Source organism: Ranitomeya imitator, chromosome 3 (assembly GCF_032444005.1).
Source record: "Ranitomeya imitator isolate aRanImi1 chromosome 3, aRanImi1.pri, whole genome shotgun sequence".
Classification (NCBI taxonomy): domain Eukaryota; kingdom Metazoa; phylum Chordata; class Amphibia; order Anura; family Dendrobatidae; genus Ranitomeya; species Ranitomeya imitator.
In genome coordinates, this window is record NC_091284.1 from 680,001,162 (window position 1) to 680,145,340 (window position 144,179).

The window sequence follows — 144,179 nt, forward strand, 5'->3', positions numbered from 1 at the left end:
CAATACCCGGCACTGCCGTCGGCAGTTCGGACCGGAGCGTTCAGCTGCATAGAAATACATGTAGCCGCACACTCCAGTCCCAAGTGCCGGTGATTGAGGCGCGAGTTTCTCGTATTGCAGGTGCAAGTGTGACACCGGCCTTAAGATAATACTCTGAGAGAATGAACCAAAACACCCCAACTTATTTTGTAAACATTTTTTATTTAGCTTATGAATGCAAACCCTTAAATTTTAGAATGATTGATCAGCTATCTTACATGGATTGCGGAGTCTCATCCATTGCCTATTGGCAGATGTAAAGGGAAGAGTTGTGTTCCCGGGACATAAGCAGACGTGCTGACTGAGCATGTCTATATAGTTGGGAAGTGTTCTGTTACCAGTAATTGAAGGTGGATGGCAACAGTTATCACCTCACTATTAATAATATCAATATAGAGTGTCCAGGCTATCGTGAAAAATTATCCACTAATGCCAAAAATGGCCTCTTAAATACTCCCATCAGAATGGAGCGGTAGCAGACATGGACGGTTATTTCTCCATTAGGACTGTCAATTCCCCATTACAGAGACTTACTCTCAGGATGAGTGGGGGGTCCCAGCAGGTGTACCCTCACCGATGAGCACATTAACATATACGCTTTCGAAACATGATCACTTTAAATATTGCAAATAACCATTTAAGGGTGGTTACACACAGATTTTAATAATGCTGTCTGAAAGCACCCTATGGATGGAGGCTACACAGCGACTTTGGCTGCATGACCTGTGACACAGCCCAAGAATGCTATGTGGTGGAATGGAGTTGCATTGTGACCCATAGACTGCCAAGGAAGCAAATGGCAAGAATTCAGACTGGATGGGACTTTTTGCAACTTGCTTGTTGTGGGGGGACCCCATTCACCTTTATTATGCTGTGATGAAGCAGAGCCACAAAGCATCTTTGGACCCGTGTTATGGCCAAAGTCACCATGCAGCCCCAGCCCAAATGTCATTTACAGTGAGCAAAATCAGCAGGAAGAAGAGATCTTATACACTGATCAAGTAAAGCTAGTGCGCTGTACCCGCTCCTATAAGGTCCAGGAACTGGCACTTACTGATGAAGGCTCCATTGTAGTGCGTAATGCGGTAACAATGCAGTGACTGTACATAAATGTAGAAAACGCCTCGAAGCACAGACTTTTTGGTAACTTTACTCCCCTCATATTATGCCAATATAATGAGAAGAAGAGAACCACATTTTTTTGCTATATAAACAGAATAAAATGTAACTTTCCAACAACTTCCCACTATTGAGAACTACAGGAAAAGTTAGCAGGCAGGCAAACATACCCATGTCTGAAGCGGAATTCACACCTTAGATGTTTCCAGCTATCAGGGAGCTTTGTGTTATGTTATATCCAGATGGAGGGTTTTTGTAAGACTTTTTTTTTAGGAACAAATATGCTTCAAAGTACCCATCAAAAAAGTCTGAAAAGACTCTTCCTATTAATTACAATGTGAAATCTACCTTTCAATGCTTGTTACAAAAAAAAAGCTACAGGTTACGTCTTCATAGAAGGTCCTGAAGGAGTTTGCTCCATACCTCTTTGGGAAAAGAAAAACTCCTCACAAACCTACCAATAAAAGGAGGGTTTCCTAAAGGCGTTTTCTTTTGAAAAAGTGTTTTTGAATGCCGTGAATATAGCCTTAGGGTATGATCAGAAGCCCATCCATATGAATTGTACTGTGGAATTTGTGAAGAAAATCGATAAAAACAATTAATTGTCAAGTTGTTTTTTTTTTAGTAACCTGCTGAATTACACATGTGACTGGGTGATGAAACTAAACAATTGTTTCCAACAGTTTTTTGGTTAGCAGCTAGATAAATGAATGAAGGAAAAATAAAACACAATCAGTAAAGCAAAATATCTGCAAAGTTTTCTCCACTTTTTAAGTAGTTCTAAATAGTGAAATGCTGTCTGAAATTAGAATTACACTTCAACTGAAAGCGTACCTTACCATTCAGTAGTCTCCCATTCCTCGCCGACAGACTTCCACTATAAAATCTGTCGGCAGTAAGTAATGCAGTAGACAGAAGCCAGGGAGGGGGAAATAAAGCTGCAGCTTCTCTCTGGGAATCTCCATTCTGTAACAGGCGAGGAATAGCAAAGTGGGGAAACAGACTGGCTTAGGGCTTATTCAGACGCGACTGTATTTTTGTTGTACGGAGAAAAAAATAAGGCCCAAGTTTCATCAGTGTGCTTTATCAGAGTTTGGGCAGTTTGTTCAGAGTTTTCACACAGATGGCATTCGAGTGCTGTCCAGATTTTTCACGGATCCATAGACTTGCATTGTCAAGTTTGAGCCGACACTGGATCAATATTGGACAAGTCTCCATGATTTTGTGCGGATGACTTGGTTTAAGGGAAAAAAAAAAAATCGGACATGTGGCCTACTCCACAGACCATCATAGGTATGAGTGCTATCCATGAAAAACACTTCTATCAGAAAAACAGACGTCTAAATGAGCCCTTAGAGTGACTGTGTACAGCATTAAACCACAGAGCACTGCATCAGTTTCCACTATTTAAAAAGGCAAGGAAAACCAAGCAAATATGCAGGTTGGAAACTACTGTGTATAATATACTATTGCTGTCTGAGTTGTGTTTTTTTTTTTATAGAGAGGTGCGCTTTAAAAGTTGAAGTGCGATCTAATGACATTTTGCTATTGGAAACTCTAGAAGCTAATGGGAACGTCATTTTACATCATTAGTAAAGAACAGAGAAAAGTCAGCTCAACTGACTGCCACTTACATGAGATAAAGACGATTATTCCAGAGGTGTTCTGTGTTGTTTAATTTATTAAAAAAAATGTAAAAACATCCTTTGGTTTTAAATCTGGGAATGAACCCAGTGAAAGGAATTCGATTTATTCTTGGGAGGGATCTGTTGTTTGCACCATAGAGATCACTTCGCTGCTGGAGATTAGGTAACAGCATGTATCAAAGTATAAAATACACAAGACTCAAGTTACATAGCATACTGAAAGAAAGGTATATGAAAGATAATGGGCAGGACAAAGCAGACGACTTTTAGGAGTCTCAGCCATGGCATGTGATGACAGATCCAATAGGACATCTTTAACCAAGAATCAAAAAATGGTTTTAAAACACAGTTTTATATTTCACAACATTTTTTTTTACGGATTCCAGATCACTGATGCATAAATCATATGGCGGTACGAAGCCCATGTTACCTGGGAACACTTTAAAGCTATCAAGACACACGTGTCAGATGGCAAACTAAACAAATGATGGATAAAAACAAGTGTGTGACGCTGTAGAGCAGTACAGAGAAACTATGGGTAGGAAGTCACAAGAAAGAATTGTAAAATGGGAATTTTCTTAAAATGTGTAGTGCAAATTTCATCTAAGGGCTTTACTTGTGTTTCTTTTTCAGGCACCAGGCTTGATATACTACTCCCCCCCACAAAAACACAGCGGTCATGTAAAAAGACTTATAGTCTAATACAAATGAAACTGATTCTCAAATGATGGGTGGCTTCAATGGGAACCTGTCAGTACATTTTTGCATATGGAAGCAAAGGTGTGGCTATAAAGGCGCTTATCCCCCAATAAAAAGAAATCTAGCATAGACGCCATATGCAAATCAAAATGTAAGCGCACTGGCGGCATGTCAGCACACTTGGACTGATTCTTCCAGCTGCACTGACACGCCCACAATGCACTTCCAGCTGATTTGCATATGGCTTCTACACTTGATTCCCAATGACTGGCATGTCGGATCCCAACAAAAAAAGGGATCACTTTTATTGGGGAACATGCACAATCACAGTGGTACCACTCCTTCCCTATGTTTAAATATGCTGACAGGTTCCCTTTAAAGAGTAACTCCCCACAATATACAATACTGTCCTGTTTAACCAAGTTTCTTCTATGTATCAATAAAGTGAAAGACTTAATTTCTTAAAACTGGCCAGTTCTATGTTCTCTAACTAGATTGCCAGAGTGCAGAAGGCACTTGTATGATATGATCATAAATAGATTGACTGGTAATAGTGAGAGATTTTGCAAAAAAAAAAAGGAATATACAAATTGAAATCCTGGAATCTAGCGGTCTGTGAAATACTTGCGTATTTCTACAACCTTTTTGCACACCTTGTCAGACAAGCCGATAGACACTTTATGCAGCATATCCCTTGCCAATGGCAGACCATAAACATATCCTGATACCTGGACAAGTTAAAGGTTTCCAGCACAGGCTGTTTTGGCCATAAGGAGGTTGGTGTCTCATTGGTTATATAGAAATTCCACCTTTAGAGCCATGATCAAACCAAAAGAATATAAAGAGGACAGCATAAATAAAAAACACCCCGTAGTCTACTAAATCACCTCCTGTAAATCCCTAGAGGGGATGAGAATGTGAACATCTCCGTACTTGCCCTTTAAATCATTTAGCAGAATGCAGACTTCCATTTGTTGTAAACCAGCCTGAGTCTGCTGATGATTCTGCAGGGCAGGTAGGATCGGAGCCCAACGCTGCAGAGAAAACTATTCGCTTTATAAACTTTGTAAAAAGACTGAAATTCCCTAATCTCTGGAACGAGGACCTTTTAGCACTTTTTTTTTTCTTTACTGAAAAAGTAGCCTGTCACCCGATTGTGGGCAGCACAAATCAGCTTGGCTGCAGGATAGCAGCCAGGTATATTTCACTGTGAAACACTCAGCATTTCATAGAAAGTATACTGCAGGCCACTACCAGGTCTCTCCCTTATGTACTCACAGGGAAGAGCCCATCGGGCATGGAGCAGGACTAGTCTGGTCTATGGCTATAGTCACCGGCAAGTATATTTTCTCTGAACAACGGAGCATTGCAGAAAAAAAAAAAAAACCTTACTGCAATTGTGCAGCCAGGCTCCGATTCATGCTACCCGTGGTTTGGGCACTATGAATCAAGTGACATGTACTCTTTAAAGAAAAATATTGTCATTTTGTAATTAGTTTTTGGGGAGTCAAGGGTTCTGAAGTCCTGTGTACAGGTGAAATTTAGCTTTAAGAGGAACAATTGTGATTGGATATTGTCAGGTTAAAGCACAAAACCTTTCCTTCTTGGTTCTGTTTGGCAAAATTTTTCCCTACTTTATCCTGAAGCGATTCAATTATTTTCTTGACCCTTATTATACAGGTCCCACCCGAACGTGGCCTTGCTTTTAGGTGCAGGTAAGCTGCAAACCGTCTATTTGCACTCATACGACATGAAATATGAACATATTTATGGGGTAAGAATTGTTTTCCCCCCCATTTGTCTACAGTGAGTGACTAACTTTTAAGTTATTAATTTATATATGTGAGAAATTATGTGCAGAACAAACCGGGTTCGTAAAGTAGAAAAGGAAAGTGCATGGGAGTTATAGTCTGGTACAGAACAAAATACCTACAAACATGGTGGTCAAAAAAGTAAACCATAAGAATACAATAGGGGACATAACACAGCAATAAACCTTGCTCTGCTAGATAGAAGACTGCAGCCAAGACTAGCAGGAAAGGGACAAAATAAATACACAAGGAAGTATACAGGAAGATTGACAGTAAGACTAAGGTACAACGCAAAGATTGGACAACTTACATTTGATAGCAAATTTGTTTCTTTCCACCCATTCAAAACCCTTTAAAATAGTCCGTCAGTCAGTGCAAAGAGTAGGGAAAATAATCAGAATGATGGAAAAAATAAAAGGGGACTTCATTCTGTAAGGGGTGTTGAGGGCGACTTCTATTATTTTCAATAAGCAAACAGTCTTATTAAGGTGCTACAGTTGCCCATTAACATGAGAAGCATTGTGTCTTCAAAGATGTTCCGTTTACCAGTAGAAGACCATACTATGATAACGAAATGCCAAGAGCTAGAAAAGGCGACCTTAGCTACAACTCCCAATACCTGTAACAGCTACTAAGAGCTTTAGTTCTCTCATACGTGGGGTGGCAAGTGGTGGCTGGTTACTATATGCCACTAACTCGTGTTGACCACCGGCAATGCTAAGGGTACCCACCCAAAGGCAACAAGGCGCTGTAAGTGCATTTGCCAAAGTTATCTATGTTCCCCAAACATCAGGCCCCAGTAGTGCTTTACTACTCTTGCTTCAGTCCGTAAATCTTCACACAGTGACACATCCAGCACTAGACTTGCATTTGTAGGTCACGGAGAACATAATTTTTCATCTCCAATCACAAATTACAGTAGTGCTAAATTAAATTATGAAATGAGCAAGAAAAAAGGAACATTTAAAAAAGTGCTTAAAATTTCTGGGTTCCACCCATTTTCTTCACCAAATAAAAAACCTTTGAATCTAGAAAAATCGGATGGCGACCATCCACCAGCTTCATGGTGTGACGCATCTCTGAGCTTTTCTCTTTTAGAGAAGGGAGGGCAAGTTCAGTTCCCCCTACTCCACTATTAAACTTTGTGCTCTCCTCTTACAATATGGGATGAGAACTCATACCGGTCCTGACTGTGATAGCCACATATATTGCACTCAAAAGGGTCTCTGAAGCCATGGCATCCCATGTGGATAGTGAACATGACATGGTCCAGAAAGAGGACACGGCAGTGCTCACACTTGAATACCTTCACTTGCTCACCATCCTCTCCCAGTACCCGCAGGGTTTCCTTGGCAGTGCCGGGTCCAGAGCGGGAAGGATTTACCACTCCTGGTTCAGGTGGCCTCTGGTCCTCTTTGGCATAAGCCGGGCTCTGCCGGCTGCTGGTGGCTTGAGAGCCTCTCTCTTCATGGTTGCTTTCGGTGTCTGTGGTTGAGTCCTGGCAGCCATTAGTAGGGGAAGCTCCATGCTCAGTCCGTCCTCTGTAATGAATCTGTGTCACATCTGGGATGTCTTCATGGCCCTCTGCTGCTTCACGGTTTCCTGGCATGTCTGGCCGTCCTGACATAGGCTGTAGCTGGGTGTACACTGAGCTAATGACTGGAGTTATTTCTGAGATGCAGTTTGTGGGTGGCAAGCGCATTGGACCTCCAACAAAAGCTAATGGATTTCCATATGATGGGTCAAGAGGGTGGTGAGGAACCATCTCTATGTCCTTCTCAAAACTAGAGTTCATGTCATATGGAAGATCAGCAAGGCTAAGCCGCACCTGTTTCTCACCTGAAAAGACAAGAAAATACATAGGATAAGATACAATACCAACTGGGGCAAGAAAACTAGCCAAATACACATTTAGGTTTTTATGTCGTATAAGCTTATAAGTCATATTGCTATTTTGAGAAAGGTAGGTGAGGAAAATGGACAGCTGATCATCACTGGAAAAGCAATCGGTAACATCATCCCAAAATATCCTGGTAAGTAGCCTGAAAGCCCAATAGTATACATTATTTAGTGACATTGGAACTTAAGGGGAACCTGTTGGTAGAATCACCCCTCAGTAGCCGAATATATGGGTAAGGTGGTCATAAAAAGGTGAATAATATGATACCTCTATAACTTCAATCCGGGGCAGCACGGTGGCTCAGTGGTTAGCATTGCAGTCTTGCAGCGCTGGGGTCCTGGGTTCAAATCCCACCAAGGACAACATCTGCAAGGAGTTTGTATGTTCTCTCCGTGTTTGTGTGGGTTTCCTCCGGGTACTCCAAAGACATACTGATAGGGAATTTAGATTGTGAGCCCCAATGGGGACAGCGATGATAATGTCTGTAAAGCGCTGGGAAATAAGATAGCGCTATATAAGCGAAAGCATAATAATCCGATGTCTTATTCCACAGAAATCCACGTGTAGCTTAATATAAATAAATGAGCTGTTAAGATCTATGGGTTAGATCATAGATCTGCATGAGAATCCGCCTCCCAAGCTTATTTACATCAATGGAAGTGTTAGGATATGTTTCCACGGGGGGTATTGTTTGAGTTTTTACTGCGGATTGGACACTTCGTACAACCGGAGCGTCCAGATGTTACACCATAGTGGAAGGGATTTTATGAAATCCCATCTCCACTATGTGTACAAACATGCCGGCGGCAGACCTGCGTAACCGGACACGCGGCGCGTCTTTCTAGACCGCAGCAGGTCTATCTTGCGGAGATGCTCAGTCTCTGCAAGATAAATAACAGTCTATGTATAGGGTGTGCTGCGTCCAAAGCGCTGCCAATAGGCCCTGTGGACACATAGCCTTACCAGTGTGAGACATCAGCCGTCTGCTCTCCTGATCTTACTGCAGAGTTGTGAGTCGATTACAACTAACACAGTACAGCAGAGCTGAACTTTAATTACAGAATCATTTGCATCTGCACCTCTCCTCTACTGCTGTCATCTCTGCTGCAGAGCTGCGCCTGACTACAACTAACTTTTCTTTTCGCTTTCATCTCACACAGTCAGTGTGGGGGAGAGACAGTACAACAGAGATGACAGCTCTGTGAAAGGAGAACTAAAGGTACTGTCACACTAGACGATATCGCTAGCGATCCGTGACGTTGCAGCGTCCTCGCTAGCGATATCGTCCAGTGTGACAGGCAGCAGCGATCAGGCCCCTGCTGGGAGATCGCTGGTCGGGGAAGAAAGTCCAGAACTCTATTTCGTCGCTGGACTCCCCGTAGACATCGCTGAATCGGCGTGTGTGACACCGATTCAGCGATGTCTTCGCTGGTAACCAGGGTAAACATCGGGTAACTAAGCGCAGGGCCGCGCTTAGTAACCCGATGTTTACCCTGGTTACCATCCTAAAAGTAAAAAAACAAACAATACATACTTACCTACAGCCGTCTGTCCTCCAGCGCTGTGCTCTGCTCTCCTCCTGCTCTGGCTGTGAGCGTCGGTCAGCCGGAAAGCAGAGCGGTGACGTCATCGCTCTGCTTTCTGGCTGCCCGGCGCTCACAGCCAGAGCAGAGAAGCAGAGCGCCGAGGACAGACAGCGGAAGGTAAGTATGTAGCGTTTGTTTTTTTACTTTTTAGGATGGTAACCAGGGTAAACATCGGGTTACTAAGCGCGGCCCTGCGCTTAGTTACCCGATGTTTACCCTGGTTACCGGGGACCTCGGGATCGTTGGTCGCTGGAGAGCTGTCTGTGTGACAGCTCTCCAGCGACCAAACAGCAACGCTGCAGCGATCCGGATCGTTGTCGGTATCGCTGCAGCGTCGCGATGTGTGACGGTACCTTTAGACTGGAAATGTGTTTGTAACAAGACAAAACTCTGCTGGATTGCCCCTTCCCCCACACTGGCTGCCTGTGAGACGGTAGCTGAAAAAGTGTTAAGGTACAGTCACATTTAGCGACGCTGCAGCGATCTAGACAACCATCCCGATCGCTGCAGCGTCGCTGTGTGGTCGCTGGAGAGCTGTCACACAGACAGCTCTCCAGCGACCAACGATGCCGGTCCCCGGGTAACCAGGGTAAAAATCGGGTTACTAAGTGCAGGGCCGCGCTTAGTAACCCGATGTTTACCCTGATTACCAGCGTAAACGTAAAAAAAAAAAAAACACTACATACTTACATTCCGGTGTCTGTCCCCCGGCGCTGTGCTTCTCTGCACTGACTGAGCGCCAGCCGGAAAGCACAGCGGTGACGTCACCGCTGTGCTCTGCTTTCCGGCCGGCTGGCGCTCACAGTGCACAGATGCAGAACGCCGGAGGACAGACACCGGAATGTAAGTATGTAGTGTTTGTTTTTTTTACATTTACACTGGTAACCAGGGTAAACATCGGGTTACTAAGCACGGCCCTGTGCTTAGTAACCCGATGTTTACCCTGGTTACCAGTGAAGACCTCGCTGAATCGGCGTCACACACGCCGATTCAGCGATGTCTGCGGGAGTCCAGCGACGAAATAAAGTTCTGGACTTTCTGCTCCGACCATCGATGGCAACGCAGGATCCTGATCACTGCTGCCTGTCAAATTGAACGATATCGCTAGCCAGGATGCTGCAACGTCACGGATCGCTAGCGATATCGTTCAGTGTGAAGGTACCTTTAGTTGCAGTCAGGCACAGCTCTGCAGCAGAGCTGAGGCACTATGAGAGGATAACTGCAGCTGTAGAATTTTTTTTTCATGATACAAAGATCAATTCTGCTGAGTGTGATTATAACTGTCAGTCATTACATGCATCATCGTAACTTCCCCCTAAGGGTATGTGCACACGTAGAAAGCTCCTGTGTGGATTTTTCCGTAGCGGATTTGATAAATCCGCAGTGCAAAACCGCTGCTTTTTTCCTGCGGATTTATCTAGGTTTCTCTTGCGGATTCCGCTGCGGTTTTACATCTGCAGTTTTCTATTGGAGCAGGTGTAAAAATGCTACGGATTCTGCACAAATAATTGACATGCTGCGGAAAATGAAACGCTGCGTTTCCGTGTGGTTTTTTCCGCAGCATGTGCACTGCGGATTTCATTTCCCATAGGTTTACATTGTACTGTAAACTGCTGCGGATCCGCAGCTGCGGAAACGCTGCAGATCCGCAGCAAAATCCGCATCGTGTGCACATACCCTTAAAGTTACAATAATCTATGTAGGAAGATTTTCAGGGAGATCCATGTCCAGCCCAGAAATAGTCACAGCTCATTGACATTTTAAGAAAAATGTGGATATCTCTGAAATAAGACATTGGATCGCATATGGTACTATTTTTTCAGCTTCCTATGACCTGCATGCCCATACAGACGGCTTAGGAGGGTTCATCCAACTGACAGATTCCCTTTAAAGCTTTCAAGTATTTGCGATGGTCAGTGTCTATAACTTCACAAATAAGAAATATTGAGCAAAAGCACTAATTCATGGAACTAAAGGAGTAGTAAAACCTCAAGAGTCAGAAGTGGTGGTGATAAACATGTGACACCGTGAAATGATGTGCTGCCTAAGGCCGGGGTCACACTTGTGTGTGTAAAGTGAGAAACTCGCGCATCAATACCCGGCACTGCCGCCGGCACTCAGGACCAGAGCGTGTGGCTGAATAGAAATACATGCATCCGAACGCTCTGGTCCCGAGTGCCGGTGGCAGTGCCGGGTATTGATGCGCGAGTTTCTCGCATTATAAATTCGGGCAAACAACCGCACTCAGACAATTTTTTGCATCAGAGATGTGAAGTATTTATTGAGTAACACCACAGAATAAAAAGAATGAAGCAAATGAAAAAGGTGAAAAAGATAAGATGGAAAAATGAATTTCTCACATAATATGGTTATTTATTTTATTTTGTTTTGTCTGGTATTAGGTCTCCCCCACCCCCTTTCCTCCCTCCCCCCCTTGTTTCACCCTTTAGGCATATACAGCATCCCTCTATACATCTGGCAACACAGTGGCATCCATCATGTTTACCATACTATGCATGTATTGGCCCCTTCTAGCTGATGTTAACTGCATCCACTGTGTTTATTACTTCCTGTGATACTCTATATGTTACTGTGCTGTATTTTGTCTGGATTGTTTTGGTTACACCATCTTTAATATAGTCTATTTCATGTTTTTACAGTGAGGTTTGAGAAAGACCTTTCGGGTCGAAACGTTACCTCAGAACTCTATTGACCACTGTGGTGTTACTCAATAAATACTTCACATCTCTGATGCAAAAAATTGTCTGAGTGCGGTTGTTTGCCCGAATTTATGATTGAACTGGATCCAGTCCAGGTTCAGCCAGCACCAGCTCCATTCTACAGAGTGCACGCCTTTTCCCTCTAACTCAGTTTCTCACATTACACACACAAGTGTGACCCCGGCCTTGGGAGCTAGATAGCTTGTCACCGTGAATTCTACCGCATACCAGAAACATGTTTATTTTTTAATAGGAAAAAACCCACTGTGGTTATTGATGCAATAATGCGAGCCAAGACCTTCTTTTAGATTTCCAGTTCTGGCTTTGGTTTCTGATATGGCTCTATAAAGCTGTCCGTATAATTAGACCCCATGCCTAGACAGAACTAGAATCCATAATACAGGCTCACAAATATGAAACTGTCCTAATAGACATGATCTGGACAACAAGTGAAGAACACGTGTAGGAAAAACAATTGTAAAGTCCTGGAATCAACGTCTGGATTCATCCCAATGGTAATGCGCTCAGAGACATCCAATTGTACAACGTGCTCAGTTACAGTTCTGGATGCTTTATTTAAGGCGCACTTACAAGTTCTGATAGGCGATTTGGAAGTGTATGATCTCGTCTTAAAGCCACAGTAACTGGACATTTTATTGTCTCCGTGACATCTCCTGTCTGTGTGGGGTTATTGCACTACTCGAATGTCATAGTGGTGCTAGAATGAAACATCCCACCTTAGGATTCACTGTAGTTCACAAAATGTTCAAGTGAAGGTTACTAAGTAAACTAAAGCTTTGGAAATGTCACAAGACATAGTACCGAGACCACAATGCTAATCAGCTTCTCAGCCTACAGCAGGAAAACATGGGATTTTTGGGGGGGCTATCTAAATGACTTGTCACCAGATGGCCATACCAAGTTAGACATGGTCAGCATCACGAGCAGTGTCCTCTCCTGCACAATTTACATGTGCTCTTACCCGCAAATTTCTGAGGTGTAGAGCGCTTGCGCTTTGTGAGGTTGCTCGCCAGCCGATCCATAAAAGACGGCGGGTCAGAGGAGTGGTGCATCAGGGCATCTGGTCCCAGATCCAGGTCTCGTATCTCCTCACCTGAAGGGAAAGGAGAGAAGAGATTGGGCCAATTGGTGCTAGCTAGTGTGACGTATCCACTGCCCAAGTACAGGCAATGATTTCTATAGGTCCTGGGACACGAATGCGGTAATATATGAGCTACAGAGCAACAGTATTGCTGTAAAGCTCCAGGCTATGCAGCTTTAAAGGCTATGTACACATTTGCACATTTTTATTGTTCCTTTGCTTCCTGAAGGCAAAATTATGAAACGTTCTACTTTTTTTTTTATTAAAAATTTTCTACCGCTTTGATGCTGCCGAGTGTCTGCTAGTCCTGTATCCAGCCGAATGCTCTACAAAAAAGTGTTTTGAATCTGTCAGAGCTCCTGTTTCTGACAGTTCTCTACTCGGCCTCCCTTTCAGAGGTAGCTGAAAGGAGGGTGAGGCGGCTGTACACAAATTCCACTATGGCTAGGAAGGAAAGCAATCTACAGTCTCATGGAGGGCAGAGAAAAAGCAGCTGTACGTAAGGAGGAAAGCACAAGAGGAAATAAGTGCAGAATTGAACCTGTGCTAATGAAGGCAGCAGCAGTCTGGATAGACTGAGCTTATGTCCAACCTATATTACTGGAAGACACAATCTCACAAGAGAATGATATGAACCTGCCTATCAGGGGTCTGAAAATGAATGAACTTACCACTAATAATTTTTAATGCCAAAGGGGCCCATAGCCTTTAAAGGGGACCTGTCAACAGAACTAAAGTAACAGAACTAAAGTGGTCAGTTTTTGTTATTTTATTGCCGATGCTCCCTTAAGTATGCTTTGTTTTTTTTTTTTAATCCACCATATTGTTCCAGAGTTATGAGATTTTTTTATTTGGTGCACATTTTTATGGTCTTTGAATAAAAGGGGGGCATGGCTGTTGACAGGTCCTCTTTAAAGGGAACCTACCACCATGAAAATGCAGTACAATTTGCAGGCAGCATGATATATAGCAAGGGGAGCTAATACCTAGTTTTCTAGTAAAGGATTCAGGATAACCTGTGATTTAATAATTTAAATGTCTTCTTTCAGGGCTTTTCAGTCCAGTGGGCGGTCCTATCAGTGACTGACAGCTATCTCTGTATGCACAATGACACAAATAAAAGCTGTCAGTCACTGATTGGACCGCCCACTGCACTGAAAAGCCCTGAAACAGAAGAGGTTTAAATCTATTCTTACTAAACTATATATATATATATATCAATCTGCTTAGTTCCCCCTGTTCTATAACTTGCTGCCTGCAGATTGAACTGTATTTTCATGGCAACAGTTTTTCTTTAAGAATTATTTTAGGGAACTTCATTAAAAAACTGTGTATTACAATGCCAGAGTTAAGAAAGTTCCTCTTACACCCAAAAGGAATATGAATATTGTGAAAGGTGATTTTCCCACAACCTCCCTGCATGTATGGCCAGCAGAATACAGTCTTTATGGCAGCCTATATTCTGTTATTGGGGTCTGTGGTAATGCAGTCCATTTGCAGCAATTAGGCGGATGTCTGGAGGCAGTGGGCTATGCGGATATGTGGAGCAGATTTTTATTTATGGATGATGATCTGCCTCCCTGTCATTCATTCTGTAAGTAAAATGTCAGTAGGCAAATGACAATGTTGGACCTCAGTCTGGTGATGATGTCTACAGCTACAGCATAAGGGTTATCAGGAACTATTGGGTTTTTGGCTGTTAGTTTCTAACTACCTGCCTGTACTGCCCTGAAACCATGTGTTCCGGCTCTGGAAATGATTCTCTGACTTCATTTGACCACACGTAAACAAAGCAGCTCTTTCTCTTCTGCTCTGTCGAAGTGACGTCACTACCGACATCATGCTGTCAGCCACCTTGACATCAGCAGCGATGCCCTGTCGACACAGCAGACCAGAAGAGAAGAATCTGTCCGTAGACGGGCTTCGCCGGAAACAGGAGAATGGCCAGGAAGAGCGGCCCGTTATGGCTCTGAGCCGGAAGAGGGCAAAACAAGCAGGTGATTAGCAACTACCTTTTGGGTAACTGCTTAGCCCCATAGCCAAAAAAAGAAAAAAGTCCCATATAACCCCTATAAAAACTTCCCAACTCTCCTATTTTTATATAGGAAGAGCATTTTCTCCTATCGGTCTCTTATCCTCTGGATGTAAGAGCTAAATACTGCCAGGAACTCTCTCACTATGGAAGTCTGATGGCTCACGATGCAGAAAATCCATTACTTTTATAGGTACACAGAATAAGTAAAGCCAAAAATGAATAAAAGCCTTGTCACATCTTTTGTAATCCTTAATGAACAATACACATAAAGTGCTAAATGGAATCTGTCAGCAGGATTTCACCACCAACTTTCAAAGACAATCAATAGCTTTACATAATCAGTCTGTTCCTCCTGAGAAACCAGAGTCTGTCACTCTGGAATAGAGCTGGAGCGACAGAGGCTTCACATATACCATAGTCATTCCATCTCATTTGCATATTAATTTAAATGCCGATTTTCTCAGTAATAGAGGAACAGACTGGCCATGTAAAGATATTGCTGGAGTTACATGCACATATACATACATGTATGTATGTATGTATGTATGTATGTATGTACATATGTACTGTATGTACTTATGTATGTATGTATGTATGTACGCGTGTGTGTGTGTGTATGTATGTATATATATATATATATATATATATATATATATATACACACATATACAGGTCCTTCTCAAAAAATTAGCATATAGTGTTAAATTTCATTATTTACCATAATGTAATGATTACAATTAAACTTTCATATATTATAGATTCATTATCCACCAACTGAAATTTGTCAGGTCTTTTATTGTTTTAATACTGATGATTTTGGCATACAATTCCTGATAACCCAAAAAACCTGTCTCAATAAATTAGCATATTTCACCCATCCAATCAAATAAAAGTGTTTTTTAATAACAAACAAAAAAACCATCAAATAATAATGTTCAGTTATGCACTCAATACTTGGTCGGGAATCCTTTGGCAGAAATGACTGCTTCAATGCGGCGTGGCATGGAGGCAATCAGCCTGTGACACTGCTGAGATGTTATGGAGGCCCAGGATGCTTCAATAGCGGCCTTAAGCTCATCCGAGTGTTGGGTCTTGCGTCTCTCAACTTTCTCTTCACAATATCCCACAGATTCTCTATGGGGTTCAGGTCAGGAGAGTTGGCAGGCCAATTGAGCACAGTAATACCATGGTCAGTAAACCATTTACCAGTGGTTTTGGCACTGTGAGCAGGTGCCAGGTCGTGCTGAAAAATGAAATCTTCATCTCCATAAAGCATTTCAGCCGATGGAAGCATGAAGTGCTCCAAAATCTCCTGATAGCTAGCTGCATTGACCCTGCCCTTGATGAAACACAGTGGACCAACACCAGCAGCTGACATGGCACCCCACACCATCACTGACTGTGGGTACTTGACACTGGACTTCAGGCATTTTGGCATTTCCTTCTCCCCAGTCTTCCTCCAGAGTCTGGCACCTTGATTTCCGAATGACATGCAAAATTTGCTTTCATCAGAAAAAAGTACTTGGGACCACTTAGCAACAGTCCAGTGCTGCTTCTCTGTAGCCCAGGTCAGGCGCCTCTGCCGCTGTTTATGGTTCAAAAGTGGCTTTACCTGGGGAATGCGGCACCTGTAGCCCATTTCCTGCACACGCCTGTGCACGGTGGCTCTTGATGTTTCCACACCAGACTCAGTCCACTGCTTCCTCAGGTTTCCCAAGGTCTGGAATCGGTCCTTCTCCACAATCTTCCTCAGGGTCCGGTCTCCTCTTCTCGTTGTACAGCGTTTTCTGCCACATTGTTTCCTTCCAACAGACTTACCATTGAGGTGCCTTGATACAGCACTCTGGGAACAGCCTATTTGTTGAGAAATTTCTTTCTGGGTCTTACCCTCTTGCTTGAGGGTGTCAATGATGGCCTTCTTGACATCTGTCAGGTCGCTAGTCTTACCCATGATGGGGGTTTTGAGTAATGAACCAGGCAGGGAGTTTATAAAAGCCTCAGGTATCTTTTGCATGTGTTTAGAGTTAATTAGTTGATTCAGAAGATTAGGGTAATAGGTCGTTTAGAGAACCTTTTCTTGATATGCTAATTTATTGAGACAGGTTTTTTGGGTTATCAGGAGTTGTATGCCAAAATCATCAGTATTAAAACAATAAAAGACCTGACAAATTTCAGTTGGTGGATAATGAATCTATAATATATGAAAGTTTAATTGTAATCATTACATTATGGTAAATAATGAAATTTAACACTATATGCTAATTTTTTGAGAAGGACCTGTATATATATATATATATATATATATATATATATATATATATATATATATACATACATATACACACATACACATTATATATATATATATATATATATATATATATATATATATATATATATATATATATATATATATATATATATATATATATATATATATATATATATATATATATACACATACAGTGGTGTTCAAAAGTCCTGCATAGGATAAATTGATTGATTTTTCAAGTTTTAAACGTTCTCTGTCGAATATCTTTGATGCTAATATGACATATTATATATGGTTTTGTTCAGAATACAATTTTGCATTCTCTCCCTGTAATATTTTTAGCTTTTGAAGCAGTTTTGCCTGAAATTATTGCAACAATATGGGAATTGAAAGCACAACTAAATATTGTACAGCTTCAGATCCAAAATTAGCCAATCACAGATGAGGTTCTTGTGACCAATCATAACCTGGAAACACGTGATGGTGTCTCCGCGGCTTTTCTACATGCATAACATGGATATGGCAGCTGATATAGAAGGGTTAATAGTTTGCCTTTAACTACCTTGCCTTTAAGTGCCTTTTTCCTTAAAGTGTTAGAATTACTAGAATCTGTTGACTCAGTAGTCTGACGGTCTCCTCTTCAAGGAGACTGTACTTCTTATCATGTATGTTCTCAAGAGTCAGTACAACATATTCTGGGTTATGGTAAATAAAGTATGACCCTGGGTGATGGTGGGGGCTACATGAGTTACATTGAAATGCATTATGTGTAAATGGTATAAAATATTGCTTCTTGCTCTATTACTTCAGATAAAAGTGACTTGCTCACAGGATATGTGTGAGGTGTCTTTTTGTCTCCAAGCGCGCTTGTAAAATGACGGGCGTAACTCCACAATTTGGCCCTCACTGGTGATCTGTCAGCTGACATTTGGGTCAGAATGAAAAACAGCTACGACAGTTTTGGCGCCCGACCGAGGCCGTGTATCCAGCCTATTCGGAATCCGTATGGGGGAGCTTCTGGGAGATTGGCATGCAAAACACCAGCTGCAGCAAGGTGAGAAATGTTATTCTTACAAACCTGTTTTGCACCTGCAATCTCTCATCTGGATCTCTCCATACCTCTGGGTAAAAGGCTGCGAGCATGGTTCAAAGAATCCACATCACCAGTGAGTTTTGTGTTTTGTCTATTTATGTCCGTATGAGAGTTGAATAATAGAGTTATAAGATGATAATTGTTATCTGTATCATTTGTCAGTATCCTAATTGGTTGTGTATTTGCGTAGTGTGTAATACAGAGCTGGGATAGACTCTGTGCAGTGTTGTTATTTTGGTCATTTTGGATTGGCAGTACATTATATGAAGCTGTATTTTGTATAAGGCCGTGGTTTTTGTTGTTTGGCCTTAAAGGGAACCTGTCACCCCCGTTTTTTGAGATTGAGATATAAATACTGTTAAATAGGGCCTGCGCTGTGCGTTACTATAGTGTATGTAGTGTACCCTGATTCCCCATGTATGCCGAGAAATACATTACCAAAGTCGGCGTTTTCGCCTGTCAATCAGGCTGGTCTGGTCAGGTGGGCGTGTTCACAGCGTTCTTTTCTTCCCCAGGTTTCCGTTGGTGGCGTAGTGGTGTGCGCATGTCCAAGGTCCGGATTCCCTGTGCCCACGTGAAGACACAGCGCGCGATCTGCGCTGTCATTCCTTTCATCGGTGCGGGCGGCCATCTTCCTGGGGCCGCGCGTGCGCAGATGTAGTGCTCTGCTGCACGGGGCTTCAGGAAAATGGCCGCGGGATGCCGCGCGTGCGCAGAAGAGATCGCGGCGGCCATTTTCCCAAAGCCGAGTTTGCATCTCGGCTTTGGGAAAATGGCCGCCGCGATCTCTTCTGCGCACGCGCGGCATCCCGCGGCCATTTTCCTGAAGCCCCGTGCAGCAGAGCACTACATCTGCGCACGCGCGGCCCCAGGAAGATGGCCGCCCGCACCGATGAAAGGAATGACAGCGCAGATCGCGCGCTGTGTCTTCACGTGGGCACAGGGAATCCGGACCTTGGACATGCGCACACCACTACGCCACCAACGGAAACCTGGGGAAGAAAAGAACGCTGTGAACACGCCCACCTGACCAGACCAGCCTGATTGACAGGCGAAAACGGCGACTTTGGTAATGTATTTCTCGGCATACATGGGGAATCAGGGTACACTACATACACCATAGTAACGCACAGCACAGGCCCTATTTAACAGTATTTATATCTCAATCTCAAAAAACGGGGTGACAGGTTCCCTTTAAAGTGCTTTCAGAGTGTCAGTGGACACTGCTGCAGTTTTTGTTATATAGAGTTGTGTTAATTCCAAAGTGCAAAATAGGCAGGCTGTGTGAGCCTTGTATGTATGTATGTCTATGAGAACTCTGAATGAGATGACAGGTGAGTAAATGAGTATAAGGAATAAACATAAATCCCTGATTGATGAGGGGTTCCGTTAGGTGTGGTCCTCTGTATGTGACAGAAGACATTATTCAGCGCAGTTTGAGCTGAATTAGGTGGAGTGATTGAGATAAGGGATTTTCTTCTTGTAAAAATCAACTGAAAGTGAAAGGAAAAGAAACAACAATCCCTGAATGAGCATGTATTTATGAGTGATCACATAAGTATCATTACTTATCTAACTGTTGTTAATTGTCCAGGATGAATGAGTTGTGGATATTTTTAATGTACATTTAATTTACAACTGAGATTCAGTGAAACCCGTGTTATGTGTGGTTTGACATTGGATAGGTTTCTATATGTGTTTTGGCTGGACGCGGTCAGAATCAGCTTATTCAAGTTATGCAGTGATCTGCCTGTATAGAGAAACTGTTTTTAATTCCGAGAGAATGAATGTTTTGTAGAGATTAAGTCTGAAAACTGCTGCATTCTGTTTGTGTGTGTAAGACAACAAGCTTATCAGCGCGAAATAGCTGATGGGAGGGGTAAGCTGAGCCCCTGCGCGACTTGCTTGACATTTCTCCCTTTTGTGCTGTGGGCCAGAGGAAGGGGGCCACATAGCTGCATTCTAAAGTTTCTCTGTTTTTGGTTTAGTACACGCTGAGAGATTTGTGTTTAAAGCAATAAGTACTGTAGGTATTGAAGAAAAAGGGAATGTTGTACAATTGAAGTTGGAAATTGAAAGTGAAAAAGGTAGAATTGTGCCTAGTATAGAGGAAAATTTGTAAGTGATTGAAAAGATTGGTAAAAGATTCTCCTGCTTCAAGTTGAGTGATATAGCGAATTGAGGATCCACAGAGGAGGTAGCCAACTGCACGGCTGATGTAGTGTACGGAGTAACCTGCTACAGTCAGTCTACGGCATTAGGTGGTGTAACCTTGCCGTCCATGGAGCTGTGCTAGCCAGCTGATTTACCGAGTGGTAGGTAGTGAACCTGCTTGGTAAAATCCTTTAAGTCCACCGAGTGGTAGGTAGTGCACCTGCTCGGTGCCACCGAGTGGTAGGTAGGGAACCTGCTCGGTGTTGTTGAGCGGATAAGTTGAAGCCATGGGCAACTTATTCTGTGTGCAGTCAGGGCCCCCAATGGGATCCAAAAACCGCTGTACAGATTGGAAAAAGGAAGCAGTGAAAGATGTGAGACCAATATTGAAACAGGCAAAAATGCCAGTGAGTGGATGGATGTTTGGATGTTCAAAAAGGCACAGACAAATGAGGAAAATGGCATGTGAATAAATGGCATCTGAGAGAGAGTGCAGCAGGACGGAAGTAAGGTGTATTATGAATGTTTTGATGCTTAAAAGTCCGACTATGACCGACACACTACTGCTACGGTCATACCTTTGTATAACCAGAGACCAAGACAAGACAGATGGACTTGTAAACATTGCGGTCAGACAAACCCAGACTGGAGAAATACTTGTATGATCTGTGATGTAACCCAACCTAAGTGAATTACACTCAATCCTCTCTAGACAAGATCACATGTAGTGACATAAGAAGCTGACACAGGATTGTGGTTAGTGGGTAGTGGGGACATTAACTTTAGGGAGTAAGCTGACAGTAATCCTTTTGGGAAGGAGCTGTAGACCAGCATGTCATGTCACCGCCAACCGGTCATCTAGTCACCCCCACCACCAGAGAACCAACCACATCAGGTAGTATAAGACAGATACAGGAGTATTATCCCTGGAGGCCCTCTGACTAGCTAGCTACGCTAAAATAATTGGCTGACCCTGAGAACAAACCTTTCCCATTTTACAGACAAAGACAATATGATGGACGTATAAGTGCACCTGAGCAGACCTAGAGAGTTGGTGAGCACCAAAGCAGGTGACGTACTAGGATGCAAATTAAGACTTTTACAGATGTGACAAAAGGAGAGAGTGTAGAGATGTACTCTGGACGGTTACAGCTGACATGGGCAGACATGGGGTACAGTCCAGTAAACCCACTTGATCTTAAAATATTGGTAAATACATTAATTGACGGTATGACAAAAGGCTTACGAGACGCAGTACAGACAGCCAGACCTAAATGGAGAAATGTAGATCCAAAGACCTCCTGAAGGTTGCTCAGGAGTTGAAGAAACTAGGACAATAAGATGACATGTCATGTATGCTGGAAAACGAGGAAAACAGTAGAGACGTAGTAAGGGACCTAAGGACTTAGAAACAGTGAAGTGCTGGAATTGTAGAGAAAATGGACACTCAGACCAATTCAGACTAGGAAACTGACAACCCAGTGACAAATTTGTGCCCTGTTATTGTCCCCTCCGGACCTGGTCCTGCCTTGAGGACCACCATACCAATGCTGGGAGGGAAATAGACAGAATTCTTGACCGACACTGGGGCAGCTGGGACTAGTACACAAAGACTTGATACTGCCAGACATGATTACTGACGAGACTGTGGAATACGTGAGGGTAGGGGGACAAGCGACTGAAGCCCCTATGACTAAACAAGAAAAGAATAGAGTCACGAGACAGCCAAGAGGTGCTTACAAACTTATTGTTAGTGACAATACCCCTATGAATTTGCTGGGAGCAGAGTTGAGTGCTGTCTAGACCACTATACAGTGCTCTCCTGAGGGTATTACAGTCACAAGTCCACTTTCATATAAACACTTAGGGCAGAGGGACGCCAGGGTCTTCCACGTGCACATTATACCACAGGTAAATCATGCCCTATTATAGTTACACTTAATTCCATTCATTTGCCAGTTTTAGTAGTTTCCTTACACAAAGATGGTATAGTTACTGTGTATTTGTAGGTTGTCTTCATATGATATATAGTTTTTTAGCCATTCATTATATTGGCTCAAACCATAGTCACTGTTTATTTGTCTTTTCCAGTCCTTATACCTTATCGCAGGCAACTGGCATTGATATTTGGTATTTTTCAAATCCCTTTTTGTATTTGGAACTGTTAGTTATGGATTTATATAGGGCTGCTACTTTCTTAGAATAAGCTTGTGCTTTGCTGTGGCCTATGGCATTGTGCTCCCCCGTTTTATGACTCCGTATCTTTCGTAATTATAGATATAATTTTCTTTTGGTAACATTTTGTGAATCAAATTTAGTTTTTTTAAGGGGTACTCTACCCAATCAAATACGGGTATAAATATTTGGACATTAATGTGTGACTTATATAAACACTTGTGTAATATTGCAGAAATGGTGTATATGGCAAGAGTAGTGAAAGTAACACCTGACACCAGAATGTCTGAGGACAGGGAAAAGAGTCAGGTACCAGACACCGTTTGGGCAAGGGGAAAATCTGATATGGGTCAGCTGCCCATTCCCCCTGTCATGATAAATCAAGAGAAGTAATCACTCCTCTTTGGTTAAGGCAATACCCCTTAAGTCTAGTCAAATCAATGGCCCTGAGCAGGAATATTAAAGAGTATGTTAAGGCAGGGGTTCTAGTACAGAGATATTCCCCCTGCAACACCCCTTTGTATCCCATTAAGAAAAAAGGACCCAAGGGTTCCCCTGACACTTACAGAATGGTTCATGACTAACGAGCTATTAATGATGTTACAGTGAGTGTGACCTCAACTGTCCCTAATACACACACCGTACGGTCACAGATCCCCGCGACGTCAAAATGTTTCACCATTATTGATTTGGCAAATGCATTCTTCTCTGTACCACTGCACTCTGACTGTCAGTATCTTTTTTTGTCTTTCACTCACAAAGGTAAACAATACTGTTGGACGGTCCTCCCACAAAGGGGGAAAGAACTCCCCAACCATCTATTCAACAGCGATGGCAGGGATTCTTGAGCAGTGGCAACCACCTCATCCACAGATTGTACTACTACAGTACGTGGATGACCTCTTGCTCTGCTGCCCGGACCAGATGTCTACAGTTTCCTTGCTGTTTTTGGCAGAAAAGGGTTGCAGAGTCTCACGTGATTGCAAACAAAAGGTGACATTTTTAGGACATTGTATTGCTGAAGGTACAAGACACCTGACTGAAGACTGAAAACGGGCAATACAAATATCCCTTTACCCAGGTCACACCAGCATCTACGCACTTTTCTAGGTTTGGTGACCTACTATAGGCCTTGGATAAGGTCTGCTTCACAAAATGACCCCTACAATCTCACTCAAGAAGCAATTGATTCCTTCCACTCTCTCAAGCTGCTCATTGTGTCAGACATTCCAAACTATGATCAGCCATTTTTCTTATTTTTCACAGAGCAGGGTGGACATGCTACCGCAGTACTGAGACTACAACATGGAAAGAAACAGAGACCGATAGCTTACTACTTAGCACAATTAGACCCCGTGATTAGAGGGTCTTCTATATGTGTACGTGCTGTAAGAGCTGCTGTATTACTGAAAGGCATGTGAAATCACACTAACTTTTCTTTTTGACAATTTTGTTCCCCACGTGACATTAATGCCATACTCGTACAAGTTCAACCAAAACAAATTGTCAATGGATAGACAGATCAGACTTGAATGTGCTCTAATACTAATTCCTGAATATGTCACCCTCAAAAGACATAATGTTCTGAATCCAGCCACTCATCTGCCTGCAGATTCAGAAAAGGGGGAATTGGTGACAGCATTGGCAGGTGGGAAAGAGAACATGACATGACGTTGACATGACGCACGAACATGACTGCATAGGAACTGATGAGTCAGGAGACAGTGGGTTTTACATATGGTCGTGGGAAGAAAAAAACCTGTTCCTAATGCATATTTTGAGGTTTTTTATTTTTGTAGATGGCTCCAGATACCACCAGAATGGGCGACTCTACATTGGATATGCAGTAGTATCCTCACATGAGGTAATCCGAGCTGAACCACTCCCTCCTCACATGTCGGTGCAGGAGGCAGAGTTGAAGGCACTCACTGAGGCGTGTAGAGCTGCTGCAGGTAAAGTCGCTAACAGTTACACAGATTCGAATTGTGCATGGGGAATATCCCATGATTATTGCCCTATCTGAAGAAGCAGAACGTTTCTTACATCAGCCGGTAAGCCCATTAAAAATGCAGAGCTGGTGAAACAATTAGTGGAGGCATTGACGTTATCAGTCCAGGTTGGCATCGTCAAGGTAAAAGCACACACGGACGGTGACTCTGTGGAGGAAAAGGGCAACAGAAGGACAGACGAGGCTGCTAAAGTAGCAGCAAAGCGGCCTAGGGAGCAGTGGACGGTGGCGGGGAGTCAGAGTGTTCCAGCCACACTGAGCCTAGATGTCCTGAAATCCCTCCAGCTGCCCAAACAGAGAAGGAACACTGGGAGAATGGGAGCTGAGCTGAACTCAGAAAGAGTATGGGAGAATCAGGATAAATCGTATATACCAAGATCCCTGCTCCCAATCATGGCGCAAGCAACACAAGATGCCTTCTGGATCGCTCCTGGTTTCAGTTACGCAGCCGCAAAGCTCGTACAGTCATGCCTCATCTGTGCACAGCACAACCCAGGTAAAACAGTAAAAAAATCCCTAAGAAAGCGACACCCAGGCCTCTCTACCCGTTTCAGAGACTGCAGACTGGCTACATACAGCTACCCAAGGTAGGAGTGTGTGAAAAATATCCTAGTATGTGTAGATCTCTTCTCTGGTTGGCTGGAAGCCTATCTGGTAAAATGTGCAAATACTAAAGCGACTGTAGACAAACTCATGAAAAAAAACTGATCTGCAGGTATGGTGTCCTAGAAACTATAGACAGCGATAGGGACACACACTTCACGGGAGAAATAATGAGGGAAGTCATGCAGGTCCTGGGAGTACAGCAAGCATATCATGCACCATATAGACCACAAAGTAGTGGGAAAGTGATGAGACTAAATGGGACACAAACTGGAAAATCAAAGGCCATGGCAGACAAAGGAAAGAGCGTGGTAGAGTGTTTGTCTCTTGCACTCTTTTCAGTCACACACACTCCAAATAGAAAGACAGGCTTGTGTCCTTTTGAAGTCCTGTTTAGTAGTTTGCCAGAGGCTGGTCTGTACTTCCCACAGGTGCTACAAAAGCAACACGGTGCTATGACAGCCCATGTCCAGGCCTTACAGAAAAGACTTAATGTGGTGCATAAACATGTGTTTTCATCCATTCCAGATCCTAATGCCAGTGCAGACGTACATCAGCTGAAACCAGGTGATTGGTGGTCATACACAGACACGTGAGGAGCCTAGATCCACGGTTTGACGGCCCGTTTTAAAGTCCAGCTGACCACATTCACCTCAGGGAAACTTGAGGGAAAGTCCACCTGGATCCTTGCCAGTCACTGCAAAAAGATCTTTTCACCAGCAGAATGACTGTTGTCCTAATCACCTTGCTGGCAGTGGTAGGATGTTTGCATCTTACAGAGACACTGGATAAGCAAACTTATTCAACATCTTGCTTTTCTTGTAAAAGACACGGAAGGACAAAAACTGCTGGACTGTTGGATCTGTGCACACAGCCCAGTATCTGCAAGGACTATGCTGTACTTAGCCTTACCCCAGGACCCAAGGAAGGTATTAACACCACACTGCATTCACAAGTGAGACTTGGACTCAGATTTTCGTGGTTCCTTAAGGCTCTTAATGAGACTAATACGATATAGAGACTCCTTTTTAAATCCAGCCAATTGGCTTAGCGGCCTAGCGGGATGGATTATTTTTGGTGTTTTACAGACTTGTATGCAAATTTTGTTGCTTTACTTATTCTTTTATGTAGCCGTAAAAGCGCTAATATATATATTACCTAAGCTATGGAATAATGTAGGTGTAGAAAAAAAACTAAGGCTGAACCTTCTGTAGTATATCATAGGCCCCGTGTAGCCACTGCTGACGGGGGAGGTGAGTGTCCACACTGAGGGTGGATGGGCGAAGCAGGTAGGAAGTCCCCTTGTGGGTACTAGACCCATGAGACAGTAGCTCCTTTGTGGACATCAGCTGACCCCGTAGCAGAGGTTATACCATTTACAAAAAGGGGAAATTGATATAGAAGGGTTAATAGTTTGCCTTTAACTACCTTGCCTTTAAGTGCCTTTTTCCTTAAAGTGTTAGAATTACTAGAATCTGTTGACTCAGTAGTCTGACGGTCTCCTCTTCAAGGAGACTGTACTTCTTATCATGTATGTTCTCAAGAGTCAGTACAACATATTCTGGGTTATGGTAAATAAAGTATGACCCTGGGTGATGGTGGGGGCTACATGAGTTACATTGAAATGCATTATGTGTAAATGGTATAAAATATTGCTTCTTGCTCTATTACTTCAGATAAAAGTGACTTGCTCACAGGATATGTGTGAGGTGTCTTTTTGTCTCCAAGCGCGCTTGTAAAACGACGGGCGTAACTCCACAATTTGGCCCTCACTGGTGATCTGTCAGCTGACATTTGGGTCAGAATGAAAAACAGCTACGACACAGCCAATCACATTGCATTACATTGCATCACATCTGCTGCTTTGTTTGTTTGTTTGATCTGTTGGTCTATCTAGTGAATCATACTGTAGAGTTTTATGATGGGAGCCTTCAGATTTTTGCCAGCGGAGGATCGTGTGCGAGTTGTGGTGCTACATGAAGAGGGTTATACTGGCCCCCAGATCGCAAGGAAGGTCGGCTGTAATCAGAGTACAGTCGTAAGAATTTTGCAGAAACATAAGCAGCTTGGAATTACCCAGGACAGGCCCAGATCTGGTCGGCCCAGAAAGTCAACTAAAAGTGAGGATAGAGTACTGATAAGAACATCCCTTGCCAATCGAAAGCTCACCTCTCCTCAGCTTCTGCGAGAATGGCGAGAAAAGTGCAATATTGAGGTAGCAACATCAACTGTTAGGAAGAGATGTTTGGAAGCAGGATTGAGAGGGTGCAAGGCCCGAAAGAAGCCATTGATGACAGCCATACAAAGACAAAGGCGAAAACTGTAGGCATTGAAATAGTTAAAATGGAGGAAGGAGGAGTGGGAAAAAGTGCTATTTAGTGATGAAAGCACTTTTTGCATTTTAGGAAATGATGGCAAGTCTTATGTGAGAAGGTTCCCACATGAAGAATACAAGCCAGAGTGTTTGAGCTTCTCTGTGAAACATCCGATGAAAGTAATGGTCTTGGGCTGTATGGCAGCCAATGGTGTTGGAAGGCTTCATATTGTAGAGGGTATGGTTAATGCAAAAAATTACATAGACATCCGTAATAAGAAAATGCTGCCTTCTGCTCAACACTCTGAATTAAATAAAAAATAATAAATCTTAAAAAGTAAAATGTAAGTCTGTGTGAACTTGCATTGGAAGTTAATGAACTTAGAAACCTGTTCACCATTCTACACACTGTACTGGTGTAGGTATGGTTATGCTGTAAAAAAAAATTATCAAAAATGCGCATACCATAACAATTTATACACTTGGGACATTTAAAAATGAGTATGGCATGCAATGAGGGATTACAAAAACATATGTTCCACCAGTTTCACTGTAGAGATGCAGAAGTATGAAACATAGTTTTATTCACGCCTATGCAGGACTTTTGAACACCACTGTATATGTGTATATATATATGTGTGTGTATGTGTATAGATATATATATATATATATATATATATATATATCTCCTGCTGCCAGTTTCACTTTAATGTATTAAAAAGGTGTTGAAATAAATTGCCTTGCTGCTCGCATAAACCAGCCAACAGTCAGTTTTGCGCTAAAAATGACACAAGGACTCTAGATGGCTGTTACAGGAAACCATGTCATTTTTGGCAAATGTCTTTTCAGTGTTTGATGTACTGGCGAATGCATAATGTTGGCATTACTGACCGTGAACCTTTATAGATAACTTGTTTTGGAAAAAGTTTTTCAAGGTGTATTTGCTTCGAAACTTGACTTTGTTCTCCTGCTACAGACATCATGTAAAAAATAATAATTTAAGGAAAACTAAAAAACATTTCTGTTTATACTGGCACAATGACATTTAAATGGGCTGTCTGATGTTCAGTAGTAGTTGAAATTGCTTGTAAATATACAAGACAATTGGGTTTCACTTCTTATTAAAAATTATCTCTGTTCTCACAAGTTGAGAGATTTTAAATTCTAGTTTACAGTCACCCTGTGTTCTCAGTGTCCGGACTATCAGGCAAATAGCTGTTTGCTATACAAATTGCAAGTGCCATTCTGGAGCTTCATTGCTGCTGGACAACTGGCATACTGTGGAAGCAAAGTGGTGTCCATTAGAATCAGGGAGCGCACAGTTCAGACTAGTGTAGCCGCGCTGCTGACCAGACCTGGAACCGGGAGGCAGACGGGGTGTGAGCTCCTGAACCCACAAGACGAGCACACACACTTCAAGATAAATATATTCCTGAATGGACTTCAATAACTGTCATGGCGCATATTCAATACTTAGGCTAAGTGCACACGTTGCGGATTCCATTGCGGAATTTTCCGCAGCGGATTTGCAAAATCCGCAGTGAAAAACCGCTGCGGTTTTTACTGCGGATTTACCGCGGTTTCTTTTGCAGCTTCCTCTGTGGATTTTCACCTGCAGATTTCTATTGGAGCAGGTGTAAATCCGCAGCGGAATCCACACAAAGAATTGACATGCTGCGGAAAATAAACCGCAGCGTTTCCGTGCGTTTTTTTCCGCAGCATGTGCACTGCGGATTTGGTTTCCCATAGGTTTACATTATACTGTAAACTCATGGGACCCGCAGCAAAATCCGCAGCGTGTGCACATGCCCTTAAATGAGAGGAAAACAAAACCAAATTTGTTTGAGGAAAATGGAAAAAAATTTGAGTCCGGCTCACAGGACTGGATTTTATTTTTCAAAAGAAAATATAGTGCATACAAAAGAAAAAAATTACATGGTCGACGAGTTTCGATTGCACTAGGCAGTCTTACTCATGACTCACATATATATATACACATATATATATATATAAGATGGTGGGCCGATTCTAACGCATCGGGTATTCTAGAATATACATGTCCACGTAGTATATTGCCCAGCCACGTGGTATATTGCCCAGCCACGTGGTATATTGCCCAGCCACGTGGTATATTGCCCAGCCACGTGGTATATTGCCCAGCCACGTGGTATACAGCACAGACATGTAGTATATTGGCCAGTCACGTAGTATATTGCCGAGACACGTATGTAACAGGTTAAAAAAGACTTAAAATAAACATATACTCACCTTCCGAGGGGCCCCTTGTAGTCCTGGCGCGGTGCACGCGGCAGCTTCCGGTCCCAGGGTTGGTATGAGCGCAGGACCTGTGATGACGTCGCGGTCACATGACTGTGACGTCATGGAAGGTCCTTCTTGCATAGCATCCTTGGCACCGGAACCTGCCGCTTGCACTGCCGAGGACAGGACGCGACGTCGGAGGGTGAGAATAACGTTTTTTTTTTATTATTATTATTAGATCTTTTTGCTATTGATGCTGCATATGCATCAATAGTAAAAAGTTGGTCACACAAGGTTAATAGCTGCGTTAATGGAGTGTGTTACACCACGGTCCATTAGCGCTGCCATTAACCCTGTGTGAGGGCTGACTGGAGGGGAGTATGGAGCGGCCATGTTGCCGGCAGACTGTGCCCATCGTTGATTGGTTGTGGCAATGGTCGTGGGCGTTTTGCCACGACCAATCAGCGACTTGGATTTCCATGACAGACAGAGGCCGCGACCAATGAATATCCGTGACAGACAGATGGAAGTTATCTTTAGACAATTATATAGTAGATATATATTTTTTTCTTTATTAGACACCAGAAAATCTCCCACTGAATGCCATGGGTCTCAATGTATGTTTGATATCCATAATGTCACACCAAGTAATACAAAGTTGACTGCTTTTGTGGCAAAATGTAAGTTACCCTTCATTTTCAGGTTAATTTGGGAATATCTATAGGATTGATATCAGGGCCCTGGCTAGGCCAAGCCTTTCATTGTTGATAAGGATGTGATTGAGCCAAGCTGGGTTTTATGAAGGAGACCCCTGGTTACAGGGCATACACTTAAGATGCCACACACATTAGAAGCATCGTTTGGCCAAGAGGCATCTCAGCCGTCTGCCATACATAGGAACGCTCATGTTCTCTATGAGAAAGCCCCGGACAGACATCTCTGCCGGCAGCTTATTTCAGGGAAAACAAAGTGGGTGACAGCCCAAAATCAGACATGTCTACAACAGTCAATTACCCGATGCCCATGTACATTAGAGTAAGGGTATTGGCGAGTTCAGCCAACATTAGTCTAAAGTGTATGGCGGCCTTTGGGATGACTGTAAGCTTCCTTCACCGAGGTAAGGGGGCGATCCTGCATCATAACAAGCAGAATGCTGATTACACTGCATTAGTAGGGATCTGCCAGGACGTGTGCACCATGGGCTGGCACTGCACATCCGTCTTATTCATTAGTACCGTTCAAAAGTTCTGGCCCTACAAGAACCACTTGGCCCCCCTGACTAGGAGCGCTACAGTCTAGGAACTCCGTCTCTAAAGCAGTATTGCGGATGTATGACCACGATCTATGGATCTACTATTCCGTTCACACGGGACTCTGTGATCGCTCCATTGTTATTATGGCTGGGGATCCCTCTGCTCAGAACAAATTATAGTCATACATTTACCACCCATCCTGGTAAGCGATGCATCATGATACGAGGTCTTACTCACCTGGATGTGCAGAGAGGTGCTGGCCTTCATTGCTGAGGCTCTGTAAGTAGTTGTGGCAGCGCTCCTTGTGTTCCTCCAGTGTATTCTGCTGCTTGTAGCTGCGGCCGCAGTAGTTGCACTTGTAGGGCTTGCCGACTGTGGGGGAGGAGACTGGAAAAAATGAAAAATAGAGCCTGCCCATAAAACAGAGATATGTGTCCTATAAGATTTAAGTAGAGAGGGAAAGAGTAAGTAGGAAAGGCTAATTTCAGAAATAAAAAATAAAAAGATTTATGGCTTGTTTTGTATTCAACTTGTAAAGTTATGTAATATTATATAAAATGAAAATGCTTAAAAAAATAACTAACAGATTATAATGTGAAAATGCAAGATTCCCATTGGCATGCATCTGTAAATCAGGAAAATAGCAAAATAGGAAGGAGAAAGTGAAACAATTCCTAGCATTCAGAGGTATCACAGTGCCGCAACGGCCCCACACATAAACCAACATGCATTGTGACAGGACTAGAGACCTTCACAAGGGGTGGCCACAATTAAAGAGGCATCCCATGATAAAGTACAAGTGCTCCGAAAGGCTAGGATAATTTTTCTTTACTACCTTTTTAACTACTTTGCATGTTTCTACACCAAAAAACTAATCTACCGTACTAATAATCTATGTTTTCCCATCTTTATGTTCCCTTCGGCACCACTTTTGATCTGTGCTACTGTGGATGGGCCACTGACTACACATGGCTACAGTTATTTCTCAACTAGTGTCCTTCTCCCTCTGACAGCTGTAAAGGTTTGTTCCCCAGCGAGTCTTGTTTTCCCAAGCAAAGGCCTTAAACGGAGTCAGATGTAGAATAAAGGTACCTTCACACTGAACGATATCGCTAGCGATCCGTGACGTTGCAGCGTCCTGGCTAGCGATATCGTTCAGTTTGACAGGCAGCAGCGATCAGGATCCTGCTGTACCATTGTTGGTCGGTGCAGAAAGTCCAGAACTTTATTTCGTCGCTGGACTCCCTGCAGACATCGCTGAATCGGCGTGTGATGCCGATTCAGCGATGTCTTCACTGGTAACCATGGTAAACATCGGGTTACTAAGCGCAGGGCCATGCTTAGTAACCCGATGTTTAATCTGGTTACCAGCGTAAACTTAAAAAAAAAAAAACACTACATACTTACCTTCCGCTGTCTGTCCTCCGGCGCTGTGCTTCTCTGCACTGTGAGCGCCGGCCAGCCAGAAAGCAGAGCACAGCGGTGACGTCACCGCTGTGCTTTCCGGCTGGCGCTCAGTCAGTGCAGAGATGCACAGCGCCGGAGGACAGACAGCGGAATGTAAGTATGTAGTGTTTTTTTTTTTTTTTTTTATGTTTACGCTGGTAACCAGGGTAAACATCAGGTTACTAAGCGCGGCCCTGCGCTTAGTAACCTGATGTTTACCCTGGTTACCAGGGGACCGGCATCGTTAGTCGCTGTAGAGCTGTCTGTGTGACAGCTCTCCAGCGACCACACAGCGACGCTGCAGCGATCGGGATCGTTGTCTGGATCGCTGCAGCGTCGCTTAATGTGACGGTACCTTTAATCGCTCATAAGGCAAATCATCCATATGATGCTGTGCTACCGTGAAGCTTCTGGTCCCTCTCTGACAAGTAGGGTAAAATAAATAAATATTGATAGGGTGGTCTTCATTAAGCAGAGAATAGGAATGTGAAAAGTGACATGTCTGTCTGCCAATACTAAAGATGGATCTGGGATCAGATCCAGGTCTGCCTCCTACTGACCCCAAGCTGAAACTGAGGTACTTTGTGCCAGTCGGTGGGTATATATTGATGAGGAGGAGCCATTTTCCTTTTTTTGCCTAGTGTCAGCCTCCTAGCGACAGCAGCATACTCCCATGGTTACCTGTGTCCCCCAATGAAGCGATAAAGATAAAATAATCAACAGCAGAGAAGAAGAAAATATGCGGCACTCACCCCAGGATAACTGTGAAGATTGTGGTCTTTATTGGAGAAAAATGCAAGTTACATCCATCAGGACATCAGGTATATACGAGGGTGCGGTATAGGAGCTCGGACGACGGCCGTTTCGCACACACAGGTGCTTCGACGGGTCCGGATAGTAGATTACAACACGTCATTTCCTTTTAAAGGATATCTGACGTATAATAAAGAACGTGATCTGAATAAACTAATCAATGTGCACAAACTGTGAAAGTGATAATGCATATAAATAATACATATAAATAATCTACATTGCAGACTGACATATCTGAAGAATATATTAATCTAATAATCATAGTGTTATTTACGAGAATCATCCGGAATATCAATTATAACACTAACCAAGACTATTGCCTATAAGGAATTTACAAGAATACAGACATATCAAGACGGTCATTTAGACCAATAGGTCCTTGTGCATTTGCATTAAGGATCCATTTGGCTTCTTTTTGTAATAGAATCCTATTTTGATCTCCTCCCTTTTGCGGGTATGGGACTATTTCAATGCCGGCAAAGCAAAGTAAGTCTGGGTTAGCGTTATGTTTTTCTCTAACGTGCTGAATTAATCTTAAGCACCCTTTTCCTGACATAATAGAGTTATAATGCTCTTTAAAACGCACAATCAACGGTCTGATTGTCTTGCCTATGTAGAAATATCGGCACGGGCAAAACAAAACATAAATCACAGGGGCGTGGCTATGTAGCTGAAGAAGAAGGAGGCATCCTAGGAGAGCTCCATACATCCTGAGCTGATTCTGCTATAAATATTGTGCGTGACCGAGCGGTACTAGCCCGGATCGGGACCCCATGCACCGGAGAGTCTGGTGGACCTTCTGGGAGACCGCTGTGGAGATTTGCGGAGCCGGGAGCTGCAGAAGCTAAAACAGGCAGGAGAGCCCCATGTGCAGCGGCGGCCATCTTGGGAGCGCGCGCTAGGGAGCACAAGACACCGCGCTGTTCATTGCCGGGGCTGGACCTCCCACCGTCTCGGAGGCAGCGGTGACTGACCGCACTGGTGGGCGCGACGAGGGACCTGCAAGAGGGAGCAGGAAAGAACGCGGTGCTGCTCTCTGCTGGAGCCGGGTCCCCCTCATCTTGGTGGCGGTGGATACTACTGGTAAGCCGTGAGGACTGATGCAAGTGGCGGTACATGCCGGGGGTAGCGGCCATCATATCAGCGCACACCCTGACAGTTAGGGAAGTGCGCTTCTAATCTTATTAGCGGCGCTGGGCGGTGGGTGTGCGCCTGAAGAAGTAGGGGTGGTGCAGTGTGTGCCCTGAGAAAGTGGGACCTGCGCCCCCCTGTCGGGTGGACATTTTCCCTGCTAACGCCATAACATTACAGGGATTAACCCCTTTTCAGCTGCTCCCCTTATGATAACTGTGGAATTGCACGGCTTGAGTGTTACAGCGGCTATCTCTATATACCGGATACCCTAAACTGCCTGCCCAGTGGACTCCTGTCTTATAACCTCGGGCTCCATAATACAAGTCTCAAAATCGGAATACAGCTTGTCCATAATTACTCCTTGGGTCGCTTTGTGAAATCCCCTTGTGAATATCCATCATGCAGCACCCTAGAGGAGCATCGGCTGCTGAAAAATTAAAAAAATATGCCAAAGATGATCCTCATGATAATGTGCGCAATCTTAGAAATAATCCTACACCGTCTCAACGTAAAGGACGCCCCTCCGACAGCAATGAGGAGGGAGGAGAGGATGAACTGACTCTTAAACAGGCATCAGAGCAGTTGATGCAGGCTATCTCCCTCACTAGATCAGCTCTTACGGAGAAAATAGAAGATGTGCATACTGAGGTGGGACGCCTGCGTCATGACATGCAAACTATGAGAGGGCGCATCACGGAGGTTGAAACGAGGGTGTCTCATATTGAAGACACTATCGCCCCTATGGAGGCTAAACTGACCAAAGCTGCCGGATCCGTAAATGCCTGGAAGCAAAAGGCAGACGACTTGGAAAATAGACTGCGCCGCAATAATATCCGAATTATAGGTCTCCCGGAGCGGTCGGAGGGTCAGCAGCCTGAACAGTTTCTGGAGGAATGGCTCAAGTCATCACTGGGAGATGGATTCTCCTCGACATTCGCGGTGGAAAGGGCCCATAGGGTCCCGACCAGGCCTCTTCCTCCTGGAGCCCCGCCGCGGCCTTTCCTGGCGCGTCTCCTTAATTGTAGAGACAGAGATATCATCCTCCGCTTAGCACGGCAGAAGGGCCTCATCAAATTCGATAATGCTACCATATCGATTTTTCCAGATTTTTCTATGGAACTTCAAAAGCAGCGAGCACGATTTATGGATATCAAGAAACAACTTAGAGATAAGAACATCGTTTACTCCATGCTTTATCCGGCCCGGCTTCGCATCGTTTATAAGGGCTCCTCCTTATTCTTCACGGATCCAGCGGAGGCGACTGAGTGGTTGCGGTCTCGCGGGGGGTCGAATGCGGAAGACCCCTAACCTGAGCTCCCTGATTAATGGCAACATAGATAGAGCTTTCTGTCTGGATGCGGAAAATATCAACAATACCGGACACTGAGTCCAGTGAGGGTATCCCCTATTCAATTTGACTGTGGGAGTATGGAAATATGCTCCCCTACTGTTCAAGTTTTGTTTAGTTTGGTTTTATATACTAGTTTTGGATGTTTATTAAGCATGGCTGCCTCTAATGCTAATTCTTTGCTCTGTGCGGTGCCGTTAGACTGCACCCGAATGATAATGATATATATCAATGCTCCCTTTAAGAGTAAATATGGGGGCTGAACTTATATGTATGACCTGGAACATACGAGGTATAAAAACTCCTCGAAAGAAAATTAAGGTGTTTTCGCAGATTAAAAGATATCACCCTCAAGTCGTAGCTCTGATAGAGACACATCTGACAAGAGACACGGTTCGATGTATACAAAAGCCATGGGTACAGTGGTCCCTACACGCATTCCACACTAGCTATTCAAGAGGGGTCTCTCTGCTGATACACAAGGAGGTCAGATGGGAGGCTAAAGAGGCGAGACGTGATCCGGAGGGTCGTTTCGTCTTTGTGCATGCATTTATTAACTCACGAGAGTATGTGTTGTTGTGTATCTATAACCCCCCTCCCGCTAACATGTCAATCCTACGTATGGCTCTGGGCTTCTCCTTAAAATATCCGGAAGCCAATGTTATTTGTATGGGAGACTTTAATTTAATAATGAATCAGTCCATGGATAGATTGAGATTGGACGATGTGGACTCAGGGGAAGTTGTGCCTCAGCACCCCTCACAATTAGCACTATTTATGGAAGGGAGTGGGTGGCTAGATTTATGGAGAATAAACCATCCAGAAGTTAAGGGGTACACCTGCCACTCGTCTACTAGGCAGTCTTTGTCTCGAATAGACTATATATTTGGGTCGGGTGGCTTGGCGCTATGGGTGGATAGCATCGAACATGGTAACCGGGGGATCTCAGATCATAGCCCGATCATTCTTAAACTTAAATATGGGCAATCCGATAATAGCAATAGGTCCTGGAAATTAAATCCCTTTTGGTTAAAATTGATAGACTCTAGTGATAGGACGGTTGATCAGTTGAATAGCTTTGTGCTGACACATTCGGAAATCCAAAACCTTGGTCTATTCTGGGATACCCTGAAGGCATACTTGAGGGGATGCTTGTCTTCTACCATTTCCTATATTAAGAGAGTGACGGCGAGGGAGGACGAGGAGATAGAGCAAAGATTAAAAGACTCAGAGGCCACTTATATAGCTAATCAGTCCAGCAGTAATAGAATTGAGTGGCTTACTTCCCAGAGATTGTATACCCAACATACAGATGCTAAGTCAAAGCGCAAATTATTTTTTACTCGTCAGTCCTACTTTGAGCTAGGGAATCAAGCCAGCACACTCCTGGCCTTCTTGGTGCGCCAGCATAGCACCTCCAACACAATATTGCAGATCCGGGTGTCCGATGGCTCATTGGTGTCCTCTACTGATGGAATACTTCAGGGCTTTTATGATTATTATACTTCGTTGTATAAGTCTAAGAGTGGTTTAGATGTCGATGAATGCCTGGATTATCTATCGGATATAACATTCCCCTCGCTGAGTCCATCCCAACGAGCTCTTATGGAGGCTGAATTTACTCTGGAAGAGGTAGAACATGCTATAGCAGATATGGCCACCGGGAAAGCCCCGGGACCTGATGGATTTCCCATTGAATTTTATAGAAAATATCGTGATAAATTAGCACCTATATTGCTGAAGGTACTAAGGGGAATATGGGAGGGAGAATCGGTACCCGAATCGTTTTATGATGCTAATATTATTGTGCTTAGGAAGGAGGGGAAGGATCCTCTGGATTGTGGATCATATAGACCAATTTCTTTAGTGAATGTGGACTACAAAATTTTCACTAAAATTCTGGCTACTAGATTGAATGCGATCATACTAGATCTCATACACCCAGATCAAACTGGCTTTATGCCCGGGAAAAATACCTCTATTAATATTAGAAGAGTGCAATCGGTCATTCAATATAGTTCATTAGAGCCAGACAATAAGTGGGCATTAGCTTCGTTGGATGCAGCTAAGGCTTTTGACTCCCTTGAGTGGTCCTTTTTAACTGCATGCTTACGGAAATATGGGTTTGGGAATAAATTTCTAAGAGGGATAGGTACACTATATGCGAAACCTGGGGCACGTATGGTGGTAAACGGTTCTGTATCTGCACCATTTTCCTTACATAGGGGAACTCGCCAGGGATGCCCTCTCTCCCCAGCTCTATTTGCCTTGGCTATAGAAGCCCTGGCAATACGGATGAGGTCCTCTGTAGACATTAAAGGGATACATATTGCTGACCGGGTGGACATTATTGGTCTTTATGCAGACGATATGGTGGTGTTTATGGACCAGACAGAAGATACATTGCCAAAAGTAATAACGATGATTGATAAATTTAGTACATTTTCTGGTCTATATATAAATTGGGATAAATCTGCTTTGATGCCTCTCTCCCATACCCCAATGCCATGCCTTGAAACCCTCTCGCTGCTGCCCATTGTCTCCAATTTTAAATACCTTGGAATACATATGTCTCAATGCAGTCACCAAGATTTGCATCTCAATATATATCCACTATTGGACGTGGTTAAATCTAAATTTGCTACCTGGGACAAGCTCCCGCTATCTGTGGCTGGTCGTATTAACCTGATCAAAATGATATTACTCCCAAAATTGAGCTATTGTCTTCAACATAGTGCCGTTTTAATACCTAAATCTTTCTTTGCAACCCTGAATTCCCTTACCACATCCTTCATATGGGGGAAAGCTAGGCCTAGACTTAAATTATCCATTCTACAGAGACCCAAACAGGGGGGTGGGGCTGCCTTGCCGGACTTCTATCTGTACTACCTTGCTGGGCAGGCAAAAATGATAAATAAATGGATGCCCGGGGAGTCTCTTCCCAACTCTGAAAGCCATGTATTACATTCAGCTCAGATTGATTGCCCGCTGGGCTTTTTGGAAATGGAGAAAATTACTGTCCCTCGTTTGCTTCCTTTGCTCCGATTGGCCCGTTCGATATGGAGGCAAATTAAAAAAGTTACAAAATCTGTTGATATAGCAGCCGAAATGCCATTGTGGAACAATAGCTATTTCCCGGGATTATTAGGCCATCCATCTACTGAATTTTGGATATCGTATGGTGTCCTCACAGTGAGTGATATACATAGCCAAGGAATTTTTGTTTCTTTTGAACAATTACAAAATACTCACAATATACCGAGATCTCAATTTTTCCGTTATTTACAATTAAGATCTGCTTTCCAATCATATGTACGGCATACGGGTGCAGGTAGAACTATTTCAACTTTACCATTAATAGGAATTCTCAAATCACAAGGGCCTCAGGGACTCATCTCTTCTTTATATACCTATATGTTATCCATAGGCGAAGAATCCACCTTAGATTTAATTAAGGGAAAATGGGGGAGGCTACTTCCAGATACACTAGGAGAAGAATGGGATGAAATCTTGGAATCCCCGACTAGGGTCTCCCCATCAATCAATAATAGGATGACCCAACTGTATATTATATATCAATCCTATTTGACCCCGACTCGTCTATTTAAAATGGGCCATCTTCATTCATCAGACTGCTTGAGGTGTCATTCCAGTGACGCAGATTTCATTCATATGATCTGGAAATGTCCTGTTGTTTTTCAATTTTGGAAAGAGGTAACGGTACTATTGACATCCTTGGTGTCGATCCCTGTTCCACTTGAGCCACTGGTATGCCTGTTTGGGGTATGGGAGGCAGAGACATGGGATCACCACACGGGAATCTTTCTGAGAGAATCGCTATTTATGGCACGAAAGGTGTTAGCAATGCGTTGGATGGGAGGTTCCTGTCCATCTCTTAGGGCATGGATTGACTTAGTGAACTCAATTATTCCATATGAGCGGACGCTATATCAAAACAGGGGTTGTCCAGCCAAATTTGAGAAGATATGGGGAAGATGGAACTCATCCGGCCATACTGTTTAGATCAAAATAACTCAGTATACGTATAAAAAGGGTGTACGATTATGCGGACACTATTTACTCACAGGGCGGAGTCTATTTAGAACTCTCCTGCAAGAGGCACTATGTTATGTTAGTTTTGGAGGCTTTATTAGAAGTTAATGTAGTTAAGGTTTAAATAAGATGTTACTGATTAACATACACAGTTTATTATCTTTATAATATTTTATACACGGCTATGTATGGTAATTTTCTATAACTAACTAATGGATAATGATGTATACAAGCAAATGTGTGTATGATCTGTCCTGTAATTAATAAACGAATTTAAAAAAAAAAAAACATAAATCACAAACTTGCTTTTACAAGAGATAAAATCTGTCACGACATGAGTGATAGAACCTATCTGCAGTGGATTATTAGTAACATGTAAGCTGCAAAATCTACAGCTGCCGCATTTATGATTGCCGGCTGGAGGAGTATAAGTGAGCCAAGTTTTACTGGGTGCGGTAATTCTATTATGCACTAATAAGTCTGACAGGTTGTGAGCACGTCTATATGTAAATCTTGGGGTATATTTATTAAAAGAAGCCAGGTCTTTATCTGTCTGCAGAATGTGCCAGTTTTTACGGACTGAGGCATGAATTACTTTGTCCAAATTGCTATGTCTAAAACAAAAAGAAAAACTATTAATATCTTCATTACCTGACCGAGATTTATTATTTCTTTTTCTTTGTAAGAAATTTTGTTGAGTACATTTGCTAATTCGGGTTTCAGCTTCCTGTAATATTTTTATAGGGTAACCTCGCATAACTAAACGAGATTTTAATTCATTAATTTTCTCATTAAATATCTTATTATTATTATTAATTTTCCGCAATCTCACCATCTGACTATAAGGCAAACCCTTTTTTGTATGGAGCGGGTGAGCGCTCTCAAAATGCAGGATATTATTAGTTGCTGTTTCTTTTCTAAACACCTTGGTCAATATGTCTCCCTCAACGATTTCTATTTTAACATCTAGATATTCAAGGTTATCATATCCAAAACACGAAGTAAATTTCATATTGAAATCATTCGAAATATTCAAATGTTCAACGAAGTTATTAAATTCTGTTTCAGTACCATCCCATATTATCATGATGTCATCCACGAATCTAGTATAGAAACGAATGTGCTTAATAAACGGGTTATTAATGTTATTAACATAAATTTCCTCAAACATTGCTAAAAACAAATTAGCATATGTACATGAAGTGGGCGTACCCATTGCAGTTCCAGTAACTTGAGTGTACCATTTATTCATGAATTTGAATGAATTATTAGATAAAATAAAATCCAAACTTTCCAATATGAATGATATGATATCTGAATCCACACCTCTTTTTATTAGAATAATGTGAATTGCTTGTATGCCTTTCTCTTTTGGAATACGGGTATATAAATTCACTACATCTATAGATGCTAGGGCAAATGTAGGTTGCCAATTTATTTCCTTAAGAGCTACCACCAGATCGCCTGAGTCCTTTATATATGATGGAATAGAGTATAACAATGGTTTTAATAACCAATCAATATATTGGGATAAACTTTCAGTAACTGAGTTTATACCAGAAATTATAGGGCGACCTGGTGGTTCTCTCAAGTCTTAGTGAATTTTAGGTATGCTATACCAGTATGGAAATTGTGGATGTTCAGGTAAAAGGCTTTCAGCTCTTTTTCTAGGCAATACTCCTTTTTCAACATATTTCTTTAATAACGATCTTAATTTTACTACATATTTATGTGTGGGATTGCTTGGAAGTACTTCATAAGTTGACCGGTCATTCAATTGGGACAAGGCTTCTGCTATATAATAATCTCTGTCCAAAATAACAATGTTGCCCCCCTTTATCGGCTCTCCTGATAACGACATCGTCCCAATTTTGCAATTCTTTTAGAGCAGACAGCTCTTTGTTACTCAAGTTTTTACTAGGAGTTTTATACAATATTGCTTCCACGTCTTTGATAACTAAATCTTGGAACAAATCTATGACGTTACCAGGAGAGACGGGGGGGGGATGAACCGCGATTTTATGCCACCCATAAATGGTTTTCTCATGGGGACACCCACTGGATCGGTGGATTGAGCTTCAAATGAATCATTCAACCCGAATAATAAATCTGTGTCATCCCTATCATTATCGGCTTCTGGTGGACATATCATAAAGCCTAAAGGTCCTATCATATTCTCTGATGGTCTCGTGGGGCACATATCTGTTTGGGGATCACATCTATTTATTGCCGATTTTTTATCCTTCTGATAATATTTATAAAGATGGAGTTTTCTTATACCCTTGAATAAATCAATTTTAAAGGTGGTTAAATCGAATGATTCTGGGAGACAATAATTTAGACCTTTTGATAATAAAGAAATATGCTCGGTATTTAATGTTCTTCTAGACAAGTTCACTATCTGTAGATCATCTTTATGGCTTTTAACTGTAGGATTATCTTCTTCTATAATTGTCCCACTTATTTCCTCCAAGAGACCTGCTTGCGTTTTTTCTTTGCGGTTGCGCTTTCCTCTCCCTCGTCTGATTTTTCCTCTAAAGGGGATATTCCATCAGATTTGCGCGGAGTGATGAGATTAATATCACCTATATCTTCTGCTGCACTTGAATCAGAATCGGTAATCCATCCATCTTGTCTCTTTTTCTTATGGGTCTTACCAGCTTTAAAATTGCGATTTTTATTATAGAATGACGATTGTTTTTTATTTTTATTCCATTTAAATACTATCCCCATGTCGTAATCATTCTTATCTCTTAAGAATTTTTCTTTCTTTTGTTGTTTAATTTCAATCTGTAATAGAGTTAGTTTTCTTTCCATTTTATTGATAAAGCTTTTATTATGCGAATCCGTTACTCGAGTTGAAAGTTCATTTTTGGCTTTTTCTAGTTCTTTGCAAAGCTGTGTATACTCCTTTTCATTCTGAGAAATAACCAAGAGCAACAAACTACGGGAACATTGCAAATGGATTTTTTCCCACTCTTCTTGAAACAATATGTCATTTTGAAATTGGGAAATCTCTTTAAACACACGCAAACCTCTTGGTACTCGATTACAGTCTATATATGATTTAAGTGACTTGATAGTCCAAAACAAACGCATTTCCTTTTCGGCAAGCGTATAAATCTTGGTTTCCAAGCTTTTGGTGCTGATTACTTGAAGCTCATCTTTCAGATTGCAGTCTGCAAAAAACTCCACCGCACCCTCTCGACCTGCTAAAATACCTTGTTTCTCCACACCTGTATGATCACTAGCGTCCATATTTTCATCCATATTCTCAGGCAAAAGTCCTTAGTAATTTGAGATTAAATATCAATCTCTACGACGTCTCAATCACTCTGTGCTCAGTTCAATAATAGTGGTAGATGAATAATTATGAAAATACAGAGAGTAGAACGGCACTAGAGTAGAACGTCTCCAAGCAGTCAGGACTATTAGCAGACAGCTGTGTATACAGGCGCCACAATCAGTATGGGAACCGGTGCTCTGCATAAATATCCAACAAGAAATCCATCAACAGCAGAGAAGAAGAAAATATGCGGCACTCACCCCAGGATAACTGTGAAGATTGTGGTCTTTATTGGAGAAAAATGCAAGTTACATCCATCAGGACATCAGGTATATACGAGGGTGCGCTATAGGAGCTCGGACGACGGCCGTTTCGCACACACAGGTGCTTCGACGGGTCCGGATAGTAGATTACAACACGTCATTTCCTTTTAAAGGATATCTGACGTATAATAAAGAACGTGATCTGAATAAACTAATCAATGTGCACAAACTGTGAAAGTGATAATGCATATAAATAATACATATAAATAATCTACATTGCAGACTGACATATCTGAAGAATATATTAATCTAATAATCATAGTGTTATTTACGAGAATCATCCGGAATATCAATTATAACACTAACCAAGACTATTGCCTATAAGGAATTTACAAGAATACAGACATATCAAGACGGTAGGATTCTATTACAAAAAGAAGCCAAATGGATCCTTAATGCAAATGCACAAGGACCTATTGGTCTAAATGACCATCTTGATATGTCTGTATTCTTGTAAATTCCTTATAGGCAATAGTCTTGGTTAGTGTTATAATTGATATTCCGGATGATTCTCGTAAATAACACTATGATTATTAGATTAATATATTCTTCAGATATATGTCAGTCTGCAATGTAGATTATTTATATGTATTATTTATATGCATTATCACTTTCACAGTTTGTGCACATTGATTAGTTTATTCAGATCACGTTCTTTATTATACGTCAGATATCCTTTAAAAGGAAATGACGTGTTGTAATCTACTATCCGGACCCGTCGAAGCACCTGTGTGTGCGAAACGGCCGTCGTCCGAGCTCCTATACCGCACCCTCGTATATACCTGATGTCCTGATGGATGTAACTTGCATTTTTCTCCAATAAAGACCACAATCTTCACAGTTATCCTGGGGTGAGTGCCGCATATTTTCTTCTTCTCTGCTGTTGATGGATTTCTTGTTGGATATTTATGCAGAGCACCGGTTCCCATACGGATTGTGGCGCCTGTATACACAGCTGTCTGCTAATAGTCCTGACTGCTTGGAGACGTTCTACTCTAGTGCCGTTCTACTCTCTGTATTTTCATAATTATTCATCTACCACTATTATTGAACTGAGCACAGAGTGATTGAGACGTCGTAGAGATTGATATTTAATCTCAAATTACTAAGGACTTTTGCCTGAGAATATGGATGAAAATATGGACGCTAGTGATCATACAGGTGTGGAGAAACATGGTATTTTAGCAGGTCGAGAGGGTGCGGTGGAGTTTTTTGCAGACTGCAATCTGAAAGATGAGCTTCAAGTAATCAGCACCAAAAGCTTGGAAACCAAGATTTATACGCTTGCCGAAAAGGAAATGCGTTTGTTTTGGACTATCAAGTCACTTAAATCATATATAGACTGTAATCGAGTACCAAGAGGTTTGCGTGTGTTTAAAGAGATTTCCCAATTTCAAAATGACATATTGTTTCAAGAAGAGTGGGAAAAAATCCATTTGCAATGTTCCCGTAGTTTGTTGCTCTTGGTTATTTCTCAGAATGAAAAGGAGTATACACAGCTTTGCAAAGAACTAGAAAAAGCCAAAAATGAACTTTCAACTCGAGTAACGGATTCGCATAATAAAAGCTTTATCAATAAAATGGAAAGAAAACTAACTCTATTACAGATTGAAATTAAACAACAAAAGAAAGAAAAATTCTTAAGAGATAAGAATGATTACGACATGGGGATAGTATTTAAATGGAATAAAAATAAAAAACAATCGTCATTCTATAATAAAAATCGCAATTTTAAAGCTGGTAAGACCCATAAGAAAAAGAGACAAGATGGATGGATTACCGATTCTGATTCAAGTGCAGCAGAAGATATAGGTGATATTAATCTCATCACTCCGCGCAAATCTGATGGAATATCCCCTTTAGAGGAAAAATCAGACGAGGGAGAGGAAAGCGCAACCGCAAAGAAAAAACGCAAGCAGGTCTCTTGGAGGAAATAAGTGGGACAATTATAGAAGAAGATAATCCTACAGTTAAAAGCCATAAAGATGATCTACAGATAGTGAACTTGTCTAGAAGAACATTAAATACCGAGCATATTTCTTTATTATCAAAAGGTCTAAATTATTGTCTCCCAGAATCATTCGATTTAACCACCTTTAAAATTGATTTATTCAAGGGTATAAGAAAACTCCATCTTTATAAATATTATCAGAAGGATAAAAAATCGGCAATAAATAGATGTGATCCCCAAACAGATATGTGCCCCACGAGACCATCAGAGAATATGATAGGACCTTTAGGCTTTATGATATGTCCACCAGAAGCCGATAATGATAGGGATGACACAGATTTATTATTCGGGTTGAATGATTCATTTGAAGCTCAATCCACCGATCCAGTGGGTGTCCCCATGAGAAAACCATTTATGGGTGGCATAAAATCGCGGTTCATCCCCCCCCCCGTCTCTCCTGGTAACGTCATAGATTTGTTCCAAGATTTAGTTATCAAAGACGTGGAAGCAATATTGTATAAAACTCCTAGTAAAAACTTGAGTAACAAAGAGCTGTCTGCTCTAAAAGAATTGCAAAATTGGGACGATGTCGTTATCAGGAGAGCCGATAAAGGGGGGCAACATTGTTATTTTGGACAGAGATTATTATATAGCAGAAGCCTTGTCCCAATTGAATGACCGGTCAACTTATGAAGTACTTCCAAGCAATCCCACACATAAATATGTAGTAAAATTAAGATCGTTATTAAAGAAATATGTTGAAAAAGGAGTATTGCCTAGAAAAAGAGCTGAAAGCCTTTTACCTGAACATCCACAATTTCCATACTGGTATAGCATACCTAAAATTCACAAAGACTTGAGAGAACCACCAGGTCGCCCTATAATTTCTGGTATAAACTCAGTTACTGAAAGTTTATCCCAATATATTGATTGGTTATTAAAACCATTGTTATACTCTATTCCATCATATATAAAGGACTCAGGCGATCTGGTGGTAGCTCTTAAGGAAATAAATTGGCAACCTACATTTGCCCTAGCATCTATAGATGTAGTGAATTTATATACCCGTATTCCAAAAGAGAAAGGCATACAAGCAATTCACATTATTCTAATAAAAAGAGGTGTGGATTCAGATATCATATCATTCATATTGGAAAGTTTGGATTTTATTTTATCTAATAATTCATTCAAATTCATGAATAAATGGTACACTCAAGTTACTGGAACTGCAATGGGTACGCCCACTTCATGTACATATGCTAATTTGTTTTTAGCAATGTTTGAGGAAATTTATGTTAATAACATTAATAACCCGTTTATTAAGCACATTCGTTTCTATACTAGATTCGTGGATGACATCATGATAATATGGGATGGTACTGAAACAGAATTTAATAACTTCGTTGAACATTTGAATACTTCGAATGATTTCAATATGAAATTTACTTCGTGTTTTGGATATGATAACCTTGAATATCTAGATGTTAAAATAGAAATCGTTGAGGGAGACATATTGACCAAGGTGTTTAGAAAAGAAACAGCAACTAATAATATCCTGCATTTTGAGAGCGCTCACCCGCTCCATACAAAAAAGGGTTTGCCTTATAGTCAGATGGTGAGATTGCGGAAAATTAATAATAATAATAAGATATTTAATGAGAAAATTAATGAATTAAAATCTCGTTTAGTTATGCGAGGTTACCCTATAAAAATATTACAGGAAGCTGAAACCCGAATTAGCAAATGTACTCAACAAAATTTCTTACAAAGAAAAAGAAATAATAAATCTCGGTCAGATAATGAAGATATTAATAGTTTTTCTTTTTGTTTTAGACATAGCAATTTGGACAAAGTAATTCATGCCTCAGTCCGTAAAAACTGGCACATTCTGCAGACAGATAAAGACCTGGCTTCTTTTAATAAATATACCCCAAGATTTACATATAGACGTGCTCACAACCTGTCAGACTTATTAGTGCATAATAGAATTACCGCACCCAGTAAAACTTGGCTCACTTATACTCCTCCAGCCGGCAATCATAAATGCGGCAGCTGTAGATTTTGCAGCTTACATGTTACTAATAATCCACTGCAGATAGGTTCTATCACTCATGTCGTGACAGATTTTATCTCTTGTAAAAGCAAGTTTGTGATTTATGTTTTGTTTTGCCCGTGCCGATATTTCTACATAGGCAAGACAATCAGACCGTTGATTGTGCGTTTTAAAGAGCATTATAACTCTATTAGGTCAGGAAAAGGGTGCTTAAGATTAATTCAGCACGTTAGAGAAAAACATAACGCTAACCCAGACTTACTTTGCTTTGCCGGCATTGAAATAGTCCCATACCCGCAAAAGGGAGGAGATCAAAATAGGATTCTATTACAAAAAGAAGCCAAATGGATCCTTAATGCAAATGCACAAGGACCTATTGGTCTAAATGACCGTCTTGATATGTCTGTATTCTTGTAAATTCCTTATAGGCAATAGTCTTGGTTAGTGTAATAATTGATATTCCGGATGATTCTCGTAAATAACACTATGATTATTAGATTAATATATTCTTCAGATATATGTCAGTCTGCAATGTAGATTATTTATATGTATTATTTATATGCATTATCACTTTCACAGTTTGTGCACATTGATTAGTTTATTCAGATCACGTTCTTTATTATACGTCAGATATCCTTTAAAAGGAAATGACGTGTTGTAATCTACTATCCGGACCCGTCGAAGCACCTGTATGTGCGAAACGGCCGTCGTCCGAGCTCCTATACCGCACCCTCTTATATACCTGATGTCCTGATGGATGTAACTTGCATTTTTCTCCAATAAAGACCACAATCTTCCCAGTTATCCTGGGGTGAGTGCCGCATATTTTCTTCTTCTCTGCTGTTGATGGATTTCTTGTTGGATATTTATGCAGAGCACCGGTTCCCATACTGATTGTGGCGCCTGTATACACAGCTGTCTGCTAATAGTCCTGACTGCTTGGAGACGTTCTACTCTAGTGCCGTTCTACTCTCTGTATTTTCATAAAGATAAAATAATGCCATAATAGGCAAGGAAATATGATCGTCGATGGATTTTCTAACCTTGTAAATGGTAAATATGATTAATTATTCTTGATCTGTAAACTAAATACACATTTTTACTGAAGAAATAATTGTGAGGGAGAAAAAACCCCTTTAAAAACACTTAATACAGAAAACACATGTACTGTTGAGAACATCACACACACAGTTCTAATAAATTATACCAGCCAAATGAACGCCAATATGACGGCACACTGTGAACACCTCTGGATGCTAGAACCAATGTGATAGTGGAGGGTGAAGGAATTGAGGACAGTGTGTAGTCAATAGTTCAGGCACACTCACCAGCGTGGGTGCGCAGGTGACCTGTTAATGCGTCCCGCCGACGGCAAGCGTAGTTACAGAAGGGGCACTTGAAAGGCTTCTCACCCGAATGCAGTTTGATGTGCCGCAAGAGGTTCCCCTTCTGGGTAAAGGAGGCACCACACTGGTTACAGTGAAATGGCCGCTCACCTGAAACAGCATCAAACATAAAGTCCCCGCTGAGCGCTGCAACACAACAGCAAGCTGGTTAGTATCTCATTGCCACATGGAGCTAAGGCCCATCAGTCTCTGACCACTTCTCTACAAGGCCTGCCTACATCAGAGTACAGACTGCTGCAAACATAGGACAATGCAGTGCGGACACATCGCACGCGGGTATCGGATCCCGTCACTTCTAGGCTGAGCGGCACCATGGCAGCTGGTCTGATAACCATCCTCTCCAGACACGGCTGCTCTAACCCTCTGTATTCATAAATTCACACCACTTTTTTATTTTTATAGGTTTGTTTTTTTTAATTACTCCCATGTTCATGTATTTAGTGTCAAAATATTCATGACTAGTACAAAAAAATATTGTGGGAAAAAAAGGCTCCTAACCAGCTGGCAGTGACTTTATTCCATGTAATCAGGCTCACCCGTGTGGCTTCTTTTATGCACCATCAGCACATTCGGGCCAATGCAGACCATCCCACAAATGTCACACTTCAGCTTGCCATTGGGGAGGCGGATGCCTCCTGGAGAATGGGGATCCTGGCCAGGGCCATCGCAGTACCCAAGTGGCTCGACCAGCGAGTCATCAGGCATGGCCCCATCGTCTTTCTCACTTAGTCGGTCTTCATGGTTGAGAAGACGGTGAGATTCATCATCACTGTACATTTCTACTTTTATAGAGTTTGCTGTGAAGGAAAAACCAAAAATAAATACACATTACTGTAAACGACTAGTTGTAGAAAAACAGGGATCTCGCATTGCCTCCATTTACATGATGTGCGCGATAATAATTTTATTTCTACAGTGCCAACATATTCTGCAGCACTTTACATTTTAGAGGGGAATTTGTAAAGACCATAATAATAATAATCACATAAGTCAACAGAACCCAAGAGGAATGAGGGCCCTGCTCACAAGCTGACAATCTAAGAGGAAATAGGGGAGACACGACAGGTGGACGGTAACAATTACTTGTATTGTATGGTCCGGCCATCAATGTAATAAATCGGGTGTTAGTGTAATGCTGCATGAGCCGGTACCCAACGAGTATGTGTAAAAGTACAGACAGAGGGCTAATAAATGCATAAAAGGTGTGGGAACAGATGATACGAGGGGCCTGGTATTGAAAATGTTAAAATGACAAAACGGGGGTAGTTAGATAAATTCGTTGAGGTGGTAGACCAGTCTGAAGAAATGTGTTTTTAGGGCACGCACACTGATAAAACTAACTAGATGGTGATCACCAGGAAATAGTCCAATAGTAATAAAGGAGAAAATGGGGCACTCACCACCATCACGTGAAAATAAGATTTATTTGTGGTTCCAGAGATTGTGGAGACAACGTTGAGGAGAGGCGTTTCGCGTGTAAGTCACACTTTCCCCTGATCCAACCGGAGTTGGCTGGGAGGAAGCATGACTTACGTGCAAACAGCTGTCAGCCATGTTGTCTCCACAAGCTTTTTGGAACCACAAATAAGTCTTATTTTAACGCACAGTGGTGAGTGCCCCATTTTCTACTTACCTTACACTATATTATAGCATTGTGTGGTGTGCTCTGATGATGATGTAAAGGTCCGTGATGAAAGAGGTTAATTAAGAGTAGTAGAGCATGGGCCATGAAATATATTTCTATTGTAGTTTACAGTAGCAACATTACATTCAATAACAACTGGAAAGTCAAAATGTATGGTATTTTCAATGTATTAAATCCTCAGATAATGGGTAAGAAAGAAGCATAATATTAATGCTGCGGATGCTGCAGAATTGAGACAATATGCATTTCCTGATATGCTGCAGCTTCCGGTTGCCAGAAACTGGAAGTATTTGCCAGTTAAAAAGTGAGGACTATCCTACCTTAATACTTATGGCTATACAATATAATATGAACTCATATCTCTCGCCCACAAAGCCCTCCACAGGTCTGCACCACCCTACATTTCCTCCCTCATCTCTGTCTATCGCCCTCTGTTCTCAAACTGACCTAAGACATCCTCTATAATCTGAACCTCTCACCTCCATCTCCAAGACCTCTCCCGTGCTGCGCCAGTTCTCTGGAATGCATTACCCCAAACCACCCAACTGTGAACTAGCCCCCATGTAACTCTCCCCTGTTCCCTCCTTCTAAACATTATTCAGAATCTGCTCCCTCCTATTCATCTGTCTCCACAGCTTCCATGCACATGGTAACTGCACTCGATAATTGCACTTAAACACGCCGGCTGATGAGCGGATCATGCAGCTTTATACGAAAATGCCTATTTATTAGAATGGCTGGACCGGATATAACAAGCACTTTTCACCTACTGTGTCCCCCCTCCGATTGTAAGCTTGCGAGCAGGACCCTCACTCCTAAAGTAACTGTTTACACTGTCTCACCTTGTATTGAATTTATTGTCTGTACATGTCCCCTCTTGTAAAGCGCTGCGGAATATGTTGGCGCTATATACTGTGAATAAAAATGATTATTGTGGCTAAGGTAATACACTTACCACTAAGTGAGCGCCTTGGGGACGAGTGTCTGCTGTTTGGTGTGCTGACAGTGGGTCCAATCAATGCTTCGGAGAAATCCTTTTCCAGAGATGAGTCTCCTGCTGCAGTGTAAAGAAAAACATTGTTAAAGGGAATCTGTCAGCAGGTTTGTGCTATGTAATCTGAAGACCACATGATGTAAAGGCTATAGGTACCTTCACACTAAATGACATAGCTAGCGATCCGTGACGTTGCAGCGTCCTGGCTAGCGATATCGTTCAGTGTGACAGGCAGCAGCGATCAGAATCCTGCTGTGATGTCGTTGGTCGGGGCTAGAAGGCCAGAACTTTATTTGGTCGTTGGATCTCCCGCTGACATAGCTGAATCGGCGTGTGTGACACCGATTCAGCGATGTCTTCGCTGGTAACGAGGGTAAACATCGGGTTACTAAGCGCAGTGCCGCGCTTAGTAACCCGATGTTTACCCTGGTTACCATCCTAAAAGTAAATAAAACAAACGCTTCATACTTACCTTCCGCTGTCTGTCCTCCGGCGCTCTGCTTTCCTGCACTCACTGTGAGCACAGCGGCCGGAAAGCAGAGCCGTGACGTCACCGCTCTGCTTTCCGGCCGCTGTGCTCACAGCCAGTACAGAGAAGCACAGCGCCGGGGACAGACAGCGGAAGGTAAGTATGTAGTGTTTGTTTTATTTACTTTTAGGATGGTAACCAGGGTAAACATCGGGTTACTAAGCGCGGCCCTGCGCTTAGTAACCCGATGTTTACCCTGGTTACCGGCATCGTTAGTCGCTGGAGAGCTGTCTGTGTGACAGCTCTCCAGCGACCAAACAGCGACGCTGCAGCGATCCGGATCGTTGTCTGGATCGCTGCAGCGTCGTTTAGTGTGAAGGTACCTTAAAACACAGATTTCAGTGATGCCTCTCTTATCAAGCTCCATGGTTTTGTTTGCTTACAATGATTGTTTTTGCACCAGGAGATTGCTGGGCCTCAGCAGTGCGTGCATGCTAGTCCAACACATCCCTCCTGTGATAAGCAGCTCACTGACTATGGACATTGTATATACACATCCTGGTGTGAGCAGGGGCAGCTTTCTCAGCTCTGCTGTATTGCTAAATCTAAGAACTACGATTGTGTGAGAACGACTGCACCCAGTAACCTAAGTGATACATTGCTGGACTCAGGGTCTCTCTCTACATCATGCTGCTTTCAGGTGAGGTAGCAAAAGCCTGCTGACAGACTCCTTCTAATACACAAGTAATGATAGGAGTGAGGTCAGGCTGAGCACCAGACACCTGGTACAAAACCTGAGCACTAGACAGTCAGTGGACATACATAAGCCCCAGATAATGACCACTTAGGCCAACTGCACAGACTGGGGATTTGATGCAAATTATCCTTTCTGTAATCTAATCTTCCGCATGGAAATCTGCACGTGGTAATGGCGGATTTTGGTTGCTATTTTGATGATAATTTCTCCCCTTTGCATTACAAGAGTGAAGCCCGCAATTAATTCTGCACAGAGACTTGACATATTGCTGCTTTTAAAAGCCGCACAGCGGGTCAATCTATGTGGGCAAATACTTCCATAATGTGCAGATGAGATTTGTAAAATAGTTAAGTAAATAAGGCAGCACACTGCAGCGCTAGAACATACAAACTTGAAATACGAAATTTGAACTGCATTACTGCACTAGAAATATGAAAAATTAGAGCGTTTAGCGCATAAAAATGGCCAATTTTATGTGTACCTGGTAGCCCCTTTACGGCATCTCTCTTATACCAGGTCCTACGCTTGCCTTACCTCGCTGAGAATAAACGTCTCCATCTGAATGGGTACATGTGAAACCTCTTCCTAGACTGAAATTCTCTCTCTCTGTGGAGGGGTATTGGACCTGCTGTAATTAAAACACCTGTAGGCTAGGAGGCGGAGTGCACGATCAGAAGGCTAGAGAATACATTTCAAAAACCTATAAAAATGGCCAATTTTATGTGTACCTGGTAGAGAGATGCCGTAAAGGGGCTACCAGGTACACATAAAATTGGCCATTTTTATGCGCTAAACGCTCTCATTTTTCATATTTCTAGTGCAGTAATGCAGTTCAAATTTCGTATTTCAAGTTTGTATGTTCTAGCGCTGCAGTGTGCTGCCTTATTTACTTAACTATATACGAATTGGCGACTCTAGGTTCAGCACCTGTTCACACTGACTCTATGTTTGGATGTGCAGGTCAGGTTTTTGAAATGAGATTTGTAAAATATCATTAACTTAGCTGGTGCCATATTACATAGCACGCAAATCCACCCAGCGTATAGAGTATTTACATGCAAGACACTTGTTACATAAATTCCTGACCCTGAAAACTATAAAAATGGGTGTGAATGAGGTTGTGCCCGCAGCGTGTGCTAGGATTTCTACAACCTTCATGGAAAAAAGGGACACTAACAACTAATTGTCCACCTAATAAAATCCACGATGCTTTTTTTGCCTTTTCTTCCTACCTGTTAGCCATTAAGTAACTGTATCCAAGTTCTCTCAGAGTTGCTCTGAGCTTTGCAGATGACTGATGTCCGCACAGCACGTGATAATGAAGCGGTGATGCAATGATGGGGGTTATACCTGTATGCACTATGTCACGTACTATACAAGCAACTGATGTTATCAAAAATACCAAAGGATTCACTCTCACAAAACAAACATTACAGCCAACAAGCCTTCACAATCCTCTAGAAATAGGTAACCTCATTCATCCCACAGCTGTAGCAAAGGCTGAGCATGTACTAGGGAAAGACAGGAGGCAGCCTGTGGCCAAACACTTCTTAGGCCATGTTCTTCACAGTAGATTTAAAGGGAACCTGTCACCCCCAAAATCGAAGGTGAGCTAAGCCCAACAGCATCAGGGGCTTATCTACAGCATTCTGTAATGATGTAGATAAGCCCCCGATGTATCCTGAAAGATGAGAAAAAGAGGTTACGGTATATTATACTCACCCAGGTGCGGTCCGGTCCGATGGGCGTCACGGTCCAGGGCCTTCCATCTTCTTACGATTACGTCCTCTTCTTGTCTTCCTGCCGCGGCTCCGGCGCAGGCGTACTTTATCTCCCTGTTGAGGGCAGAGCAAAGTACTGCAGTGCGCCGGGAAAGGTTCACAGAGGCCCGGCGCCTGCGCACTGCAGTACTTTGCTCTGCCCTCAACAGGGAGATAAAGTACGCCTGCGCCGGAGCCGCGACAGGAATAAAAGAAAAATACATCATCGTAAGAATATGGTAGGCCCCGGACCGGACCGCGACGCCCAGCGGACCGGACCACAGCAGGACCGCCCCTGGGTGAGTATAATCTAACGTCTTTTTCTTATCTTTCAGGTAACATCGGGGGCTCATCTACAGTATTCCAGAATGCTGTAGATAAGCCCCTGATGCTGGTGGGCTTAGCTCACCTTCGATTTTGGGGGTGACAGGTTGCCTTTAAAACTTCTTCAATAACAGGCTATTAAGGTGGTCCCCGCAAAGTAACTGCGTTGGGTGGACACACTCCGATTTCTGCCGTGGATTCCACATTGCGTTGTATGTGTTCTCACAGTGGCTTATATCCACTTTTGATAAAGAGAGGACTAGGAAGCTACCAGTTTGCTGCCATTGAAATCTATTCATAAGCAGCAAAGAAACTTCTTGAAAATGGTAACAAACGGAGGTGCAAAATGTTTTTTGTAAAACATCGAGGTTTATACTGGGATTAATTGGGTTTTCCGGTCTGTGGCACCTATGCAGGATGGCCCATAAACGCCTTCTATACACAGATCTTCCTGACATGGCCAATTTTCATTATTTGTGGTTTATTCTCCCATTGGCATAGCTGTATGAGGGCTTGTTCTTTTATGGGATAAGTTGGCGATTTGAATGACATCCTTCCCTGTAACATATATTGTACTGAAAAAAAAATCCAGAAAAGGATGGCCGAGATGGGAATATCTGGGTCTATGTACTTTATAATCAAGGAAAAAAGCACCAATCTCAATGGAACAAATTAGGAGACTTTAAAATAATTTGAACTGAATCAGGAAGTCACCATTTTGCTGATCGTATCTTTACTAACTTTAGAGATTTTAATTTACTTTTTTTCATAAGAAAAAAAAAAAAATTGGGAACAAATCTTAGAAGTGAAAAAAGTAAAGAATATTCCCAAAGAAACAGTTTGTGGATGTTGGGTTTCCTCCCGTGGGAACTGTTCCCATTTTTAGTGTTGGCATAATGTACTGTATCCGGCTTTGTGATCATACATTTCACCATAAAATTAACCTTGTTTTTTTATTGCATTCGTTATATCTGTGTTTGTTTGTGCCTCCTTCAGCCATCTCTCCTGACCTCCATATATACCTCTGCACGCTCGGATGGCCAAAGCATGCATGTGTTCGGGTACGCTCATGTGAGAGAATAGGACTGATTATACTAATGTCTCTGTCGGAGTGTGATCCTAATGTCACCTTAGTGTGATCAGATTCCATCACAGGAGAGAATTGCCACAGGTGTGAAGAAGACGGAGAACTTACTTTCTCCATTGTCTCTGTGCCTGCGGTAATCAACATGCACTGGGGTGACATCTGAGTGCAGTCCGATGTTTACCACGCACCCATAGACTTGTCCGGGTGCGCATGATCCGATCATCAGATGCACCCGCAGCATGCTGCATTTGTTTTCTCACGAGAATCAGCACAAGACAAAAAAAAAAAAAACGCAGATCTGCACTGCCCCATAGAATAACATTGAGCCAAGTGCTATCCGATAAAACATCGATAGCACTCGGTCGTGTTATACCCCAGTGTGAGCGAGCGCCTATGCTAGGAACAAAAGGATCAGGCATTTATAGCGAAAACTGGTTACAGAAAAATCAAAGAATGCCATTTATATTGTATGATGAAAATCATACAAAAGAAAAAATTATTCCCATTTTCTCCCTCAATTAGATAATAAAAGCTTTATGTTATGTACACTAAAATCATGCAAAAACTGAAAAATACAACTCGACCCTCTAAAACATTCCCCAATATACTTCCATCAAAAGAAATAATAAGAAAAGTTACGCCTCTAAAGGCAAAGATTAGAAAAAATAATCAAAGCAAAAATCCTGGGATAAATTTGTTAGAAATAATTTGCACATACCAGACATATAAGATCGGCCATTATAGTCTTCAATTTCCATTTTTGATTGATATCTCTGAAATAAGAAAAGAAAGAAGTTTTGTACAGAAATAATTCATATATGCGGTTCAAATTGTGTCTTCAGAGAGGAAGAGGACTAGAACTCTAGTGCCACCTATTGGAAGTAGCGATCCTAACAGTCAATGTCGACCCTTTAAACGGAACCTGTCACCCCCCCAGGCGTTAGTAACTAAAAGAGCCATCTTGTGCAGCACTAATGCTGCATTCTGACAAGGTGGCTCTTTTAGTTATTGTTCGTTGCACTGCAGAAATAATCGCTTTTGAATTTGGTCCCTCATACCTTCAAATCGTCCGGGGAGCAGGTCTTTCCCCCCTCATCCAGACAACACAGCCGTCACTCTGCGAGAAGGGCCTCCTCCGCGTTATTCAGTTGTCCAGGCGCCTGCGCGGCCATATTCTGCCTTGGGCATGCACAGTTCACGCTGCCCGACCACTGACATCACTTGATGTCTTGTTTACTGCGCCTGCACGCATGCGCGGCCCGAAAGACCTGCCCCCGGACTAATACCTGTTTACTCCATTGTCTTTCCCCTTTGTTTATGACAAACTCTCTTGGTATTTGACCCCGGACCTCTTGACTTCCCAGCCTTGCGTCACAGAAGTGACATTTACAAGCATCACACCTACATTTCTATTTGAGGTGTATGCTAATATTATTACGACTACACCTCCTACATACTGGGATAGGAGCTTACACAATTGGAAAGGCACTATCAGTGCTGAGCATCATATAGAGGTTTTACAACAATATCCAGACAATGTACTATATATTTTAAAGAAAGCCTTGCCTGTCAAAACTGCATGTGTGATTCAAGCCTACAACATATTTATTTTTTAATTAAAAACATTTGTTTTTCCTTTTTTTTAAAAAAAAAAAAGCCCAATGGAAAATGCATTAAAAAAGTCACATCGAAAGGTCAAGGAAAAAACACCACAAAAATTGCAGTAGTGTATTATAGATTTCCCCTACTGACTTATTTAAAAAAAAAAAAAAAAAATGGGAAAAAAAATTTGCGTTTTTTCCCCATACATTTTTGACGAGCATTTTTCTGGCCTTTAAAAAAACAGGCAACAGAGGAGTCTATGGGAGAAAGGCAACACCCACTGCTTGCCTTTAAATGCTGCTTATTGAAACAATGGAGACGGAAAAAAAAAGTGAAAACGCATAACGGCAACCCCACAAAAAAAAAAAAAAGTTTGTAATGTGCATCATGGTGATGTAAAAGAAAATAACGCACAACGGATTCTCCTGTCGAAGACGAAGTTATGACAAAGACCCTACGTCTGTTACATGCGCTTTCCCTGTCTAAGGCGTCATTCAGACATCAGTGTCTCTTAGGCTAGGTTCACATTGCGTTCGTGCAATCCGTTTAGCGGATATGCTAACGGCTTGCGCTAACGCAATGTCCAAAAAGGGATTGCGTTTGGCAATCCCGCTAGCGCAGATGCCCGATCTGCGCTAGTGAAGAACGGACCCTGAATGTCTCCATCGGTGTTTTCAAGGATCGAACACGTCCCAAATGTAATCTAACAAGCAGTCCTAAGCTCGTGTTTATTTGCGGACCGAGTGTTTGCAAAAATAAATAAAAGAATTTCAATTTTTTGGAGCAAGTGTAGATGAAGAAGCGGCAAGACCATGGTAGCAGAGAGGTTTGTGGCTGTAGACATTACCCTCGCCGTACGGCCAGCAGCATCATAAGGCAGTGAGACTAAGGGTATTCCCACTTCCAATAATTTTTGCGTTAGTGATAATAGGGGTGGAGGGAGAAGAATTGCAAAGAAAAAAGGAAATGTCTGTTATTCACATTTTCCTGAATTTCCGCTGACGATGGTACTGGCTCTGCCATCATTGCGCCATATGTGTTCAGCAGATTTTGTGAAGAGGTGAAAAACGTCTCCATATTCATCTACCACCAGCGTTCCTGCAACGCGGGAAAGAGACACCCTGCGCCCTGACACACAACGTCAACAGCCCTCCTGTGGACTGCGCTGGCAGGGACCACGTTTGAGACCACTGATCTATAGGATGTGTGACTATTTGCTAATAGTTAAGGGTTTCCACCACTGGACCCATCATTGACCTCAAGAATAGGGCTCTAAAGTGTCTGTGGGACAGTCTCACCTGCAGGCAGCAGGTTATGGAGCTTTAGTAACTGAGCATATTGCTATATAGTTTTGTGGGGAAAAGATGGTACATCTTCCAATATCCCCCGCTTCATTCTGGCTCAGGAGTCCTATGCGTGACCCTTTTCAGTGACTTATGTTCCGGGATGATTGTGCATACAGAGATTAATGTCAATCTCTAAATAGGACTGTCCTCTGGACTCCTAAACCCAGAAAGACCATGGATTATACTTGAAGGAAATATTTTCTCAACACCTCCATCTGCTCCGTTCTTTCTTCTCGGACACGTTTTACGGTACGCAAGATTGTTTCTGAATTCCATTCATATTATATTCACAAAATAGTGTAAAACAGTTAATATTATAAAGTATCACGGTGAATAACATGTGCTCCTGGTTACTGCAAAAATCAATGGCTACAGCCTAAAGTCATACAACCAAAAGAAAGCAAAATATCCATGTGGCTACACTGCCAGAGGAGACGGAGCATCGGCACACACCTCTGTGACTTGGCAGAGGACCGGCCCCTTTCTCATATACGAAAAAGGATATTCCCATCTCAGGAAGTGATGTCATTTCGCCAACATATGACATCATTTAATTATCACTGGGTACCCACCGTCTGGGACCCCGACTAAACCTGACAATAAAGAAGCTTCAGCACTCAGGCCACCGGGGTGGCAGGGAACACCTCTTCATTCTAAGGACTGGAGGGAGCTCTAGATATCAGACATCAATAATAAAATGAATGGTACGGTTTAAAGGGAACCTGTCATCGGAGTCCTGCCGCCCCAACCATAGGAATCAGGGTCTGGCTGTATGATTGCAGCATTGCATAAAATATATGCCTTACTGATCTTTTCCCAATGTAGCTTGATGTGATTGACAGGTCTCCCCAGTGAGTGTGACCAGCAAAAGACCAGTCAATCACCTAGAGCGGGGGGGGGGGAAAAGAAGAGAACAAACAAGGTCTGATAGGTTAAAAACCAGGAGAAAAACAGAACCTATAAAATGTAGCTTTTATTGTATTTAATCTTAAAAGCTCAAACATTAATCAACATAAAGGTGAGTAGATCAGGTCATGGTCACACATAGTCCCATCTATGGACAAAGATACATATATTTATCAGAGAAATCTAAGGGAACAGAAAATAGTCCACAGTTTCCGTACCCAACAGCGGAGGTTGGCACCCTAGGGTGAACGTAATGGCACCCACTCCACGTGGACTAACGCTGCCTGACTCTAAAAGGGCGTCCATCACCAAGACCCATTAAAGTGCTCAACTGCAATAAAAAGTCTCTGAACCGGACAATGTAATCTTTATATGACCATCTCAGTGGGTGCCATGTGGAATATCGGTCTGTCCTTGGATGGATCTTTAAAACATACTTTCCCAAAAACGTCAGGCGTTGTAGAGGAAGTATACCTGACTGCAAGCCTCTGAATCATGCCACCTGTGGTTTGGGAAGTATAAATAAATTGACCAAAATAATCCTAACTGTATGAAGATCATTAAAGGCTTCTTCGCACATGTATAAGTTATCTCCGATCCAAAGGATAAATCATATTTTGCTGATCAATGGAAGTGCACCCAACCTCGCTCGCACCGATCCCAAGAATGGCGCTTTCAGAGTGCTGTCAGCATGCAGCAGTGACCGGACACGCACATCACAAGTCCACACTATTAGGCCTCTTTCATACGTCTGTCTCCGGTACGTGTGGTGACAGTTTTCACACATACCGGAGACACGTACACACGTAGACCTATTCCAATAAATGGGTCTGTGCATGTCAGTGTGTTTCCATGGACTGTGTGTCCGTGGGCAAAACACACTGACATGTCCGTTTGTAACTGTCAGCACGGACGGCAAAACGTTCAGCACACGTGCACAGAGAACACACATCGATGTCCTCTGTGTGACGCGCATCGGTCCCAGGGAAGAAGTGCTACTGTAAGCGCTGTTCCCCGGCGGCTGGTGCTGAAGCCGGCTCTCATCATTCTCTCCTGCTCTGCCGGCGAGCAGAGGAGAATGCTGAGCATTATATTAAAGTCTGATCGACAGCAGGTGGTGGCTTTTGCGACTCTTACCCCCATCATCCGACACCTGCTGCCACTAATAACAGTGACAGTAGGTGCGGATGATCGGGATATTCCATAGTCGCCAGCTGCGATCTAAGGAAATAAATGAATGAAAAACCCGAAGTGGGTTCCCCCCGATTTTTCATTCATTTATTTCCTTAGATCGCAGCCGGCGGCTGTGGAATACCCCGATCATCCGCTCCTGCTGTCACTGTTATTAGTGGCAGCAGGTGTCGGATGATGGGGGTAAGAGTCGCAAAAGCCACCACCTGCTGTCGATCAGACTTTAATATAATGCTCAGCATTCTCCTCTGCTCGCCGGCAGAGCAGGAGAGAATGATGAGAGCCGGCTTCAGCACCAGCCGCCGGGGAACAGCGCTTACTGTAGCGCTTCTTCCCTGGCGGCCGGTCGTGTGGTACTGATGTGGCAGACGCTTGCCACACGTAGTAAACACACACAGACATCTCTGGTACCGGAAATAAACGGACGTGTGAAACCGGCCTAACTGGTACTTTCGGAAAAGCCAAGTGCAGTACTCCGCCATCTCCGAAGGCTCCATAGACAATGAATGGAGCATTAGTGCGGAGATCACTCTCTGGTTCGGTGGGGGCTCCACTTGTCGGACCCCTACAGATGACTAAGTTATCACCTATTTTATCGATAGATAACTTTTAAGGCTGCATTTACACATCTGTGAGACACTGACCAGGTTTCTCTCATGCGTCACTTGCTCTGTCTCCGAGTTGCTTCAGTTTTTATTTCTTTCTCATCTGTGCCGGGAAGCATCAGAACGATTTTAGACTGCAGATTAACCCCATATCTGCAGGTTTATAGTGGTATTTCTGATGACAGGTTCCCTTTAATTTGTTTTATATATATTCTTAAACTAATGGCCGAGTCTGAGAAGCAAAGCGGATGAGAATAGTTCATGCTCTGAGTCTCGAGGACTGGAGAGAAAAAAAACTAAATTTAAATTGGTGTGTGTGCGTGTATGTGTCACTGAATCTCTAAGTCCATGTTCTGCCAAATAAAATAAAGAGACCGCACACCGATGTGTGACCGTAGGTAGGATACCCCTTCCCGGCTCAGGGCTCACACCGGAGCCAGTGTTTCCTCGTACTAGTGCTGAGCTTTTCTCGGATAGAACATTACCTAGAGATGATGGAATAAACATGAAGTCTCCTGGGACCCTCTCCGCACTGCTGGACTCTTTCTAAGGCCGGGATCACACATACACGAGATACGGCCGAGTCTCGCAGGTGAAATCCCTCCTCTGGCGCTGGCACTCGGGAGCGGAGCGTGCGGCGCCATGTATTGCTGTGCGGCTGTACGCTCCGCTCCGGAGTGCCGGCGCCACAGCTGGGTTTTCACCTGCGAGACTCGGTTGTATCTCGTGTATGTGGGATCCCGGCCTAATTTGGTGTTCAGAAGTGTGAGGGTCCAGGCCGATGTCTGTGCGAGCTCGGAGTCCTCCACACACTGGTGGGGAGCTGATGTTTGGTACATCCTATTATGGTCTATGGGGCTCTTCACTCGTCCAGGTATTATTGCTGACCAAGTGGTCACGGAGTCACCGACATGTTCCCACTCTCAAATCAAACTCTCCAATACAAATCTATGGGTCCGTGAAAAAAAAAAGATCCAACAGCGCTCGGATGAAAAACCTCCATTTTTTTAATCCAAGAAAACGTGCGGGAACAAAGCCCAAACTCTGATGAAGAACACTGATGAGTCTCGGGCAGATTTTTGCATAGATGAGTGCGGTCTGCCTGAGCCTGCGGGGGACGGTCGGGACCCCTGGGTGCAGCATGTGAGCGGCATTGTCGGGATGGCACGTACAGCATGGAGACGACCCCCATCTAATAAGTGTCCACAGACGTCTCTCCCCCCACGGGGGATCATCTGCTAGCACGGAGCAAAGGTGCAAAAGTGACCAGCTAGAGAGGGGTCCAACCTGACCGCTGCCGCCCCTATAACATCCATATCCCCTGATAGGACGTATGAGCAATGGCAGCTTGGGACGGACGGTGCAGAACGTCTCATCAGACACCGGACAGCACACAACTGACCCCAATGCTCCAGGAGGGCCAGCAGCACCCTCACCCCCTGCAGTACCACCCTGGGCCATATGTAGAGGGGGCGCCCGAGTGCGCGGAGTCATGTGAGGACAGGGGCTCAGGGCCACAGGTTGCTGCCCGGTATAAGGGCAGACATCATGGCTCCGCACCATCCAGGACTGCCAGACACAACACAGCTGCCGACCACCACCGCCCCCAGATCGCACGCCGACGGCCGGCTCAGCGGTCACACGCAGCGAATGGGTTAATGAAAACAGAGACTAATGTCCTGGCTGCCGGGTGCTCCGCTCACCTTCCTGGGCTTCTCCTCCAGGAGCTTCATTCACGCCCTGCTACTCTACCAACGCTGAGCCGTGGAGTCTTCCTGCCGCCCGCTACGGGGCCCGCGGTGTCCGGCGGCGACTTTACCGGAGCTGAACCGGCCCCGGCGACAACTTCCGGGGCAGCTGCCAGGCGACAGGGAAGGAAGACGAGCGCAGAGCAAGAACTGCTGGTCAGACAGGAGCAGACGAGCGGGGAACGGATCGAGCGGTAGATTCGTGTGCAACAGCGCTCTGCTCATCATACTGATCATCATAGCGGCCGCCGCGGCCTCAGGTGGTGGATGTGTGTGTGGCGGCTCCGAGCGTCACACAACTAGTGATGCAGGACAGGGCTAGTGAAGCAGGACAGGGCTCTGTAGAGGGGCCGGACGGGGCTAGTGAGGCTGGACAGGGCTAGTGATGCGGGACAGGGCTGTGTAGAGGGGCCGGAAAGGGCTAGTGCTGCGGAACAGGGCTCTTTAGAGGGGCCGGATAGGGCTAGTGATGCAGGAAAGGGCTAGTGAAGCTGGACAGGGCTCTGTAGAGGGGCCGGATGGGTCTAGTGAGGCTGGACAGGGCTAGTGATGCGGGACAGGGCTGTGTAGAGGGGCCGGAAAGGGCTAGTGCTGCGGGACAGGGCTCTTTAGAGGGGCCGGATAGGGCTAGTGATGCAGGAAAGGGCTAGTGAAGCTGGACAGGGCTCTGTAGAGGGGCCGGACGGGTCTAGTGAGGCTGGACAGGGCTAGTAATGCGGGACAGGGTTGTGTAGAGGGGCCGGAAAGGGCTAGTGATGCGGGACAGGGTTGTGTAGAGGGGCCGGAAAGGGCTAGTGATGCGGGACAGGGTTGTGTAGAGGGGCCGGAAAGGGCTAGTGATGCGGGACAGGGCTCTTTAGAGGGGCCGGATAGGGCTAGTGATGCAGGACAGGACTCTGTAGAGGGGCCGGACAGGGCTTTGTAGAGGGGCCGTACAGGGCTAGTGATGCTGGACAGGGCTCTGTAGAGGGGCCGGACGGGTCTAGTGAGGCTGGACAGGGCTCTGTAGAGGGGCCGGATAGGGCTAGTGAAGCTGGACAGGGCTCTGTAGAGGGGCAGGATAGGGCTAGTGATGCTGGACAGGGCTCTGTAGAGGGTCGGACGGGGCTAGTGATGCTGGACAGGGCTCTGTAGAGGGTCGGACGGGTCTAGTGAGGCTGGACAGGGCTCTGTAGAGGAGCAGGATAGGGCTAGTGATGCTGGACAGGGCTCTGTAGAGGGTCGGACGGGGCTAGTGATGCTGGACAGGGCTCTGTAGAGGGTCGGATGGGGCTAGTGATGCTGGACAGGGCTTTGTAGAGGGTCGGACGGGGCTAGTGATGCTGGACAGGGCTGTGTAGAGGGTCGGACGGGGCTAGTGATGCTGGACAGGGCTCTGTAGAGAGTCGGCTAGTGATGCGGGACAGGGCTCTTTAGAGGGGCCGGATAGGGCTAGTGATGCAGGACAGGGCTCTGTAGAGGGCCCGGAAAGGGCTAGTGAAGCTGGACAGGGCTAGTGATGCTGGACAGGGCTCTGTAGAGGGGCCGGATAGGGCTAGTGATGCTGGACAGGGCTAGTGATGCTGGACAGGGTTCTGTAGAGGGGCTGGACGGGTCTAGTGAGGCTGGACAGGGCTCTGTAGAGGGGCCGGATAGGGCTAGTGAGGCTGGACAGGGCTTTGTAGAGGGGCCGTACAGGGCTAGTGATGCTGGACAGGGCTCTGTAGAGGGGCCGGATAGGGCTAGTGAGGCTGGACAGGGCTTTGTAGAGGGGCCGGACAGGGCTAGTGATGCTGGACAGGGCTCTGTAGAGGGGTCGGACGGGTCTAGTGAGGCTGGACAGGGCTCTGTAGAGGGGCCGGATAGGGCTAGTGAAGCTGGACAGGGCTCTGTAGAGGGGCAGGATAGGGCTAGTGATGCTGGACAGGGCTCTGTAGAGGGTCGGACGGGGCTAGTGATGCTGGACAGGGCTCTGTAGAGGGTCGGACGGGTCTAGTGAGGCTGGACAGGGCTCTGTAGAGGAGCAGGATAGGGCTAGTGATGCTGGACAGGGCTCTGTAGAGGGTCGGACGGGGCTAGTGATGCTGGACAGGGCTCTGTAGAGGGTCGGACGGGGCTAGTGATGCTGGACAGGGCTTTGTAGAGGGTCGGACGGGGCTAGTGATGCTGGACAGGGCTGTGTAGAGGGTCGGACGGGGCTAGTGATGCTGGACAGGGCTCTGTAGAGAGTCGGCTAGTGATGCGGGACAGGGCTCTTTAGAGGGGCCGGATAGGGCTAGTGATGCTGGACAGGGCTCTGTAGAGGGGCCGGATAGGGCTAGTGATGCTGGACAGGGCTAGTGATGCTGGACAGGGTTCTGTAGAGGGGCTGGACGGGTCTAGTGAGGCTGGACAGGGCTCTGTACAGGGGCCGGACGGGTCTAGTGATGCTGGACAGGGCTCTGTAGAGGGGCCGGATAGGGCTAGTGAGGCTGGACAGGGCTCTGTAGAGGGGCCGGATAGGGCTAGTGAGGCTGGACAGGGCTTTGTAGAGGGGCCGTACAGGGCTAGTGATGCTGGACAGGGCTCTGTAGAGGAGCCGGACGGGTCTAGTGATGCTGGACAGGGCTCTGTAGAGGGGCCGGATAGGGCTAGTGAGGCTGGACAGGGCTTTGTAGAGGGGCCGTACAGGGCTAGTGATGCTGGACAGGGCTCTAGAGGGGCCGGACGGGTCTAGTGAGGCTGGACAGGGCTCTGTAGAGGGGCCGGATAGGGCTAGTGAAGCTGGACAGGGCTCTGTAGAGGGGCAGGATAGGACTAGTGATGCTGGACAGGGCTCTGTAGAGGGTCGGACGGGGCTAGTGATGCTGGACAGGGCTCTGTAGAGGGTCGGACGGGTCTAGTGAGGCTGGACAGGGCTCTGTAGAGGAGCAGGATAGGGCTAGTGATGCTGGACAGGGCTCTGTAGAGGGTCGGACGGGGCTAGTGATGCTGGACAGGGCTCTGTAGAGGGTCGGACGGGCCTAGTGATGCTGGACAGGGCTTTGTAGAGGGTCGGACGGGGCTAGTGATGCTGGACAGGGCTGTGTAGAGGGTCGGACGGGGCTAGTGATGCTGGACAGGGCTCTGTAGAGAGTCGGCTAGTGATGCGGGACAGGGCTCTTTAGAGGGGCCGGATAGGGCTTGTGATGCAGGACAGGGCTCTGTAGAGGGGCCGGAAAGGGCTAGTGAAGCTGGACAGGGCTAGTGATGCTGGACAGGGCTCTTTAGAGGGGCCGGATAGGGCTAGTGATGCTGGACAGGGCTAGTGATGCTGGACAGGGTTCTGTAGAGGGGCTGGACGGGTCTAGTGAGGCTGGACAGGGCTCTGTACAGGGGCCGGACGGGTCTAGCGATTCTGGACAGGGCTCTGTAGAGGGGCCGGATAGGGCTAGTGAAGCTGGACAGGGCTTTGTAGAGGGGCCGTACAGGGCTAGTGATGCTGGACAGGGCTCTGTAGAGGGGCCGGACGGGTCTAGTGATGCTGGACAGGGCTCTGTAGAGGGGCCGGATAGGGCTAGTGATGCTGGACAGGGCTCTGTAGAGGGGCCGGACGGGTCTAGTGAGGCTGGACAGGGCTCTGTAGAGGGGCCGGATAGGGCTAGTGAAGCTGGACAGGGCTCTGTAGAGGGGCAGGATAGGGCTAGTGATGCTGGACAGGGCTCTGTAGAGGGTCGGACGGGGCTAGTGATGCTGGACAGGGCTCTGTAGAGGGTCGGACGGGTCTAGTGAGGCTGGACAGGGCTCTGTAGAGGAGCAGGATAGGGCTAGTGATGCTGGACAGGGCTCTGTAGAGGGTCGGACGGGCTAGTGATGCTGGACAGGGCTCTGTAGAGGGTCGGACGGGGCTAGTGATGCTGGACAGGGCTGTGTAGAGGGTCGGACGGGGCTAGTGATGCTGGACAGGGCTCTGTAGAGAGTCGGACAGGGCTAGTGATGCTTGACAGGGCTCTTTAGAAGGTCGGACAGCGCTAGTGATGCTGGACAGGGCTCTGTAGAAGGTTGGACGGGGCTAGTGATGCTGGACAGGGCTCTTTAGAGGCATATATGGAACAATCAACCGACAGCACTCAGATGATCAAGATGCAAGCTCTAAAGTCCATGGATCAAATTGGACCAATACTCACAAATACTGAAGAAAGAGCAGCATCCGTTTCAGGTGAAAAACGTAACAAAATCTTTATTCTGCCATCACATCATACAACGTTTTGGCCAAGCTGTTGTGAATTCTGTGGCAGAGCTCCCTCCTGTGGTCACAAGTGGTACTTCGGCTAATTCTCTCTGTGAGCTTCCGTTGGTGGAGGAGAGTGGTACTGCGGCTTCTGAGTTTCCTTCCTCAGGTGATGTGGTGAAGTCGTTAGGTGCTGCTCTATTTAACTCCACCTAGTGCTTTGATGCTGGCCTCCAGTCAATGTTCTAGTATTGGACCTATTTCCTCCTGGATCGTTCCTGTGGCCTGCTGCTCTGCATAGCTAAGTTCCGCTTTTGCTATTTGTTTGCTGTTTTTTTCTGTCCAGCTTGCTTATTTGTTTTTTCTTGCTTGCTGGAAGCTCTGGGACGCAGAGGGTGTACCTCCGTGCCGTTAGTTCGGTACGGAGGGTCTTTTTGCCCCCTTTTGCGTGGTTGTTTGTAGGGTTTTGTGTTGACCGCAAAGTTACCTTTCCTATCCTCGCTCTGTTCAGAAAGTCGGGCCTCACTTTGCTAAATCTATTTCATCTCTACGTTTGTCTTTTCATCTTAACTCACAGTCATTATATGTGGGGGCTGCCTTTTCCTTTGGGGTATTTCTCTGAGGCAAGGTAGGCTTATTTTCTATCTTCAGGCTGGCTAGTTTCTCAGGCTGTGCCGAGTTGCATAGGGAGCGTTAGGCGCAATCCACGGCTGCCTCTAGTGTGGTTGGAGAGGATTAGGGATTGCGGTCAGCAGAGTTCCCACGTCTCAGAGCTCGTTCTATGTTTTTGGGTTATTGTCAGGTCACTGTATGTGCTCTGACTTCTATGTCCATTGTGGTACTGAATTACCAGATCATAACACCAAGCATGGCCTTTGTCAAGTATACAATATGATACAAATGGTCACCTTAACCCCTTAGCGACCGCCGATACGCCTTTTAACGGCGGCCGCTAAGGGTACTTAAACCACAGCGCCGTTAATTAACGGCGCTGTGGAAAAAGTCAATAGCGCCCCCCAGAGGCCGATTTTCTCCGGGGTCTCGGCTGCCGGGGGTAGCCGAGACCCCAGAGAACATGATTCGGGGGGTTTTTAACCCACCCCGCATTTGCAATCGCCGGTAATTAACCGTTTACCGGCGATCGCAAAAAAAAAAAAAAAACGCGATCTCTTTTTAATTTCTCTGTCCTCCGATGTGATCGCACATCGGAGGACAGAGAAAAGGGGTCCCAGGTGGCCCCCCAATACTCACCTAGCTCCCCCGATGCTCCTCGTGTCTCCCGGTGGGCGCCGCCATCTTCAAAATGGCGGGCGCATGCGCAGTGCGCCCGCCGGCCGGCACCGGGAGAATCTTTGGGGTCTCGGCTGCCGGGGGTAGCCGAGACCCCAAAGAGCATGATCGGGGTCGGTTTTACCGACCCCTGTTTTGCGATCGCCGGTAATTAACTGTTTACCGGCGACCGCAAAAAAAAAAAAAAGTAAAGTGTAATTCTCTGTCCTCTGATGTGATCGCACATCAGAGGACAGAGAAATAGGGGGATTCGGGGACCCTACAATACTCACCTGTGTCCCTGGATCCTCTTGCTGCTCCTCCTGGCCGCCGGCAGAAGAACATGGCGGACGCATGCCCAGTGCCCCTGCCATCTGTCTCCATCTGCCGGCCGGCAGGAGAACAGCAGTTGGGGCTAAAATTAGGGGTAGGGTTAGGTTAGGGGGAGGGTTAGGGGTAGGGTTAGGTTAGGGGTAGGGTTAGGGCTAGGGTTGGGGCTAAATTTAGGGTTAGGGTTGGGGCTAAATTTAGGGTTAGGCTTCTTTCACACTTACGTCGGTACGGGGCCGTCGCAATGCGTCGGCCCGACATACCGACGCACGTTGTGAAAATTGTGCACAACGTGGGCAGCAGCTGTAGTTTTTCAACGCATCCGCTGCCCAATCTATGTCCTGGGGAGGAGGGGGCGGAGTTACGGCCACGCATGCGCTGTCAGAAATGGCGGATGCGATGTACAAAAAAACGTTTCATTGAACTTTTTTTGTGCCGACGGTCCGCCAAAACACAACTGATCCAGTGCACGACGAACGCGACGTGTGGCCATCCGTCACGATCCGTCGGCAATACAAGTCTATGGGCAAAAAACGCATCCTGCGGGCACATTTGCAGGATCCGTTTCTTGTCCAAAACGACGGATTGCGACGGAATGCCAAACGACGCAAGTGTGAAAGTAGCCTTTGGGTTGGGGCTAAAGTTAGGGCTAGGGTTGGGGCTAAAGTTAGGGTTAGAGCTGGGATTAGGGTTAGGGTTTGGATTAGGGTTGGTATTAGGGTTAGGGTTGGCATTAGGGTTACGCTTGGGATTAGGGTTAGGTTTGGGATTAGGGTTAAGGTTAGGGTTGTGATTAGGGGTGTATTGGGATTAGGGTTAGGTTTGAGGTTAGGGTTGAGATTAGGATTAGGGGTGTGTTGGATTTAGGGTTTTGATTAGGGTTATGGTTAGGGTTGACATTAGGGTTGTTTTGGGGTAAGGGTTGTGATTATGGTTAGGGTTAGTGATTAGGATTTATGGATCAGGTTGGGATTAGGGTTAGGGTTGGAGCTAGAATTGGGGGGTTTCCACTGTTTAGGTACATCAGGGGGTCTCCAAACACGACAGCCAATTTTGCGCTCAGAAAGTCAAATGGTGCTCCCTCCCTTCTGAGCTCTGCCGTGCGCCCAAACAGTGGGTTACCCCCACATATGGGGCATCAGCGTACTCGGGATAAATTGGACAACAACTTCTGGGGTCCAATTTCTCTTGTTACCCTTGTGAAAATAAAAACTTGGGGGCTACAATATCTTTTTTGTGAAAAAAAAAATATTTTTTATTTTCACGACTCTGCATTCTAAACTTCTGTGAAGCACTTGGGCATTCAAAGTTCTCACCACACATCTAGATAAGTTCCTTGGGGGGTCTAGTTTCCAAAATGGGGTCACTTGTGGGGGGTTACTACAGTTTAGGTACATCAGGGGCTCTGCAATCACAACATAATACCCGCAGACCATTCTATCAAAGTCTGCATTCCAAAAAGGCGCTCCTTCCCTTCCGAGCTCTGCCCTGCGCCCAAACAGTGGTTTACCCCCACATATGGGGTACCAGCATACTCAGGACAAATTGGACAACAACTTTTGGGGTCCAATTTCTCTTGTTTTCCTTGTGAAAATAAAAACTTGGGGGCTAAAAAATCTTTTTTGTGGAAAAAAAAATATTTTTTATTTTCACGGCTCTGCATTATAAACTTCTGTGAAGCACTTGGGCATTCAAGGTTCTCACCACACATCTAGATAAGTTCCATGGGGGGTCTAGTTTCCAAAATGGGGTCACTTGTGGGGGATTTCTACTGTTTAGGCACATCACGGGCTCTCCAAACGCGACATGACATCCGATCTCAATTCCAGCGAATTCTACATTGAAAAAGTAAAACGGCACTCTTTCTCTTCCAAGCTCTGCGGTGCGCCCAAACAGTGGTTTACCCCCACATATTGGGTATCGACGTACTCAGAAGAAGTTGCACAACAACTTTAGTGGTCTAATTTCTCCTGTTACCCTTGTGAAAATAAAAATTTGTGGGCAAAAAGATCATTTTTGTAGAAAAAATGCGATTTTTTTTTTTTTCACGGCTCTACATTATAAACTTCTGTGAAGCACATGGGGGTTCAAAGTGCTCACCACACATCTAGATAAGTTCCTTAAGGGGTCTAGTTTCCAAAATGGTGTCACTTGTGGGGAGTTTCTACTGTTTAGGCACATCAGGGGCTCTCTAAACGTGACATGGCGTCCGATCTCAATTCCAGCCAATTCTGCATTGAAAAAGTCAAACGGCGCTCCTTCACTTCTAAGTTCTGCGGTGCGCCCAAAAAGTGGTTTACCCCCACATATGGGGTATTGGCGTATTCAGGAGAAATTGCATAACAAAATTTATGGTTACATTTCTGTTTTTACACTTGTGAAAATAAAAAAAATGGTTCTGAATTAAGATGTTTGCAAAAAAAAGTTAAATGTTCATTTTTTCCTTCCATATTGTTTCAGTTCCTGTGAAGCACGTAAAGGGTTAATAAACTTCTTGAATGTGGTTTTGAGAACCTTGAGGGGTGTAGTTTTTAGAATGGTGTCACACTTGGGTATTTTCTATCATATAGACCCCTCAAAATGACTTCAAATGTGATGTGGTCCCTAAAAAAAAATGGTGTTGTAAAAATGAGAAATTGCTGGTCAACTTTTAACCCTTATAACTCCCTAACAAAAAAAAATTTTGTTTCCAAAATTGTCCTGATGTAAAGTAGACATGTGGGAAATGTTATTTATTAAATATTTTTCGTGACATATCTCTCTGATTTAAGGGCATAAAAATACAAAGTTTGAAAATTGCAAAATTTTAAAAATTTTCGCCATATTTACGTTTTTTTCATAAATAATCGCAAGTAATATCGAAGAAATGTTACCACTAACATGAAGTACAATATGTCACGAAAAAACAATCTCAGAATCAGCGGGATCCGTTGAAGCGTTCGAGTTATAACCTCATAAAGTGACAGTGGTCAGAATTGCAAAAATTGGCTCGGTCATTAAGTACCAAATTGGCTCTGTCACTAAGGGGTTAAATAGTGTGGAGCCCAATCAAGCACGAATCACCATCAAGGGGCGGCGTTTATTAAATCTTATAAAACACAAAACAATATGTGTATAAAATGAATATATGATAAAATACAGACAATTTAACAGACAGTGCCCTACAAAGCGTATAGATAATATGCATAATATACAAAAGACATATAGTTAATTCATTCGCCAAGACAGCACTAACGAGTGAGGGGATCCGCACTTCAGGGACCGGAAACCTACAGAGATAAAAGGGTGGCACCTCTCTCCCGCATCAGTTGGTTTCCTGTCCCTGACAGGGGACCCTACAGACTTGCCTTATGAAGAAAGGTGAAGACAGTACCCAGGCTCGGCAGACCGGTTCTGGAAGCAGGGGATCCCCTTCCACGGTTGGGTCCGGTGCGCTGGAGGTGCCACACCACAGAGGGCTGTGGGGGTAGGCAACAGCAGATGGAAGCAGCCTTCAGGGGGGAGTGCTGACTTTGGAGTGTCCCATCGCCGCAGGTATGTATGCTGTAAGAGGCCTGTCTCCGAAGTCCTTCGACGGAACTGGCGGCGGTGGGGGCACGGGTGGCGGCGTGATCGGCATGCCGAACATAGGAGCCTGGAGAGTGTCCACGCCATGTGTGCGCTGTAGAGAGTGACCGGCGTCAGGCCGGCGAAGGGTGAGGACGCGCGACGCATAGGGCCGTGGCGGGGATGATGGCGGCGTCCTATGGTTGAGACCGGCAAGGGGTGATGACGCGCGGCGCATGCGCGGTGGTGATGATGGTAGCGTCAGGTGACCGGCGAGGGCTGATGACGCACGACACATGCGCGGTTGAACCACGGCAAGAGATATGGCGGCGCCCTGCAGCACAGCGGAGGAATGCGGGCACGGGGCGGTTCCGGAGGCAGGTGAGGCCATTAAAGGCATACGGCACAGCTGTGAAAGTTCCGATATGCGGGCGGGCTTCTGGGGGAGGGGCCTCCCATATGCAATGTACCAGGCAGTTCACCTGGATTAATCTGCTGACCCCATCCGGGGGAGGTACCTAGAGAGGCCGGCTATTTAAGGATTTTGTATGGGCTACCACATGCTTCCTATCCATTTTACAATGGATTCTCAGGAACTGTTGCAATCTGAGCAACAATGTCAATCCCTGGAGAAGCCCCAAACAGTGAGCACCCAGCGGCGATCTAGTGGCAGTAGTCGTCCTAGAGGTGATAGCGCCGGAAAAGCCTCAAGCCGTAAGGATGTTACAACGGTTGAGAGGGTCCACCCGCAATCTACGGTACCACTCAGTCACTATAGGGGTAAGTGATCGCCGAGAAATTTCACTTAGTGATGTATATCTCCCCTTATATTACCTCTCTCCTTATCTATCAGGAAAAAAGCGATCCTCTAAATCTAAACACAAAGAATGTGCAGAATGTGGAATTCCTCTTCCGGATGACTACATAAGGAAATTATGTGCACCGTGTATTCAACGGTTAATAACAGAGGAGACGCCAGATTTCGCTACCAGCCTAAGGCAGATGGTCAGGCAAAAGATCAGGGGTTCAGCAAAATCCCTATCTCAAAATAGAGGATCTAGAGAAATAGAACCTAGATCCCCAAGTTCATTTGAGGACAGTGATTCAGGGGAACTGAAGTCAGAGGTTTCTCATACATCATCATCTTCCTCAGAGACTGAGTACGGTCATTCATGTTTTTCCTTTGACCGGATAGACCGCCTCATCAAGGCAGTAAATAACACTATAGGAATAGAAGAAACTCCGGCAGAGAAATCTATGCAGGATGTTATGTTTAAAGGTTTAGACCGTAAATCCCGCAGATGCTTTCCGGTAGTAGATAAAGTAAGCTCCCTCATTATACGAGAGTGGAAAAAAACGGAAAGGAAAGGTTCTCTTCCTCCATCATTTAAGAGAAAGTATCCGTTCGAGGAGACAGCATCTGCAACGTGGGATAAAGCCCCAAAACTTGATGCAGCCGTGGCTAAGGCTTCCAAGAAATCCTCACTGCCGTTTGAGGATTTGGGAACTTTAAAGGACCCGCTAGATAGGAGAGCCGATGTGTTTCTTAAGGGAGCTTTGGAAACATCAGCAGGGGCTCTCAGACCGTCAATTGCAGCCACTTGTACAGCACTCTCTATGATGGTGTGGCTGGACAGCCTAGAGCAGGGGTCCCCAACTCCAGGCCTCGAGGGCCGCCAACAGTGCAGGTTTTCAGGATTTCATTAGTATTGCATCGGTGGTAATGTGATCATCTGCACAGGTGATGATTCCAACCCCTGTGCAATACTAAGGAAATCCTGAAAACCTGCACTGTTGGCGGCCCTCGAGGCCTGGAGTTGGGGACCACTGGCCTGGAGGATCAGCTTAAAAATAAGACCCTGAGGAATGAAATCTTATCCTCCCTCCCTATGATTCAGGGGGTTGCAGCTTATCTTGCTGATGCATCGTCAGATTCAGTGAAATTGGCAGCCAGATCGGCGGCACTTTCTAATTCAGCCCATAGAGCTATCTGTCTGAAATGTTGGCAGGGGGACATGCAGGCCAGATCAAAGTTGTACAGCATTCCGTGTGAATTATTAGAAAAAGCAGGAGATAGTAAAAAATGATTCCACTACCTAGGAAGACCCACCTACAGACGGGGCACTAACAGAAGGTGGTTTGACCGCACAAGGTCAAATAGAGAGAAGCCCAGATATGATGCAAATAGGAAGAAAGGTAGAGGCTACATGTTTAACTCCTTTCGGGACAACAGAAAGCCACAATGACTGCCGGACCGGGTGGGAGGCAGGCTTCTGGCCTTCTATCCGTCTTGGATTAATATTTCCAGCAGCCCATGAGTCCTGAACATAATTAAATCAGGTCTAAAGTTTGATTTTCAGAACATTCCTAATGATACATTTCTGGTAACACCTGTACGTTCTTCATCTGCAGAACTACTGGCGTTAGAGTCTGAGGTCCAGGAACTTCAGCAAAAGGGCGTATTGGTGGAGGTTCCTGAAGCACAAAGGGTTAAAGCATTTTATTCCCCCCTCTTCTTGATTAAAAACCCAGACAATTCTTTTCACACCATCATCAACCTTAAAGGGACTCTGTCACCTGAATTTAGAGGGAACAATCTTCAGCCATAGGGGCGGGGTTTTTGGGTGTTTGTTTCACCCTTTCCTTACCCGCCGGCTGCATGCTGGCTGCAATATTGGATTGAAGTTCATTGTCTGTCCTCCATAGTACACGCCTGCGCAAGGCAAGATTGCCTTGTGCAGGCATGTACTACGGAGGACAGAGAATGAACTTCAATCCAATGTTGCAGCCAGCATGCAGCCAGCCTGTAAGGAAAGGGTGAATCAAACACCCGAAAACCCCGCCCCTATGGCTGAAGATTGTTCCCTCCAAATTCAGGTGACAGAGTCCCTTTAAGGGCTTGAACAGATTCTTATGGGTACAATCATTTAAAATGGAGTCTGTCAAAACAGCAATAAAGCTATTGTTTGACACGTGTTTTATGGTTGTCTAAGATCTTAACCCCTTCCCGACCCATGACGCCACGTAGGCGTCATGAAAGTCGGTGCCAATCCGACCCATGACGCCTATGTGGCGTCATGGAAAGATCGCGTCCCTGCAGATCGGGTGAAAGGGTTAACTCCCATTTCACCCGATCTGCAGGGACAGGGGGAGTGGTAGTTTAGCCCAGGGGGGAGGCTTCACCCCCCCGTGGCTACGATCGCTCTGATTGGCTGTTGAAAGTGAAACTGCCAATCAGCGATTTGTAATATTTCACCTATTATAACTGGTGAAATATTACAATCCAGCCATGGCCGATGCTGCAATATCATCGGCCATGGCTGGAAACACTAATGTGCCCCCACCCCACCCCACCGATCGCCCCCCGATCTGTCCGGTACACTGCTCCGGCTCCCCTCCGTCCTGTGCTCCGCTCCCCCCCGTGCTCTTGTCCGCTCCCCCCGTGCTCCAATCACCCCCCCGTGCTCCAATCACCCCCCCTGCACTCCGATCCACCCCCCGTGCTCCGTTCCACCCCCCCCCCCGTGCTCCGTTCCACCCCCCCGTGCTCCGTTCCACCCCTGCCGCGCTCCGATCCACCCCCCCATGCTCCGATCCCCCCCCCCCCCCGTGCTCCCCCCTCACCCCATCATACTTACCGATCCTGCCGGGGTCCGTCCGTCTTCTCCCTGGGCGCCGCCATCTGCCGGCAGATTCGTTCCAAAGTGCATTTTGATCACTGAGATAGATTATATCTCAGTGATCAAAATAAAAAAATAAATAAATGACCCCCCCCCCTTTGTCACCCCCATAGGTAGGGACAATAAAAAAATAAAGAATTTTTTTTTTCCACTAATGTTAGAAAAGGGGTAGGGTTAGGGCTAGGGTTAGGGTTTCGGTATGTGCACACGTATTCTGTTCCTCTGCGGATTTTTCCGCTGCGGATTTGATAAATCCGCAGTGCTAAACCGCTGCGGATTTATGGCGGATTTACCGCGTTTTTTCTGCGCATTTCACTGCGGTTTTACAACTGCGATTTTCTATTTGAGCAGTTGTAAAACCGCTGCGGAATCCGCACAAAGAAGTGACATGCTGCGGAATGTAAACCGCTGCGTTTCCGTGCAGTTTTTCCGCAGCATGTGTACAGCGATTTTTGTTTTCCATAGGTTTACATTGAACTGTAAACTCATGGGAAACTGCTGCGGATCCGCAGCGTTTTCCGCAGCGTGTGCACATACCCTTAGAATTAGGCTATGTGCACACGGTGCGGATTTGGCTGCGGATCCGCAGCGGATTGGCCGCTGCGGATTCGCAGCAGTGCTCCATCAGGTTTACAGTACCATGTAAACCTATGGAAAACCAAATCCGCTGTGCCCATGGTGCGGAAAATATCGCGCGGAAACGCTGCGTTGTATTTTCCGTAGCATGTCAATTCTTTGTGCGGATTCCGCAGCGTTTTACACCTGTTCCTCAATAGGAATCCGCAGGTGAAATCCGCACAAAAAACACTGGAAATCCGCGGAAAATCCACAGGTAAAACACAGTGCCTTTTACCCGCGGATTTTTCAAAAATGATGCTGAAAAATCTCACACGAATCCGCAACGTGGGCACATAGCCTTAGGGTTAGGGTTGGAATTAGGGTTGTGGTTAGGGGTGTGATTAGGGTTATGGCTACAGTTGGGATTAGAGTTAGGGGTGTGTTGGGGTTAGTGTTGGAGGTAGAATTGAGGGGTTACCACTGTTTAGGCACATCAGGGGTCTCCAAACGCAACATGGTGCCACCATTGATTCCAGCCAATCTCGTATTCAAAAAGTCAAGTGGTGCTCCCTCAATTCAGAGCCCCGACGTGTGCCCAAACAGTGGTTTACCCCCACATATGGGGTACCAGCATACTCAGGATAAACTGCGCAACAATTACTGGGGTCCAATTTCTCCTGTTACCCTTGTGAAAATAAAAAATTGCGGGCTAAAACATCATTTTTGAGGAAAGAAAAATGATTTTTTATTTTCACGGCTCTGCGTTGTAAACGTCTGTGAAGCACTTGGGGGTTCAAAGTGCTCACCACATATCTAGATAAGTTCCTTGGGGGGTCTAGTTTCTAAAATGGGGTCACTTGTGGGGGGTTTCTACTGTTTAGGCACACCAGGGGCTCTGCAAACGCAACGTGACGCCCGCAGACCATTCCATCAAAGTCTGCATTTCAAAAGACACTACTTCCCTTCTGAGCCCCGACGTGTGCCCAAACAGTGGTTTACCTCCACACATGGGGTATCAGCGTACTCAGGAGAAACTGGACAACAACTTTTGGGGTCCAATTTCTCCTGTAACCCTTGGGAAAATAAAAAATTCTGGGCTAAATAATTATTTTTGAGGAAAGAAAACGTATTTATTATTTTTATGGCTCTGCATTATAAACTTCTATGAAGCACTTGGGGGTTCAAAGTGCTCACCGCACATCTAGATAAGTTCCTTTCGGGGTCTAGTTTCCAAAATGGGGTCACTTGTGGGGGGTTTCTACTGTTTAGCCACATCAGGGGCTCTGCAAACGCAACGTGACGCCCGCAGAGCATTCCATCAAAGTCTGCATTTCAAAACGTCACTACTTCAATTCCGAGCCCCGGCATGTGCCCAAACAGTAGTTTACCCCCACATATGGGGTATCACCGTACTCAGGAGAAACTGGACAACAAATATTGGGGTCAAATTTCTCCTGTTACCCTTGGGAAAATTAAAAAATTCTGGGCTAAATAATTATTTTTGAGGAAAGAAAACGTATTTATTATTTTCACGGCTCTGCATTATAAACTTCTGTGAAGCACTTGGGGGTTAAAAGTGCTCACCACACATCTAGATAAGTTCCTTTCGGGGTCTAGTTTCCAAAATGGGGTCACTTGTGGGGGGTTTCTACTGTTAAGCCACATCAGGGGCTCTGCAAACGCAACGTGATGCCCACAGAGCATTCCATCAAAGTCTGCATTTCAAAACGTCACTACTTCACTTCCGAGCCCCGGCATGTGCCCAAACAGTGGTTTACCCCCACATATGGGGTATCAGCGTACTCAGGAGAAACTGGAAAACAACTTTTGGGGTCAAATTTCTCCTGTTACCCTTGGGAAAATAAAAAATTGCAGGCTAAAAGATCATTTTTGAGAAAATATTTTTTATTTTTTATTTTCATGGCTCTGCGTTATAAACTTCTGTGAAGCACTTGGGGGTTCAAAGTCCTCACCACACATCTAGATTAGTTCCTTTGGGGGTCTAGTTTCCAAAATGAAGTCATTTCTGGGGGATCTCCAATGTTTAGGCACACAGAGGCTCTCCAAACGTGACATGGTGTCCGCTAATGATTGGAGCTAATTTTCCATTTAAAAAGCCAAATGGCGTGCCTTCCCTTCCGAGCCCTGCCGTGCGCCCAAACAGCGGTTTACCCCCACATATGGGGTATCAGCGTACTCAGGACAAACTGGACAACAACATTTGGGGTCCAATTTCTCCTATTACCCTTGGCAAAATAGGAAATTCCAGGCTAAAAAATCATTTTTGAGGAAAGAAAAATTATTTTTTATTTTCATGGCTCTGCGTTATAAACTTCTGTGAAGCACCTGGGGGTTTAAAGTGCTCAATATGCATCTAGATAAGTTCCTTGGGGGGTCTAGTTTCCAAAATGGGGTAACTTGTGGGGGAGCTCCAATGTTTAGGCACACAGGGGCTCTCCAAACGCGACATGGTGTCCGCTAACGATGGAGATAATTTTTCATTCAAAAAGTCAAATGGCGCTCCTTCCCTTCCGAGCCTTACCATGTGCCCAAACAGTGGTTTACCCCCACATGTGAGGTATTGGTGTACTCAGGAGAAATTTCCCAACAAATCTTAGGATCCATTTTATCCTGTTGCCCATGTGAAAATGAAAAAATTGAGGCTAAAAGAATTTTTTTGTGAAAAAAAAAGTACTTTTTCATTTTTACGGATCAATTTTTGAAGCACCTGGGGGTTCAAAGTGCTCACTATGCATCTAGATAAGTTCCTTGGGGCATCTAGTTTCCAAAATGGGGTCACTTGTGGGGGAGCTCCAATTTTTAGGCACACGGGGGCTCTCCAAACGTGACATGGTGTCCACTAAAGAGTGGAGCCAATTTTTCATTCAAAAAGTCAAATGGCGTTCCTTCCCTTCCAAGCCCTGCCGTGCGCCCAAACAGTGGTTTACCCCCACATATGAGGTATGAGCGTACTGAGGACAAATTGGACAACAACTTACGTGGTTCAGTTTCTCCTTTTACCATTGGGAAAATAAAAAAATTGTTGCTAAAAGATAATTTTTGTGACTAAAAAGTTAAATGTTCATTTTTTCCTTCCATGTTGCTTCTGCTGCTGTGAAGCACCTGAAGGGTTAATAAACTTCTTGAATGTGGTTTTGAGTACCTTGAGGGGTGCAGTTTTTAGAATGGTGTCACTTTTGGGTATTTTCAGCCATATAGACCCCTCAAACTGACTTCAAATGTGAGGTGCTCCCTAAAAAAAATGGTTTTGTAAATTTCGTTGTAAAAATGAGAAATCGCTGGTCAAATTTTAACCCTTATAACTTCCTAGCAAAAAAAAATTTTGTTTCCAAAATTGTGCTGATGTAAAGTATACATGTGGGAAATGTTATTTATTAACTATTTTGTGTCACATAACTCTCTGGTTTAACAGAATAAAAATTCAAAATGTGAAAATTGCAAAATTTTCAAAATTTTCGCCAAATTTCCGTTTTTATCACAAATAAACGCAGAATTTATTGACCTAAATTTACCACTAACATGAAGCCCAATATGTCACGAAAAAACAATCTCAGAACCGCTAGGATCCGTTGAAGCGTTCCTGAGTTATTACCTCATAAAGGGACACTGGTCAGAATTGCAAAAAACGGCAAGGTCTTTAAGGTCAAAATAGGCTGGGTCATGAAGGGGTTAAAGACGCCTATTATCATGTCCCTATACACGCAGACCACCAGCAGTATTTAAGAGTAGCAGTCTTACTAGACGGGATGGTTAAACACTTCCAATACAGGGCACTTCCCTTTGGTGTTGCAGTTGCTCCTCGTGTGTTCACAAAGATAATGGTGGAGGTCATGGCACATCTTCATAAACAGGATATTCTAGGGGTTCCATATCTAGATGATCTATTAATAATAGGGAACTCAGAATCACACTGCTCAGCCCAACTAGCGAAAGTAATTACAGCCTTACAAAGATTGGGTTGGATTATTAATTTTAAAAAATCTCGGTTACAACCTCTAGAGGTTTAAGAATTCCTGGGTCTCATATTAGACTCAAGGTTGCAGGAATGCCATCTACCAGATACAAAGGTGGAAAAAATTCAACGGCAAATACTCAAGGTTGTTAATAATCCATTGGTAACATTAAGAGGGGCGATGCCACTGTTAGGCTCACTCACGTCGTGTATCCCGGCGGTTCTTTGGGCCCAATACCACACCAGAGTCCTACAGTGAGAGGTATTGTGTAATACTCGTCTGTTAGACGGCCACCTGGATAGTACCTTTTCCTTGTCTGATGTCTCTATTCAGTCCTTACGTTGGTGGTTACACACGCCAAACCTGCGTACAGGTGTTCCCTGGATAAACCATATATCTCGAGTGGTGACCACAGATGCTAGCCCCAGGGGATGGGGAGCTCATATGGGTGATTTGTGGGTCCAGGGTGTTTGGTCACATTCCGAACAAGAGTTGTCCTCTAACCTTAAAGAGTTGTTGGCAGTAGACCGAGCTCTGAGTCATTTTCTTATGTCCTTACAGGGCCATCACGTCAGGCTATTTTCAGACAATCAGGTAACTGTATCTTATATTAACCATCAGGGGGGAACCCGATCCAGATCTTTAATGGATGTGGCGGGTCGTATGTTGCAGATAGCCGAAACTCATCTACTGTCACTCACATCGCTTCATATAAAGGGAAAACACAACATCATGGCCGATTACCTAAGTCGCAGAAAACTCGGACAAGGAGATTGGGTCCTCAATCAGACCATCTTCAACCAGATCACACTTCTTTGGGGGTGCCCAGATATAGACTTCTTCGTCAGCAAAGAGAACAAAAAGTGTCACCGGTTTTGCTCCATAAACCCCAGAGACAATCCGTACGCGGTGGATGCTCTCCTAATTCCATGGCACTTCAATATGGCTTATGCCTTTCCCCATTGAACTTGATCCCGATTGTTCTGAGGAAGATACGGGAGGTCAGAGCTCGAGTAATCCTGATAGCGCCGTTCTGGCCCAGGAGGCCGTGGTTTCCGTGGCTGAGGAAAATGTCCATTTCTCAGCCTTGGATTCTCCCAGAGCTCCCAGACCTCCTCTCACAGGGTCCAATTCTCCATCCATGAGTGTCCAATTTACATCTGACGGCGTGGGATTTGAAAGGTCATTACTAAAGAAAAAGGATTTTTCACAAGGCCTTATTAATACTTTATTAAAAAGCAGGAAGGTTTCCATGACAAATTTTTATGTTAGGGTCTGGAGAAAGTTCTTGGCGGTGTCAGGATCAGAGATGGGTCAAAAAGTCAATATCACTAAGATTCTGGAGTTCCTGCAGAGAGGTCTAGAGATTGGGCTAGCTACAAGTACCCTGAGAGTCCATGTGTCAGCTTTAGGGGCTTTATACAATTGTAATTTAGCTAACAATTATTGGATTGCTAGATTTATCAAAGCAGCGGCTAGATCAAGACCCAGGGAAATCTAGCCCCGTGGGACTTAAACTTGGTACTTACAGCTTTGACGGAAGCCCCCTTTGAGCCATTAGGCCATGTTCACACTATGCGTTGTTAACTGCGGAACCGCCGCAATTTTGCCGCTGCGGGTCCGCAGCTGTTTTCCATGCAGGGTACAGTACAATGTTACCCTATGGAAAACAAGAACCGCTGTGCCCACATTGCGGAAAATCCTGAAAAAAACCGCGCTGAATTGCTGCGGGAAAAAAGAAGGACCATGTCACTTTGTGCGGAACTGCAGCGGTTCTGCACCCATAGACCTCCATTGTGAGGTCAAACCCGCAGTAAAACCCGCAGACGAAAAAATATCTGCGGGTTTTCTGCGGTTTGTGGTGCAGAAACCGCTGCAGCAGGAAGTGCGTGGGCGGAGTGTGGCTGTCCCCCCGTGCTCCAATCCCACCCCCCATGCTCCGATGCCACCCCCCCGTGCTCCGACGACCCCCCCCCCCCGTGCCCTCATCTCCCCCCCTTATACTTACCGGGCCTCCCGGTGTCCGTCCGTCTTCTCCCTGGGCGCCGCCATCTTCCAAAATGGCGGGCGCATGCGCAGTGCGCCCGCCGAATCTGCCAGCCGGCAGATTCGTTCCAGGCATATTTTGATCACTGTGATAACCTCACAGTGATCAAAATAAAAAAAAAAAGTAAATGACTCCCCCCTTTATCACCCCCAATGGTAGTAACAATAATAAAATAAAGAATTTTTTTTTTCCCCCACTACAGTTAGAACTAGAGTTAGGGGTAGGGGTAGGGTTAGGGTATTTTCAGCCATTTTAACCCTTACTTCCTAGCAAAAAAAACTTCCTAGCAAACACAGACAATCTGCAGAGAAAACTACATAAAAAACCGCACTAAAAACCGCATCAAAAAACGCACCAAAAACCGCACCTGCGTTTTCTGCCAAGAGCTGCGGTTTTTAGTGCAGAAAAATCCGCAGGGAAATCTGCAACGTGTGAACATGGCCTTAGAATCTGTCACTGTAAAAGTCCTGTCCTTGAAAACAGCTCTTTTGGTCGCTCTCACATCAGCAAGGAGACTTAGTGACTTACACGCCCTCTCTAGATAGCCTCCATACATTCAGTTTAGAGAAGATAGGGTAGTATAAAGAACTGATCCCCTTTATCTTCCGAAGGTAGCGTCAAAGTTCCACAGACTACAGGAAATCTCCCAACTTTTTGTCCTAATCCTAAAAATCAAAAAGAAGTCAAACTCCATTCATTAGATGTCAAAAGATGTCTACTTAGGTATATATCTGTAACAGACCCCTGGAAAAAAGATAATTATTTATTCATATCTTTTCAGGGAGTCAAGAAAGGGTTTAGGGTGGCCAAAAACACCTTAGGTAGATGGATTAGGGAAGCAATTTCTTTGGCTTATTCAGCAGGTGGCCTAGAAGTCCCGGAAGGCATAAGAGCTCATTCTACTCGGGCCATGGCGACTTCCTGGGCAGAGAGATCGGAGGTGTCGATTGAGGATATATGTAAGGCGGCCACATGGTCATCTCCATCTACTTTCTTTAACCTCATGACCCAGTATCAGCACGGGTTTACTAGGGACCGTTCATGTCAGACTAATTTGATCAATTTCTATGAAGAGGTAAGTTCCGGACTGGACCAAAGGAACCCAGTAGATGTAGTGTATATGGACTTTTCAAAAGCTTTTGATACGGTGCCACACAAAAGGTTGATACATAAAATGAGAATTGTTGTGAGTTCTGTTTTTGGGCTCCCTCTGGTGGTTCCTGATGGTACTGGGTGATTTGTGTTCTGCTGTCTCTGGTGTCCACCTGTTCTATTAGGATTTGGGAGTTTCCTATTTAACCGGGCTTTCTTGTCATTTCCCCGCCGGCTATCAAGGTTATCAGAGTGTTTTGTTACCTCAGCTTCTGGCTTCAGTAATCTTCAGGACAAGCTAAGTTTTGATTTTCTTGTTCCACGTTTTGCTTTATTTTTGTCTTGTCCAGCTTGCATATAATTGTCTCTTTGCTGCTGGTTGCTTTAGTGGGCTGTAATTGCTCCTCATGTTCCATGAGTTGGAACATGAGTTCAAGTAATTACAGGATGGTTTTTTGAAGGGTTTTTTGCTGACCGCGCAGTTTACTTTTGTATCCTCTGCTATCTAGTTTTAGCGGGCCTCATTTTGCTGAATCTGTTTTCATACTGTGTATGTGCCTTCCTCTCATTTCACCGTCATTATATGTGGGGGGCTGCTATTTCTGTGGGGTATTTCTCTGGAGGCAAGAGAGGTCTGTGTTTCTTCTAATAGGGGAAGTTAGATCTTCGGCTGGTGCGAGACGTCTAGGATCAACGTAGGCACGTTCCCCGGCTATTGTTATTTGTGTGTTCAGGTTTAGGGTCGCGGTCAGCTCAGGTTCCATCACCCTAGAGCTCGTTGGTGCTTGTCCTTTTGTGATTCCCTGCCATTGGAATCATGACAGAGAATAATGGGGATAGGGGAAAATATGTGTAAGTGGGTTGAGAGCTGGCTCAGGGATAGGAAACAAAGGGTGGTTATTAATGGAACACACTCGGACTGGGTAGCGGTTAGCAGTGGGGTACCACAGAGGTCAGTATTGGGCCCTCTTCTTTTTAACATATTTATTAATGACCTTGTAGGGGGCATTCAGAGTAGAATTTCAATATTTGCAGATGACACTAAACTCTGCAGGGTAATCAATACAGAGGAGGACAATTTAATATTACAGGATGATTTATGTAAACTAGAAGCTTGGGCTGATAAATGGCAAATGAGCTTTAATGGGGATAAATGTAAGGTCATGCACTTGGGTAGAAGTAATAAGATGTATAATTATGTGCTTAATTCTAAAACTCTGGGCAAAACCGTCAATGAAAAAGCCCTGGGTGTATGGGTGGATGACAAACTCATATTCAGTGGCCAGTGTCAGGCAGCTGCTACAAAGGCAAATAAAATAATGGGATGCATTAAAAGAGGCATAGATGCTCATGAGGAGAACATAATTTTACCTCTATACAAGTCACTTGTTCGACCACACTTAGAATACTGTGCACAGTTCTGGTCTCCGGTGTATAAGAAAGACATAGCTGAACTGGAGCGGGTGCAGAGAAGAGCGACCAAGGTTATTAGAGGACTGGGGGGTCTGCAATACCAAGATAGGCTATTACACTTGGGGCTATTTAGTTTGGAAAAACGAAGACTAAGGGGTGATCTTATGTTAATGTATAAATATATGAGGGGACAGTACAAAGACCTTTCTGATGATCTTTTTAATCATAGACCTGAGACAGGGACAAGGGGGCATCCTCTGCGTTTGGAGGAAAAAAGGTTTAAGCATAATAACAGACGCGGATTCTTTACTGTAAGAGCAGTGAGACTATGGAACTCTCTGCCGTATGATGTTGTAATGAGTGATTCATTACTTAAATTTAAGAGGGGACTGGATACATTTCTGGAAAAGTATAATGTTACAGGGTATATACACTAGATTCCTTGATAGGGCGTTGATCCAGGGAACTAGTCTGATTGCCGTATGTGGAGTCGGGAAGGAATTTTTTTTCCCCAAGGTGGAGCTTACTCTTTGCCACACGGGTTTTTTTTGCCTTCCTCTGGATCAACATGTTAGGGCAAGTTAGGTTAGGCTATGGGTTGAACTAGATGGACTTAAAGTCTTCCTTCAACCTTAATAACTATGTAACTATAGGTAACATTATAGATTAGATCTGGGTGGCTCCAGCGATCTCACGTTTGGTAGAAGGGTGCTGGAAGCAGTAGTCCCTCCCTAAAACTCTTTTCTCTGTAATTCACTCGTTAGTGCTGTGATGGCGACTGAATAAATACTCAAGCTACTTACCGGTAGCAGTGTTTTTCAGGAGCCCATGACAGCACTCCTATATTCCCTCCCTTTATGCTGGTATGGCTTATCACCACTTCTTTCTATAAAACTTTAAGTTTATTCACAAGGTGAAATGTATAAATTACTTATGTGCTACTAACCAAGGAGGTCCTCTCATGCTCTGTAATCCAACTGATGCGGGAGAGAGGTGCCGCCCTTTTATCTCTGCAGGTTTCCTGCCCCTGAAGGGCGGATCCCCTCTCTCGTTAGTGCTGTCATGGGCTCCTGAAAAACACCACTACCGGTAAGTAGCTTGAGTATTTCAAACAAATGCCCCAATCCTAGCACAGCTATCTGGTTGTCATGGTGATATTCAACCAATCCACGACTCCTCATTTGTACAAAAAACCCCATAACCAATCACGAATGGCCATAATCAGGGCACCAAGAGCCACTATAGCCAATCATCATCTACCTGAATCGTAGTGTCCGTCGGCCACAGAAAGCATGCGCACGAGGCACATCCAATGCTCGCTGTCATGTGACCGCAGCATAGATGTAGCACACAGCGCACGCGCGAGCGGCACATAGCCGTACATCATCACCAGAGTCATCAAGCACACAGTGCGACCATGTAAGTGGTAAGGAGGTGCTAGAGCGAAAAAACGCCCAGACACACCCCCAGACAACCCACAGGCCGCGCTCGACTCGTGCTCACGGGGAGGACCCGGACCCAGCCAATTCCATAGCAACCAACACGTATACAGATATAAAACACATCCCCTATGTGGCGATTTGGCAGGCAAGGATACAGAGGAGGGGAACAAAAACAATACAAAAGGGCAAAAAAACAAGAAAAAGAAAAAAAACCCTTGTGGCCTCCAGATGTCCCTGGATGTCAAATCCCAGATATACAACAAAAAAAGAGACAAATATTAACATATACAGTGGGGCAAAAAAGTATTTAGTCAGTCAGCAATAGTGCAAGTTCCACCACTTAAAAAGATGAGAGGCGTCTGTAATTTACATCATAGGTAGACCTCAACTATGGGAGACAAACTGAGAAAAAAAAATCCAGAAAATCACATTGTCTGTTTTTTTTTAACATTTTATTTGCATATTATGGTGGAAAATAAGTATTTGGTCAGAAACAAAATTTCATCTCAATACTTTGTAATATATCCTTTGTTGGCAATGACAGGTCAAACGTTTTCTGTAAGTCTTCACAAGGTTGCCACACACTGTTGTTGGTATGTTGGCCCATTCCTCCATGCAGATCTCCTCTAGAGCAGTGATGTTTTTGGCTTTTCGCTTGGCAACACGGAGTTGAAGTTTATAATGCAGAGCCGTAAAAATAAAGCAACATTTTTTTCCCAAAAAAATTTTTTTTAGCCCCCAGTTTTGTATTTTCCCAAGGGTAACATGAGAAATTGGACCCCAAAAGTTGTTGTCCTATTTGTCCGGAGTACGCTGGTACCCCATATGTTGGGGTAAACACCTGTTTGGGCACGCGGGAGGGCTCGGAAGGGAAGGAGCGCCATTTGGAATGCAGACTTAGATGGAATGGTCTGCATGCGTCACATTGCGTTTGCAGAGCCCCTAATGTACCTAAACAGTAGAAACCCCCCACAAGTGACACCATTTTGGAAAGTAGACCCCCTAAGGAACTCATCTAGATGTGTTGTGAGAGCTTTGAACCCCCAAGTGTTTCACTACAGTTTATAACGCAGAGCCGTGCAAATAAAAAATATTTTTTTCCACAAAAATTATTTTTTAGCCCCCAGTTTTGTATTTTTCCAAGGGTAACAGGAGAAATTGGACCCTAAATCTTGTTGTCCAATTTGTCCTGAGTACGCTGATACTCGATATGTGGGGGGGGAACCACCGTTTGAGCGCATGGCAGAGCTCGGAAGGGAAGGAGCATCATTTGGAATACAGACATAGATGGATTGGTCTGCAGGTGTCACATTGCATTTGCAGAGCCCCTAATGTACGTAAACAGTAGAAAACCCCCACAAGTGACCCCATATTGGAAACTAGACCCCCCAAGGAGCTTATCTAGATGTGTTGTGAGAACTTTGAACCCCCCAAGTGTTTCACTACAGTTTATAACGCAGAGCCGTGAAAATAGAAAATCTTTTTTTTCCCACAAAAATTATTTTTTAGCCCCCAGTTTTGTATTTTCCCAAGGGTAACAGGAGAAATTGGACCCCAAAAGTTGTTGTCCAATTTGTCCTGAGTACGCTGATACCCCATATGTTGGGGTAAACCCCTGTTTGGGCACACGGGAGAGCTCGGAAGGGAAGGAGCACTGTTTTACTTTTTCAACGCAGAATTGGCTGGAATTGAGATCGGACGCCATGTCGCGTTTGGAGAGCCCCTGATGTGCCTAAACAGTGGAAACTCCTCAATTATAACTAAAACCCTAATCCAAACACACCCCTAACCCTAGTCCCAACGGTAACCCTAACCACACCTCTAACCCAGACACACCCCTAACCCTAATCCCAACCCTATTCCCAACCGTAAATGTAATCCTAACCCTAACTTTGGCCCTAACCCTAACTTTAGCCCCAACCCTAACTGTAGCCTTAACCCTAACCCTAGCCCTAACCCTAATGGGAAAATGGAAATAAATACATTTTTTTAATTTTTCCCTAACTAAGGGGGTGATGAAGGGGGGTTTGATTTACTTTTATAGCGGGTTTTTTAGCGGATTTATTGGCAGCCGTCACACACTGAAAGACGCTTTTTATTGCAAAATTTTTGTGTTGCCACATTTTGAGAGCTATAATTTTTCCATATTTGAGTCCACAGAGTCATGTGAGGTCTTATTTTTTGCGGGATGAGTTGACGTTTTTATTGGTAACATTTTCGGGCACGTGACATTTTTTGATCGCTTTTTATTCCGATTTTTGTGAGGCAGAATGACCAAAAACCAGCTATTCATGAATTTCTTTTGGGGGAGGCGTTTATACCGTTCCGCGTTTGGTAAAATTGATAAAGCAGTTTTATTCTTCGGGTCAGTGCGATTACAGCGATACCTCATATCATTTTTTTATGTTTTGGCGCTTTTATACGATAAAAACAATTTTATAGAAAAAATAATAATTTTTGCATCGCTTTATTCTGAGGACTATAACTTTTTTATTTTTTTATTGATGATGCTGTATGGTGGCTCGTTTTTTGCGGGACAGGATGACGTTTTCAGCGGTACCATGGTTATTTATATCAGTCTTTTTGATCGCGTGTTATTCCACTTTTTGTTCGGCGGTATGATAATAAAGCGTTGTTTTTTGCCTCGGTTTTTTTTTTTCTTACGGTGTTTACTGAAGGGGTTAACTAGTGGGACAGTTTTATAGGTCGTGTCGTTACGGACGCGGTGATACTAAATATGTGTACTTTTATTGTTTGTTTTTTTAATTTAGATAAAGAAGTGTATTTATGGGAATAATATATTTTTTCTTTATTTAGGAATTTTTTTTTTTTTTTTTTTACACATGTGGAAATTTTTTTTTTACTTTGTCCCAGGGGGGGACATCACAGATCGCTGATCTGACAGTTTGCACAGCACTCTGTCAGATCAGCGATCTGACTTGCAACACTGCAGGCTTACCAAGCGCCTGCTCTGAGCAGGCACTTGGTAAGCCACCTCCCTCCCTGCAGGACCCGGATGCCGCGGCCATTTTGGATCCGGGCCTGCAGCGAGGAAGGAGGTAAGAGACCCTCGGAGCAACGCGATCACATCGCGTTGCTGCAGGGGTCTCAGGGACGCCCGCAGGGAGCCCCCTCCCTGCGTGATGCTGAGTGATGCTTCCCTATACCGCGATCATGTTTGATCGCGGTGTGCCGGGGGTCCGTGACCGCTCCTGGCCCATATTGCCGGATGTCAGCTACGATAGGCAGCTGACACTCGGCCGCGCTCCCTCCCTCGCTATGACGTACTATCCCGTCGAGGGTCAGATAGGCCCAGGTCACCTCGACGGGATAGTACATCAAAGGTCAGAAAGAGGTTAAGCCCCTTTGGGTGTAGAGTCTCCAATATAGAGATCCACCTGAGTTCCTTTTGTTTCAATTTCTATATCCTGTTACCCCCTCTCCTCAGCATAGGGACCCCATCGATAACCCTAAATCTCAATTGGTTAACAGCGTGCCTACACTCATTGAAATGTTTAGGAATCGGTAATTCAAGTAATTTGGTTCTAATAGTACTCTTGTGTTTGCTAATGCGTGCTCTCACCTCCATAGTGGTCTCACCCACATACATAAGTCCACACGGACATACTATCCAGCTTCGTGATCTATTTGATAGATGGCCTTTGTCAACACTTACCATCCGTTCATGCCTATTTTTCATGGTCTGATACACAAGCACTGGTCCCTTTTAGGCTTATCATATCCGAGTATTTCTGAGTTCCAGGTAGCCCCACTCATGTGTCACAAGAAACCGCCTAATCTTCGTAATTTGTTGGTCGCAGCCGATATTGGGAGTTCTAAATTGGTAACAAGACAAACCTTTTTGGCGACAACACGCAAGGGCACATTTCCATGTCTTCATTGCCTTCAATGCTCTAACATCACTAGGGGCGACACGTTCACCCATCCTAGATCAGGGAAGAGGTTTTCGATTTGCGGTTATTATAGCTGCGATTCTACATATGTCATTTATCTCATTAAGTGTCCGTGCGGTCTCGGATATGTTGGCGAGACTACCCAACATATGCGAGACCGTATCTCACAACATAAGTACCATTCGGTGCAAAAAACTTCTTTTGCCAATACCAGCTCATTTTATTTCACATAATCATAGTGTCGCACAGCTTCGATACCCGATTATTGACAGTATCCCTGTAGCCAGAAGAGGCGGGAATAGGATCCTTGAATTGAAACAGAGGGAGTCCTATTGGATCCATGTGCTCCAAACTTCGGAACCACATGGCCTCAATAGAGAGTACGAGACATTTTACTAAGTCTTATTGGATCGTATGTCTGTGAGACTCAACACGTGATTCCTGGTTTTATCTTTTATTATATTACATTTTCTTTTTATAGTGGTTATACACTGTGGTCTATTTCATGTCCTTTATGTATCTGGTACATTTGAGTATCAGGTATTTGTACGATATTATAACTTGATATTTTATCATTTGTGTCTTTCTTCCTTCTCCTTTTAGACCTAATTCAAGTGGTCCATCACCCTTTGGTGTTATATCACCCTCTACAGGTTTGTGGTGTTATTATATTCTTCTTTTTCTCCCTTTTCTTCTTCGGTCCTGTTTTGATCTGCCTCACTACTTTTTTTCACTTTTACGCTGCTTCGCTATTGGCTCTGTCAGTGCCCCCTCTATCACACTCCTCCTGCGCTAGCATCTTTTTTCCTTTGTATGGCTGTAACACCGCTACTTTGTTCCCCTTTGATGTATGCGACTGGTACCGTCTGTTTCAGCGCTGTAGCTCCGTCACCCTGTCTCCCTCTTATCGTGCATAATCGGCGCCTGCGCACTTCTACTTTCTTTTCTCCTCTCTACTCCACTTCCGTTGTCTTTTGCGCTTGCGTCCGTTCTTCTCTTACTCCTTTCTGTCTCCTTTTCTTACTTCTGCCCCACTTCCGTCGGCAGTATGCTACTGCGCATGCGGCTCTCTTCATCTGAGCGTCGCGGCGCGCTTCCTTCATTTCCGGGCCATAGGTCAGCGTTTTGTTAAATAGCGCGGTTTCCGGACTCTCCTTTACCTTACTCCAGCAGCGGTAGTGCTCATATCCCGTGCGCCTTTCCTCTTTTGGTATGTATATGCGGTCCTGGATCCTTTGCTTTTCCTCTGTTATTCTTGATCTTTATCATTTATTTCTGTTTATTGTACTTCTCCACCTACATACAGGTAACCTCTCTTTTTTACCCGCACAGATGGATGTGACCCCATATGTATATGACACTGGTGCGATAATTAGGGATATTAGACCTTTCCTTGCTTGTTTCGTTCCCCCCTCTTTTCTGGACCACTATATGGCAACATATTATATCTGAAGCTATATTTGCTATTCACGACGTGATGTTATGAGTATATTGTATATTCTATTTGTAATATGTGTCCTGTTTTCCTTTTTAGTTGGGACATGTTCTTATTCCACTTTTGTATAGGACCTGTGTGGTTTAATATGTCCTGAAGGTTATAGATTCCTTTCTGTTATGTATACAACCTGTCTTTATGCGATAAGCGCTGTCCCCTGCATCTGGTGCTGAAGCCGCCATTCATATCTTCTCTCCAGCAGCGTTCGCTGGATAGAAGATATGAAACATTTTTGTTTTTTTGTTTTTTCGTGTTTTAAATAAAGATCCCTGTCCCCACCCCCCTCCCATATGAATGGCGGCTTCAGCACCACGTGGGGGGGACAGCGCTTACTGTAGCGCTGTCTCCTGCACGGCACACGGACAGCGTCCGTGTGCGGTACATGTTTTACACGGACCCATTGACTTTAATGGGTCCGTGTAATTTGTGCGCTCCCACGAACACGGACATGTCTCCGTGTTTTGCACACGGACACACGGTCTGTGAAAACACGCTGACATGTGCAGAGACACATTGATTTCAATGTGTCTACGTGAGTCAGTGTCTCCGGTACGTGAGGAAACTGTCACCTCACGTACCAGAGCCACTGACGTGTGAAACCGGCCTCATAGATAGTGGACCCTTCCCACAATAATTACACCAGCCCCCAGCCGTCTGCTTTCCCTCAGCTGGTTAAGAAAAATGAGAGGGACCCCACACCATTTTTTCTTTAATTTCTTTTATTACTTAGCTAAATACATGTACAATAATCTACACACGCAAAGCATTGATTATAAATCTCACTGACTGCTATCTATATCTATTTAAGATTGTTTTATGACTTAGAAAACTAGATTTAGAATTACTGTAACAGATATGGATTGTGCATATGCATGTCATACGGATGCTAGGTGAGAAAAATCGCATTGTACTCGCATGACACTCGTCCTACTTATCAGGAACAACATCGGACAGATTTTATTTACACTGATGAGTGTGAACCCTTCAAGGGGTTTTCCACAACTTGGACAACTTCTTCTCAATTGCTATATTGTCCCAACAGCCTACACTTGCCTCAGGTGCCAGTGACATAAGCTGATGGGCACAGATAACATTGCTATGTCATGGGAGCCCTGCAGCCAATCATTGGCCGCTTTACCCTCTCTTCCTTTGGACAAAACTGACACCTGAGAGAAGTGACAGCTGCTGCTGATCTATTACCTCCTACAAATGTGAGAGAAGTGAGAGTGAATCGCCAGCTTATTTGCTGTAGGGCCCTTGTGGCGTAACAATCTCAAGGGAGACCAGGCACCGATGTCAGAGGACTGTCACCAGAGCTGAGTATAGGCTGGTTTTAATATGCTGGAAAATTTAGCAATTAAGGAGGTGTTGTCTGAGTAGTGGAAAACACCTTTAAGTCCAAACAGATACATGTGTACAATCAGGGTCGGACTGGAGCACCGGGACACCGGACGATTCTCCGGTGCAGCGAGGACGTACATTCAGTTGAAATGTATTGCAGTGCTGAAAGTCTGCACTGCAATAGTTAACATGGCCGCCAACTTATCAGAGGTTGGTGACTGACGTCAGGGCGCCCATTGCAGGCGGTGCATAATAGTGACCTGACAGACGCACCGGCGTCAGCCATTTTAATACCAGCACACCAAATCTGGAGAGGATGCCACGCGGTATTGGGAGCACTGACAGGTAAGAAAAATCTTACAAGGGACTTGGGGCCAGGACCAGGAACATAGGGGTCCAAGATGGGGCTCGGTATTAATTAAACGGGCCAGGTTGAGGGACATAATTACGGTACTATATGGAGGCAAAAGTGAGGGACCTATATTATTAGTTTATGGTGGCAAGGGGACGGACATAATTACTGTAGGGGTCAGTTAGGGAACTTACTATATTACTTATTTTATACTATTATTATTATTATTATACATTTTTATAGCGCCATTTATTCCATGGCGCTTTACATGTGAATACGGGGCAAATATAGACAAATACATTAAACATGAGCAGATAACAAGGCACACGAGTACATAAGGAGGGAGGACCCTGCCCGCGAGGGCTCACAGTCTGCAGGGGGTGGGTGAGGATACACTAGGAGAGGGAAGAGCTGGCTGTGCGGCTGTTCAGTAGGTTGAGGATCACTGCAGGCTGTAGGCTTGTCGGAAGAGATGAGTCTTCAGGTTCTTTTTGATGGTTTCTATGGTAGGCGCAAGTCTGATGTGTTGGGGTAGAGAGTTCCAGAGTATGGGGGAAGCACGGGAGAAGTCTTGGATGCGGTTATGGGAAGAAGAGATGAGAGGGGAGTAGAGAAGGAGGTCTTGGGAGGATCGGAGGTCGCGTGTAGGTAGGTACCGGGAGACCATGTCACAGATGTATGGAGGAGACAGGTTGTGGATGGCTTTGTATGTCAGTGTGAGGGTTTTGAACTGGAGTCTCTGGGCGATAGGAAGCCAGTGAAGGGCTTGACACAGGGGAGAGGCTGGGGAATAGCGGGGGGACAGGTGGATTAGTCGGGCAGCAGAGTGTAGGATGGATTGGAGTGGTGCCAGAGTGCTAGAGGGGAGTCCAGAGAGTAGGAGGTTGCAGTAGTCGAGGCGGGAGATGATAAGGGCATGCACTAGCGTTTTTGCAGTGTTGCGGTCAAGGAAAGCACGGATCCGGGAAATATTTTTGAGTTTGAGACGACAGGAGGAGGCAAGGGCTTGGATATGTGGCTTGAAAGAGAGGGCAGAGTCGAGGATCACCCCGAGGCACCGGGCGTGTGGGACTGGGGATAGTGAGCAGCCATTGACATTGATGGATAGGTCTGGTGGAGGGGTAGAGTGAGATGGGGGAAAGATGATGAATTCTGTTTTGTCCATGTTCAGTTGTAGAAAGCGAGCAGAAAAGAAGGCTGAAATGGCAGACAGACAGTGCGGGATTTTGGTAAGCAAGGAGGAGAGGTCAGGTCCGGAGAGGTAGATCTGCGTGTCGTCAGCGTAGAGATGGTACTGCATACCGTGGGATTCTATGAGCTGTCCCAGGCCGAAAGTGTAGATGGAGAAGAGTAGGGGTCCTAGAACAGAGCCTTGAGGAACACCGACTGACAAGGGGCGAAGTGAGGAGGTGGTGTGGGGGAGGGAGACACTGAATGTTCGGTCTGTCAGATATGACGAGATCCAGGAAAGGGCCAAGTCTGTGATGCCAAGGGATGAGAGGATTTGTAGCAAAAGGGAGTGGTCTACAGTGTCAAAGGCAGAAGACAAGTCCAGGAGAAGGAGGACAGAGTAGTGTCGCTTGCTCCTGGCAGTTAGTAGGTCATTGGTGACTTTAGTTAGGGCAGTTTCAGTTGAGTGATGGGAACGGAAGCCTGATTGTAACCGATCAAAGAGGGAGCAGGAGGAGAAGTGGGAGGACAGTTCAAGATGGACGTGTTGCTCCAGCAATTTGGAGGCATAAGGGAGAAGAGATATTGGGCGATAGCTAGACACAGAGGATGGGTCTAGGGAGGGCTTTTTGAGGATGGGTGTGATCTTGGCATGCTTGAAGGATGAGGGAAAGACACCTGTTGTGAGTGAGAGGTTGAAGAGGTGTGTTAGGGTTGGGATGAAGACCGTGGAAAGGTTAGGGATGAGGTGGGATGGGAGCGGGTCAAGCGTGCAGGTGGTGAGGTGTGATCTTGACAGGAGGGTGGAGAGCTGATCTTCTGTCATGGTGGAGAAGCTGGTTTTGGAGGAGCAGGGTTGAGCAGCTAAGAGGGGCAGTGGGCGCTGTGGGCCAAAGCTTTCTCTGATCGTAACGATCTTCTGTTTAAAGAAAGAGGCGAAGTCATCAGCAGAAATGAGGGGGGAGGGAGGAGGTGCGGGGGGACGGAGTAGAGAATTGAAAGTGTTGAAAAGCTGTTTAGGGTTGTGGGACAGGGAGGATATGAGGGATGAGAAGTAAGTTTGTTTTGCGGCAGTGAGCGCAGACTTGAAGCTGGCGAGGGACTGCTTGTATGCAGTGAAGTGGTCGGCAGAGTGGGATCGCTTCCATCTCCGCTCAGCAATCCTGGAAGCCCGTCTCAATTCTTTGGTCAGGCTGGTCAGCCAGGGCTGCCTGTTAATTGTACGAGTTTTACTATGCATGAGTGGGGTGGCCGAATCGAGTGTTGTTGTTATTGTGGTGTTATAAAAAGTGGCAGCAGCATCTGTGTCATGAAGGGAGGCTATGTCTGTGAGAGGGAGAAGGGACTCAGAGAGTGATTGTAAGTTGAGATGTTTGAGATTTCTGCGAGGGTGAGTGAGTTTGTGGAGTGGGGGTTGCACACTAGGAGAGGAGAGGGACTACATACATACTACTTATGTTACTGCTGTAACATAATTTACATTTTAGAAAACTGTTTTTCATGGGGAGAACCAAAGGGAGGTACCTGATGTTACTGTGCAGGCGGCAGTATGGCACCTTTTTTCTTCATCTGGAGTAGTGTATAAGTGTTATGCATATTACTTTTAAATGTCTGCTGGGCATTTGTTTAGCAGCAGGTAAGTGTACTGTGACCTTGGAAGCTTCCATGTTGGCATGATCAGTGGACACTGGAGTACACAGAAGGCATCAGACATACTGTATGTCAGCTAAGCCTAGACAGGAGGGATTGTAAAATGATCTGATGCACAGCTCATGAAAAGTACCAGTTAGCCTGTCCCCTTCACACAGAGCACTGGGCACATTTCCACATAGGAAATGGTCTCTTTTTTTCTAAACTGAATTTTTCTTTTCCTCACAGTGCTATACTTCCAGCAGACGTCTGCAATGTATTCCGGCATCTGTTCATGCATACGAGCCTAATGTATGACAGATGACCGATCCCGAATATCTGGCACATGCAGCAAATGTGCAGAAAGTATTTCCAGTGCATGCATAGAACTTTGAATGCAAATGAATTGTCAATAATATTCAATTCACTCGATGAACAGGCATAATTTTGCTTGTTTAGCATAATACACCCATAAACCTTCAGATAGTATAATACACTCCCCATAGTCCTTCACATAGAATAATGCATCTCATAGTCCTCCATCTATATATATAATTGTCTAAGGGTTTTTCCGTCTGTCTGTCTTTCTGTCTGTCTGTCTGTCCTGGAAATCCCGGCTCTCTGATTGGTCGAGGCCGCCAGGCCTCGACCAATCAGAGACCGGCACAGCATCGACGTAGAAATCCCGCGTCTCTGATTGGTCAAGGCCGCCAGGCCTCGACCAATCAGCGACGGGCACAGCGACGATGATGTCATAAAGGACGTAGACATCCCGCGGCCTCGACCAATCAGCAACGGGCACAGCGACGATGATGTCATAATGGTTGCCATGGCGACGATGATGTCATGAAGGTTGCCTCAACCAATCAGCGACGGGCACAGCGACGATGATGTCATAATGGTTGCCATGGCGATGATGATGTCATAAAGGTTGCCTCAACCAATCAGCAACGGGCACAGCAGCGATGATGTCATAATGGTTGCCATGGCGACGATGATGTCATAAAGGTTGCCTCGACCAATCAGCGACGGGCACAGTCTGCCGCGAATTCTGGAATCATCATTGTCCATATACTACGGGGACATGCATATTCTAGAATACCCGATGCGTTAGAATCGGGCCACAATCTAGTATAGTATAATATGCACCATAGTCCTCCATATAGTATAATGAACCCACAGTAACCCAGATATTATAATGTGCAACACAGTCCTTCATATTGTATAATGCACACCCTGTAGTCTTCCATATGCTATAATGTTTACCATAGTCCTCCATATTGTATAATGGACAACGCATAGTTCTCCATCTATATATATAATTGTCTAAGGGTTTTTCCGTCTGTCTGTCTTTCTGTCTGTCTGTCCTGGAAATCCCGGCTCTCTGATTGGTCGAGGCCGCCAGGCCTCGACCAATCAGAGACCGGCACAGCATCGACGTAGAAATCCCGCGTCTCTGATTGGTTGAGGCCTGGCGGCCTCGACCAATCAGCGATGGGCACAGCGACGATGATATCATAAAGGACGTAGACATCCCGCGGCCTCGACCAATCCGCAACGGGCACAGCGACGATGATGTCATAATGGTTGCCTCAACCAATCAGCGACGGGCACAGCGACGATGATGTCATAATGGTTGCCATGGCGACGATGATGTCATAAAGGTTGCCTCGACCAATCAGCGACGGGCACAGTCTGCCGCGAATTCTGGAATCATCATTGTCCATATACTACGGGGACATGCATATTCTAGAATACCCGATGCGTTAGAATCGGGCCACAATCTAGTATAGTATAATATGCACCATAGTCCTCCATATAGTATAATGAACCCACAGTAACCCAGATATTATAATGTGCAACACAGTCCTTCATATTGTATAATGCACACCCTGTAGTCTTCCATATGCTATAATGTTTACCATAGTCCTCCATATTGTATAATGGACAACGCATAGTTCTCCATCTATATATATAATTGTCTAAGGGTTTTTCCGTCTGTCTGTCTTTCTGTCTGTCTGTCCTGGAAATCCCGGCTCTCTGATTGGTCGAGGCCGCCAGGCCTCGACCAATCAGAGACCGGCACAGCATCGGCGTAGAAATCCCGCGTCTCTGATTGGTCGAGGCCTGGCGGCCTCGACCAATCAGCGACGGGCACAGCGACGATGATGTCATAAAGGACGTAGACATCCCGCGGCCTCGACCAATCCGCAACGGGCACAGCGACGATGATGTCATAATGGTTGCCTCAACCAATCAGCGACGGGCACAGCGACGATGATGTCATAATGGTTGCCATGGCGACGATGATGTCATAAAGGTTGCCTCGACCAATCAGCGACGGGCACAGTCTGCCGCGAATTCTGGAATCATCATTGTCCATATACTACGGGGACATGCATATTCTAGAATACCCGATGCGTTAGAATCGGGCCACAATCTAGTATAATATAATGTGCCCCATAGTCCTCCATATAGAATAATGCACTCTCCATAGTCCTCCATATAGTATAATGTGCTCCATAGTAATCCATATAGAATAATGCACTATTTATAGTCTTTCATATATTATTATGTGCCCCATAGTCCTCCATATAGTATAATACACTCCCATAGTCCTCCATATAGTATAATACACTCCTCGTAGTCCTCCATATAGAATAATGCACTCTCCATAGTCATCCATATAGTATAATAAACTCCCCACAGTTCTCCATCTGTGGACGTTGGGCACTCAGTCCATCCTCATGGAGTCGGTTTCTAACCATTTGTGCAGACACATGCACATTTGCGGCCTGCTGGAGGTCATTTTGCAGGGCTCGGGCAGTGTTCCTCCTTGCACAAAGGCTGAGGTGGTGGTCTGTTATGGACCTGGTGGTTAGGAGCACCCGGAATGACCTGATGGTTAAACCAACACAGGACAAGCTCTGGGAAGTGGGAGCTCTGCTGACCGCAACCCCTAATCCTATCACACACACTAGAAATAGCCGTGGAGCGTACCTAACTCTGCCTAGACGCCTCTTCACAGCCTAAGAGCTAACTAGCCCTAGAGATAGAAAATAAAGCCTACCTTGCCTCAGAGAAATTCCCCAAAGGAAAAGGCAGCCCCCCACAAAAATTGACTGTGAGTTAAGATGAAAGTCACAAACACAGGAATGAAAAAGGTTTCAGCAAAGGGAGGCCAGACTTACTAAACAGACTGAGGATAGAAAAGGTATCTTTGCTGTCAGCACAAAAAACTACAAAAAGACCACGCAGAGTGTGCAAAAAGACCCCCGCACCGACTCACGATGCGGAGGTGCCACTCTGCATCCCAGAGCTTCCAGCTAGCAAGGCAAAATCATGATAGCAAGCTGGACAAGAAAACAATGAACACAAAATTAACTAGCAGGGACTTAGCTTCTGCTGGAGTAGACAGGTCACCAGAAAGATCCAAAAGCGAACTGAACCAGTACAAGAACATTGACAGCTGGCATGGAGTAACGATCTGAGTGGAGTTAAATAGAGCAGCAGCCTAAGAATAAACTAGGTCACCTGTGGAAGGAACCTCAGAACCAGCAGCTCCACTCACAGCCACCAGAGGGAGTCCATGGACAGAACTCGCCGAAGTACCATTCATGACCACAGGAGGGAGTTCGATAACAGAATTCACAACAGTGGTCATGCTGCTGGGTTGTTGCCCTCCTACTGCCGCCTCCACATCTCCTGGTGTACTGGCCTGTCTCCTGGTAGTGCCTCCAGCCTCTGGACACTACACTGACAGACACAGCAAACCTTCTTGCCACAGCTCGCAATGATGTGCCATCCTGGATGAGCTGCACTACTTGAGCCACTTGTGTGGGTTGTAGAGTCCGTCTCATGCTACCACGAGTGTGAAAGCACAACCAACATTCAAAAGTGACCAAAACATCAGCCAGAAAGCATTGGTACTGAAATGTGGTCTGTGGTCCCCACCTGCAGAACCACTCCTTTATTGAGTGTGTCTTGATAATTGCCATAATTTCCATCTGTTGTCTATTCCATTTGCACAACAGTATGTGAAATTGATTGTCAATCAGTGTTGCTTCCTAAGTGGACAGTTAGTTATAGTCTGTTGCTTAAGTCTATGTGCACACGTTGTGGATTTCCTACGGATCCGCAGTGTTTTTTACCGTGCAGAAACGCTGCAGATCCGCAAGTGATTTACAGTACAATGTAAATCAATGGAAAAAAAATGCTGTACTAATGGTGCGAAAAACTCCGCACTGAAAACGCTGCGGGTTAAAAAAAGGAGCATGTCATTTATTTGTGCGGATCTGCAGCGCTTCTGCACCCATTGACTTGCATTGAGTCGGGCACATCCGCTGCAAAACCGCAGATCTAAAAAAGATCTGCGGTTTTGCTGCGAGAAATGCTGCAGATCGGGAGGGGGAAGAGTGTGTGGGCGGAGACTGTGTGTGCGGGGAAGATGTGCGTGTCTGTGTGCGGGTGTTTGTGTGTGCGGCGATCGCGGGGCTGTCGGAGGTCTGCGCGGCTGTCGGGGGTCTGCGGCAGGCTGTGGGGGGTCTGTGCCGGGCTGTCGGGGGTCCTTGGGGGTGTGTGCGCGTGCAGGCATCTTCCGATGGGACTACAAGTCCCATTGGGTTATGCCTGCTACAGTGACAGTGATTGACACATTAGCCAATGATGGGACAGTAGTAGTCCCATCATCCAGCTAATGTGTTGAATGCAAAAAAAAAGAAAAAACACGAACATACAACAGAACATACAACATACGACAGTACATTATAACATAAGTACATACAACATATGACAGTACATACAACATATGACAGTAAATACAACATATGACAGTACATACAACATATGACAGAACATACAACATAGTAACATAGTAAGGCCGAAAAAAGACATTTGTCCATCCAGTTCAGCCTATATTCCATCATAATAAATCCCCAGATCTACGTCCTTCTACAGAACCTAATAATTATATGATACAATATTGTTCTGCTCCAGGAAGACATCCAGGCCTCTCTTGAACCCCTCGACTGAGTTCGCCATCACCACCTCCTCAGGCAAGCAATTCCAGATTCTCACTGCCCTAACAGTAAAGAATCCTCTTCTATGTTGGTGGAAAAACCTTCTCTCCTCCAGACGCAAAGAATGCCCCCTTGTGCCCGTCACCTTCCTTGGTATAAACAGATCCTCAGCGAGATATTTGTATTGTCCCCTTATATACTTATACATGGTTATTAGATCGCCCCTCAGTCGTCTTTTTTCTAGACTAAATAATCCTAATTTCGCTAATCTATCTGGGTATTGTAGTTCTCCCATCCCCTTTATTAATTTTGTTGCCCTCCTTTGTACTCTCTCTAGTTCCATTATATCCTTCCTGAGCACCGGTGCCCAAAACTGGACACAGTACTCCATGTGCGGTCTAACTAGGGATTTGTACAGAGGCAGTATAATGCTCTCATCATGTGTATCCAGACCTCTTTTAATGCACCCCATGATCCTGTTTGCCTTGGCAGCTGCTGCCTGGCACTGGCTGCTCCAGGTAAGTTTATCATTAACTAGGATCCTCAAGTCCTTCTCCCTGTCAGATTTACCCAGTGGTTTCCCATTCAGTGTGTAATGGTGATATTGATTCCTTCTTCCCATGTGTATAACCTTACATTTATCATTGTTAAACCTCATCTGCCACCTTTCAGCCCAAGTTTCCAACTTATCCAGATCCATCTGTAGCAGAATACTATCTTCTCTTGTATTAACTGCTTTACATAGTTTTGTATCATCTGCAAATATCGATATTTTACTGTGTAAACCTTCTACCAGATCATTAATGAATATGTTGAAGAGAACAGGTCCCAATACCGACCCCTGCGGTACCCCACTGGTCACAGCGACCCAGTTAGAGACTATACCATTTATAACCACCCTCTGCTTTCTATCACTAAGCCAGTTACTAACCTATTTACACACATTTTCCCCCAGACCAAGCATTCTCATTTTGTGTACCAACCTCTTGTGCGGCACGGTATCAAACGCTTTGGAAAAATCGAGATATACCACGTCCAATGACTCACCGTGGTCCTGCCTATAGCTTACCTCTTCATAAAAACTGATTAGATTGGTTTGACAGGAGCGATTTCTCATAAACCCATGCTGATATGGAGTTAAACAGTTATTCTCATTGAGATAATCCAGAATAACATCCCTCAGAAACCCTTCAAATATTTTACCAACAATAGAGGTTAGACTTACTGGCCTATAATTTCCAGGTTCACTTTTAGAGCCCTTTTTGAATATTGGCACCACATTTGCTATGCGCCAGTCCTGCGGAACAGACCCTGTCGCTATAGAGTCCCTAAAAATAAGAAATAATGGTTTATCTATTACATTACTTAGTTCTCTTAGTACTCGTGGGTGTATGCCATCCGGACCCGGAGATTTATCTATTTTAATCTTATTTAGCCGGTTTCGCACCTCTTCTTGGGTTAGATTGGTGACCCTTAATATAGGGTTTTCATTGTTTCTTGGGATTTCACCTAGCATTTCATTTTCCACCGTGAATACCGTGGAGAAGAAGGTATTTAATATGTTAGCTTTTTCCTCGTCATCTCACAGTATCACAACATATCACAGTACATACAACATATGACAGTACATACAACATATGACAGAGCATACAACATATGATAGTACATATGACAGTACATACAACATATGACAGAACATACAACATATGATACAACATATGACAGAACATACAACAAAACATATCACAGTACATACAACATATGACAGAGCATACTACATGCAACATATGACAGTACATACAACATATGACAGAACATACATACATATAGACATACAATACATACATACAGTACATATAACAGAGTACATACCATCACTTGTCACTTTGTTCCCCGAAACCAGTGTAACCTTTAAAAAATATTAAAATAACAAACAATATACTCCCTGATCCGCAGAAATCCACGAGTGTCCCACGACGATCTCCCATGGAGAGCAGCAGCATCAGCTGATGCGCCCGCTCTCTAGGGGCTACAGGAATACAATGACGGGAGGAAGGTATCCTTCCGCACTGTATTCCTCCGACACTGTAAAAAATAGTACCTAGTCTCACTTTTGGCACTGCTGTGTGAGAAAGTTCCCACGCAGCAAATGCCATAAAGTGAGACCAATGAACTACAGTAACCTCTCAGTGATGCACTGCAGGAGCCATTGTCTCCTGTCAGTGTGTCACTGGAGGTCCTATAGGGCAGTGACATCACCCGATGTCACTGTTCTATAGGGGAGATCGTCGTGGGACACTCGCTATTAATTGGACTGCGTCAAACAGGGAGTATACGGTTTATTATTTTACGTTTTTTGCAGGCGCTGAAGTATGGTAAGTATGGGTAAATTAAGAATATTAAAATACTTTTTTCTGGCTGTGTCTTTATTTAAAAAAAAAATCTTTTACTACTCTAGGATTAATAATGGATAGGTGTCTTATTGACGCCTCTCCATTATTAACCCGGCTTAATGTCACCTTACAATAGCAAGGTGATATTAACCCCTTATTACCTCATATCCCACCGCTACATGGAAGTGGGAAGAGAGGGGCTAAGTGCCGGAATTGGCGCATCTTACAGATGCACCATTTCTGGGGTGGCTGTCGACTGGTATTTGTAGCCGGGGGGGCCAATATCCATGGCCCCTCTCTAGGCTATGAATATCAGTCCGCAGCTGTCTGCGTAGCCTTTCTGGCTATAAAATATAGGGGGACCCCACGTCATTTTTTGGGGGGTCCCCTTATTTTAATAGCCAGTAAAGGCTACGCAAACTGATGCGGGCTGATATTCATAGCCTGGAAAGGGGCCATGGGTATTAACCCCTTCCCAGGCTACAAATATTGGCCCCTGACCGTCGGCTTTCCCTCTCTGGCACAGAAAATTGTGCGGGAGCCCACACCGTTTTTTTCCCCGTTTTTCTTTATGTTCATTAATCAACATCAGCCTATCTATGGATATATCTATCTATAGATATATCTATAGATACATAGATGTTTCTATCCATATAGCTATCTGGCTAATTTCACACATCAGGTTTTTGCCGTCAGGCACAATCCGGCGAGTTTTTTAAAAAAATGATCCGGTTTTTTTTGTGCTGGATCCGTTTTTTCTCATAGAGTTGTATTAGCACCGGATTGCACCTGATGGCCACATGTTTCATCCGTTTTTTGCCGGATCCGTCAAAAAAGCTGTTTCCGCCGGACGGAAAACACATACAGAGGAACGGTTTTTCTGTCCGGCAAAAAACCGCACAGCGACGGATCCGGCAAAAAACGTATGAAACTGAGATGTTAAATGATGAATCCGGCCTGCGAATCCATTTTTTCATGCATGTTTCCATTCAAAGCATGCACATTTTCCGTTCGCTCTCTCTTTTAAAAAAAAAAAAAAAAAAAAAAACGGATCAGTTGCATCAGTTTTTCACTATTTGCAACAGATCCGTTTTTTTCAAAAATTTGCCGGATCCTGCCTGACGGAAACAAACTGATGTGTGAAAGTAGCCTAACTATCCATATATCTATCCATCTCATTCCTTCTATCTATCTATCTATCTATCTATCTATCTATCTATCTATCTATCTATCTATCTATCCTTCTATCTATCTATCTAAGGCCAGCGTCACACTTGGCGTAGGAAAATATGGTCCGTTTTTTACAGGCGCAATATGCAGAAATGTTCCCAAAACAGTGTCCTGTATGTAATCCGTTGGCAAGACTTTCATTGGCGGAATTTTTGCGCAATACGCAGACAAACGCAGCATGCTGCGATTTTCTACGCCCGTAAAATGCGGCTGCGAAATATACAGCAGATAGGAGCTGCCCCATAGAGAATCATTGGTCCGTGTGCAATGCGTTGTTTTTGCGCCTCTCATACGTCCGTAAAACTCTCTAGTGTGACGCCGCCCTCATGCCTTCTATCTGTCTGTCTGTCTATCGGTATGTGCACACGTAGAATGGTCCACTGCGGATTTTTCCACAGTGGATTTGATAAATCCGCAGGGCAAAAACACTGCGTTTTTCCTGCGGATTTATCACGGATTTACCGCGGTTTTTGTGCGGATTCCACTGCGGTTTTCTACCTGCGGTTTTCCATTATGGAGCAGGTGTAAAACCGCTGCGGATTCCGCACAAAGAATTACATGCTGCGGAATGTAAACCGCTGGGTTTATGCGCGTTTTTTTCCGCAGCATGTGCACTGCAGATTGCGTTTCCCATAGGTTTACATTGTACTGTAAACGCATGGGAAACTGCTGTGGACCCGCAGCTGCGGATCCGCTGCAGATCCGCAGCAAAATCCACAGCGTGTGAACATAGCCTATCTGTGTGTAATGGAGTGTGGGTTGGACAAATGTAAAAGAGGAGGTTGGACAAGAAATTACATCACAAATCTTTTTTTTTGTCAATAATCTTTATTTAGCTTTAAAAAACGCATACAAATCCGCATGGAAAAAACGCATCAAAAACGCATAAAAAAACACAACAAAACCGCACCTGCGATTTCTGGCAAGAGAGGGAAGAATCTGCAGCAGAAATTTCTAAGGCTAATCCGCAACGTGTGCACATAACCTTAGTGTTCCCTTTATTGTTTTGAGCAGTTCTCCATATAGAATAATTAACTCTCCAAATTATTACATATATGGTTTACTGATCTCTTGCTACGTCCTGACTATCCGTTCTGTCTAATCCTTTTATACTGTTGTGCTATTTCGTGCTTTTGACTCGGCTTGTCTGACCACTCTCTCGCCACTTGGTGGCGTCTGTTCTGCTGCTCTGTGTGTGCAGTCTCACTTCCCTCTCAAGCTCCCCCCTGGTGGAGGTTGCACTGTACTGCACTGCAGCAGCATGACATTATAGCTGACCCTACATTTAAAGGGATTTCTGCATTTTTTTTTCTCTGCTCTGTTTGCTATGGATCCGCTCCATACCTTGGCGGATCAAATGGACAGTTTGACAGTTATGATACAAGATGTTTGTGGAACAGAGGCCCTTGTCCTCGTCTCATAACCACCTGCAAAGGGAGCTTTCTGACACAGTTAAATTGTTGCAGACTGACTAAGCACTCTGACACTGTTGATGTCTCTTTGCACTCTCCTGAATCTACAGTCAAGCTCCCAGATACCTTCTCTGGGGAGAGGGTGAGCGTCAAAGCGATCATCTAAGTCACACTCTTCAAAATCCTCAACCCTCAGTGAACAGCTCGTAAGAGCATGTGCAGAAGCTGAGGCCACTAAAATACAAGCTGCCTTTGCTGAAAAGAAAACTGAGATGGAAATAGAGGCAGCCTGAGCAGTGCGAAGTAAGGCAGAAAAATAGGCAGAAATAGAGGCCCAAGAGAAGGAATACGAACACACCACAGCCATGGCAAGGTTAAAGGTCCTGGAACAAGCCATCAGTGGGAGCCAAAGAGACAGTAATTAAGTGATTTTAATACTGAAGACCCTCTTAAGCGTACTAGAGACTATGTACAAAGCCAATACAGCACTCCCCCTGCTCCTGCAATCCTTCCTGACCTCACAGATGCTCCCCTGAGACAACAGGACACAGTGTTTACCCGCATCCTGCACCTAAGGTCAAGGTCAGTACAATACGCTGCCAACCCTGCATCCTGATCCTCCTCTGTGCACCAGAATGTACCGGAAACCTGCACCTCACCAAACCTTATACACAAAAACATACGTGGAGGCCAATATGCAGGCAAGTCACCACACTCCGGTCAGTCACACAATTCCAGTCCCATGTGTGGCAGAAACTAAGCTCATTAAGCCAGTTAATGGACTGAATGCCTACGCTGCCCCATATGTTCCTACTTTCCCAGGTCAAAGCACAGACTGTATGAACAATGCTACCCAGCCAGAAACAGTCCTTCCAAAAATCGGAGAATGCTGATATGACTGGCTTTGCAAGGTACATGATTCTTCGTGATCTAACTAAGACCGGTCTTACAAAGTTTGACGATAAACCTGAGAACTACAGGGGTTGGAAGTGTACCTTTAAAACCACAATCAGTGACCTCGGCATCACCGCCGCTGAAGAGCTAGACCTGCTAATCAGGTGGATTGGGCCATAATCCACCGATTGGGTCAAGAGACTTAAATCCGTCCAACATCAGTAATCCCATCGCGGGTCTCACCGCTGCATGGAATAGGCTAGAAAGAAGCTATGGCAGTTCTGAGGCCATAGAAAAGGCCCTGTTCAAGCGACTAGAGGATTTTCCAAAGGTATCTAGTAAGGACAGTACAAGGTTCCAAGAGCTCAGCGACCTCCTGTTAGAGCTTCAGCTGGCCAAAGCAGACCCGTACCTGCCTGGCCTCAGCTACCTGGACACTGCTCATGGGGTAACCCCAATAGTTTCCAAGCTGCCATCCAATATCCAAAATAAGTGGGCCATGCTTGGATCAAAATACAAAAGGGAAAACCAAGTCTCCTTCCCTCCATTTTCCTACTTCTGCGAGTTCATCAAAAATATTGCAGAGTGTAAGACTGATCCAAGTTTTTCATATGGAGAACACAGCGACCCTGTTTCATCTCCTAAACACGAGAGTCCACGTCTTAACTACAGGAACAGCCGAGCTCCAATGTCCGTCAAGAAGAATGATGTTCTTCCCACACCTACACACACATCACAAGATAAGAGCAACAAAGGTGAGAAGGTTGAGAATCCTAATCGTGTGTGTCCCATTCACAAGAAACCTCACCCCTTAAAGAAGTGCATCGGCTTCAGAAAGAAACCACTCCAGGAATGCAAAGAGCTTCTGAAGAACTTTGGGATAAGTTACAGGTACTGCGCTTCTACTGAACACTTTGCTAAGGACTGTAAAATATCTATTAAGTGTTTGGAGTGTGACAGTGAGGAGCATGTGCAAGCGCTCCATCCATCCCAATCTAACACTGCACAGCTTACGCCTTCCCCACCACAAGGCAAGGCGGGGAGGATGCTGTTCAAACAGTGAATTCTATCACAATATCTTCTTCATGCACAGAAGTCTGCAGAGAAGGCCTCTGGGACAAGTCGTGTGCGAAGATATGCCTGGTGAATGTGTATCCTGAGGGTCGACCAGAGAAAACCGCAAAGGGGGAATGTTATCCTGGACGATCAGAGCAACCGGTCACTTGCAAGGTCAGAACTCTTTGATATGTTTGAGTTAAAGGGAAACTCTCACCCCTACACCCTGGGCACCTGCAGCGGTGTTACGGAGGTCTCTGGGAGAAGAGCCAATGGACTCATGGTGTCTTCTCTTGAGAACAATGTGGAGATACCCTTACCCACTATTGTCGAATGCAACCAGATACTGTCCAACTGAGAGGAAATCCCAACTCCAGAGGCTGCACTCCATCACCCTCATCTAAGAAGTTTGGCAGGCAAGATACCAGCTCTCGACAACAGCGCAAACATCCTGATCCTGCTTGGCAGAGACATTCTGCGACTACACCAGGTACGTCAGCAAATCAACGGGCCACACGACCCTCCATTTGCTCAACGCTTTGACCTAGGCTGGGTTTTCATAGGCAATGTCTGTATAGGAAAGATGAAGAGACCCACGAGGATTTCCTCATTTAACCCCTTCCCGACCTTTGACGCATACGCTGCGTCATGAAAGTCGGTGCCATTCCGACCCATGACGCAGCATATGCGTCATGGAAAGATCGCGTCCCTGCAGGCCGGGTGAAAGGGTTAACTCCCATTTCACCCGATCTGCAGGGACAGGGGGAGTGGTAGTTTAGCCCAGGGGGGGTGGCTTCACCCCCTCGTGGCTACGATCGCTCTAATTGGCTGTTGAAAGTGAAACTGCCAATCAGAGCGATTTGTAATATTTCACCTAAAAAACTGGTGAAATATTACAATCCAGCCATGGCCGATGCTGCAATATCATCGGCCATGGCTGGAAACACTTATGTGCACCCACCCCACCCCTCCGATCGCCCCCCCAGCCCCCCGATCTGTGGTCCGCTCCCCTCGGTCCTGTGCTCCGCTCCCCCGTCCTCCTGTCTGCTTCCCCCGTGCACCAATCACACCCCCCGCGCTCCAATCAAACCCCCCCGCACTCCGGTCCCCCCCCGCACACAGCGACCCCCCCCTGTGCTCCGATCCACCCCCCCGCACAGCGATCCCTCACCCCGTGCTCCAATCCTCCCCCGTGCTCCAATCCTCCCTCCCGTGTTCTGATCCACCCCCCCATGCTCCGATCCACCCCCCCCCCATGCTCCGATCCACCCCCCCGTGCTCCGACGCCCCCCCCGTGCCCTGATCTCCCCCCCCCTTATACTTACCTGGCCGCCCGAGGTCCGTCCGTCTTCTTTCCTGGGCGCCGCCATCTTCCAAAATGGCGGGCGCATGTGCCGGCAGATTCGTTCCAGAGTGAATTTTGATCACTGAGATATAACCTATCTCAGTGATCAAAATAAAAAAAATAGTAAATGACCCCCCCCCCTTTGTCACCCCCATAGATAGGGACAATAAAAAAATAAAGAATTTTTTTTTTTTTCACTAAGGTTGGGGTAAGAACTAGGGTTAGGGGTAGGGTTAGGGGTAGGGTTAGGGTTAGGGGTAGGGTTAGGGTTAGGGTTTCGGTATGTGCACACATATTCTGGTCCTATGCGGATTTTTCCGCAGCGGATTTGAAAAATCCACAGTGCTAAACCGCTGCGGATTTATGGTGGATTTACCGCGGTTTTTCTGCGCATTTCACTGCGGTTTTACAACTGCGATTTTCTATTGGAGCAGTTGTAAAACCGCTGCGGAATCCGCAGAAAGAAGTGACATGCTGCGGAATGTAAACCGCTGCGTTTCCGTGCAGTTTTTCCGCAGCATGTGTACAGCGATTTTTGGTTCCCATAGGTTCACATTGAACTGTAAACTCATGGGAAACTGCTGCGGATCCGCAGCATTTTCTGCAGCGTGTGCACATACCTTTAGAATTAGGCTATGTGCACACGGTGCGGATTTGGCTGAGGATCCGCAGCAGTGTTCCATCAGGTTTACAGTACCATGTAAACATATGGAAAACCAAATCCGCTGTGCCCATGGTGCGGAAAATACCGCGCGGGAACGCTGCGTTGTATTTTCCGCAGCATGCCAATTCTTTGTGCGGATTCCGCGGCGTTTTACACCTGTTCCTCAATAGGAATCCGCAGGTGAAATCCGCAGAAAAAACACTGGAAATCCGCGGAAAATCCGCAGGTAAAACGTAGTGCCTTTTACCCGCGGATTTTTCAAAAATGGTGCTGAAAAATCTCATACGAATCCGCAACGTTGGCACATAGCCTTAGGGTTGGGTTGGAATTAGGGTTGTGGTTAGGGTTAGGGGTGTGTTGGGGTTAGGGTTGTGGTTAGGGGTGTGTTGGGGTTAGGGTTGTGATTAGGGTTATGGCTACAGTTGGGATTAGGGTTAGGGGTGTGTTGGGGTTAGTGTTGGAGGTAGAATTGAGGGGTTTCCACTGTTTAGGCACTTCAGGGGGTCTCCAAACGCAACATGGCGCCACCATTGATTCCAGCCAATCTTGTATTCAAAAATTCAAATGGTGCTCCCTCACTTCCGAACCCCGACGTGTGCCCAAACAGTGGTTTACCCCCACATATGGGGTACCAGCATACTCAGGACAAACTGCGCAACAATTACTGGGGTCCAATTTCTCCTGTTACCCTTGAGAAAATAAAAAAATTGCTTGCTAAAACATCATTTTTGAGGAAAGAAAAATGATTTTTTATTTTCACAGCTCTGCGTTGTAAACGTCTGTGAAGCACTTGGGGGTTCAAAGTGCTCACCACATATCTAGATAAGTTCCTTGGGGGGTCTAGTTTCCAAAATGGGGTCACTTGTGGGGGGTTTCTACTGTTTAGGCACACCAGGGGCTCTGCAAACGCAACGTGACGCCCGCAGACCATTCCATCAACGTCTGCATTTCAAAAGTCACTACTTCCCTTCTGAGCCCCCACGTGTGCCCAAACAGTGGTTTACCCCCACACATGGGGTATCAGCGTACTCAGGAGAAACTGGACAACAACTTTTGTGGTCCAATTTCTCCTGTAACCCTTGGGAAAATAAAAAATTCTGGGCTAAAAAATTATTTTTGAGGAAAGAAAACGTATTTATTATTTTCACGGCTCTGCGTTATAAACTTCTGTAAAGCACTTGGGGGTTGAAAGTGCTCACCACACATCTAGATAAGTTCCTTTGGGGGTCTAGTTTCCAAAATGGGGTCACTTGTGGGGGGTTTCTACTGTTTAGGCACACCAGGGGCTCTGCAAACGCAACGTGACGCCCGCAGACCATTCCATCAAAGTCTGCATTTCAAAAGTCACTACTTCCCTTCTGAGCCCCCACGTGTGCCCAAACAGTGGTTTACCCCCACACATGGGGTATCAGCGTACTCAGGAGAAACTGGACAACAACCTTTGTGGTCCAATTTCTCCTGTAACCCTTGGGAAAATAAAAAATTCTGGGCTAAAAAATTATTTTTGAGGAAAGAAAACGTATTTATTATTTTCACGGCTCTGCGTTATAAACTTCTGTAAAGCACTTGGGGGTTTAAAGTGCTCACCACACATCTAGATAAGTTCCTTTGGGGGTCTAGTTTCCAAAATGGGGTCACTTGTGGGGGGTTTCTACTGTTTAGGCACACCAGGGGCTCTGCAAACGCAACGTGACGCCCGCAGACCATTCCATCAAAGTCTGCATTTCAAAAGTCACTACTTCCCTTCTGAGCCCCCACGTGTGCCCAAACAGTGGTTTACCCCCACACATGGGGTATCAGCGTACTCAGGAGAAACTGGACAACAACTTTTGTGGTCCAATTTCTCCTGTAACCCTTGGGAAAATAAAAAATTCTGGGCTAAAAAATTATTTTTGAGGAAAGAAAACGTATTTATTATTTTCACGGCTCTGCGTTATAAACTTCTGTAAAGCACTTGGGGGTTGAAAGTGCTCACCACACATCTAGATAAGTTCCTTTGGGGGTCTAGTTTCCAAAATGGGGTCACTTGTGGGGGGTTTCTACTGTTTAGGCACACCAGGGGCTCTGCAAACGCAACGTGACGCCCGCAGACCATTCCATCAAAGTCTGCATTTCAAAAGTCACTACTTCCCTTCTGAGCCCCCACGTGTGCCCAAACAGTGGTTTACCCCCACACATGGGGTATCAGCGTACTCAGGAGAAACTGGACAACAACTTTTGTGGTCCAATTTCTCCTGTAACCCTTGGGAAAATAAAAAATTCTGGGCTAAAAAATTATTTTTGAGGAAAGAAAACGTATTTATTATTTTCACGGCTCTGCGTTATAAACTTCTGTAAAGCACTTGGGGGTTGAAAGTGCTCACCACACATCTAGATAAGTTCCTTTGGGGGTCTAGTTTCCAAAATGGGGTCACTTGTGGGGGGTTTCTACTGTTTAGGCACACCAGGGGCTCTGCAAACGCAACGTGACGCCCGCAGACCATTCCATCAAAGTCTGCATTTCAAAAGTCACTACTTCCCTTCTGAGCCCCCACGTGTGCCCAAACAGTGGTTTACCCCCACACATGGGGTATCAGCGTACTCAGGAGAAACTGGACAACAACTTTTGGGGTCAAATTTCTCCTGTTACCCTTGGGAAAATAAAAAATTGCGGGCTAAAATTCATTTTTGAGAAAATAATTTTTTTATTTTATTTTCATGGCTCTGCGTTATAAACTTCTGTGAAGCACTTGAGGGTTCAAAGTGCTCACTACACATCTAGATTAGTTCCTTTGGGGGTCTAGTTTCCAAAATGGGGTAATTTGTGGGGGATCTCCAATGTTTAGGCACACAGGGGCTCTCCAAACGCGACATGGTGTCCGCTAATGATTGGAGATAATTTTCCATTTAAAAAGCCAAATGGCGTGCCTTCCCTTCTAAGCCCTGCCGTGCGCCCAAACAGTGGTTTACCCCCACATATGGGGTATCTGCATACTCAGGACAAACTGGACAACAACATTTGTCGTCCGATTTCTCCTATTACCATTGGCAAAATAGGAAATTCCAGGCTAAAAAATCATTTTTGAGAAAATAAAAATTATTTTTTATTTTCATGGCTCTGCATTATAAACTTCTGTGAAGCACCTGGGGGTTTAAAGTGCTCAGTATGCATCTAGGTAAGTTCCTTGGGGGGTCTAGTTTCCAAAATGGGGTCACTTGTGGGGGAGCTCCATTGCATAGGCACACAGGGGCTCTCCAAATGCGACATGGTGTCCGCTAACAATTGGAGCTAATTTTCCATTCAAAAAGTTAAAAGGCGCGCCTTCCCTTCCGAGCCCTGCCGTGTGCCCAAACAGTGGTTTACCCCCACATATGAGGTATCGGCGTACTCGGGAGAAATTGCTCAACAAATTTTAGGATCCATTTTATCCTGTTGCCCATGTGAAAATGAAAAAATTGAGGCGAAAATAAATTTTTTGTGAAAAAAAAGTACTTTTTCATTTTTACGGATCAATTTGTGAAGCACTTGAGGGTTTAAAGTGCTCACTAGGCATCTAGATAAGTTCCTTGGGGGGTCCAGTTTCCAAAATGGGGTCACTTGTGGGGGAGCTCCAATGTTTAAGCACACAGGGTCTCTCCAAGCGCGACATGGTGTCCGCTAACGATGGAGATAATTTTTCATTCAAAAAGTCAAATGGCGCTCCTTCCCTTCCGAGCCTTACCATGTGCCCAAACAGTGGTTTACCCCCACATGTGAAATATCGGTGTACTCAGGAGAAATTGCCAAACAAATTTTAGGATCCATTTTATCCTGTTGTCCATGTGAAAATGAAAAAATTGAGGCTAAAAAACTTTTTTTGTGAAAAAAAAGTACTTTTTCATTTTTACGGATCAATTTGTGAAGAATCTGGGGGTTTAAAGGGCTCACTATGCATCTAGATAAGTTCCTTGGGGCGTCTAGTTTCCAAAATGGGGTCACTTGTGGGGGAGCTCCAATTTTTAGGCACACGGGGGCTCTCCAAATGTGACATGGTGTCCGCTAAAGAGTGCAGCCAATTTTTCATTCAAAAAGTCAAATGGCGCTCCTTCCCTTCCAAGCCCTGCCGTGCGCCCAAACAGTGGTTTACCCCCACATATGAGGTATCAGCGTACTCAGGACAAATTGGACAACAACTTACGTGGTTCAGTTTCTCCTTTTACCATTGGGAAAATAAAAAAATTGTTGCTGAAAAATCATTTTTGTGACTAAAAAGTAAAATGTTCATTTTTTCCTTCCATGTTGCTTCTGCTGCTGTGAAGCACCTGAAGGGTTAATAAACTTCTTGAATGTGGTTTTGTGCACCTTGAGGGGTGCAGTTTTTAGAATGGTGTCACTTTTGGGTATTTTCAGCCATATAGACCCCTCAAACTGACTTCAAATGTGAGGTGGTCCCTAAAAAAAATGGTTTTGTAAATTTCGTTGTAAAAATGAGAAATCGCTGGTCAAATTTTAACCCTTATAACTTCCTAGCAAAAAAAAATTTTGTTTCCAAAATTGTGCTGATGTAAAGTAGACGTGTGGGAAATGTTATTTATTAACTATTTTGTGTCACATATCTCTCTGGTTTAACAGAATAAAAATTCAAAATGTGAAAATTGCGAAATTTTCAAAATTTTCGCCAAATTTCCGTTTTTATCACAAATAAACACAGAATTTATTGACCTAAATTTATCACTAACATGAAGCCCAATATGTCACGAAAAAACAATCTCAGAACCGCTAGGATCCATTGAAGCGTTCCTGAGTTATTACCTCATGAAGGGACACTGGTCTGAATTGCAAAAAACGGCAAGGTCTTTAAGGTCAAAATAGGCTGGGTCATGAAGGGGTTAAGGCTCACGTCCTACCAAATGGTCACAGCACTTACTTTCAACCATGCCCACAGCATTACTGGGTGAAAGAGAAGATAAGCGACAACAAGTGGAAGAAAGAAACCTCTGATGACACAAACTTATTCCTGTCCTGTAATGATGACCTCGTGTCAACAGTGTTCAACTCTACAAGACAAGACAACCAGCTAGCACCTGCAAGGGAGGACAAAGAATTCATAAAGATGATGGAAAAGGAATTCGCCCGAGACGATTCAAATAGCTGGGTAGCACTTTATCCTTTTCGTTCTCCAAGAACATGGCTACCTGATAATCTGAAAAAAACAGCAAAACACGGCAGAGGTTCTTACCTGCCTAGGCCTTCAAACAAATGCACTAACAGGATGCAGTGGACCCATGTGGTAAAATAGAAACACAGGTGCAGCATAACCGATGACGCAGCCACTCACCAGCTACCAAACTAATGGAGGGGGCGGCTGCTTGGCACATAGCTGCACATAGCGTGAGGACCCTTGACGTGGGTTATGAGCTTGCGTATTTTGGCCAGAATATAAACCAATACCTCACATAATATTTTTTTATGTGTTTTTTGCACTTTTTTTCGGGGTGCAGTTGGGCCCATTTTCTACTTGTAAACTGTGGTGTCTGTGCACATGGGGTGCATTTGGATAGCGCTGGGCAGGCCCGCCTGATCTAATAGAAGGGTGTCACTACTAGGCCTGCCTGGATGCTGTGCATCTCCATTGTGTGAACAGCGCCACATACAAGTTTTTATGTGCAGCTATGTGCCAAGCAGCCGCCCCCTCCATTAGTTTGGTAGCTGGTGAGTGGCTGCGTCATCGGTTATGCTGCACCTGTGTTTCTATTTTACCACATGGGTCCACTGCATCCTGTTAGTGCATTTGTTTGAAGGCCTAGGCAGGTAAGAACCTCTGCCGTGTTTTGCTGTTTTTTCTAATTTTTGGAGGATCTCTGAATCCTCTTTTTGTACTTTTGCTGTTTAGAGATAGGACTCATAAGCGTGAGGACCCTTGACGTGGGTTATGAGCTTGCGTATTTTGGCCAGAATATAAACCAATACCTCACATAATATTTTTTTATGTGTTTTTTGCACTTTTTTTCGGGGTGCAGTTGGGCCCATTTTCTACTTGTAAACTGTGGTGTCTGTGCACATGGGGTGCATTTGGATAGCGCTGGGCAGGCCCGCCTGATCTAATAGAAGGGTGTCACTACTAGGCCTGCCTGGATGCTGTGCATCTCCATTGTGTGAACAGCGCCACATACAAGTTTTTATGTGCAGCTATGTGCCAAGCAGCCGCCCCCTCCATTAGTTTGGTAGCTGGTGAGTGGCTGCGTCATCGGTTATGCTGCACCTGTGTTTCTATTTTACCACATGGGTCCACTGCATCCTGTTAGTGCATTTGTTTGAAGGCCTAGGCAGGTAAGAACCTCTGCCGTGTTTTGCTGTTTTTTCTAATTTTTGGAGGATCTCTGAATCCTCTTTTTGTACTTTTGCTGTTTAGAGATAGGACTCATAAGCGTGAGGACCCTTGACGTGGGTTATGAGCTTGCGTATTTTGGCCAGAATATAAACCAATACCTCACATAATATTTTTTTATGTGTTTTTTGCACTTTTTTTCGGGGTGCAGTTGGGCCCATTTTCTACTTGTAAACTGTGGTGTCTGTGCACATGGGGTGCATTTGGATAGCGCTGGGCAGGCCCGCCTGATCTAATAGAAGGGTGTCACTACTAGGCCTGCCTGGATGCTGTGCATCTCCATTGTGTGAACAGCGCCACATACAAGTTTTTATGTGCAGCTATGTGCCAAGCAGCCGCCCCCTCCATTAGTTTGGTAGCTGGTGAGTGGCTGCGTCATCGGTTATGCTGCACCTGTGTTTCTATTTTACCACATGGGTCCACTGCATCCTGTTAGTGCATTTGTTTGAAGGCCTAGGCAGGTAAGAACCTCTGCCGTGTTTTGCTGTTTTTTCTAATTTTTGGAGGATCTCTGAATCCTCTTTTTGTACTTTTGCTGTTTAGAGATAGGACTCATAAGCGTGAGGACCCTTGACGTGGGTTATGAGCTTGCGTATTTTGGCCAGAATATAAACCAATACCTCACATAATATTTTTTTATGTGTTTTTTGCACTTTTTTTCGGGGTGCAGTTGGGCCCATTTTCTACTTGTAAACTGTGGTGTCTGTGCACATGGGGTGCATTTGGATAGCGCTGGGCAGGCCCGCCTGATCTAATAGAAGGGTGTCACTACTAGGCCTGCCTGGATGCTGTGCATCTCCATTGTGTGAACAGCGCCACATACAAGTTTTTATGTGCAGCTATGTGCCAAGCAGCCGCCCCCTCCATTAGTTTGGTAGCTGGTGAGTGGCTGCGTCATCGGTTATGCTGCACCTGTGTTTCTATTTTACCACATGGGTCCACTGCATCCTGTTAGTGCATTTGTTTGAAGGCCTAGGCAGGTAAGAACCTCTGCCGTGTTTTGCTGTTTTTTCTAATTTTTTGAGGATCTCTGAATCCTCTTTTTGTACTTTTGCTGTTTAGAGCTACCTGATAATCTGCAACAAGCAACAGCAAGGTTTTCATCCCTAAAACGCACCTTAAAGAGAAGGCCAGAGATGGAGAAATATTTTGTCGACTTCATGCAGAATATCTTCGACAGAGGTCACGCAGAACCCGCACCCCCGCTAAAAGAAGGTGAAGAATGCTGGTATCTCCCATCCTTTGGTGTCTACCATCCACGCAAACCCGACCAAATTAGAGTGGTGTTTGACTCCAGTGCTCAGTATGAAGGCATCTCCCTAAATAGCCTGCTCCTCACTGGGCCTCATCTAAACAACAGCCTTATAGGAGTACTGATTCGCTTCAGACAAGAACCTGTCAACAAATGTTTCATTGTTTTATCGTGAGAGAAGACAGCAGAAACTACCTCAGATTCCTATGGCACAAAGACAACGACGTCCGCAACAAGGTCATAGACTACAGGATGAAGGTGCACGTCTTCGGGAACAGCCCCTCGCCTGCAGTGGCCATCTATGGACTAAGACGGACAGCACAGGAAGGTGAGAGAGAGTATGGGTTTGATGCTTGTCTATTTGTGGAAAGAAACTTCTACGTAGATGATGGGCTTAAGTCTCTTCCCACAAGTGAAGAGACAATTGATCTGCTCTCTAGGACTCAGGAAATGCTGTCAACAGCAAACCTTAGACTCCACAAGATCATCTCCAAAAGTAAAAGGGTAATGAAAGCATTTCCATCTGAGGATCACGCTGCTGGTGTATGGGATCTTGTTCTGGGTTCTGACGTTCCTCCAATGCAACGCAGCCTGCTTTGGGAAATTAAGCAAGACACGTTCACTTTCCAGGTGTCAGCTTGTGATAAACCTTTCACTAAAAGAGGAGTCCTATCTGTTGTGAACAGCATCTATGATCCTCTTGGGTTTATTGCACATTCAAGGCAATCACCTTTCAAGGCAAGATACTGTTGAGACAGTTGACCGCTGAGAGTACGGATTGGGGGTACTCCTCTACCATCCCAGAAACAACAAAGGTGGAAGGCGTGGAAGAAGTCTCTGAAGGTCCTAGAGCATTTCCAAGTCCCACGTTGTTATTCCCTAGGCACCCTTTCAGTCACCATCAGAAGAGAAGCCCACATTTTCTCCGACGCTTCTACAGAGGCTATATCTGCCATAGCCTACCTAAAGACCTTGGAAGAAGATAACAAGGTGCATTGTGGATTCATCCTCGGTAAGGCAAAACTAACCCGAAACCTGCTCACTCTGTTCCAAGATTCGAACTTTGTGCCGCCGTTCTGGCAGTGGAGTTAGCTGAAGCTATAAAGGACAATATGGACGTTGCTATTGATTCATTTACCTTCTACACAGACAATAAAGTGGTACTTGGTTACATCTACAACCAAACAAAACCATTTTATGTATATGTCAGCAATAGAGTAGAGCATATCAGAAGCTTTTTTATCCCTGACCAGTGGTACTACGTCCCTACTGACATGAATCCAGCTGACCGAGGAACGAGACTCACCGCTGCATCTAAACTCAATGACAACATATGGGTGTGACCTCCAAGGCTCTTGTACGAGGATTCCAGTTCAAGGGACTTCAACAACATTTACGAGCTGGTGGAACCAGATTCTGACAGAGATCAGTCCAATCATTTCTGCTCACTACACTTCTGTGATGCCAAAATTGAAACTGAGATCTCTCCGCTTTGAGCGCTTCTCAAGATGGTCAGTTGTCGCGTGGGCCATAGCTCGTCTAATTCACATCACCCATTCCTTTGCCGGTAACAAGACATCAGAGTGTTGTGGCTGGCATATGTGTAGAGGACACCCTACCATTGCTAATATCAGACATGCCAAGCAATTTGTCATCCGATGTTCAACAAGAAGAATATGGTCACGAGATTGACAGTGTCACAAGGGGTACTAGCCTGTCTAAAAACAGTTCTCTGTTTGAATTGAACCCAGTGATCGATCATCACGGATTGTAAAAGGTGGGTGTTCATATAGAGAAGTCTGACCTATGTGATAAGGAGAAGAATCCTATCATCATCCCGGGTCGGCACTACATTGCTACGCTGTTGGTCCGTCACTATCATGAACGAGTGCAGCACCAAGGAAGACCGTTTACCGAAGGCGCTATAAGGTCCGCTGGCCTATGGATCGTGGGGATGAAGAGATGTGTCTCCTCAGTGCTCCATAAATGCATTAAATGTCAAAAATTAAGAGGAAATCAACAAATGGCAAATCTTCAAGCAGACCGGCTAAACACAGACCAGCCATTCTCGTACGTCGGCGTAGATGTTTTTTGGCCCTTGGTCGGTTGTTACAAGAAGGACCCATGGTGGAGCTGCAAACAGTAAGCGGTGGGCCGTGCTGTTCACCTGTCTTAGCATCCGAGCAGTTCACATTGAGGCAATTGAATCCATGGATTCCTCTTGTTTCATCAATGCCCTCAGAAGATTCTTTTCTATCCGGGGACCTGTCAAGCAGCTCAGATCTGACTGTGGCACTAACTTTGTGGAAGCATGCAAAGAACTACAGTTGGACAGCTTTTTGACTGACAATGGGTGTACTTGGGTGTTCAACCCTCCACATTCCTCGCATATGGCAGGATCCTGGGAACGTATGATCGGCATTGCTTGAAGAATCCTAGATTCGATGTTGCTGGATCACAAGTTACCCCTCACCCATAAAGTGTTGGTTACCTTCCTGGCTGATGTGTCTGCCGTGATAAACGCAAGACCATTGGTACCAGTAACATCGGACCCTGATGCACCAACAGGGGTGGAATAAGGGTAGCCAGGGCCCGGGCTGTTCAGCCACTGTGGGCCCCCCGGTTATGTGACGGGGTCATGTAACGGGGTCATGCGACGGGGTCATCATATACCTGAACCAGATTATTCCAGAAAAATAGTTGCTGTGTGAAACTATAACCTGTCAAACATCCATTGATCTAGTAAATTTACCCTTCAGTTCAGTATATAGTATACAGTGTATAGTGTCAGTGTATAGGTAACACTGACTCACCAGTGACGTCTCCAGGTGAAGTCCTTCATCTTTCATCCAGCACAGACCGCCATCACTTCATTCAGCCAGGACTCGTCTCTGCAGGAAATAACACAGTTATCTCGAGATCCACTTGTAGAACACATTACCTAATTTTTCCCAACTTCTACATTACACCACATTAAGAAAATGAGGCGACATAGTGTCACTCTACACAGTAACAGGACCGCCCCCCCATTTAAAACAGTATCCTCAAAAAATAAAATAAATACATCACTGCAGTAATAATATCCCTTAATTAGCCCCTATGGTAATAATAATATCCCCCATCCTGGCCCCGTGTATCTCATTCCTGGCTCCAGCCATATGTTCTCACAACCTGCCCTCATGAGTATCCATTCTGCCCCATATGATTTCCCCATCCTGCCCCATCTGTCTCCATCGTATCCATCCTGCCCCATAATCCAATCCTGCCCCCATGTCCTTCATTCTGCCCCATGTCTCCAATCAGGCCCCGTATCTACATTCTGCCCATGTCTCCAGTCCTGCCTCCAGTGTGTCCAGCATCTCTGCCCCAATGTCCAGCATCTCCGCCCCCAATATGTCCAGCATCCTACTCCAGTGTGTCCAGTATCCTGCCCACAGTGTGTCCAGCATATTGCCCCCAGTGTGCCCAGCAATCTGCCCCAGTGTATCCAGCATATTGCACCCAATGTGTCTAGCATTCTGCCCCAGTGTGTCCAGCATATTGCCCTCAGTTTGTCCAGTATTCGGCCCCCAGTGTGTCCAGCATTCTGCCCCAGTGTGTCCAGCATCCTGCCCCCAGTGTGTCCAGCATATTGCCCACAGTGTATCCAGCATATTGCCCCAAGTGTGTCCAGCTTTCTGCCCCCTGTGTGTCCAGCATATTGCCCCCAGTGTGTCCAGCAATCTGCCCCTGTGTCTCCAGCATATTGCCCCAAGTGTGTCCAGCATATTGCCCCCAGTGTGTCCAGCATATTGCCCACAATGTGTCCAGCATATTGCCCCAAGTGTGTACAGCTTTCTGCCCCCAGTGTGTCCAGCAATCTGCCCCAGTGTGTCCAGCATATTGCCTCACGTGTGTCCAGCAATCTGCCCCAGTGTCTCCAGCATATTGCCCCAAGTGTGTCCAGCATATTGCCCCCAGTGTGTCCAGCATATTGCCCCCAGTGTGTCCAGCATATTGCCCCCCATGTGTGCAGCATTTTGCCCCCAGTGTGTCCAGCATATTGCCCCAAGTGTGTCCAGCATATTGCCCCCAGTGTCTCCAGCATATTGCCCACAGTGTGTCTAGCATATTGTCCCCAGTGTGTCCAGAATTCTTCCCCCAGTGTGTCCAGCATATTGCCCCCAGTGTATCCAGCATATTGCCCCCAGTGTGTCCAGCATATTGCCCCAAGTGTGTCCAGCATATTGCCCCAAGTGTGTCCAGCATATTGCCCACAGTGTGTCCAGCATATTGCCCACAGTGTGTCCAGCATATTGCCCCAAGTGTGTCCAGCTTTCTGCCCCCTGTGTGTCCAGCATATTGCCCCCAGTGTGTCCAGCAATCTGCCCCAGTGTCTCCAGCATATTGCCCCAAGTGTGTCCAGCATATTGCCCACAGTGTGTCCAGCATATTGCCCCCAGTGTGTCCAGCAATCTGCCCCAGTGTGTCCAGCATATTGCCCCCAGTGTATCCAGCATATTGCCCCAAGTGTGTCCAGCATATTGCTCTCAGTGTGTCCAGCATATTTCCCCCAGTGTCTCCAGCATATTGCCTCAATGTCTTCAGCATATTGCTCTCAGTGTGTCCAGCATATTGCCCCCAGTGTGTCCAGCATATTGCCCCCAGTGTGTCTAGCATATTGCCCCCAGTGTGTCTAGCATATTGCTCCCAGTGTGTCCAGCATATTGCCCCCAGTGTGTCCAGCATATTGCCCCCAGTGTGTCCAGCAATCTGCCTCAGTGTGTCCAGCATATTGCCCCCAGTGTGTCCAGCATATTGCCCCCAGTGTGTCCAGCAATCTGCCCCAGTGTGTCCAGCATATTGCCCCCCAGTGTGTCCAGCATATTGCCCTCAGTGTGTCCAGCATCTCTGCCCCCAGTGTCCAGCATACTGGCCCGGACCCCCGGATTGCCGTTCGCAATGTAAAGAAAAAAAAAAAGATTTCTCCTCAGCTATCCACGCTCCTTCGGCGAAGCTCTCTCTTCGCAGCTGAAGCGCACACTCGCCGTTGACTGACAATGACATCAGACTCCGGCGGCATGCGCGCTGCGGCTGATGTCAGCTGCCAGCCTCCGATTGGCTGGCGACTGTTAAATATTGACATGCGGGTGCGCGCCCGTATATCAATAGCGTTTAACTGCTGCCCGGTGAGCAGATGAGACGGGGCCCGATGAGGGCCCCCTCTGCCCACCGGGCCTATATGCCAGTCAGGGCAGTAATGCCCTGATGGCGGCGGGCAATCTGAGCGGTAGCCCAGGGCCCCCCACACCACTGGGCCCTGGGCTACCGCCCAGATTGACCCCATTATAATCCGCCCCTGTGCACCAATGAACCTTACTCCTGCTACACTTCTTACTCAGAAGGTTGGAGCTTCAGCAATCCCTCCAGGGGAGTTTGTGGACGGGGACATTTACAGACATCAGTGGAAACAGGTGCAACACTTGTCCAATGTCTTTTGACACGGCTGGAAAACTGAATACTTGCACTTGCTTCAAAGCCGTCATAAATGGTAGATTGTAAAACCTAATCTCCAAGAGGGAGACCTCATCCTCCTTAAAGATAAAGAAGCTCATCGCAATGACTGGCCAATGGGTCTTATCACCAAGGTTACACCAAGCAATGACTGGAAGATCTGTAAGGTAGAAGTCAAGGTTACGAAAGGCGGGTCAACTCGTATTTTCTTCCGTCCAGTCACTGAGCTTGTGCTACTTTTACCAAAGGAGGGCATCACATGAAAGTCGTTGTTTATGGACACAGCTCACAGCGGGGAGCGTACAGCCATATATTCCTCCAGCAATGCTTAAACATTTAAACATTTGAACTTTCTCCAGCGGATTGTTGGGTTGGTGGAAGTGTTTGCACGTTGCGGCTTCCCCATCTGAAGATGGGTTCGCGTTTGGACTCTGACTATTCCGCTGTTGAGAACTTCATGCCTCCAACTGAAGATTGGACCATGCCAATTGGACTACAACTGTTGTTGTTATTACTTACATGCTTGTTTTCCCTTTGTTTTTCAGGTCTACAGTGACATCCCCAGAGGACATCAGAAGAATTATGAAATCTAAAGATTTCAGACCGGGAGTGTTATGTCCCATTAATGAGACTTTTTTTTTCAGTCTGTCCTGTACATTTTACACGCTGTATTGCAGTCTTTCATATTGTTTATTGTTGCTATGTGTTCCTGTGTTTTGCATAGCTGAAATCCTCCCTTTCAATGAAGTTTGTCCCTTCTGTCTCCCTCTGCTGGGTGCGATGTCACTTCCTTCTTCTCCCTGTGTCTCAGTCTCCTGTTGGCTTCATTAGAGGCACATGTGCTTTTAGCCTGTCTGAAGAAAGTTTTTTTTACCTGCTGCTGTTTGTATGTATTCAACAAGAATTCTTAAAGAAATCAAAATCTCTTCTGGATTCTTCATAACATGTGTGGCTGCAGCTGAGTTAAGCTATCTGCGACCGTCGCCAAGAAGAGATCCAGCATCTCACAGCCATATTTGCAGCCACAGGCCTGGGGACAGAATATAAGGCAACATGATGTCTTGAAGTATTTTAATAAATGCAAATGGGTCCATGATTCCTGGTATGTGGTTAATATTGTAGCAATGTCCCTAGCCAGTTCCCCATATTGTAGTCATTTCCCCATATTATAGTCATGTCCCCATCCAGGTCCCCATATTGTAGTTATGTCTCTAGGTTTTAGAGCAGGAAAATAGAAAAAAGTGAAGCAAAAAATGTGGTAAATTCTGTACTAATATCCCCCCAATCCAGGTATACATGGCCCCCTCATCCCTATCCTGGTATGCGTGGCCCCCTCATACCTATCCTGGCATGCATGGCCTCCTCATCCCTATTCTGGTATGCATGACTCCCTCGTCTTTATACTGTTGTGCAAGGTCCCCTCATCCCCATCCTGGTGTGCATGGCCCCCTCATCCCTATCCTGGTATGCATAGCACCCTCATCGCTATCCTGGTGTGCATGGCCCCCTTATCCCTATCCTGGTATGCATGGCCCCCATGAGAAAAACATAAAAAAGAAGCCATCCTACTTACCTTACCTGCGTTCCCTCACAGCGTGTTGTTCTGATGCAAGCTGCTGATTTATGCTTGTAGGCAGCACATGGCAGTAACGTCATGCATTGCCTACAAGCAGAGCACAGCTGCCGGAATACTCACTGCTCTCCACGCCGGGACTATAGGAGTGAGCAGTGAAAATTCATTGATCTTTAATAGTGGGCACAATAGCTGACTTCCTGCGGCTGGGCGATCACGTGTGCCCGCTACTATAGTCCCGGCAGGGAGAGCAGTGAATATTCATTCTTTTTAGTAGCGGGCACACGTGATCACACGGCAGCTGCAGGAAGCCGGCGGCTGCACTCACTGTGCCCGCTATTAATGAGAAATTAATATTCACAGCTCTCCACTCCCATGGTCGTGGAGAGTCATGAATATTCATTTCTCTTTACCATCGGACACAGGGGTTAGAGACGCAGCAGCCGGCTCTAGCCTCCTGTGACCCGCAGCTCCCCCACAGCTGCTCCACCTCCCCATCCCCAGCCACAGCAGGTAAATATTTTCAATTGAATGTGCATGCAAGAAATGCCAAGGGTCTACAGTGCCTGCGGACCGCATGAAGCAGCCTCAGGGGCCGCATGCGGCCCGCCGGCCGCAAGCTGCATGTTTGACACCCCTGGTGTAGAAATTTATTCATGTGAACATGCCATTTCACTAAAATTGATCAATGTGCAGTCTGTTGTCCACTCAGACAGCGATCAGACCAAAATACGTTTGTGATCATTAGGGGCAACCATTCCAGACAAGTTCCACAGGAGCAAATGAATTACAGGTGTCAATTTTACATGTTTGCAGACAGGGCCGGCTCCAGGTTTTTGAGGGCCCCGGGCGAAAGAGTCTCAGTGGGCCCCCCCTTTAACACATACCCCGATTCATGATCGCATATAAACACAGCCATGTAGTATATAACACTGCCCACGTAGTATATAGCAGCCCATGTAGTATATAGCAGCCCACGTAGCATATAGCAGCCCACGTAGTATATAGCAGCGCAGCCCACATAGTATATAGCAGCGCCACTCACTCATGCACTGGTAGGACTAGGAGCTCCTCCTGAATCTGCCTCATAACTTCAGCAGCACGGCAGCCAGCCAGGGGCGGAGATCAGAGCAGAGAACGTGCTCTCTCCCCCCACAAACAATGTCACACTGGCTGCCTTCTCTTAACCCCTATGTGTGCCTGCCTGGCTGCACTCACTGAGTGATAAGATGCTTGTGTCAGAGCTGGCACATAGGGGTTAAGAGAACGCAGCCAGCAGTGACTTTATAGGCGGAGAGAGCATGTTATCTCCTGCTCTGCTCTCCCAGATGTATCTATGACAGCATGAGTGGGCCCCCCTCTCTCCCCAGGGCCCCGGCATTTGCCCGTTGTGCCGGGTGCTGACGCCGTGCACTATTCAGACACTATTCACTAGTTACAAATAAACATTGTTTTTTTCAAGAAGGGTCTTTTTTTTTTTTTTTTTTTACAGATTCACCAAACTTCCTGGTAATTCCGCTTTCTTTTGGGAATCTTTCTTTCCTAACAGAACACAGGGAGACTCCTCCAACCTGACAGCACACAGTCAACAGTGCCACTACTCAATTTGTGATCTGTGGGCAGTCTTTTCGTGGCACAGGAGCATCATCACTACTTAGAAGCTCAGGCTTAAAGAAGCACTCGTATACAATTTTTTTCTCCTCTTAATATATTGCAATCATCATATTATATAGCACTATGTACTTACAATTGCTCATTTCTACCCAGCTAATTTATCTATTTTCCATTGGGACTATGACATCAGATGATTAAAAAACAGATTGGCTGAAGCCTTCTAAGCTGTATGTAGAAACATGACATTGGTATTGTCGACTACCCCCCTTATTAAGTACCTTCCCAAGGGATCACCGACCCCTTTTCCTTCCCAACCTCCGAATAACGACATGAGTCTCAAGTTGGATATAATTGGCCACAGCGGCAGTTATTATTACAAACAAAACATATAACCATAAACAGCTGGGAAGGGGTCCTTGAAGCTAAAATCTGGTGTCACCCATAGTATGAACAAGTGGACAAGAGACCAACCGTAGATTACTCTCAGCCGTTACCCCACAGGCTCGAGAGCACCAAAATACCCCGAAGGGTTACCATTGTCCACTTCCAACTTAGGAATCTGGCCCACCATTACCAAGATTCCCCCAGATCACCAGACCCGCAACCAAAAACTTAAACCAACTGGAGAGTCCGTATCCCGACGGACCCCCCAGGCCAATTCAGCACCAACTCCAAGGACCCCTCCCCCCGCCACCATGAGGATACTTGACCCCCTCAAGTAACCGAAACCCCAACCTTAACCGCTATGGCCCGTTCAATTCCTGACTGCAACCCCAGAGCCCACAAATCCATGCCTACCGCGTTTAGATGGACCCCGTCTCCCAAAAGAAATTGGTCACCACCACGCTCCAACTCAAAATGGCGCACGGCCATTCCTCCGTTTCGCACAACAAAACCCGACACGGCCCGGTTCACCTTAATCCGGGCTCTATTTATCTTGTCCACCGACCTGGCGTGCCTCCAAGATGTACGAGGAACAATCTCGGACCACACGATCGACATCTCCCGAAACGAAACCCATAACCGGAGCATGTCGTGTTTTATGTCCCGTATCAACTCTCGACAAGGACGAATTCCCAGGTCGTTTCCCCCAATGTGCAGAACCAAAATGTCAGGAGGCCTATCCAGACGAATGCCGTTGTGTACCTCCTCCAGGACTCTGTTCCAACTTAAACCCCGAAACCCCAACCATCTGATGACGGCCACGTCCCTGGAAAACCCGAGCTGTCTTCCATCCTGCCTGACGTCGGCCCGTCTCGCGCCCCAGTACACATATGAGTGGCCGACGATCCACACCAACAAGGAGGATGGACCTGAAAAACATAAACAACTTAGACAAAAACCCACACACACAAAATATCAACCGTTCCCAGATGCTCAAGGCCTCACATAACTCCGATAGCGGCCGGATTCCCACCGCCCAATCCTCTGCACCACCCCCGGAGCTAAACCGTTTCGCGCCGCCTCGGTGGCAGCCCCAATCCGGAAAGAATGGGATGCGAACCTGGCCGCATCTACCCCGATGGCCTTTAAACACTGCCGAAAAACCGCTACAAACTGATATTTGGACAGGAAAGACCCATCCTCGTGACACAACAAAGGCCCATCACCATGCGGATGCAACCTAACAAAGGCCTGCCAGCAACGAATAGGACACATCACAGAACCAGGAACTGCACCCAACACAACTCTTTTACCCCGCCCCATCTGATCTGTCTTAGACTTCCGAATCCAAAACTGCATTGACCCCTCAGAAACAAAAACGTCCACCGCCCACAGGCCCCCTTGACGAACCGTAGTGGGCGACACCAATTCCCCAATCCTCAACGCTCCGTAAAAGGCCAACGAAAAAGCTAAGCGAAACAGCGCAACCTCAAAATTGGAAACGCATACGTCACTCAAACGTGCCCCCAACCGCTCCAACATTTCAAAGGACACCGGGCGCCTACAATCTCCTTGGCTGCCTGATCTTCTCAGCCCCTTCGCGGCCTGCTTTACCAGAAAGGACTTTGTCACGTCCTGAAAACCCCGAAGCCTGAAACCAAAGGCTAAAGCCACAATCGTCCTATCCACCTTCGCTGCCGACCATCCCTGATCCGCCCCATGTCTCAAACACAGTAACAATGCCCCCACCTGATCAAAACCCGTACTCCCGACACCACAAGCCGCCAGCCAACTCTCCCAACTGTTCCATACCGCCTGATAAACCGACCACGTACTCGGGGCTAAGGACGCTTGGATTAAAGGCTCTGCAGCCCGGACACCACGTTCCAGAGTTCCGCCGGGCATTCCAGGCCCGTCTCCTCGGCATACGGCGCCAGCGACCGGAAACGCTCCCACTGGAAACGAGACAAAGAATCGGCAATGCAATTATTAACACCAGGCACATGCGAAGCTGTAAAATAAGCATTCAGGTGTAAACAAGACAAAACCAACTGCCGAAGCACTCTGATCACCGGGGGAGACGCCGTCGTCAAACTGTTAATGGCGCACACCACAGCCATATTATCACAGTTAAAGCGCACCTTTTTGTTCCGAAATTCGTCGCCCTAAATCTGCACCGCCACCAAGATCGGAAAAATTTCCAACAACGTGATGTTCCGCACCAAACCTGTTTCAACCCAGGCTTCTGGCCACCTGGCCGCACACCAACGGCCCCCAAAAAAGGCCCCAAAACCAATACCGCCTGAAGCGTCAGTGAACAAGTCCAAATCAGCATTGCCCACTGCCTCCTCCATCATCAATTAACGCCCGTTGTAACAAGACAAAAAACGGTCCCAAATCTCCAAGTCAGCCTTGTGCTCAGCTGACAAACGCACAAAATGATGCGGGGCGGTGACCCCGGCCGTAGCACTGGCCAATCTACGTGAAAAAATTCTCCCCATGGGAATAATTCGACACGCAAAATTCAACTTCCCCAAAAGCGACTGCACCTCACGCAGTGGCAATTTTTTCACACGCCTAGCTCGCGCCACTTCGTCTCTCAATCCCAGCACCTTGTCCACCGGCAACCTGAACTCCCACTTCTCAGAATCGATGACAATGCCCAAAAAAGACAAGCTCGTACACGGGCCCTCAGTCTTGCCCGGTGCCAACGGGACCCCGAAGCGCTCCGCTACCCAAACAACTGTCCTTAACAGGACCTCACAATATTGAGACTGCTCAGGGCCTATACACAAGAAGTCATCCAAATAATGAATTATTGAGTCTAAACTGGACACATCCCGCACCGCCCACTCCAGAAAGGAACTGAAAGCCTCAAAATAAGCACACGACAGTGAACAGCCCATCGGCAAACATCGATCAACGTAGAACGCACCGTCCCAGTAACAGCCTAACAACCTCACGCTATCGGGATGAACGGGCAACAAACGAAAGGCCGACTCAATATCAGTCTTAGCCAACAACGCTCCCTTACCGCAAATGCGCACCCACCTGGCTGCTTCATCAAACGAAGTATAAACCACCGAACAGAGCTCCGGATCAATCCCATCGTTAACCGACCTCCCCTTCGGGTATGACAAATGCTGAATGAGCCGGAACTTATTCGGCTCCTTCTTGGGCACAATGCCCAGGGGTGACACAACCAAATCATCCAAAGGGGGAGTAAAAAACGGACCAGACATCCTACCCAACGCCACCTCTTTGCCTAACTTTTCAGACACCACCGAAGCGTGCAACCCGGCCAATTTCAGGTTCTTCAGTGTAGGCGGTATCGCAAAACCCGGAGCCGGTATAGAAAAACCAACATCAAACCCAGCCCAAATCAACTCTGCCCCCTCCCTATCAGGATACCTATTTAGATAGGGGGCCATCGCGTCCAACTTCACCGGAGTCACCCCCTTTGGGATTACCCTCTGGCCTCCCCTTCTTAAAACATTTGGAGGCTCCGTGGGAGGCGCTATTGCAGTGCGAGCACAGATGCTTGAACTTGCAAGTCGCCCCGAACTTACATTGGCCCTCGTTGAACTGCCAACATACACAATGCTTCTGGCTTCCGGATTGACCCGCCTGACCCCCGGCTCCCGCAGAGGAGCCCTGTCCAAAGCCTTGGCCGGAAGATCCGGCCCCCCCTTGAAAGGATTGACCGAACTTCGTCGGCGCCATTACCCGTAACCACAAACCAATGTCCTTCTGATCCCATCTGATCACTGGACGAACCGCCTTCCGCTGCCGGAACTGCTCATCGTATCGTAACCACGCTTGACCACCATAGGCCCTATGCGCCTCCCCTATGGAATCCATATAACAAAACAAGGCTGAGCAATTCTCGGGAGCCTTTTCGCCAATAACACTTGCCAAAATCGCAAATGCCTGAAGCCAGTTCACAAACGTCTGAGGAATAAGTCGCCAACGCCGCTTCTCCTCATCCTCCTTCTTACTATCCTCTTTCTTATTCTTGTCCAAGTTAAATTTCTCCAATGGTAACAGTGAAAATATCTCCACGTACTCATCTTTCCAAATCTTCTCGCGCACTTCCTTCTTCAAGTGCGCCCCAACGGTCCTTCAAAGCACACATACACCTCACCACGTGCCTTATCATCTAGCCGAATACCCCCTTCCTTCTCCTTTTCCGTCTGTACTGACACCGAGACCGGCTCGGCCGACCTACCCTGATCACCCGAACCGCTACCTGACAACGTTAACCCTGATTCAGCCGATCCAACCCAAGCTGACAAAGGGGACGGCCCTGACCTTCCGCTGCTCAACCGTGACAACAGCTCTCGTACCCCCGACAACAACTCGCCCACCCCTTCCTGCATCGCGTCCGCGCGTACCGTGACTCCCTCGCCGCGCTCCACACCCCCCCCAACCCGATCAACCGAAGTCATAATCGGCGTTGACCACGCCGGGGACAAACAAAACATAGAGTGGTTCTCACCAGGCTGCAGCAGTCCCCCCAGCCGCCGACGTCGTCGCCGTCCCGCCGTCTCTTGCCTGCGAAGCCGTCTGTGCGTCCACCCGGACGTGGACCTCGCTCCTCACCGATCCAGCTGCTCCGCCACCAGCAGAGGGGACCGTGCCGACTCCATTATTCTGGGAGGCCGCCAGGAATCTGTCGTGCCCCGACCCGGACCCGCCGACCACGGCGCCACCATCTACCGCCGTCCCCTGGAGTGGTGTGGGCCCGGTCGCAGCTGCATGGGGGGAATGGCGTACCCCGGCTGAGCCTGGCAGCCCCGCCGAGTCTGGGGCGCCGCCTGCTGCTGGAATGCTCCCCCGCCGTCTCGTGTTGCCGCCGGAACCAGGCCGCCCGGGACGGGCGTAACCGCCGCGGCCTGCCGTGCTCACACCGCGCACTGCCGCTGTTCTGGCGCGCATGGGCCCACCCCCTCTGGCAGATGAGGGAGAGGGGCCAACTGCCGCCGCATGCCCCAGCCCGGCAGGTGGATTCCTCCCGGACCGCGGCCTGCTGGGGCGCCTGCAAGCAGGCACGCGGCCCGGAGGGTCCGGTGACGGGCTCCTGTGCCGCCGCTGGGGCGCCAGGGCAGCATCCGGTGACAGCCGCTGAGGGGGGCGCACACGCCTAGAGCGCCGTTCACCGGGCCCAGCCGCCGATGGATCGGGGGAAACCGCTCCGCTGCCGCTTGGGCCTCCCAGGATGGACGCTAGTTGCGCTCCCAGCCAGCCAGGCGGCTGCGCTGCCGCCCGCAGCTGGGACAGTACCCGGTCGATGTCGGACATGTTCACGGCAGGTACCAGCGTTCGTGCCTGCTTCAGATCCTGTAGAGCGGGAAGTGAACCGCTCCACCCCCCGCTCCCATCATCCCCTTCGCCGCCACTACCCCTCCCCCTGGAACGAGCAACACGCCCCCCCACCCCTTGTCCCCTGCTCCAAAGCCCCTGTCATGGCGGCCTCCACGTACGCCGCCCGGGGGAGGGGGGCGGGCGGCTCGCTCCAGCCTGTCTGGAAGTCTCTTTTCCCTGTATGAGTCACCAGTCACTGCAAAAGTCCCTGGCAGTGGGGAGGAGCTGAGTCCGGAGATGAAGAGAGGAATGATAAATGCCAGGACAAGAGACTTCCTATTTTTTCATAGAGCAGAGAAAAGAGAAGAATTAGCTGGGTAGAAAGGCAAAATAAGCAATTGTAAGTACACATGACTATATAATATGATGACTGCAATAATATAAAAGATAAAAACTTAGATGGGAGGTGGAGTGCTTCTTTAACTACAACTACAAAATCCAGCCACTTAATGAAGGACGTTCTTGGCTCACCCACCAAAGAGGTGAACTATCTTGCGCCACACATCTGCCATCAATGCAGGCCCCTTCCATCCAGACAAATTACATAGTGAATATATTCCGCTGTCCACAGGCCTTACAAGGTTTTACGTGCAGTGAGAGCGGCTCTAGATGGCATCACTTGGCAGAATTATTACTAGAAATAGAGTGTACACAACATATTTAGTAGGTTTGTACTGTATTTTGCTGCTGGCAACTGCAGACTATTGACACAGCAAAAAGTTAATACACTACACTTCTGCCTAGAAATAAACTTGAGTTCACATTGCAGGCATTCTTAAAGAGTAACAATCATTAGCAAAAGTCTAAGTTCGGAGGTAAAAATCTATATTCGGTGAAGACAGACTTTCCCATTACTGAGATACGAGATGGCGGCTGGTACTGATAGGATTCTTTATTGACCGGAGGAGCCAGAGGCAGAGCTCCTCCCCCACCTAGACAACTACTAGACAAAATGGGAAAGTCGGTCTTCATTGAAAACAGATTTTAACCCATTTCTTACGTCGGCTGGGATAGTATGTCCGATGTCAGAAGCGTCGCTGTGAGGTGGGCTCCAGCGGTGAGCTCACCTCAAAGCCGCGACATGTCAGCAATCCACCCATGCCTATTAACTAGCTAAATACCGCTGTCAAACTCTGACAGCAGGATTTAAGAATCGCTTCAGGCCGGAAATACGCGCACTGCTGACCCCCGTCACGTGATCGGGGGTCAGCAGTGCATTGGCATGACAACCAGAGGTCTCCTTAAGACCTCTATGGTTTTTGATGCCAGATTGCTATAAGCACCACCCTGTGGGTGGCCGTCCTCATAGCAATGCAGTAATTGTACTACATACTGCAATCTGAGCATCGCCTCTATGTAGCAGAAGCGATCGAGTTGTGCCAGCTTCTAGCCTCCCATGGAGGCTATTGAAGCATGGCAAAAGTAAAAAAAAATGTGTTTAAAAATATGAAAAAAAATAAAAAAAAACATATAAGTTCAAATCACCCCCTTTCGCCAAATTCAAAATAAAATAAAAATAAAATCAAACATGCACATATTTGGTATCGCCGCGTTCAGAATCGCCTGATCTATCAATATAAAAAAATGATTAACCTGATTGCTAAACGGCGTAGCGAGAAAAAAATCGAAACCCCAGAATTATGTTTTGTTGATCATCGCAACATTGAATTAAAATGCAATAATGGGCGATCAAAAGAACGTATCTGCACAAAAGTGGTATCATTAAAAACATCAGCTCGGCACGCAAAAAATAAGCCCTCAGACAACCTGAGATCACAAAAAATGGAGACGCTATGGGTCTCGGAAAATTGCACAATTTATTTATTTTTTTTAACAAAGTTTGGAATTTTTTTCACCACTTAGATAAAAAAGAACGTAGACATGTTTGGTGTCTATGAACTTGTAATGACCTGGAGAATTATAATGGCAGGTCAGTTGTAGCATTTAGTGAACCTTACAAAAAAGCCAAACAAGCATCAAGTTTGGGATTGCACTTTTTTTGCAATTTCACCACACTTGGAATTTTTTTCTGTTTTCCAGTACACGATATGTGAAAACCAATGGTGTTGGTCAAAAGTACAACTTGTCCTGCAAATAAAAAGCCCTTACTTGGCCATATTGACCGAAAAATAAAAAATGTATGGCTCTGGGAAGAAGGGAAGCAAAAAACAAACGCAAAAATGAAAATACCTCTGGTCATGTGTCAGTGAGACACATATATATACAGGTCCTTCTCAAAAAATTAGCATATAGTGTTAAATTTCATTATTTACCATAATGTAATGATTACAATTAAACTTTCATATATTATAGATTCATTATCCACCAACTGAAATTTGTCAGGTCTTTTATTGTTTTAATACTGATGATTTTGGCATACAACTCCTGATAACCCAAAAAACCTGTCTCAATAAATTAGCATATTTCACCCATCCAATCAAATAAAAGTGTTTTTTAATAACAAACAAAAAAACCAACAAATAATAATGTTCAGTTATGCACTCAATACTTGGTCGGGAATCCTTTGGCAGAAATGACTGCTTCAATGCGGCGTGGCATGGAGGCAATCAGCCTGTGACACTGCTGAGATGTTATGGAGGCCCAGGATGCTTCAATAGCGGCCTTAAGCTCATCCAGAGTGTTGGGTCTTGCGTCTCTCAACTTTCTCTTCACAATATCCCACAGATTCTCTATGGGGTTCAGGTCAGGAGAGTTGGCAGGCCAATTGAGCACAGTAATACCATGGTCAGTAAACCATTTACCAGTGGTTTTGGCACTGTGAGCAGGTGCCAGGTCGTGCTGAAAAATGAAATCTTCATCTCCATAAAGCATTTCAGCCGATGGAAGCATGAAGTGCTCCAAAATCTCCTGATAGCTAGCTGCATTGACCCTGCCCTTGATGAAACACAGTGGACCAACACCAGCAGCTGACATGGCACCCCACACCATCACTGACTGTGGGTACTTGACACTGGACTTCAGGCATTTTGGCATTTCCTTCTCCCCAGTCTTCCTCCAGACACTGGCACCTTGATTTCCGAATGACATGCAAAATTTGCTTTCATCAGAAAAAAGTACTTGGGACCACTTAGCAACAGTCCAGTGCTGCTTCTCTGTAGCCCAGGTCAGGCGCCTCTGCCGCTGTTTATGGTTCAAAAGTGGCTTTACCTGGGGAATGCGGCACCTGTAGCCCATTTCCTGCACACGCCTGTGCACGGTGGCTCTGGATGTTTCCACACCAGACTCAGTCCACTGCTTCCTCAGGTTCCCCAAGGTCTGGAATCGGTCCTTCTCCACAATCTTCCTCAGGGTCCGGTCTCCTCTTCTCGTTGTACAGCGTTTTCTGCCACATTGTTTCCTTCCAACAGACTTACCATTGAGGTGCCTTGATACAGCACTCTGGGAACAGCCTATTTGTTGAGAAATTTCTTTCTGGGTCTTACCCTCTTGCTTGAGGGTGTCAATGATGGCCTTCTTGACATCTGTCAGGTCGCTAGTCTTACCCATGATGGGGGTTTTGAGTAATGAACCAGGCAGGGAGTTTATAAAAGCCTCAGGTATCTTTTGCATGTGTTTAGAGTTAATTAGTTGATTCAGAAGATTAGGGTAATAGGTCGTTTAGAGAACCTTTTCTTGATATGCTAATTTATTGAGACAGGTTTTTTGGGTTATCAGGAGTTGTATGCCAAAATCATCAGTATTAAAACAATAAAAGACCTGACAAATTTCAGTTGGTGGATAATGAATCTATAATATATGAAAGTTTAATTGTAATCATTACATTATGGTAAATAATGAAATTTAACACTATATGCTAATTTTTTGAGAAGGACCTGTATACATATATTTATATTTCATGCAAAGAAGGAGAAAGCTGGAGCAACTAGGTAAAAAAAATATACTTTATTAACAATAATCTCAAGTGAGTACAAAAGTCATAACACCACAATAGTAGAATGTATACAGAACCAGTATAGACACAGATATGCCCAGAAGAGTCCACCATTGCACATGCCCATATAAGTAGATATATAGATCCATTAAGTAAAGTGACAGTGCATATAGTTATATTGCTATGGTAAGATTGCCATCAGTAGTCATATAAAGATCAGTAAAACCGCTGGACAAAAGATCGCCAGGAGGGCAGAGCTTACCGGGGGCAGAGTTGGCGGACCCAGGGTATAGATGCAGGAGACCCTCGACGCGCGTTTCGCGTGCAAAAGCACCACCTCTTGACAAAGCGAGCTTAGAATTTTTTTCCCGTTTTGTAGTACACGACATGCTAAAAGCAATGGGGTCGTTCAAAAGTACAACTCGTCCCGCTAAAAGTATGCCCTCACAAGGCCATATTGACAGAAAAATTAAAAAGTTATGGCTCTGGGAAGAAGGGGAGCAAAAAAATGAAAACGCAAAACAAACAAAAAAGCTCCGGTCATGAAGGGGTTAAAATCGTGTGGTTTCCCTTAACCGTTCCCGACATCCACCACTCATTATAAACTGCATAGAGCGTGATCAGCCATGGAGTTTGCTCTATACGCTGTAGGTGCTGGTTGTAATGTACAGCCGACTCCTGCTGCAGTGGTGGAGTTGAGATTTAAGATAATTAATCCCAGGCCATTTACATCCTTAGATTCTTTAATCAATAGTATGGCATCTAAGGGGTTAAACAAAGAGAGAAGGGCCGCATCTGTCACCTAATCCATGTCCTCTGTAAGAACAGAGAGCCAAGGGTTTATCATGGCAGTCAGGGGCCTAATGAAGGTTTGACATCTTAGTGCATCTTGTGTGCGCAGGCTATTATATGATCCATTGGTTACACGCTTAAATTACCCTACTGGAATTAAGTGTGGAAAAAAGCTCAAAACCAGGCCCACCCTTATTACATGTCCCATGTAAAGTAAACATTTATGGACATGGTCATGCCAACTATATAACTGTTTTAACCATTAAAATATCGCTTCATTTGCGCCTTTTGGCTATGTGCACACGTATTCTAGGTCCACTGCCGATTTTTCTGCAGCGGATTTGATAAACCCGCAGTGGAAAACCGCTGCGGATTTATTGCGTATTTACCGCTATTTTTCTGCAGTTTTTCTGCGGATTTAACTGCGGTTTTACAACTGCGGATTTCTATTGGAGCAGTTGTAAAACCGCTGCAGAATCCGCAGAAAGAAGTGACATGCTGCAGAATGTAAACCGCGGCGTTTCCGCACGTTTTTTTCCGCAGCATGTGCACAGCGTTTTTGGTTTCCCATAGGTTTACATTGAACTGTAAACTCATGGGAAACTGCTGCGGATCCGCAGTAAAATCCGCATCGTGTGCACATACCCTTTAAATTCATGAATCACATCTGTCATTTTGAAGACTTTGAAATAAAATAGTTCAACGAATAGAAGACAAACAAAACAAACAAAAAAATTACTTCCAAAAATCCCACAAATGATTAATCAGTCCCTTAGAATATAGCCACAAGGCAGATTTGTTGCAGAAATTCTGCAAATTTGTTCCATTTATCTAAATATTATTTTATAGGAAGCACCTGGCAAACACCAGTGAGAAGGGGCAGTAACAGACATTTCTGTAACAAATCTGCCACATTTGAAGAGACCCTCAGCAGGATTTAGCCCTATAAACTAACGGCATGGCTATAATGGTGCTGTGATGCAGATTAACATGATACCTGAGGTAAAGGGGTCCGCTCAGTGGCTGCTGAATACTCACCTTCTGAGTCTTGTGTGCTTCAGGGTGGGACGTGAGGGGGGACGTACAGTATATACAGTACTGGTAAATCCACTGATCACATGTGACAACTATACTAGCGCTCTGTATATAGTATACACGTATAGTGTAAGTGGGCAGGTAACTCCAGAGACTCATCGGTGACTTCTCCAATTAAAGTTATTCATTTTCTCTTTTCCTCTTGATCCGGCGCAGAACATTATGACTTCTTCCATTTATGATTTTGTCTCTGCAAAACAAAACACACATACAGCTGTGGCTGATCCCTTCTAGAGCATCCTCCCCGCTTTTACCCCAATTTTACAGTAACAGTACCTTCTTGTTTGTACCACAGCAACCGTAGTCCCAAAAATAAAATATACTTGTGGCTCTCATGAGTCCTCAGATGTTTCTGCACATGCCCACATAAGGTCACTGCGCAAATTGTGATGTCATGCGTGTGTGTTTACCTACTGTTGGCTTCCTGCGCTGCTTCAATCCTCTTCTGAGTGACTTCACGGCTCTTTAGTCTAGCCGTCTCATTCTATGCTCTACACGTGAGCTGGACGTCTCTTTTACAGGGTAAGCCTATGGATCCCGGTTTGATGCTCCACAGGCTTGCATTGTAAAAGCGACTTATGTGTCACACAGAGCACAGTGTGACCCGGAGAGACTGAAGAGTGGTGGCATCACTCAGAAGAGGAGTAGAATGTCACTGGATATCAGAGAAGACAGCAGTAGGTGAGTATATTAACACAGACACACTACAGGACATGAACATATATACAGATTTAATGTTTTGATTATGCAACTGAGGTCATCCAGGTTGTGTGTGACCTCTAAGCCTTCATGGATGTGTAAGGAGAAGAACCGGATCAGGAGTACCTTTTCCATGACGGATCCGGAACTGTCGGGGCTGTCACCTATATTGCACAGGGGAAAGCTTAAGATCCCCGACCTACCTTTGCACTCAATGATTGGGGTGCAGCTTAGCTAAAATAGCCGCGGCGGGCGGGAAAACAGTCAGACTTGGCGGTAGTGTACAGTGCGCAGTTAGTCAGTGTCAGCGTTCCGACCTTTGAGCACCATGCTAGAGCAGGCCTAAGCCCGAGGGGCCCCAGATCCACAACTGAAGACTGTCAACAGAGACATGCCCTGGGACCGTTGATGCCACCAACCCCACTGACACCGCCAACCCCACTGACACCGCTGACCGGTAGTGACAAGGTCCACGGTTAGGACATATGCGTGCATGTACCCGCAGGGAAGCCGCGTGACCCGCTGTGAACTGTATCCAGATCAACCTGCATTTAACTGTCAAGTAGCACTAGCCTCTGCTGGGTTTAAAGACTTATCTCCTGCCAGCACTTTGTCTTTCAGACCCAGGACCCCCATCAGGACCACAAGGAATCACCACTGCTGCCAGAATCCAGAACGCCATCTTCTCCAGGACTACATCGGACCCCCATACGCGCCACAACCTTGGCGCCACCGTCTGCATCCAGGAATTCCACTCCTGACATCGTCAGACTGATAAGTCTATTACCTCTGAACTCTTTACCTTGTTTACCTGTGCTTGTTTTTCCTAAGTTACAAATCCCCTTCTTAATTCAAGCTTACCTCCTCTTCTCCCTACGTGGAGTATCCACTGTTAAATTAAACCCCACGTTAACCCTTGCTCTGCCTCCAGTCCGTTACTGCATCTTGCAACCTTCTCACAGATACACTGCTTCAAACGCCTGATGTTTCTTCTCTAGCTTCTCAACATTTGCCTCAGTTACCCTCTCATCTGGGACATTCTTCTTGGGGATGGCAACACAAGCCTCATTCATACATAAATAAGAGCACGACAAAGCTTTAGTGGAAAAATAAGGCTGTGATGTTTATTTTTGGGTAACTCAGTAATAAATAACAGTCCATTACCAAATAACTTAATCAGATATATGACCAAACACTCCAAAATCCAATAAACCATCCACCCAGAGACTGGGCGATTTTCCCACAATACAAACATCACGACAAAGAATTAATTAAGGGAGGAAGGGTGGGATCTTCTTTTCTTCAGGCGGTACCTCAGACTGACTGAAACCTGCCAGCACCTGGCATTATATATCCCAGCGACAGCCCAGCAACGCGCTGACAACCAATTGACAGCCGTTAAAAGGGCGCCAACACAGCTGGCTGAAGCCAGATTTACTTTCTGCCCGACAACTGTAAGCAACCAGCCTAGAGCTTAACCCTTAATGAACCATAAAGTAATGACCATGGCTCTGAATAGTCTGTGTGGCCATGTGACCCCCCCTATATTCCCTACTTAAAGTAGGGGGGCTACCATTATCACCACATTTGCCTACTGCTGGTCGCTTTATTGGAAATCTGGGGTTCATTAACCAATGTCCCGTACACCTTGTCCTCTGTCCTCAAAAGTATTTTTCTGACTAATCGAAAGTGGCTTATATTTTTATTTTTTTGGCCAGAGATGTTTGCTGCACTTTGGGAACAGGATGATCCTATGATTCATGCTCTACTTTCCTTCTTGGCTGCCTTCCATAGAGTGTTTAAAGGGAACCTGTGACCAGTTTTGTGACATAGCAGCTAAAAATATCACCTAATTCAGCGCCTGCTATGCATTCCCTAACTCCTTATATAACCCGCTGACTCCCCTTGTATACTCCCAAAAAACCTTTTTAAATTCCTCCCCTACTGCATGGTAATCTTCTCAGTCCTGTCCGACGGGTGTGGTTTCGGGCCTCTACATCACTCCCATCGGCTGTTGCTCGCCGTCCTACTTCATGGATGACGCCTCTTGTGCCATGCGACATCTCACGCCTGCTCAAAAATATTGTTTTTCGCACCTGTGCAGTATGCTTTGCCAAACTGCGGGCAAAGCTGAAAAACAGAAGTGTCATGCGCTGACACACGTACTTCCGGCTCATGTACCGCAACTACGTTTGTCAGCACATGCGCAATATTTCGGAGCAGGCGTGATATGTCGCATGGCGATGTGGATCATTATCCATGTCAGGAGGACGGCGAACAGAAGCCGGGGGGAGGAATGCAGAGGCCCGAAACCACACCCATCAGACCGGACTGAGAAGATTACCATACATCGCGGGTGAAATTGAAACAGGTTTTTGGGAGTATACACCCCTTGTCAGGGGGTTATATAAGGATTTAAGGAATGCATAGCAGATGCTGAATAAGGTGATATTTTTAGCTGCTATGTCACAAAACTGGTGACAGGTTCCCTTTAATAAACTAGGTCATGCCCACTCAGCCACTGACTGTACATTTTGGCTTAAACAGGGAAATAATACTGTGGGAAGTTATACCATCCAGTACTGAACCTTGTCATCAGAAATATTATTATTCATAATAATATTATTAACAATAGTAATGATCACCTGGTAACTTGCTATGCCAGTCTGTCTAACTGGACAAACTTGCTAGCAAATTTTTTTTCCAACTTTACTTGACAATGCCATTTCTTGTGCTTCCTATATGGACTTACGTTTTACAGAAAAGTTACGGAAGAAAGCTCAGTTTTTTCACGTCCCACTTATTAGAGCATTTTCAAAACTTGCCCTAAGGGAGGTCACACAGGAACATGCAAATTGGCCAGAAGAAATTGTTGATGGCTGGAAGATCGCTATGCTTGAAACCTATATTGTAGTGAAAATGATCGTTCTCTTGTGAACTGTTGCAAACTCAACGCTAAACATGGAAACTTCAGGCCCTAGGCTAATGAGGAGTGACTGCCTGGGGGCTAACATTATTTTAATCGTTTATATGGTGCCGTTAATTTCCACTGCATGTTACAGACATCATCATCACTGTCCCCATTGGGGCTCACAATCTAAATTACCTATCAGTATGTCTTTGGAGTGTGTGAGGAAACCCACACAAATACGGGGAAGCATATATACTCGTTGCAGATGTTGTCCTTGGTGGGATTTGAACCCTACATTATCCTCTACTAAAGACAAGCTCAGTGGTTCTGTGTCAATTTAACTTGTGGGCAATGTAAATGCTTTGGACAATGGTGTGCTGCCATGAATACAAACATTGGTCACTGGTTCTCTTTAGCATGCAGCACTCAGATATAATTTGGCTGCAATCAACCCAGTTCAGCACCCTTTTTGCACCAGAGCATTTGGGACTCCCAAGACTAATGCTAAATGCTCCAATTTTGAATTTCTCGACCGACCAAATCACCCAGTGAGGATCATCTTCTTTTCAAAATTGCCTCAAAGTCCTACCTTAACCACCTTCTTTGAAACTCTACTTTGCTTCCATCATCACCAATTTGTATTTTCCTTATCATGACATTTTTTCCAAACAGAAGGCTACCACACTACCTCCTTGAGTGATTAACTATGCAGTGCTTCTTCTTTCTGGAACTGGACAACCCAGATGAAGCATTTATCTTTTATCTCAGTCTAAGTGATGAGCTGAGATACAGCAGGTGTCTGAGCAGGTTCCCTGCTGGTAGGGGGTGGTGTGACTGAACTGTTCAAGATGGAGCCTATTTGAGCCTTCCTGAGACTCAAGCGATGTCCGCTTACATTAAAGTCAATTTGGAGAGAGGATTCATCCAAAAGTATTCATGTCTGGCAGCTGTAGGCTTCTTCATAAAGAAGAAAGACATATCTCTTAGAACAGTGATCCCCAACCTTTCTTACCTCAAAATCCACATTTAGCTCTGAGAAAGGGTCACAAGCCACATCCACACATCCATGAGCAATGACATCCAGCTCTTGCCTCCCCTTCCCCAGTAGTATGGTGACAGGCAAAGCTTTCCCACAGAAATCATACCAAGGTAGTACACTAGCATCTGAGGATTCCCATCTTACCCTCATTCAGTATTTTTACATTAAGCACCCACTATATTTGGCAGTATCATTCTATGTCCAGGTTAACACTGACTTAAAGGGACTCTGTCACCTGAATTTGGCGGGACTGGTTTTGGGTCATATGGGCGGAGTTTTGGGGTGTTTGATTCACCCTTTCCTTACCCGCTGGCTGCATGCTGGCTGCAATATTGGATTGAAGTTCATTCTTTGTCCTCCATAGTACACGCCTGCGCAAAGCAATCTTGCCTTGTGCAGGCATGTACTACAGAGGACAGAGAATGAACTTCAATCCAATATTGCAGCCAGCATGCAGCCAGCGGGTAATGAAAGGGTGAATCAAACACCCCAAAACTCCGCCCATATGACCCAAAACCAGTCCCGCCAAATTCAGGTGACAGGTTCCCTTTAATATTTATCTTAAACCCCAAGGCCAGGTATATGCATCAAGATCTTCTATGTGGGACTAGTTACAAATGTCATCATCTGGAGACCTTCTCATCATAGCCATTTGCTAGACCTGGTGCTAATGCATTCAGTTGGCAGATAGCCACAAGGCACTCACCATGGGCCTGTGAGTCACAGGGTGGGGCTCCCTGACAGACTGTGAATAGATTACTAAGGTTTATTTAAAGAAAGTATTTATGAAAGATCACAATCCATTGTCCCTCATGTTAGGCTCTATGCAGATCTAATTTGGTGAAGATCAAAAAGTTCTATAACCTCTTGATGAATTTGGTGCATTTTACTCTTTTACTTTAGTGTCCCCTTCATTAAGGCTGGCATATGCCTGTCATAATGAATCAGGTCCTAAAACCGATCAGCTAGAGTAATAGCGAAACCTTTCATTTCCTAAAGTTAAGGTGGATCTCTATGTTCATTTGCCTGATATCTTTACATCGTTATTAGGCATCATTCCTTCAGGTCTTCCTGCTGCATGTCAAGTAAAATCTTTGCAAACACACAATGATACTCTCTGAAATTCCTAATTTCTCAATGTCCCATGAGATTTTTTGGAGCTATAACACATGTATGTAAATAAAGCATTTGCCCTTTCTGCCCAGGATGTAGCAATAGCACGCGTGGAGTGAGCCGTAACACCCAGTGGGGGAACTT

The 144,179-nt window shown here is 45.3% G+C and overlaps 1 protein-coding gene across 3 annotated transcripts; it reads right to left on the reverse strand.

The window, feature by feature from the left end:
* Positions 1-2,834: 2,834 nt before the first annotated feature.
* Positions 2,835-63,171, reverse strand: IKZF4 (IKAROS family zinc finger 4). Of its 3 annotated transcripts, XM_069758415.1 has the most exons (8): positions 62,991-63,171; positions 56,356-56,410; positions 51,202-51,303; positions 49,138-49,398; positions 48,524-48,691; positions 31,026-31,175; positions 12,503-12,634; positions 6,308-7,153 (listed from the first exon to the last, which is right to left on the reverse strand). In XM_069758415.1, exons 1-8 carry the CDS (start codon positions 63,018-63,020, stop codon positions 6,450-6,452), a joined length of 1,602 nt encoding a protein of 533 aa, XP_069614516.1. In that variant the 5' UTR covers positions 63,021-63,171; the 3' UTR covers positions 6,308-6,449. The 3 variants fall into 3 exon arrangements, with proteins under 3 accessions (XP_069614514.1, XP_069614515.1, XP_069614516.1); XM_069758413.1 differs by lacking the exon at positions 12,503-12,634 and having other exon boundaries at positions 2,835-7,153; positions 31,026-31,160; positions 48,524-48,727; XM_069758414.1 differs by lacking the exon at positions 12,503-12,634 and having other exon boundaries at positions 4,992-7,153.
* Between the last annotated feature and the right edge of the window lie 81,008 nt (positions 63,172-144,179).

What these genes read in the sequence shown, in the direction of transcription:
- IKZF4 (XM_069758415.1), bottom strand. Translation starts at nt 63,020, where the DNA reads ATGAAGCTCCTGGAGGAGAAGCCCAGGAAG. An exon ending in TGGAGGAGAAGCCCAGGAAG is followed by an intron (nt 56,411 to 62,990) that starts GTGAGCGGAGCA and finishes TTCTTATTTCAG; the next exon opens with AGATATCAATCAAAAATGGA. An exon ending in TGGCCGATCTTATATGTCTG is followed by an intron (nt 51,304 to 56,355) that starts GTATGTGCAAAT and finishes TTTACACTGCAG; the next exon opens with CAGGAGACTCATCTCTGGAA.